Below are 121247 nucleotides of genomic sequence, written 5' to 3'. Positions count from 1 at the left end.
AATGAAAATTACCCAAAAATGAAAATTACAACACTTTACACACTCTCAATTAAATCCATTATACTTACCTATAAAACTAAATTATACACCATTGGGGGGTTATCACATGTCACCTGAAGCAGATATATGGGTTTTTGTAACAAAAATATTTCTAGTTTTCAAATTATAACGCAAATAACAGACTTCCGGTTTTTTCCTATGACTGGAAGTATGACGTCGTACGTCGAGTCAGAAGTCAGCCAAGAAGCCAGACGTTTCGAAGAAAAAACTGAAAGTCAGTTATTTAGGTTCTAATTTGAAAACTAGAAATAAGTATCTAGTTTATCTGTTAAATGAATTATTATAATATAAATCTGATTCAAAGGAACTGTAATAACCCTGAAGGCCTATAGGTTAGTTTTACGACAGATGTATCTGATTTACGGAGCTTCAAAATGACGGCTGCTATCCACGATCATTACCAAGCTGGAAGACCCAGGGCAATTTTTTTAAAAACAACTCTTATTGCGTTCTTCTGAAAGAAGGGGGTGAGTAAAAAATGCAGCAATGTTCATGTTTGGGTGAACTTTTCCTTTAAAGTTGGAACGGAACATAAATTGAGATCGTATTTCCTTCCCTATTGTCAAGTGAAATGAGAAAAGGGGCAATCGAGAATTAATTGAATAGGTTTCTGGAAAGGTGCGATTATTTTCCCGCCCCCTCGGCAGTGCACACGTCATCAGAGAAGAAACATCTTTGTCAGGAAGACGGATATTGATTGTTTTGGTTAACAGGGAATATACATGCCACCCTTTTTAAACTCAGTACACTGGTAAATAATTTATAATATTGCAGAAAAATATATATATAAATAAATAAATAAATAAATAAAAATCAAGTCTGATTTCACGGTTACATTAAAATTGGACCATAACTCTTTTAAATGTAATAGAATACGTGTGCTCTTTCATGATTTATAATGTAGGCTACTGATGTTTTTATTTATTTTCATTTAATGTTTTTATACTCAATATTTAATACTCGTAGCTTACATTTTAAAAAGCTATGCTGTGAAAGTATGACTTATTTTGATGTTTTTCGCGATTGCTCTCTCGGTCTCCAAATGACATTCACTTACGTTGCCACTTGCGCTTCTGTGCCAAGACTAATCCCCTCATCCAAGTATCGCTGGTTTGTTTCCTAACCCCGAATGATTAACAACAAATTAATTCCGCTCCAGTCCGCAGCTCTATTCTGCGTCAGGTTTTGGCATTGACTTGCGTTTGAATAGCTGTGGGTGACAGACTTACAACAGCGCTGAGATAGCAAACGCGTGATCTTTCTCTTTTAGACCAAACGCTCCAGGCTGCACGCCGGGGAATGCTGGAAATATTACGCTTCTACCGGACAATAAGAGTTTCCTTTAACAAATTCCAGAGGCTGGACTCCTCGAATCGGAGGCAGCGACGCGCGCACCAAACAAACGAACGTGCCTTTTTGTCCACGCGCTCAGGAGCGTGTTCGTTCTACTGGCGCAGCACTGAATAACTATTGTAGCGGTAGGTGACTGATAAGGCAAGTGTATCCAGCCCAGACGGACACGTTTTCATAAAGCACAGCTGGTTGCGCTGGCGTGGACTGTTTGTGCCATCATTTGTTAGACATACGGCAGTTTATCCCCGCTTATTGCAAACGACTTCTTGGATACTGGATGGCTGTCCGAAGGGGAATACAACGGCTGCAGGACCAAGCCGGGAATGCCATTTGTTCACGAGCTGCATAAACGAGCTTTGTTGCGCGGTGTTTTTACCCGGGGACAGGTGTCGTTGTGTACGTTGGGGCAGGGGGTAAGTTGTTGGGGGTTTGGACACAGTTGTCTTAAGGATGTCAGATCAGGGATCAGATCTGCACAGAGACAGGTGCGATAGAGAGGAGTAGATTTCACGCGGACCCCTCCTCTCTTCTCCTCTCTTCTCCTCTCAGTCATTCTGGATTATAGTCCCGAGGAGGCGAGTCATTCAAAGAGAACCGGGCTCACCGTTTCCCGCGGCTGTTATCGGTAAGTCTGCTGGCTCAAAATGATAAGATTCTGTTCTGGATTGTAGTGGCTGGTTATTATGGGTTTTTCTCCCTCATCCCAGGGTTGCGATGATGGGGTTGGTTCTGCGCGCGCCCATGAATTATGCTGTTTCAACACTAAATAATCAGCCTAAGAATATTACTCAGACGTGTTATGATTGTTTTTTAATAAGACATTACGCGTGTGTAGTTAAAGAAATGCGTTTTCGTATTTAGACACGATTTTTAGAGAGTTGTTGGTCGTTGTTCTGACTTGATTTCACCCTGCTGTGTTGTAGCTACGGATGGCGGAGCAGAATTAAATAACAATTGTTTTACATTTTACAGTAGGTGAGGTTCAGTCTGCAAATATTGTTTGAGTAACATCATTTTACCTGAAGTATTTTCATATTATCAGTAAGTTATGGCATTGTTTTGTTAAATTCTAGTCCTAAAAGATTCTTGATTTTAGGTCTTTTATATGCCTCAATTTATTATTTAGAATTTTTTGGTTTTGGGACTACTACGTTTGTGCAATCTTTTACAAGTGGTTAAGTGCATTTCTCAAAACCGAGTGTACTTCCTCCAAACTCTTCTCACAGTTATCTTTTCCATCTTGACAGAGCAATTAATCTCAAATGCACTTAAATCACATAACCAATTGAACTCATTCTGCCATAACCTGACTAACATTCACACCCATTAAGACATTGAACATTACAAGATCTTTTTATTATTTTTTTTTTTTTACAGAAACCAGAAGCCTTTTGTAAAACAAGAATGACGGCTCTTTGTGAGGCATGCAGTACAAGCGGGGAAAAAAAACTCACAAATTTTATGCACCGGCATGCCTTAATGTTGCATATGGTAATTCCACTATAACTGATACTGTAAAACAAAAACAAGTGTCTGCACATATCCGTGCAACATATCCACCTTTAATCAAATAGACTGGCACCAATATACATAATGCATTTATATCACTTGCTCTGCATGTCCAATCCGTCCCAGTTAGTCATGTTTAAATTATATTTCAAAGATGGGCTCTTTTGAATTAATGATGATAATGAAATTGACATAGCAAAATGTTGTCAGCTTTAAGGGAAATCATGTGGTAGGCCTTGTTGGCCTTTCTTTCTTTCTTAATTTTATAAAGTGGTATACGAGTTCGAGAAGATTTAATACAGTTCTAACCAAAACCAATTGTAAAAGCTGAAAAGCAGCTGTTAAATGAAACGTATAGGTGTCATTGTTCGTTCCCCATTCACCCCGTTTCTCATGAACTGACATTTAGAGCTGCACTCTTAAAAATAAAGGTTCCAATTACAACCAAAAGGATTTTGCAGCCAGTTTTCTTAGCAGGACGTATTTAAGTTTCACAAAGAGCACACAGTATCTGAAAACCTTACGATGAAACATCAAGAGCTTTAGTCTCCAAAGAACCACATAGCTCACATACAGCCCAACACGGTTCTTGAATCTAAGAGAGTTTGAGTTTGCTTTAGTATGGCTGGTGGGTGTTTATGTGTGTTTGCTTTGCTTCCTTATCTTCCAGGTGTTTGACCTATTCAACAGCTGTTTGCATTCCACCAACTAAGTAGGTTGTGCTTTGTCAGAATAGTATTTTTCCTCTTCTCAACATGAGGGTGAATTTTCATGAATGGCTGGCTCTTCAGCACCGGTCTGTCTTCCGCTCCGCTGTGAGACACGGTTTTTGTCGTAGTCCCCCTGTTTCAAATTCAAATAGCCATTGCGCTGTCTTTTGTTATCCTTCAAGGTTTGTGGACTGGAAAAAGAGAAAGAAGTGAGTGAAGTCCCTAAGGGTGAAAGCATTTTAAAAGAACCCAGGAGGGAGAGCAGATGAGAAAGAGGTGAAAAGAGGATTTGCCATGTGGAGATGATGTCCTTGAGTGAAGGAAAGTTAAGATATGGGTAGGATTGCAGCCTGCTTTCTCCAGCAACAACTCTGGTTTGGACAAGTATTGTTCTTTTGAAGCAAAAACTCAATTTTCTCACTGTCTACATGACTAAAGGTCTCAAGCTCGATAGCAGTCATTAGAGCTGTTCAGTTTTTGCATTGTGAATTGGGTTATTATCATCCATCTTCTTTGTTTGGTTTCAGTCCAGCTTAAGCGCTCACATTTTTTCATTTCGACAGTCCCTGAGGCTCCCATGATTCATGACTGAGGGTGGCATTTGTGTGAGCTTGCCATTGACCTCTTCGAGCGCACATACAAAACCACTCATTACACACTGAATTATCATTAGCACCACAGCGCACAATGTGTGAAGTGCACAGGAAGTGTACGACTAGGAATAGATCGGTTTCAGTGTTCCCTTTTTAACTCCATTTGTTGCGCTGCAGTTTTTATGAGCAAGAAATGAAGCAGTCACTTGCTCTGTAGTTGGATCAATGATGTGTAAGAGTGCCCACGATATTTTTTTAAAATCTACTTGAAAACATTTAATTTGAACAAGTTCTTAGAAATTTGCTCTTTGTTCATTTGGTACTATTTATATGAAAAGCTTTAGTTTGGTAACTCTAAAAATGTCAAGTGGTGTAACCAGTAAGTGCCAAAAAACTATTTCCTATTTTTATTTATTTATTTTTTAATGGAGCACTTTTTTCCCCTTTATTTTAATATCAGAATTTAAAATTTACCCTAACATTTTAGCCTGGATGCCCCCCTCAAAAAGGAATCGTAAATTCATTAAACTGTTGTATTTAAATTAAGAAATTAAAACACGCTTTTTTTTTTTTTTACAATCTATTCATTGTATGTGTGAATTACATTTTTAAAGTTTTTTTAAATAAACTGATAGAACAAAAAGTTAGACATGACCCAGTTATATTTCTGTTCTCGCTCCTAACAACTTCAATTCTGCTGCTGCCGTTGTTTTTAATGCACTTTACATCTTAACAGACTGTTCAGCGGAGCCCTTCTAATCCCCAGCAAACACAGAGCTTTTTATTACCAGCCTTAGGTTGAGATGTGCAACTTTCCCAACGTGCTTCGAGCCCTAGCAGACCTACTGCTGATTTTACTAGGATGTAATTCCAAGGATATTCTCAAATGTGATTGGGAGGGATTAGAAGAGGTGGATGAAGGGAAATGGAGAGAGTGTTCCAAGTTTTCTTGAATAGGTGCCCTGTTCAAGTGCGCCCTTTCCCCCCAACAGCCGCACTTCACCCCTCAGTGCAAGTGTTGAGGCCAGTGTGTCGATGGAACAGGTGCTCTGGGCACAGGGGGCACACGCGCGGACAAACACACATGCACGCTTACAGTTGCCCTTGGAGTTTTGCGTCACCTGCGGCTGCTTAACACCCCCCCCGCAAACCCTTTTGAGACCGTATGTGGCCAGAGGGGCGCCGTTCACTCGCACTCCCCAACACAGGGCCCCTTAACTCCCTCCATGTCATTTGCGTCCTCTTTATCTGTCTTTTACTGTCATCTGGTTTCCTTCCCTTTTCTTTCTTTTCCTTTTGTCAGCCCTCGATTTCTCCATATCTCAAACCGTCCCTTTCGCCGTCCCTCCCTTTTTGGCACAGAGCTCGGTCTTTCTTTCTCTCCCTACGTCTTTCTGTCTCTCCCTCACTCTTGTCTTGATGTCAGGCCCTTCCAGACAGAGTGCTTTCTCTCAGTGTGCTGTCAGGCTAAAGGACACTGCCCACTGGGGCTCTGAAAGGAACAAATTGACCGGAACAATGTTCTCACTTAGCATGTAGAGCTTGCCGAAAGAGAAGGTGAGAAGCACACTGGGCCCGAACAGAAACTGCACGTTGAGATGCCCACCCGCTCTTTCATTGGCCTCATCTCGCAATTCCCTGTTTTCCCATCACTGGTTTATATCTGTTGAAGGTTAGTATAGGAGTTGCAGAGAGGGAGCAATAAATGCATTAACCAGTGACCTCTAAAAACCTTATTTCCCATGATTCTTCTGCCCCTGGAGGGTTAATCCTTCTCCTGACCTGCCATAAGGTGGTGCTGGAGGTCATGGCTCCTCCCATTAAAATGTAATAGAGCTTCTCTTCTATTCCCCCTTCAGCGAAGTCCCCTTCTCCCTGCAGTTTTATTACATCCATCTTTCATCTTTTTCTTCCTCTTTTCTACATTGTTTCTGATTTTTCACATCTTTCAAGTGGAGCCAAATAAGTGAGCTTAGAATGCAAAAACCTCCTAATTAGGTGAGTGTGAACATTGTTACTTGGTCTGATTTGACTGTATAGCATTTCCTTTTATTTCTTTTTTCCTTTCCTTGAATTATCCCTTTGTCCATTTATATTCTTTTCTCCCTTTTCTTTGACTTTTCATTTTTTTCATTTTTTTTTGCTGACTACTTTCTTCTTGTTTCCTTGTGTTCTTTTTCTTTTTGTTTCTTTCACTTGTTTCTTTATCTTCTTTTACTTTCCATTCCTTTGACTTCTCATTTTCCTTTCCTTTCCTTTCCTTTCCTTTCCTTTCCTTTCCTTTCCTTTCCTTTCCTTTCCTTTCCTTTCCTTTCACTATTACTTCCACTTCCTTTTCATTTACCTTTCCATTTCCTTAATGTCTTTCATTTCTTTTTTCTTTTCCTTTGCATTCTCATTTCCTTCGCTTCCCATTCCCACCCTTCTCTTTTTGCCCAAACTGATAGACTTTACAGTTGTTGCGTAAGCTACATAAATACACCGATATGCGTAAACAGCAGGCAGGATATCAGAGATTGAAAGAGTTTTGTGTGCGGGGGGCTGTGTGTGACTCTTTCAGAGCACAGAGAGAGCTGTGAAAGGAGATGCTGAATGCGATTCTAGGCCTTCGGCTGAGAGAACGAGGTGATGAGAAAAGATGGTGGGCGACAGGAGATTGTTAGCCTGCATGGGCGTGAATAAACAGAGCAAGTGTGTGTGTATGTGCGTGAGAGAGAGACAGACAGAGGATGTGTGAGAGGGTAAGAAAGAGTGAAATGGAGAAAACTAGATTGTATGTGTGTAAATGTGTTTCACTGCCGCTTATTCTCTGAGGCCCAGTCACATCTTCCTCACGCAGTGGCAGCAGAAAGATTTGTTAATGAGGGGAGATGCTAACAAGAGGCAGCAAAATAAGGAGCTGGAAAAATACTGCCATTAAGAGAAGAAAGAGGCTGGTTTGTACTGTAACCCATACGCTCACATAAGTCCTGTTTACACCTGATATTACCATTCATCTCATTCTCAGGTGATCCAATCACAAGGGGTCAAATGAGGCATTGGTTTTTTTTATTTGCATCTCAAATGTGCCTCTTGTGAGCACTGTGATCGGATTTCAAGGGAGGGTCTCTAATTTTGTGATTTCTTATGCTGGTGTATCGCTGCATGTTGATTAAAAACTATTGCGTTCCATAATTTTGGTCTGAATTTCACATGAATGATTTACCTGATCCGTGTTGCTGCATGTTGGTGTCAGTCAAACCAAAGAAGTTCTGTGAATCCCTATAGATGTATTCAATTGGGTGTTTCCAGATTATTTTGTTTTGTATGATTGCTTTTAAATCCATAATTTAGAAATATTGTTTAAATATTTTTGTCATGAACCTCTTTGATGTAAAATATTTACTTTAGTTACTTAAGTGTTTTTAATTTCTGTTATTTAGCAACACATTTGCTCTGGCTTCTGATTTTAAAATGTTTATTATTTTTATTATTATTAATAATAATAATAATATTTTTTACGTTTACATTATATTTTTTTAATTAATTGAACCTCCTTGCAGTTTCCTCACAATCCATAGAGGTTTGCAAACACCAATATTTTTTGAGCAAGCTTTGATTGAATGGTAAGACCACTATTGTCCAGGATGTTGCCTATTAACAATTTGTACTACAGATATGATAGGGCCACATGTTTTGAACTACTTCCAAATGTGGTTTAAATCTTATCACAAACATTTTTACTCATATTCAGCACATACCCCTCACCCAAGATTTATCTTAACACCAAGTGTCATATTAAACAGATTTACACACACTACATCTGTTTTTTGTTTTTTTTTCCCCCTCTTCATCTCACCTCAGGCTACATCTGTCTATCACTCTGTCTCACATATACACAAAAGCACACACCACAACACACAAATCTCACATTGTTGCTTGGTGTTTTTGGCTGGCACGGCTCTGCAGCTGGTGTGAGAACACAGTCTCTCAGGTAGACAGGAAGTGTGTGTGTTGATGAGGAGGATGAAGCCATAGCTGACTCACTGAGCCTCTGAGGACACATTCCCGCTTTTCTGTGGTTAAAAACACCTGAGGATGTTCGTTTTACAGGCTCTCTTTGTCCCCACAGAGGTACTTTATTCGGAACACAATTCTGTCTTTCCTCTCAACTGGAAATCTGCTAAGAAGAGTTGTTTGCACAAGGCAGCGCCACTATTAAATGTTTAACCATCTCTGTGTTTATGGACTTTCCTTTTCCTCTAATTCTTCGGTCCTTTCTGTCTCTGTCCGAGCGGCTTGTTCTCAGCCTCAAGGTAATTAACAGCGTACCGCATTCTGTGACCCACAGGATGCAATCATGCATGAGCGAGAGAGAGAGAGATTGAACAAAGTAGCCCTGAAATGAATGTGGGACTCAAGATGGGAAAAGGAGAAAGAGGGAGAGGGCAAAGGACAGAGGGCAGGAGGAGAGATGCCAGGCAGTGAGGTAATCCTGAGAGCGGATGAGAAAAATGAGCAAGAAATGGGGCTCTGAAGAGGGATTGTGGGTGTTTAACGGACAGGCGGGATGCTGGCGGCTGAAAAACATTTAAATCAAGAACTCAGAGGAACCAATTAATGTATAGAAACCTTGGAGTTCCTGCACAAATCAGCTCACAGAGCCAAACTGAACCCATGCTGTGGAGTGCATCTGGTGACTACCGCTCTCCTTTTGGGTAAATCTCATGAAAATGTGTCCTAGTCATATTTTTCCCCCACACTAAGAAAGCTAGAAATGATATTTTCCCCTTTTTACATTTAAGCACATTTTCCCTTGAAATTCTCATTACTCTTAATGATGATTCTCATTCCTGTAATACTGTTTTCTCGTTTTGTATGTCTTTCCATCTTAAAACAATCAATACATTATTTCAGAAATATAAATAAATTTATAAAACCTACACACATTTAATATGTGACTGTGGGCCAAAAACCAGTCATTAAGGGTAATTTTATTTAATATTTTTAACTGAGATGTAAACAACATCAGTAAGCTTCCTGTTGATGTATGATTTGTGAGGATAGTGATATATTTGGCTAAGATATTATTTGAAAATCTGGAAACTAAGGGTGCAAAAAAATCTAAATATTGAGAAAAAAAAACCCTTTAAAGTGGTACAAATGGAGTTCTTCGCAATGCATATTACTAACCAATTTTTTTTTTAGCTATTTATACGTTAGAAAATTAATAAATATCATTGTGGAAAATAAAGGAATTGATCATTTTGACGCATATAATGTGTTGTTTTGTTTTGTGGTCCAGGGTCACATATTATATAATAAGGCTGTAACAATAGGGATGTTATATCTATGAATACTATGTCTGACTTTCATAAAGCCATAAATGGATTTCAAAAGACATGAGCTATAAGGTTGCATTATGAAGATCATTTGGTGAGCTATGCTTTAATGTATCATTCGTTTTTTTTTAATTTGCAGTTTGCAATTAGTTTACATGATGTTTTGTTATAGCGTTGTGAATATCTTGGATTCATCTCTCTCTGACTGTCTCTGCACGTTTAATAAAGCTTTATTGCCATACTACAATACAGTACAACAAAGAGCTATTCATGACTTTAACTACAGACAAGACATAATAATGTACCAGCAGATCGTAGATTCGTAGTGATTGGAGCTTATGGTGGGTGAAAGAGAACACTTAATATTGAACCAGAGATGAAAAGATATCACTCTTCTGCTGAGGAGAATGGGTGTGTGTGTGTGTGTGTGTGTGTGTGTGTGGCCGAGGCCATCTGGAGGCAACAGGTCTAGTGTCAGCGGGCAGTTGCTGTAACACAGTCTGGTGCTCCCTTGGGATGATGTCAGACACACACACATAGACACCATACGAATCAATCTGGCGTTCAGTTGAAACGCCCTGACAAAAAGCCAGAAATCTTTGATGTTGAGTGTCCTCGCTTGTTAAGAGCACTTCTCCATGTGGGGAAAACACAGCAATTTTGGGCTCATGCATGTAAACAGAAGACAGGGAAAATGGAGAGCGAGAGAGAGCTCTCATCCGTTTGATTAGGGATTACAATTCTTGGTTTCAGATGACAATTTGCTAATGTATTTCAAATCAATTGCAGCACATTCACAGTGATGGATTTTGCTCTAGTGAAGAGGAATAATGCTAATCAGATTCTGTAGTCTGTGTGTGTGTGGTGGCATATTTGTATTTGTATGTTAATGTTTTTCACCCCCGTGTGCTCATAAGGACTTGAATGGATTTGTGTTCGAATCGTTTAGTGAGACAGGAGCCTGACTGCTCACCCCGCTGTCAGGCTTCTGTGTTTCCTCTCTTCTCAAATCCCCCATGTGAATATTCATACCCCCTTTCAAGCCTTTTAATAACTTGTTTTTGTGGTCAGCATCAGAGGCGGCTGGCATTTCTGTGTCAGGCCGAATAGAAAAAGAGAGACAGAGGGGGAGAGAGAGAGTGACAGATTTTCTGAGTTGAGCTGTGAAGCTTAGCTCAGCCGTTAGCATCGCTAACTACCACCTCAGCATGCTAAATCCTGCAAGTGTTCCTTTTGGTTTTTTTCATAAATTTGCACTCTCAGTGCACAATGTCATGTCAACGGTTAGTTCAGCTACAATTTTCATTCTGACATTTACTCACCCTCATGTCATTCCATCCAAATCTGTGTGTGGAGAAAAACTAACAAATAAAAAGCATTGTTATATTTGTCTAAAATGAGAGATTTTCATAATTTTTTTTTTCAATTAATTGTTTTTTTCATCCTTGTGCTGTTCCAAACACAAAAGATATTTGACAACTGACAGTTTTGCTTACGATTAATCTCCATCATGTGGACCAAATGTGATTTGAGGCACTCTTGAAAGAAGAAAAATATGCATTTACAATTAAGTAAAATGTTATTTCTTAAAATAAGTCTTAATATTGCATGCAGTTATGTCTTTAATTGAATGAAATTTAATCACTGAATTAGTGAGTGGCCCTAATGGCACCAAATTAGTCCAATTTATGAATCAATTGTTCTTTTGACTCGGTATTTCTCAGTGAATCGATTCTCTGTTCGCAAATCTGAATTGATTCTCGAGTTAAGCTCTGATATTAACAGCACAGTAGTGGGCAAGATTATTAGTAAATACTGCCTTCGTATTATACATATTACTTCTGTTTGTTATGAACAGGAAGGTTTGTAACATATGGTGCTTGTCATTTTTATAGCCTGACACAATGAGTACGACATCATACAGTTTTTGAACAACATGAGGGTGAATAAATGGTGACAAATATGTCATTCTTTTGGCTATCTGCAGTTAGCTTTTGAAAGATGTTTAAATACTTGTAACTATTTTCTGCCTGTTATCTTAAAGAACAGAATTAGTCTCTCCGTCCCCTTTCTCCGCACACACAAGACCTTTGGCATAAGAGAGTCTTGTATCCTGGGCAGGCAGCCTGGCAATCATGTGACACACTCTTCCTCTTTGTGCCGCAAGGACATCTCTCTCTCTCTTACACACAGAAAGTCACAGAATGCTTGTTTATGCTTTGCTAACAGCCTAACCTTTAAACAATTATCAACTTGCTCAGTATAAATAGCATAGCATGTCACCCCTGCTTTATTTCACCCTCTCCCTCAGCCTGCCCAGCACCACCGCCGCCGCTCTCCTCAAGGAAACCTGATACCACCAGTGTAAACTCTAGAAATGATCAGCCGGAGACCATCGTCCCTGAGAACGCTGTGCTCTGTCCTCCTGCCCCATGTCTGTCATGACTTCGAGATCTGCGAGGGGTTACATGAAGCACAACACGCCGTGGCACGGGGTCACCACATTAGCGCTGCTCAACATGCGGCTCCTCTTTGCGCCGAGGGAGCCGCAAGGGCTGGTGTGGAAATACTGAGCAAATTGGCTGGGATTTTTAAACCTTTCCAGATCACGCTAGGAATATGTTGTGGTAAACAATCTCGAGTGCTTTTTTTTTTTAATGCTAGGTTTATTGATGAATCTCTGTATGAGGGAGTTTAATTGCATAGCCGCAGGGTCGACTGCACAATCTCTCCGACACTGCCAAATGTTAAAGATGGCATTTGGGCTTTTAAGGCCGCAGATTTTCTTTTTGTTATGCTGGCTTGTTTTGGGGAGGTTTCACCTGCCTTGTTTCTCACGATTGTCGTCTGTACCATAAGTGGTGACACTAAAGTTTCTTTGAAGCAGCGTAGCGGAGGAACAGCCTTGTGGAAGAACAGCTTGGGGCTCCTTGGGTCAGATTTCTCCACTTATTTATTAGATAAGACTCTCCTGGACAGCTGGACCAGTTGTTAGTTTTCATAGCCGCACTCTTGCGCTTTCTCTCATGTCCCCTTTTAGAGTTTCGCATGGGTCCACCGAAGGTAAACATTCTCTACGCTGCGATGTTTAGTTTTATAAACAGACTGTAAGCTAAACCTAACAAATGCTTGAAAGTTAGATTTGTCAGCGGACGTCAAACATGCAACACACAGGCGTAATAAACCTCGCTACTGAATGCAAAAAGCGCACACACGAGACATGACAGAGTAATTACCATGTGGCGGCAATAAAAAAAAAACACTAAAATTCCCCACTGTGAAAATTAATCGAGCCTAAAATTGTGATGAAAGTGAGAGATTATGTCTCTGACGGTACGGCCAGGAACCATCGTGGACTGTCTAATGCATATTGCTCATACTGGCAAGTACTTTCTCCATCACTGGCTCGAGTTTAGACTCAGTATCAGTTTGATTCAGTTTAAATTTGGTTTTATTTTGATTTGATTCATTTGGGTATGCTTATGCTCAAAGCTGTATTTGGAACAGTAGAGACGTTGGGTCTTATTGACTAAACGTTGTACGTACAAATTTCTGTGTGAAATGGATGTAATGTTATTTACATTAAACATTAAAAATGTAAGTATAATTAGATGTCCAGTATTATAAATAGGTCCAAACAAAAATCACCTGATTTATCCTCATATAAATGGTAATTATTGTGTCTCACCTTGTGTTTGGAGACATGGCACACTTAACTGCTTGAAGACGTTGTGACACATGCTCTAAGGAGAGAGCGTGTCTTTAGAAAGCGCACAGATACGTTTGCTCAGAGTGACGAATGGCTGTTCAGTCACTTTAGGTTGCCCAGAGAAGTCCTTATTGACTTTAAAGTTGCTTTTCTATGCCATACTTGTCTTTCTCTGGGCAAGTTCCGCTTAACCGAAAACCCTTATATGTGGCTGGTTTCGGGGTTTATTATGCAAATTACTAGCCTTGTGCACATGGGCAATCATTTAGATGACCCCAAATTCACTCAAATTCAACAGCAAAACAGGTTTAAGAACAAGCTTGTGTGTGTACACGCGTTTAATGAATTAGGTGGAAAGTTATCATGAGTAAGCTCAATACGTGCATATAGATACGAAAAAGCATACAATTATTAGTGAATGTTTTTTTTATTCTTGTGATGGCAAAGCTGAACTTTTAGCAGTCATTAATCCATTCTTTAGCGTCACATGAAGTAGTTTTAATATGCGGATTTAGGGCAGGGAATATGTATTATCAATTCTGAAAACAGCTGTTTTTATAAAACCGTGATGCACAGGATTCTTTGATGAATAGAAAGTTTAAAACAAAATAGCATTTATTAAAAATGGATGTAGAAATACAAATATTGTAGCACTGTAAATGCTTGCTGAATACAAGTATCAAATTATTTAATTGACCCCAGATTTTGAATGGTATTGTACATCTTTTACAGTTTCCATTTTTCTTGCATATAAAGGAAGTTCTCTGTTCGCTATTATACATGGAACCTTGATATTACATTATTATTATATTAATATTTATTTAAAACATCAGTAACAAGTCAAAGAACCATGCAGTTCAGTCACTATTTATTTACCAGATATTATCAATACAATCAAATGCTAAAATTTAAAGCAGTCAATTTTTTTTTTATGTAGTATAGCCTATTCAAATATGATAACACGATTTTGATTTGATACTGTAATCAGTGCATTCAAAAGATAAAACTGAGGTTTAAATGATATAATAAAATAACTCATTGCTTATGATTGTAAACACTGGAGATGCAAATGTGGCCTTTATGTCTTTGTCATCCATGTCGGAAGAAAATCTGGAAGTCATTGTTTGCTTCCACCTGCATCTTTACATAACTGCTCATCTTGGAGGTGAGTTATTGAGAAAGAGCAATAGATGAGAGAATGGGAAAGTGCGTGTTTGACTCTCTTTTGGAGACAAGTCCTCTGCATCAGCAGCGGCAGCAGCGGGTGTTGTGGCATTGCCCCATTTGCCTGTCAGATTGAAACCGGCAGCTTCTGAAAAAGAGAACGGCTGAGCACGGCCTCTGCGTCTCTGCAGGCAGCTGCTGCTTGGAGCCGTTCATTAATATAATAACTCAGCTCTGTATTTCTCCTCAGCCTCTGTCTTTTTCTCACCCCTCTGAGAGAGTTCACCGCTGGTGGAGCTGTGTGAACCCAAGGAGAGTTCAGACCTCAACCTGGAGGAGCTTCACTCAGTATGTCGCTTGTCTTTTATGTTTATACCCAAAGTCAACATCTAAGCGTTTTTAGTTCTTTCATTCTCGATTTCTCCCTCTCTTTAGACTCATTCTTTCTCTCTGTGCTACTTGTAGATTTTTTTTTTTTTATGTCAGAAAGATATGACACTTTTTTTTTTTTTTCTTGTTTGCTTCAAATGAGCTTCTGTCTTTCTCCTGCGTTTCCTGTTTCTTTTTCCCTTTGTACCATAAGAACAAAGTGGCAGTTGTAAAGCACAAAGCTGAAACCTTTACGACCCTGTAGTTGTGTGTGCATATACTCTCGCTGGTCTCTGGAGCGACTGTGAGCCACATTTGCAGGCCGCTCTCATACTTAACAGGTTAATTAGAGGATTTGTGTTAATGAACCGAGATTCTGATTAGACAGGCCCTTATGCGTTTGTACCCTGTAGGGCTGCATGATTATGACAGATTATAACTGTGAATTATTTCTGTTGATGCTGTAATCATGATTATTAAATTCAATTAATAGTATTTGCTTTAAGAGAAGTCAGATGTAGTTGGACAGAAATAATCCAGTCAGGTTATTTGCTTGATATTTAGTAATTCTAAGATTATCAGCATTTGTTTCCGTTACAAAAATTCCTAATCAGTTTTGTTTATTGTTTGGTAAACAAATTAGCCTATTGTTTAAATTGTTAGTGTATTATATTATATTATATTATATTATGTGTGCAATGAAACAGCACAGTGTCAGACACAAATACAAAACACCATCAAGATGGTGTCTTGATCAAAAATGTCTTTGTAGCCTATTATTTTGACTGAAATTAAGATGATTTTTTTACTTCCAAAAGCTGTACATTTAACAGCATTTTACTGTAAAATTCTATTAAATATTTATTTATTATAGTTTCATCATCCATTAAAGAAGTGTTAGTGTTAACACATTTTTAACATAGTATTTCTAATGGTTTCAATTCTGATTTCTTTTCAGTCTTATTTCAGTAGTTTTTTGTATGTTGGATATTTTTCCGATTAATGTGTTCCTGAATTAACTTTTTTGCTATTTTGTACATCAGTAAATCAAGACCAAATTGAAAGTCAGTGAATGAGGAACTTCAAGCTGGCCCACTTAGTAGCAGGAAAAATATGTTGTTCACATTTTGAATAAATTATACACGCAAAGTGATCAAAGTGACAATACCAGAGCACTCCCATCCCATTAGAATCTCTGAAGCTTTCTAGAATCCACCTGAACATAGAACATAAAAACAGTCCTATGGCTAACAGTATGGTTTAAACACCCTGATTTACCATTGCATTTGTGCACAATTGTGATTTTGGTTGGGGTTTTTTTCTGGATAAACTGTACATTCCTAGTGCCCAGGGTGCAGTGATGGATGTGGGGCTTGCCTTGGTGTGAATCTGGGCATCGGAGCTCAGTGCTCATCCTGGCCTGGCTCAGTAATGAAGCAGCACGGTTCTCGCCTGTCGCTGTGAGGGTCTTATCAGCCGTACCTAGCTGCTTCTTGACAGTCCGTGTGGCTTATGAGATCCCTGCGGAGACCCCCTTGACCCACTTAGACAACTTGCAGTAAGTACAAGTGAGTAGGGTGCTGATATCGTTTGAATCTGGAGTACTTTTCCAGAATAAAGTGGACAGCGTTGCTGGCCTCTGCAAGAGACGAAGGATGTTTTAGCTGAAGACCTAAGCACACTAGATTAGAGTTGAAATATTGCTGTGATTATAGGGAGGGGTCTTGTATCCCAGACTGACTGTAGACGGGGGAATGGAGATATGAGTCTGTTGTGTATTCAGGTCTGTTCCCCTGCTAAACCTTCCTGATTAATTCTTTCCAAGCCGAATCCTGAGAGAGTCACCTTTTTCCTTAATCACACTCTCTTTCTCTCTTAATGTGTGCAGGTTTATAAAAGCAGTGTTTTTGCCATTTGCCATCTTACCTGAACAAAACCAGATGCCACCATCAATGTTTGTCAAACTAAAATTGAAGACTCTTTATGAAAGTATGCAAATGCAGATTTTTCTAGCTACAGAATGTATTAGAATTCACTTGATAGTGCAACACAAATACCATTCAAAAGTTTGGGATGGTAAGATTGTTTCTTTTGCTATTTGGAAATATATTAATGTGATGGCAAATCAAATTTTTTTGGAGCCATTCATTATTCTAATGATGAAGAAAGATGTTTTTTAAGCACTCTAGTATATGATATATCAATCCCTAATTAAACTACAAATACTAAAGGAAAAGTCAAATATTTTGTAGGTTAATTTATTGAGAAATAGAGCATGATGAGATCTCTTTTGTGTTAACTGTTGTCACAGTTGTACAACGTACAGATTCATTTTTTTCTTTTTAAGCATTTGCATGCTTGAATATAGTATGGTTTCCACTCTTTCTTTATGGTTGTTAGATTTCTCGAAAAAGGAAAAAAAGACCTAGCTTCTTGATGAAAACTCGGCTCTCCAGGGATCACCCTGAGCTGACCTGAAGCCATTTCTCTGCATTGCATTACCATGCTCATTAATGATAGGGATTAGGACCATGAACAGCGGCTAAATCTTGACACTAGCAATCAGAGACTGGAACAGGACTGTAATTTCCTTAGTCACACTCTATCTGATATTAGTCGCGTTCGATAACCGTGTCTGATATTAGGCATATCTTGTAACCAGGCCCACACAGAATCTGCATGAAAATCTCAACCAAATTGGACCACCCTTCTTTTAAAAGAAACCAACTGCTCTTTTTATAAAATATTTTAGCTAATTTATTGATTTATTTCTGCTCTAAATAATCAAAAATGTTTTCAGCATTCTGATGCTTCAGCATTCAAGATTTTTTTTTCTCACAAATCAGCAATTAAAATATCCAACAGATACCTTCTGGGTCTGCTGACAACTTGATAACTATGTTACAGAGGCGTAGTCTTGAACTAGGTCATGAATACACTTCCATCACACACATCTACGTGCTATAGTGTTTAAGCATGTTTAAGAGATGAGATCTGGTGGCACTGAAAATGGAGATTGATCCCAACAATTAAGCGACATTTGCTAGCAGAGTCATGCTGATGTATTGAACTTTGGAAAGTTAATAATGGCTGTCTTGTTTTATATATCCAATAAAAAGCAGCAGGTGTAACATCCTTAATATCAGTCGACGGCAAAGACCCGAAGACTCCCGACAAGCAGTTTGAATAATAACCCACCTGCTTTCTTGCTGCTCAATATGCGGCTTTAAAGAGGCTTGGAGACGTAGCGGATGCAAAAACATATAAACACGCCGTTTTAGGTAAACAGTTTTATGATAATTACCACACAGAGAAGCAACCGTGCTTAAAAATGCAGATATGAAAAGTGAGCCTAAGAACGCAAGAGGAGAAGAGAGATGCGCCACTTGCAGGCTGCAGGAAATGGGGTTGTGTATTTTGATACAACCGGAACACACACAAATAGCCACGTTATTTCAGGAAGCGTTGTCCGTTTTTTTCTGCTTATAATAGCATGAGGGAAAATGCACTGAGCCCAATTGGTCCAATCACGTGTTTTAAGAGTATTTTGACAGTAATGACAATGCTTTATATAGAGGACAACATTACCCACTTGCCATTACCGAACCGGCTTAATATAGCCAGATGGGAGTGACCCTGCTAAAACAGCCAAGGAAGACGTAATGCTGTCAGGATATGATACAGTTAGGCTTTGTTACTGTAGGGCAGCCTGATTTTAAGGCGCTCTTAGGGGGCAGAGCTCTTGAGGCTGATGCCCAGGTTAGTGGTGGTCTAGCTTCCAGAGAAGTCCCAGAGTAGCTCTGCATCTAACCAGTGACCTGATTACCGCCAATTAAGTACATTGCATCAGTGCAGCCATCCAGGGTGCCCAGAGAGAACCCCGGGTAGGATGTCTAAATGTGCTGCGTGTGCTGATTTAGAAAGACACTGGTTAGAGAACTCTGGAGCTCTCTTCTGGGGATGGAGGGCAAGGCCATGAGGCCGTTTAAGTCCCTTGATGTGTGTTGGTGTGTGTCCTCTCCTTCAAGGGTTTTCAGCTGTGTTGAGTGCCTCTATTAGACCTTGAGTCTTATACAGAGAACCATAACTCAATGCAGTGCTACTGCAGCCCTGTAGAGCAAGGTTTTTAATTTGCATTTTAATGCTGTTTTCAGATTTAATTGACATGACACACTAGTTTTATTATATTTAACGATGTTTTTGATGGTTACAGTTTAGTTTTAGTGTGTTTTTGCTTCATTTTTATACTTATATTTTAGTCATTTTAGTAAACAACCTATTTGAGGTAAGAATCTACATCTTTATTAACAAATTGCAAAAATGGAATACAGTGTCAAATACACAGATAACCACAAAAAAAAAACTCTAGATGATGTCCTTCTTGTTTTACTTTGTTCTTCCCAACCTTGTTATATAAGGGAAAAATAACATATTTTCTTACTAGACATGGTCCAATGTTGTTCTTGATATGGGCAAAAGCATTTTGGGTAATTTTTTTTTTTTTTTTTTGGATCTTAAGCTGCTTGTGCGTTATTCAAGTTTTTGTAAGGCTTTTAAACAAATCATTGGTGTATCTGTAAACAATTGTAATTGTAAGTTTTGGAATCAAACCCACCCAAACAAGACTGAATGCAGAATTCTTTAATTGTTCACAAGTGCTTTCTTTTTAAGTTTGTAGTTAAAAAAAAAGACAGCAGCAAGCTATGGCTTTGACATATGACATGGTCTGAGATATGAACCAAATCCTTGCATGTAAGTTGCTTACATCAGAATGAAGAGTGATCTGCAATTTCCTGCCGGTCATTATGATTTAGTTTCTGTCCGTTCTTGTTATCCGTATCGCCAGCATCTCTAGCCATATCGCCTGTGGGATGTCTTCACCCACTCAAGTCAGACTATTCCGCCATGCGTTGAGTGCTCTGACTGTTAAAATGATTAATTTTTATTGTGCATTTGTTTCTTTTTAGTTTCCATTTGCTTTGCACTCGTTATTTTATTGCCGGCTTAGGTATTGTTTTCAATCCGATCGTTTTTTGCTAACTATATAGTGAGGTTTGTGTGATTGTGTGAGAGTCGTTGAAGTCTCCAGCATGAGCTGCATAGTTTCCGCTACAGCATTCAAAGGTCTGTTTTGGAAGGACATAGTGTGCTTTTGGCCAGGAAACGTACATGGAGATGAAATGAATGAGCCTCTGGTGAGGGTTATGATGAAGGGTGAGGGAAAGTGAGGTTGGACGAGAGTTTGAGTCTGGGACTAAGGGGGGATATGCACTTACACAAGCACACACATCCTGGAAGCCGTGTTCCTGAGTGGGAGGAAAAGAGGCCGATGGCTCTTAGTCAGATCATTACTGAGAATCATCATCATTTCCAATCAACCGTTGGAAGGAGTGTTTGAAAATGTGAGACAAAGCGTGGGGGTGTGACACTGTGTAACCGAATGACATGGCGTGTGTGTATATTTATTGCAATAAGAAGACTCATTTGTGTGGAGTGAAACAAGAGCACAGACACTTGGATGGGTCTGATAGATTTTTAGCTCTGACTCCGGAACCGAGGAAGCCCCAGAGACACTCGTTACTTAATTAACCACAAAATTAGATGAATGATAAACAGAATAGAAAGAAAGCTCTCCCCCTCTTTCTCCTTTTTTTGTTTTTCACTAGAGACAAGATCTCTGACTGAGTTGCAGGCTATTTGCTGATTTGTCTGCAGAGGGAAATATGCTTTAGCCCAGGCACAATTACGCTGATGGTGTTAAAACAATATTGCGGCTTTGATGTCTAAAGTCTTTTTTGTATGTGAAGCCTCTGATGATCACAGTAAATAGCTCTGATTATAGTAAGGCTTCATCAACAGAAGGGTTGGAGGGACATGGGGTTATTTTAAGTGTCTAAACTGTATATATTAAAGATGAACTCAGGGTTTCCTGTTGCAGAGTTAAGTACCAGTTTGAACTGGATAACCCATGTGGATAAGCTACATATAGGTTAATACAGCAAACAGCATATAGTAAAATGCTGAAAGTTTATTCATTATTAAGGTCCTAGGTAATAATGTTTCAAAATTTTATATACGTTTTTGTCTTAACTTTTATATACTTGTATACCTTTTTTGTTATTATAATTAAATAAGGTGTTTTGTCAGAAATTAAATATGACACTACCTTGACTAAGGTCTGTTAGAATGAATGTTGGCTATTTGTTCTGTCTGTTGCATCAGTTAACATCATTAAACTGGTGCAAAGGGACAAAGAGAAAGTTAAATAACAGCCTAGTACTGTTGGCTCAACCACAGACTCATGTTTGTATTCAACATTATTTATACAGATTACTGCTTTATTAATCCTTAGAGGGACAGTTAGTGGCCCTCTCAGCTCATTAAAGTCTCCATTTATTAAAATGTGGATATTACCGCTCAAAAATTATTGCTGCTGCTCACATTCTTGCTGTAGTTTCAGTTCAAAATTATGTGTAGCTCTTAATTGCAATAATATTCTGTTTGGCCTTGTACCATTGTGCCGTTTAAGGAGTGACAGTCACATTTAAATAAAGAAATTGCTTTTATCACTTTTTTTGTTTGTTGGGAACAGAAGCTACTTCCCAAAGGGCCTTTAAATTTGTAATAATTATGTGGCTGTGAATAAAAAAAGCAATAGTTTGGATAGAAAAGGATACCAATAGTTTAATTTAAAGAAATACTAGTGTTTGTCGTGTCATAAGGTGCAGTAAAAGATATTTATGTTAACACAAAGCTCGGTTCCTGTGTATTATTCAAAATTATTTAGCAGTGAACCAAAAGTCAAGTAGTTTTTTCAGTTTGTCAGTTCTGTTTTATATGAAATGTGCATTTTTTTAAGTTTAATTAGTGATTAATGGTTGTCACATCCATTAAAAATGTGTAAGTATTCATAGGGTTGACACCATATTTGGTGAGTGTGAATGTACCTTTTTTGGAGACCGAATGCTTAATGAATTGGAGGAATTCAGCTTAGAAGTCATTAAAACACTTTTCTGCTTTGTGCTTTTAATAAACATGAGATTGATTAGTATGCACGTACACACCAAGGAGCAACCCAAATTCACTTCTTTTAAGAACTCCATATGCAAATATAGACTTTAAGAGCTGGAAGAGTGTGAGAGAGGAAGATAAATACTCCAAATGGTATTAGAGTCATGTGTGGTTTTGTCTGTGTGTGATCGTTCAAACTGAACCCTCGTTGATAATGTATCTAGGCTATGGGCCTCTTTCCGTCGCTGCATTGTTGCCATTGTTTTCCTCACACACTTTCCCAGCATGCATCAAGAGATTTCTCTCCCCCTGAGCTTTAATTAGTGTTCACACACGCTTCAATTAGTGGGAATAGACACACTAAAACAGTGCCAAAATCTTTTATTCAAGAGAGAGCAAGAAAAAGAGATTTTTTGTGTGCGAATAATGTGCAGAATGGTTTCGTTGTGCGTGCGTATTGGTGAAGTTTAATCCATAGTTGAGGAACAGCACTAGACTTGGACACCACGAGACCACTGGAATCCGAATAAACTTGTACCGACCTCAAAGGTCATAATGTGGCCTCAGTGTGTGTGAGAATAGTTTCATACCAATATCTCTGAGTCATAGTTTTTAAATAGCTTCATTTTTGTCAGAGCCGTGTGCATTAGACAAAGAGCAGTGGTGCTCATGTAGGAAATGTGAGTTGATTTCGGGTGATCCAGTTTTCTTCTTTCATTGTATTTTCTGTGTTTAGGACGATTTCTATTATCAAAAAAATACAATATAGACAGATAAATTACTTTATTAATTCAATTTTGTCTTTGTGATGTCTATGTGTTGTTCAGCAGCCCTAAACTGAAGTTTATGGCCGGCATAAGGACCAACCACACAAGAATCGGCACTTACATCAGAGCACAACGGAGAAATTTCTAACAGATCACACACACACACTTAAGATCTGGCCTCATGCTCTGTGTGGCTCTCCTCCAGTGGGATCTTGTACTCTTGGAAGTGGAGAGCAGCATCTGTCTATGCCCAGGCTGAAATGAGATGGGCGTTTGTAGAGTTCTTCAGATGGTTGTTGAGAGAAGGGTATGGTTAACAGTGTTTGATTCGGCTTTGAACGGACACGGCTAAGGCAGTATTTTCTTAAGTGAGCAGCACTGACCGCCACGGCTCTGGAAAGAGGCCATATTTCACCTGGAGACACTCCTGAACTAAAGATTACTCAGCAGGGCCCACAGCGTCCATACAGTAGCAGGGCTCAGTCGACAGAATAGCTTGCCTGCTATGCAAACAGCCTTGATACTCATGATAAGTGCTGTTGTTATTTACCAAGAGCTGTAAATTGTACACGGATTGCAGCTGTCATTCTAAACCCTGACACAATGTGACCTCAAAATACTGATAAGAAATCAGTATTTTATTTTACTTTTTTGTGTGTGTATGGTTTGTTCTATCTGTTTGGTGGATTTGTGTTTTGATTTGGTTTTGTGTGGTTTTTTGCTTTGGTGGACTTTTTAATTTATGGTTTCATGGATGCATTTTTTGTTTCATGGATAAGTTTAGTGCTATATTCAATAATACTTCCTATATATTAGCAATTATTCATCTGGTTGCATTTTCATATTTTCTCACATGTTTTTTAAGAAAAATCAGAGACGGTGATATAACTCTATAACTCAGAACTCTTTAGATAAAGAGCAAACAGGAAAACCAGGCAAAGTGTTGGTCCCGGGCCCTGTGATGGGAGGGGCCCACTTAAGGTTTTGTATCGTGTAGCACTACTCACAGTGAAAGCGAAGTGGAGAGAAAAAGATGAGAGAGATATGAAGAAGACAAGAGAGAAAGACAGCAATTTAGAGGAGAGAGGAGGAAAAATGCGATAAGCAGAAGCGTAATGAATTCTAATGCATGAGAGAACGGAGAACATCAGCTTTTCTCAGCCCTCCTCTCTGTTTCCCAGCGGCCTCATCCTTATCTCCTCATCTCCCCGTTTTTCTCTTTCCTTATCCTCCTTTAGTCACTCCCGGAAACTCAATATGTTCCTCAACCGACCAATACGATGCAGATGTGACCAGGTGCAAATACAGAGACTATTTGTTACCATTGATTTACCACACCGTTAGAGCAGACATCACTTTGTATATCTCTATATCTAATCTGTCTCTTCTCTATTTCTCCCTTGATCCTTCTAAGGCTCTTGCACGTGACATCTTGCCCCTGCTTAAGTTGGGTCAGTATAAGCGGGAGGAAAAGATTTGGTTCCACATGCATACACTAGTTTGAAGGGGTTTCTTTGATGGGGCATGAAGCCCAGGGGTCTGCGGCGTTGGGCCGCCCTGCTTTTGTGTGTGTGTGTGGTTTGTATTCCTCCATGACTTGGCTGGATTTCTTTTATTAATACTCTGTTGGTACTGGCACAGTGAGGTGGAATAATACTGTTTCCCTTCACTCTTCCTATCAGCACTGAAGGAATGCTGATTAAGGAAAGGGAACTGAGCCCTAAAGTGGCTTAGCACAATGAAGGGTAGGGTATTTAGAAAGCACCGCCTTTCCTGTGGCTCTACCTGGACGTTTTGACACTTTTTTTCCATTAATGAAAGGATGTCTGAGTCAAAGAGTGACTCAGCATAGTTTCAGGCTATTTTAGGGTGATGCGTGACTTCAGCTTCTGATGAGAGATTTGATTTTTCGCCAATCCATGATCCTTATTCGTGAAATGGAAGCAGAACAAATTTTGTAAAACCATTAGTAAATCGTAAAACCATTTGTATGTAAATTGTCCCATTGAAATTTACATGTGAATGGATTTATGAACTATTTTCAGTAGACATTAGTTCTGCTTATTTTTCATGAATAAAACCAAATGCTTAATTTCATATGTCAGTTTTGACAAAGCTATCAAAGCTATTCAACTGGTCAGTCAAATTCCTGAAGAGCCAATAATAGGCATGTTTTAATCTTCAGTTTTCAGAAAGCTGTTATGTACATTTATTTATTTATTTTTTGATGCCGTTAAACTATCAGTTAATCAGACAAATTAGAAGGCGTGTTTTTTATTTTGACCTTCAAGAAATAATGGATATTTTCAAACTTTGGGGGGGCTCAGAGGGACTGCAGGAGAGTTCTAAGTTTTTATTTTTTTATAAATTTATAAAATTTATTTTATTTTATAAATTTTTAGGCCTGGTATAATTAACAATAGAACTTCTATAACAGTATTTATTGTGAAAAGAGCTATAGAAGTGCATTTGAAAATTATGCATCACTGTTATAGTAGGTAGAAAAAATTAATTCAATTTATTTTCAAATATTGTACAGTAACAAAAAAAGCCAGTTAATGTTTTTTTGGTTTTTTTTTTGTGAACAACACAATGTCTTTATAATGTCACACATTTTCCCACAGACCATAAATGGGTCTTTATACTAGAAAATGTATAGCCGTCTTTATATTTTACAAGCGGGGGCCTTTACAATTGGATCATTATATTTTGGAATCCACTCATTAAAGAAATCATGATATGCTAGTATGAAGAATTAAAGAAATTAGTATTTTCAAACTTTAATAATCATTTACACAGTCATGTCTGTGAAATGTTTTTATTTTGTCTGCAGTTTAAAGTGGCTCAATCACATGGCTGTTATCCCTGGTGGTCCTGAGTGGTCTCTGGAGTGGCCTGGTGGTCTCCTCGTTAGGCCTAGATAACATAAACAGGGTCAGAGGTCGTGTTTATACTGCTGATCCACCTTTGCGCTCATGCCTCATCATCAGAGAGATGGACGGTTTCAGAGGGTGAAGAGCACAAGGTGTCAGTTTTCTTTTTTTTCCTCTCTGTACAGATAAAAGACAGGGGTCACGGACCACCAAGTGCAAATTTCCTACTCCTGCCACTTGATAACCGGCGACGTCTTTAAGGAAATTCAATGTAGACGGCCCTGAATGGGAGAATTAGCATTTAAATAGCAGAACAATTGAAAAATGCATTAGGATACATAAAAAAGAGCCATGTTCCTGCTTTTGCCCACTTTAAGGATCAGAGAGGCGACGAGAACGAGAAAGAGATTACTTTTAAAGCTGCTCCTCTGGAAAAGATAACTAGCTGTCCAGGTTCATTTTAATGTGAGTGTGTGTGTGATGTTCAGACCAGACACACTTTGTCCTTTCCATGTGCTTTATTGCTAGTCACACCTTTGGCTCTTGCTGGCTGTGTAAAATCCCAGACAGGAACATTTTGGCACAATGCAGATGTTTAGGCTGCATTTCCACACTGAAAATATTCGGGATGTGTTTTGAATTGCCTCACAGTTTTAAAAAATGTGAGTGTCACAATTTCAAGCAGATCAAAACATATCTTCAAATGTTTGTGTAGTAGTTTAAAGCTGATATTATCTTAAGCAGAAAAGGAATGTAGGTTTAGACTTTGAAAAATGATCTCACTTCTTCATGACAGGCTCTGAGTATTTATCATTTATGTTAGCACTTTTGCCACAGAAAAGCTGTCACATCTGCCAGAGAGTAAGAATGTGAAGTAGAGATTGTGCAAAAGAATGAATAACAGTCAGTGAGTGACATTTTGTGATACTGTGTCAACTTTTAGGATGTGCAAAAATGCATAAGAAATACATATTCTTAAAACTGACTTGCCTGTGGATTGTCTGAATGACTAGTTGAGTAGTTGGTTTTAAGGAAGCCTACACACATTTAGAGTCACCAATTAGAAAATATTTTGTATATCACACATCTTAAAGAGACTGCTCACCCAAAAATGAAAATTCTCACCCACATGTTGTTTCCATCCAGTTTTCAGAACACAAGAAAAAAATTTTGAATGTTTTTTCCATATAAAAATAAGTGGGTTTGTTCCAATTGATGATTGTAACTCAAGTGCATCATACAGTAAAAAAAAATATAACAAAAAAATAACTGTACAGTCCAAGTACGTTTTTTTTAATTAGTCTGAAGTAGAGTTTTGATGAAGGGCATGAATTAAAAAGAATAGTTCAATCAAAAATGAAAATTACCCCATATTTAACTCACCCTGAAGCCATCCTATAGGTGTATAGTACTTTCTTCTTTTAGACGAACACAGTCTGAGTTTTATTTAAATTTATCTCTTGCTCTTCCAAGCTTGTTAATGCAAATCCAATATATCCATAAGTACTGCGACGTAAAACTAACCTATATGCCTATGCGGAAAATAACATGATTCAGTTATTTACAATATAATTTTAAAAATATTTTTGTTGCGAAAACACATTGATGTTCTTCAGAGGACATGTGACATCCACCCGAAAGCATAGTGTAGGTTAGTTTTATGTCGCAGTACTTGCTGATATATCCAATTTACAGAGCTTAAAAATAATGGCTGCTATTCACCTGCATTACCAAGCTTGGAAGAGCCAGGATACATTTAAAAAAAAAAAACTTTAAAAGACTGTGTTTGTCTGAAAGAAGAAAGTCATATACACCTAGGATGCCTTTGGTGAGAAAAATACAGTGTAATTTTCATTTTTGGGTGAACCATTCCTTTAAGTATTAATGCATAATGTTAATTATTGACTGGTAGCATGCTGAAATACAGCACACTAAAACCCATCTCTAAAAATCCCATCTCCCTTTAAATTCCTTTTTTTTAAATGATGAAAGAAATCTAATCGACTCATCATTTGTTGACCAACTAGCCGGCCAGTTGACAATCCTGACCATCCCTAGTCAATACTTTTAGAGAGATGAAAGCGAGTGGGGTGATTCTTATGCCAGAGGCTCTTTTTTTATTCAATCTTTAAGCTGACCTGAGAGAAGGAACGAGGGGGCGAGAGAAAGAGAGCTCTGGTTAACTGGCAGGGCCCCAGGCAATGAGTATTCAGAGAAAACTTTGATCTTCTGCATGATGATTCTGACCTCATGGTTTCTTCACCACACTCCATTACAACAACGCACAGAGCAAAAGAGACAGACGGCTGTGGTAATTCTTTACTGTGGTCTGTGGTTTGAGGTTTTTTTTGTTTTGTTTTTTGTTTTTTTGAGTAATGGCTACTGTGAAATTAATCAGTCTTGGATTCCCTTTTGCATTTCTTCTCTAGTTTTTGTAGCTAGTTTTTTTTTTTTTATAATGGAACTGAATCCATTACTGACCAGTGAAACTGACTGCGTGACTGGATTTGTGCTTAACTGATTTGGAAATCAATTGGAAAAAGTGTTTCGACTGACATGTAAAGCAACCAGCCACAGTTAGTTTTTATTTTATGTTCAGAATGTAGTGGTTTTTAGTATTGGTCAGAGGTTTTCTTCAGTTGTGATTTCCATATTTATTCATTAAGATAGATAGATAGATCATGCCTTATTAAATTATGCACTTTTGATGCTTTATATTTCTTTGTGGTACTTATTATTTTTGATCAGTTTATAGTGTATTTTATCAGTTTATAATTGATCTAGATGCTGTCAGCTGACAAGAAGTATGTGGTTTTCACAGACTGAACAGCATTGTATGGCCATCAGTGCTTTTTCTCCGCCTTTGAAGAATAAAAACTCTCAGACGGCTTTAAAATTGCTTTTCCTGCTGTTTTTCAAACCTTTAATGTCCCTTAATTAGAGTATTGATCCACTCTAGGTTTACTTGGATCTGAATTACGGACACCTTCGATATAGTCTTGTTTTGTGGCATTAAAAGCCACTAAAACACGCTCAACAAGGCTGTCCCTTGATAAAGCTGCTGCCAAGAATTTCCCAGTGACAAGTACAAATGTGTCTTCGGTAACAAACTGAGAACTAAAGTTTAACTGTTCTTTTTAGCGATGGATTGGAAAAGGAAATGTTAGTACATGCAGCTACCTGGGGTGATTCAATCTGAGCGACGCATGAATGATGCTGAGACAGAAAGAGACAGAGCGAGGGTGTTTACTGGACATAAACGGTCATTTGTATTCAGTTCATGCTAGCTTCCATACTGCCCGTTTATCATTCTTGCCTAGAGGTGGATGTGCGTGCTTTATTCTGGTAGAACTTTATGCTCGCTGCCGAGACATTGTGGATTCCTGTGGAGTGTGTGATGATGGGGTTGTGTGTCTGTGTGAGTTTGTGTCCCCCTTTGGTGGTATAAGATTGCTTAAAAATCTGTGACGGGCCCCAGAGGAGAGTCGATTCAGTCCAACTCAGTGTGAGGTTGAAACCTCCGTGTTTCTCCAGGGTGGTGGATGTGATCAACGGGGTGGGGAGAGACAGGCTGGTGGAGATGGTGAGAGCCAAGGCTGTGCCTGGGGAATCTGATGTGTCTGTGTATGTGTCAGTATCTAGGGTGTAGGAAGAGGGAGAAGCAGCACTGAAGATTCACTTATACTTACATCCAGAGATCAGATTTAGAGATCTCCTTCAAACGTACAGGCGCAGGAAGCAAGACTGCCAGTATGAGCCCTCTCTGTTTATCTGCTCTTAGTCAGAGAAGTCAGTTGACACTTTTGGAACATATGGTGTTATTCAGGTTCAGTGTGGTTCTTCACAGTTATCAGCCCTTTTTTATTATTATCAGATGATATAACATTTAATAGTGCATGCTCATTTCCCCTATAAATTGTAATGTTCTTTCTTGTTATTTCTAAATATATTCTAATTATATTCTAATATTTACTTTAATCTTTTAAAAATCTCTTTTTAATCTCATTTAAAAATTTACATTTTAAATCTAGTAAATATTTTAATGCTGTACATATATTTGTAATGATTTTTGAAAGTCACTTGTGACATTTAAACATTTTTAAAATGTATCTAAATATAAAAAAGCATTTTTATAGCCTAGTAGTAGTAGTAGTAGTAGTAGTAGTAGTAGTAGTAGTCTAATTAATATTAATATATCCACAAAATATTCTATTCATTAGAAAATAAAAATTGGCCAGAATTCTATAATGGTATGTCCCTAGTAGTGAAATTGTTAAATTATATTATTTTGAGATTAAGTAGCTTTAACTTAATTAAATATGGCATGAACAATTCCATTCCATTTTCCATTAATTTCCTCTTTGACGTGGGCTTTATCCAGTTTCTGGATGGATTGCACTTGCATGCACATAATGAAATGGCTCCACCACTGCGTTCACGCACACACACACGTACACACACACAATCTGAGTAAGCTAATGGAGAAGACGTTGAAAGGACAGATCCTCCGGATGCAAGAACGTGTCACCAATGCACTGTCTCAATTCACTTTGTCAATTCTCTCAAATTAGGCTCATTTTGCTCTTTTTCTTGTTTCCTTTCTCCGTATACAATTTCGTACCTATGACCTCAGTGTATATTTTATCAGTTCTTTCCCCTTGTCTTTTCTGTGCTCTCAACTCTTTCCCAAAACACACAAATTTAATTAGGCTGTGTTTACGCAAGCAGATAAAATATTTTTTTTTATATATTTGATCTTTAGGATGGACATTCCTTACTTTACAAGTGATAAAGCCAAATCAGACAGTGTCATCAGTACCCTATATATATACATTGATTGTCATAGTAATGACTTTCGTGTAGCATGAGAGTCATTGTCATCATTAAGGAAAGCAAGGACAGAAATACTTTCTCTAATTGAATACATAGATTAATTTTTTTTTTCTCTGAATTTTTATTTTTTTTTAAACAAGGCTATCCCAGGACGTCACTAAATAAGGCTTTGTTAGATTTAGCTTTGGGGACAGATTCGTCCCAAAAGTATAGTTAGTTAAATCCTCATGCACACGTTGTGGCAGCATTAGAGCAAATTCGCTGAAAACACACTGTTTTACACAAGCTTTGAAAAACTGTCTAATTCAGACATCAGAGACTGCTTTATCTGTACTATTCTCCCAGTCTCCCATTACACACAAATGCATGAAACAAAACGGATTATCTGAATGTGGCGCCCGACACATATGCAAAAGGGCGACACTAAAGAACCTTCAGAAAGCATGTGCTGCATATTGATTAACATTTGATCCTTTCTGCTTTCATCTTCACTGTTCCCTAGGCTCTAATCCAACCCTTCAGACCTGTCTGTCTGCCTGCTTGACCCTCTTACTCTCTTCTCCTCTAGGAGTGAGGACACATAAGGGCCCGGGTGGCACCAGTCCGCCCAGATTGATTACTGGTCCGCCCCGTGTCAGAATATATTAATGGTTTGGAAATAGTAAAACAAAAGCAAAAACAAAGTAACTGCCTTTTGGTGCCTTTTTAAATATCAGCCAATATAATATAATATAATATAATATTCCTTCAGAAACATAAAAAACCCCATAATTATTCCAAACTTTTGACCAGCCCAATCACATGAGGATTTCTGTCACATCTTTTCTCCAAGGAAATCTTGGTATTGTATTTCATGAACAACTACTGTACTTTTTGGGAATAACAGAAAAGAGCACTGAGGAATGCTGGGAAGGATGATAAGGGCAGATGGATGATCTTGGCTCAGGGATGAGAGGAGTGAGCTGATAAATCCAATACTGATGTCAGCAGGAGGGGGGGTTGTGAAAGATGAAGTGAAAGGAGGAGGAATAGGTGGAGGAGGGGAGAGAATTATGTCTGTAAAAACGCTCCGCCAGCACTGGTGGAGGTGCTGGTCTCTCAGCCTCAGGCTGTTAGCAGGGGCTTGGTTGTGATCATCACTGTCATAACTGCCTAAAGACATACTGCTAACTAGTGGCAAAGTCATTCTAGTCTGTCTTCTGTCACATGTGAACAGATTTTTACACTGTGTCCTATCCAAGTGTGACATAAGTGAGTGCTTCCATGTTACCATTCAGTAGTTTGGGGTCAATTAGATTTTCTTTTTTTTTTTTCTTCTTTGCAAGTTGACATTTGCTATTCAGTTATTCTGTTCTTTTCAAATAGAACTGGAATGATCATGTGACCCTGAAGACCAGAGTACACAGGAGTACATAATAACATTATATATATATATATATATATATAAAAGCTCTTGTCATTTTTATTTAGCCACCATTGCTAATTAGGAATTAATGGATTTTTGTAAATCTTAAATGTCTGTTTGTACTAAAAATTTCAAATACTCACTTCTATCTCAAATTCTCATTGGTCTCTAGATCAGAGAATGTTGCAGAAAAAGTCTCAATTCCTGGTTAGATGACAAGCATCATTTTTTATTTATTTAATTTTAAACACCCCTTTGTCTGCGTCCTTGTGACGCACCATCTTCATTTGCAGCGTTATCTGACGTAACATGAGCTGTAGTACGTAAGCGACCTTACAGTGCACTTTCGGTCTTCTGTCTCACTATCTCCCTCTTTCTCTGCTAGGTCATGTTTTATTGGTTTGTCTGCTGAAAGAAGATGCTAGGAATTGTCCCCCTTAACAGTAATAGAATAGTTCTCTGCTGCTCTGCAAGCAGTTTCCACGGCAACAGCTGGGGTGGGGGGTGGCTGTATGAAAGCTGCAGTGCCATAGAAAGTAGTCATATTGTTATGTTTTATATCAGCATCGATAGTGCAGAAACGCACATGAGGTAACCTGTGAAATGAGGCAGCGCAGACATGACACTGCTCTGCATCTGTGAATTCATTGCGTTCCTGATGGATGTTTGTCATCACGATTCACCTGACCCAACACTCAGAGTGAAATGTCTGACACTGTCGGCCGATCTCATTATTATTTCCACCGGTAATAACGATCATTCATCACCCAGTGTGACTTTGATCGCTGCCTCGTAACTAGTGGTGGAGCTGGCAGAGAGGAATTCTGTGACATTTCCGTAATCACTCTATGGCATCTTTTATTATCTAGGAACGTCGTCTCGACTCAACCGCACGGTCCATTTCACCAACATATGAGATTTTCTATCAGTCAACTTCCCTGTTATTGATCCTGTGAAGATTACTCTCAAAAGTCTCAATCAAACGCTTAATTTCAAACCGATTCATCTTCCACGCTTGAACTGGATACGAACGAGTTAATTTATAAACAACAAACAGCATGTCCCACACCAACATTAACAGCACAGCACAGCAGGCTGGTATTTCTTTCCAGTACATTGACATAGTATCTTGTAGTGTATGTGTATGTAATTCTATCCACGGCGCTCTACCTACGGGAGATCAGGGTTGCAGTGGGTTGAGGGGGACGGAGGGGCTATATTTAGCTGACCTGGGTGCCCGTGAACACGGGGTGGTGGACAGGGAGACAGGTGCAGACCTGCCATTATGGAAGAACAGAAAGCCCCCATGGGCACAGAACAGAGCTCTAGTTGACAGAAATAAACCTCTCTCCTTCTGTGTGTGTGTGTGTGTGTGTTTATATATTTATACTGCTGTCAATAAAAAAATTAACTAATCGCATATAACAGTAAAGTTTCTAAATATATTTTTATATTACCATATTCAATATGAAATTGAACATTTAATATTTAAAATAACTTCTAATTTAAAATGAGCTTCTTCAATTTTCTTTATAATTAAGTACTGTATATCTTATTCTGTTGAAGAAGCCACTTCATCCCCAAGAAAGATTTATTTCAAACAGCTTTAATTTTCGCTAACAATTTCTTTGATTTCATAATTGTGCGATTATATTGCCCTAGCTCCACCCCTGTGTTAAATGCATCAAATATTTTTAAGTGTTAAATTGTAACAAATAATTGCCTGTGTTAAAATGCTAATTTAAAAAGAACTAATATGAATGTATTGTGTGTGCGGGGGTGAACCTACAGAGAGCAATAAGGAGGAACTAACTGTTAAGTACAGTAACTGTATAATTTTCCACTTTTGAAAACAATACAACTGTATAGTTTCCCCTCATTTAATATAAATGAATGTGAAAGTGTGTCCGCCTCTGCTCATAGTTAGAATTTGTAGCCTACCAAATCAAACAACCTTTTCTATTTGTTTGTATTCTCCTGGGTCCACTGTGGCCTGGTTGTACAGTGTGCTTACAGAAAAGGACCGATAATAGAAAGAACGAGAGAGGGAGCGTGAGAGAGAGAAAGCTATACATAAAGAACCTGTCCCTCAATTATCAGGACCTCTAAACAAATCCCCATCCCTTTCCCTGGCCCTTCCTATATCCACACACACATACTCGGGCTTTCAGCATTATGGACATTAGCTCGCCTGCGCTTTTGAAAGCTGTGAGTGACACTAACTATAGGCTGTGCCTTTCACTGCAGGTCTGGTTGTTTAAGAGTGGAACAGACAGCTTGTCACCAGGTCGTCATAGTGACAGCGACCTCACCGCCACTAACCGGCGGCCTGCCAGTGTGTGTGTGTGTGTATGACTGACCGCGCAAGAGGCCCACTCTCCGTCTCGGTGCCTGTGTGCCGCGAAAGCAGATATGTTCTGATTACTCTAACACGTTTGGCCTTGTAATAAAGCACATTGCTAAAATCGGCTTTCAGATGCTTTTAAAAGGCGTTTGGAAATGCTGTTTGGATCTCACACACAAAAAAAGGCCACAGTTTTAAATTTGCTGCTTTCGGTTCATAATTCTTCCGTGCATCCCTGCTGTGCTGGCGAAGATCAACGGGTGACTAATGGCACAGTCAAAATACAACCTGCACAACTCTATTAGAGAGCAAATTCATCACGGTTTGTAGCAATAGAACATTTGTTTTTGCTGGTTGAAGGCTGTAGGTGGGGAGTTAAAGGGATAGTTCACCCAAAAATCTAATTCACTCATTCATTAAGTGTTCCGAACTCATGAGACTTTTTCTTTTTTTTTATTTTTATTTTTTTGTGGATCACAGAAGATTGTCTGTGCAGCTTTTTCCATACAGACAAACTAAAGCCTCTGTCAGGTCTCATTCACTCAAATTCAAACCAAAATTGTTGGGCTTCTTTGCCATTTTAACTGGACTTTTAAATAGATGAATGTGAAATGACATTTGAAAGCCAAGGATGATGATTTTCAGCGAAAACCGATTTGACATTCAGCAGTTCTGGCTGCAGAAAGTAAAAAGCCTGTTCATTTTCTCCTTAGGCAAATTGATTTTTAACTTACAACTTCTAAACTTTTAAAGACTGATCTACTATGAGCTCTGAGGTTTTCAAACGGCATTATTTGCTTCTGCTGAAGCCATCAGGCTGCATTTCAGCTTTTGTTTCTGTCTTTTCTCTACATTTTCAATTACTGTATATATTTGTGAATATGGCTGAATATTAAATTTATATATAAATATTTTTCTATACTTGTTTTCTAGACTCTCTAAGAAAATCTGTAAAAAGAAAAATTGCACCCAGTGTACTGTTAATATGAAGGAATTTATGTGTTTGTTTACAGATGTTTTACCTGTATTTTTAATTTTTTGTTTTTGCTATAAAAAATTAATAGGTTGATTTTTAGTTAACGTCCCAAAATTGATTTCTGAGTGTTTTGCAAAGTGCTTTTATTCTGTTTATTATTGTTATTATTCTTCAGTGTTCCATGGAAGTCACCCAGGGTTGTAATGACAAGATTGATAAAATGACTATCCCTTTAATGCAAAAACATATATATTGTCATACTAGTGGTTGATTTTAAAGACCTTCCCCTCCTTACAAAAAATAGTCATGTGCGCAGAGACTTATATTCAATCAAACCTAAACAGGTCCCTCTGGGAAGCCACCATATGAAGCATTGGTGTGTAATTTGAGATTATGAGGTGGACCGGAGGTTTAGCGATTTTTATCAGAGGCTCCATTTCAGCCACGGAGCCAAGGTCAGATTTGCAGCAAGGGGCAGGGAAGAGGGGGAGTGCTGGTGCATGATGGGAAGGGGCCCATTGGGGCCTGTGTGTGCATATGATAGGGGTGAAAAGGAGCTTGAGGCGGAGAAATGAGGAGATTGAAGGCGGAGATTGCACATATCGTGGATGAAGAGAGCGCTATAGGCTAAAGGAGAAAAGAGGAGGTCACCAGCAGAGGAAAGCAGTGAGAGAGGGAAAGTTTGGAAGGGTTATTATCTCAGGATACGATGAGAGATGGGAGAAGTGAGCGTTTGGCATGTAGGCTGGTCGACTAAAGCACAGGCCAATTTAATCTACGATAGATTCTCCTCTGCTCACTTGCAGCAAGATAGAGGAGAGGGATGTCGCACGAGTCAAGAATCCTAGTGAGGGGATAGAAATCATCACAGCTGATTCCTTTTACTTTACACTGCATGATTATGATAAGTGGCTCCTATTTTACAGCCTAAACCTCTGTCAAGCATTACAAATCGTTCAGGATTTGTTTAAAACTCCCAGACTTTTAAGTGATTGGTATGAAAGCCCTTAAATTCCCCTCTGAGACATGAGTATGTACGTTTAGAAAGGAAATCTGAAGTGCACTCAAGTATCGGTACAAACTAGCGTCCCGCTGTGTACAAACTACCTCGAGTGTTGACAAAGAGATACACTGAGGTAATAGAGTTTCAAATCCTTCCTTCTATATTAGAGCGAGACAAGAATGAAAGCAGAGATAAATGCTTATTTGTGAACTTCTCTGTTTTTCTTTTATGCATTTGTAAACCGATATAATTCTGTCTGGTTGTTTCCATAACAATACATGTCTAGTGGCATGTGCAATTATTATTGGTCAGTTATTATTTTTAGATTTTCTAGAAATATGTGTATATTTGTACTGCATTTTAAAGGTTTTAATTTAGTACATTTGTAATTTAACAGTTTTTAATTTTAGTATTTTTTTTTTTTATTGTTGTGTGGATTGTTTTCTATTTCAGTGGTTGCATACAGTATAGCATTTTTGGTTAGAGGCTGGTGTGAGTCTTGGTTTTGCCTACACACACACACACACACACACACACACACATGTCATATTCACATCTTATCTGCGGCACGACTACAGCACTCACACTGCCACGCATCACATATGAACCTAAGAGAGACTCATACCGGCACCTCACATTAATCTGTTCACTCAGAGAAAGACAGAGAGAAAAAAAAAAAGAACAGCCCATTTATCTGCACGTTCCACAGAGTCACCGTCCTCCTCTCCATCTGTCATTTAGAGGTGGAAGGGGTTGCCTTTGAGCATCTCACATGCCTGATACTCGCGGGTGTGTGATACGGAGCTGAACACCATCCCTGATGTTTTATTCCCTTTAATTAGACTCATGCTCTTCCACTACTCCCTCATCGAATGAAAGTTTGAGCAGAGCTTTAGTGCTTTTCCGCCACAGATGCTTTCCAGATGGGTTGTATGAATTGTGGTGAAACTTACTAGCCTTCATTATCATCGTCTTCACGCTCATCATTACTGTTACCATCCTCTTTGTGAGTTTCAACTCCTTATTGAGTCATCCTTATTGAGTAGGAACATTACTAGCATTATAATTAGCAGTCGACAGCTCATGAATATTTAATTAAAGCTGGTTCTCTGAGCCAGTGAGTGGGCCTTGCGTTCAGTGCCTCATTAATTAAACATCAGAGTTTCTGAAACCTTTTGATTAAAGATAAAGAGGAAATATAATGATCAATAGAAAACCCTCTAAAATGAAAGGAAGACCAGTATGGAAGAATTTGCAGGGTAAGAGCGTGGGTTTCACAGCTGATTTTACTGGCACTATGGGAGTTGTTGGGGTCAGAGGTCAGGTGAGTGTCAATCAAAGAGGGTATAAAATACCTGTGAAAGCTATTCCGTTGATCTCAATGGCAGTAACACTCTTTGAATGGCTGGCAGTGGAGAAAGACTAGCTACAACATGTTAATTAGCTTCCTTTTGAGTGCTTTCCTCAGTGTCTATTTTTAAACCTGTCCCCCAAAGGTAATGTCAGTCACGCTAACCCTACTAACTAGCGCTAACTAACTCCGTCAGGCTGAAAAAGGGCCTCCAGATACCTCCCTAAATCCAAGCCACGGTCCTTGACGTTGGGCTTCGCCCTGAGCTATATACGCAGCTCTGTTTGATTCACAAATCCCTGCGACTCGCTGACAGACGGGACAGTATTTACTCCTCTTTGCCTGTGTTTAAACATTCCGGGCACGGTAAGCGCAGAGCTCGTGTTAAACATTAATCAGATTTATTCAAATGCCATTTGTAATTATCATGATCTCTGATTAGACTTGTAAATGATGTCTCTGAGACCAGGATGGAGTTAGACTTCAGGCTTTGGAGTTTGGCTGTGGGTGGGATTATTCTTATGGATTATGGAAAAGACGAGGGGAGAAGAGTGAAAAGGAAGGGTAAGATAAGTACGCTAAGGAGAAGTGTGTGCGTGTAGGTGAAGGGATGAGATAATAGAGGAAGAAAAGCTTTTACCATTAGCCATACACTGCAGAATGTGCCCTCAAGTACCTGATATCCACAGAATAAACAAACCACATTTTCTTGTACTTTACAGTGATTTGCATTGTTACAGAGAATATAAATCCTAGATCTTGGTGTGACAAAAAAGCACAGTAAAGGTGCTATCAGATGCTAATGCGGTGGTACTATGGGACTTTCAGTTAGCATAGTGTTCTATAGTTATTGCCTGGTACCATAAGCTATTTTATAGAATAATGTGATAATGCCATGTAGATTTGGGAGCTGAGAACCATTTCTTTATTTTTGTCTGTTAATGGTAAATACTGTATCATGTACGTGTTTTGTTAAAGACTAATGTGGATTAAACATCAAAGTCAAAGGCTTTTTCCTGTGATATATATATATATATATATATATATATATATATATATATATATATATATATATATATATATATATATATATATATAGATAATGTGTGCTTCTGAATATATGGTCCAAAACTTTGTGATCAGTGCAGTGCAGATCGTTGCATCAGTGTCTGTTATTGAGTTTTCTGGTTCCTTCCTTTCTTGTAAATCAAAAACAGAGCGCAGTCAGTATTGTCTGATTCTCAAAAAAAATTACTTTTAGGAACTGGTTCCTATTTATGAATCGAAAACACAGAGCTCAGTCAGTGTAATCTGATTCACCAAATTAATCATAAATGCAACACAACCATAGTAGTCAGATTCCAGAATAAACTACTCTTTTTTTTTTTTTTTTTTTTTTTTTTTTTTTTTTTTATAAAAAACCACAGGTTATGTGAACTTTTACTTGAGGAGTGTGAGATGCAATAAATAAGAAAGAAACCATATGAGAGAGTAAATAAGGACATAATAGCCATTTTCAGAATTATGTCACCATTTTGGCAATGCCATTGTATTTTATTTAGGCTATATTTCTTTTTCAGAAGTACTCGGAGGAATTTGTTTTAAGTTCTCATTTATCATATCATAGTTTTTTTTTTTTCTAAAGGGAACCATACAGTCTGTGAATTCTTGATTTTTCCATTAAACAGTGTTCTATCATCTCTCTGCCCTCATCATTTTAGACACTGACATAAGGCCTGATTGCAATCATAAGGCCAAATCATCCCACACAGCCTTCATTAGTGTGAACCTTTTCACAGAGCCAGGAATCTCCTTACACTGCTTTTTTCCCCACTCTGCTGTGGCTGGTCTTCATCTCTTATATCATCTCAACAGTGTTGCTGAGGAGGATGGTGTGAGAAAGTGTTGAGTCAGGACAAATGATTTGTCATATTTAGCAGCAGAGATGGAGAGGCTGGCACTCTGTAAAGAATGTGGAGAGCCTTATGAATCTCTGGGGTTTCCAGCTGAGCTGATCAGGGGCTGACAAGGTTTCCTATGACTGAGTCCCAGTTTTTCCGAGCATCTGAGGAGCAATAAATGAGGAGAAACATTAAAGAAGTTACGGAGAGAGCTGGTTTCTGTGAGTAAGCACTGAAGAGGAATGACTACTGACAGCTTTCAGATCTCACCAAGGGCGTAGTTTTAGGTTTGAAAGTTGAGACGGTCATATTGCAGAGATACTTTACACTTATACAAGGGTTGAATTGTTTATTTTAATTTCTTACTCCTTTTTTTATTTGAAGAATATTTATGATTGCATAATTTTTATTCATATTTTTATGCCTAGAAGTCCTGACATTTGGTTGGAAAGGCTATGTGTACATTTGCATATACTGTAACAAACTCAAATTTAAATCCGTCATTTTAATTTGAATGAAAAGCTAATAAATAAAATTATTAAAGTTTTTGCGTTTTGCATTTTAGTTGTTTAAACCATAAATCATAAAGCCATAAAGCAAATGTATCAGATTATATAAAAAATATATTAAAAAATATATATAGGAGTAAGAAAAGTTTCATATATCATAAGTGTGTATATTTATGTATGTTTATGTATATTTATGTGTGTATGTATCCTATCCTGTCTAGAACAAACGGAAAACAAACACTTGATGCTGGCTCATCCTAATTAGCATATTTAGAAGCTGTGTACTTGCGTCTCCTGCCTCAATGATAACTCTCATCCAGCTAGACTTATGTTTTCATCAATGAGCCAGCAGTAAATGGCACAATTAACTGTAATGCATGTGAAGAAGCAAAGCCTATTTGTGATTCTGAGCATCTTTTATATGAGTCTAGACTAAAGTATATTTAGCCCCACGTGATTAAACCTCAGAGACCTCACAAAACTGGATCATCTTGATGGGTTCGTGATGTTTGCTTGCTTTGGCTCAGATGGTGGCAAATTGAGTCAGTGTGTTTTGGAACAGACTGGAGGGTTATTGTTCATTGTCTTCTACAAGATTCAGCAGGAAAATCTTGTGTCGTAAATACACTGATAAGAATGGTGGGGGATCTCCTGTTGCCATAGCACCCAGTAGCAGTGTGGATGCCTTAAGCTTGACGCAAAGACAGAGAGAGATGGGGAAAAACTCAGTTTCACAGTAAGTTACGCAGTTAGTGCATATGCTGCCTTGGCTCTGTCAACAAAGGCCGTGATTCTGAATGAGGGAGTCATGCACAGGTCATGACTTGGAGTGTCAATCCTTAAAGTTTCAAACAATATGATTTTACCAGGTAGGACCGGTTCAACAACCTTGTGGGTCCTGCAAGATGCCAATCAGATTTTATGGTTCAAGATCTGGATTTGTGGTTTGAGCAGAGTTTTCATCAACATAATGTTTTCTTCTGATTACAGGAAAGGGTAATGGATACAATTTAAGGTTTGGCCAATCTTACAGGGCCATCAAAGTGTGTCGATCCAGGAACATTTCCAACTCTGCTAAATCATGTTGAAGACCCTGTGAAATCAAAATTCTTTGTTGATTTATTTATTTATTTGTGGCTTTTAGTTGAATTTTGTTAATGGTGAGACCATCTAAGTACTAGTGTACTCTTAAATGTTGACTACATTTACAATTAGCCCATATATGCATTACAAATTGCACTACGATACCATCTCTTGTTTTTGAAAGGCCTTTCATAACACATTTCCTCTGAAAACAATGTCACAATTACAGTAATATAGAAATATTAAATTATCATAAATGACATTATATATTTAGATTAATAAATTAAAATATTTACAAAAAATAATTTTATTTAAAATTAGAAACCGTGGTCCCTTCTACTAACTATTTTTTTGCTATTAAAAACAGAAAAATATGTCCCATCCCATCAAGTCAATAGGAAATATGTCAACACAAGAAAAATTTAAAGGGGTCTTCATGCTGTCAGTTTTATAACACTACCACTATCCAGGCCATGTGGATTAATTTGACTAATTTGACTGATTATTTAAAAAAATACAAACTATGCTTCCATTAGCCATAAAACAAAGGCCATTACCTTGCAACCTTTTCTTTACTTCTTTTCGTGTTTGTACAGAGAGCAAGAGGGAAAGATATACTTGAGGCTAATGAAGGTTTGGAGAAGTCTGTCCTTATCTTGTCGTGAGCAAAATTGTTTCTATGTGAGATTAGAAGAGAGAGGCAGCATTACAACCCAGTGTCCAGTCCATCAAGCCCTCTATTTATCTTTCGTGTTCCCCATTCTCTGCTTTTTATCTCCCTGTCGTCTTATTCTACCTCCAAAAATTCATTTATGACCTCCTCAACTCTTTCTCTCTCTAAAGGGTGCTGCATCTTCCTCTACTGTTAATGCTGTCTGGGTTTGAAAAGAGTCCATTATTTGCTCCCTGTAGTCCACGGCGGAGGCCCACAGATAGCGGGCAATTGAGTAACAGCGTTCTTAAACCCCACACAAACACAGCCGGATCTGCATTGCTCTGGCTCTGCCAATTACCAGAGTACGTTTCAGAGAGAACGACATGAAGTATAAACAGTATAAACCCTCCCCCTCATCGATTAATTTTTTTGTGGCTATGGTTGGGTTTTCTTTTTAGCCCCTGGCCACAGGGCGGTACCTCTCCAAAATGTCAATATAAACGCGTGTGAGCTTGTTTGATCGATTGTGCTTACTAGGCCTTGCACAAAGCTTCAGGTTTAATTGGCTTGAATGTGAAACATGCCTTCCTTCGCCATTTAAACCGGTGTCGCCAGGGCTGTTTTTAAGGAAGACAACCATAAAATGCTTTCAGTTGCTCTGTACCTGTGTTTATCGAGCGATTTGAGTGTTTGTTATTGTTTCTGACACTTGGATGAGTGCAGTCCCATTTGCGTGTTCCAAACATAACACATTCTTACAAAACAGTGCTGTGACAGTTTAGGGTGGAAATCATTAGGAATTTAAAGGCTCTATTAGATTTTGATTCTGTGACTTTTAGTGATTTTGAAGAACAAACACCGACGGTAAAGCAGTTCCATTTCCAAATCATAATAAAATTCAGTTCTTCCGTTTGACTAAACTGGTTTTCCTGTAGTAGAAATTAGCTTGTTCATTAATCACAGTATACTGGTAGCTGTGTTTTGTGCTGTAGGTTTGGAAGTGGATCCATCCATTCATCAGTGATGATAGAGTGAATCCAATGTGCCTTTTTAAACAGCATGTAATTCAATACTATTCAATACCCCCGAGTGAGTTCCCACACACATTGATGACACATACTGTATCCCTTTACAGTAAAACACACGTCGACTTCATCATATAAGGGTAGGAAACTACCTAATGTGGCTTTACCAGCATTTTCTGAGGAAGTCTGCTGCGTCCAGCCCACCTCCCCTTCCCTTCCATACCTCTCTCCGAGCATATCATGTTGGACACGCTTGACTTGACACATAAGGATGTTATGTTTCCCTTCAGTGACCTCACACTCTTCAAGGCTATTGACAACGTTTTTTCCACAATGTTCTTGAGCAAGACCACAAAAGAGCCATTCGGGGGGAATGCAAGCCGTGACACGCTTCGAGGTAAAAGGCTTTATTGATTGTAAACCATTCTCATACAAGTGGAGCACATGAACTAAAGCAGGGCCCACATTACGCAGGGTTCAACGTGGATGCTCAAGGCCGACGCATGAATGATGGAGGAACAAAACCGTCTCACAATTTAAACAAAAAAAAAAAACCCTCACTTTCTGCTCTGCTTTTCAAAAGCTGTCTGAGATTTTATGGGTTTGTGGAGCGATTCAGCTGGGAGCAAGTAAACACCAGATATTGTGAAGCAAAAGAAAAGGTCATCAGGGTCAAGGCTACATCTCTCTCCATTTCAGACTGCATTCGATAGCGTATTTATCTGTGTGCTGCATTTCAGGTCTCCAGACGTGCACACACATCCATGTCATCGCCTATAGGGCTTTTAATGGGCTAGAGGCTTTCATTCTTTCAGCATAATGGTTTCACACTCTGTTAATCCCTCTCTTCTCTTTTTCTTTGCCCATTCTCTCCTTCTTTGTCCTTCTGCACTTTATATTTTCATGAAAGCAGGAAGCTTTCACCCGTGTTTGCTTGCCACCCTGTGTTGTTTTTGTCTTGCCATCATTTTTGTAGTCTTATGTCCCTTCTACTCTCTTTTTCTGCTTCTTTTGGTCAGAGTGTGTTATTTTTCTCTCCCTGAATGGCTTTGGTTGCTACATCAGTCTCTGCCTCTGTTATGACTAAATCTGTCCCTCGTTTCTCATCTCCTTAGCAACGGACTCAGTAAACATCAAACCTTATTCCATCCATCTTTCCTTGTTTTTATTTGTAGCCCCCCACCCATCGGATGGATCTGATTCAAAAAGAAAAGCCGTTACGAATCAATCCAAAACAACACACAAACGTGCACTCTCAAAGTGCTTATACACATGACCCTTCACATTTGATATGCTTTCAGGATGCTGCACGCACACCCTCCTCAGAAATCCCTCTCTACAGTGTTTCCATAAACAGAGCGCTGCACAGACAGGCTGTCTGAGGTCTGATAAGGAGTCGTGAGAGAGGACACTGATGGGGAGTGAAAGAGAGGAGGAAGTTTTCCTATGTTCAGCTAAAACGACAATGTGCAACCTCCACCCTGTCATAAATAAGCCATGATGAGAAAGCGATGTAGAGGCGTTTGCAATGACTGCATATCCTGCTCAAAGACCAGCATGATTTTTTTCTGGTTAAATGGCATTTTTTTGGGTGCTGATTAGATAAATTTACCTGAAATTTATAATTTTATGATTTACTCACCCTTATGTCATTCCAAAGATGATTCAGATCAATTGTACTAGTCTGTATGGCTGAAGTGAATGGGTGTCTGGAACTTTTATTTGTTGATGATTATATTTAATTGTACATGCTTATTCAACTTACATTTTATATTAGATTAAATTTGCTTTTATGTATTGCTAACAGTTTTTTTTTTATTATTATTATTTAACAGCACTAACCTTTTTAGTGAGATGTGTCATATGTAAGCTTTAGCAAATCTCAAAATTAATATTTTGTAACAATGTGGTGGCTAAATTCACATCACTGGTTCTGGTGAGTGTTGTTATTGTTAACTTAATTTTAGGTACATAAAATAATGCTAAGTTTGAATAAATATTATAAATATTAGATGGAAAAACTTAAACCATGAATTAGAAATGTCCTGACTCCAAATAATCCCAAACCATTGATTGCTCTATCTCTCTCTTCTCTCCACCTGTAGCTGGTGTGTGGTGAGTGCACTGGCACCGTGGTCCTGTGGATGTTGTCACATCATCCAAAATTTGTGCAAATAAAAAAAAAGTGCTGAATTACTGCAACTAAAATAAAAATCTGATTCAAAATGTAATGTTAAATATTATAATAGTATATAAGTAATACCAAATTAACACTGATTTTCATTTTCTCTTTTTTTTCTTTGCAAATTAAGTATATTATAGAATAATATATACTGTTATATATAATCCCTAATTAAATTTCTGTTGCTCATAGAAAGCATGACTTCAGAAGACTTCACAATGCCATAGTAGAACCTTTTTCATAAAGGTTTTTGTTGCAAATGAAGATACTTCAGGTTATAAAATTGTAATAACGAGATGGTTGTTTAAAAGACCCATCATTTTCTTAAAAAAAACTTTGACTCATTGGTTCCTCTGTTTTTGAAACAAGAAGGCCTCAGTCCCCATTTATTGCAAATGCACAGACCAATATATGTTTGTTTGTTTTTTTATTTTATTTTTTATTTTGTGTTTCAGGTGAGTCATAGAGGTTTGGAACAGCATGAGGGTGAGTAAACAATGACAGGGTGACAATGATTTTTAAGAAGCCTGCTGGAAACATCAGCATAGCCCAGAAAAGCATCCAGGCACAGCATATGCTAGTCTTTTCAGCAGGGTATGGATGCAAAATAGCAGAGAAAGCTAACCTGATATATGAGGAAATAAGACAAGAGGAAGGAAAGTAAGAGACGAGAGAGATGTATAGTTGGACTGGTTGGTAATGCTCCGTTTTGATTATTATGCCTGTCAGCCCGGGTAAGGAATCGGACCCCTCTCTCTCTCTTCTCAGCCCCATGCTTGGAGTGCAGCCTGCAACATGCAGATATTCACAACATGTGTACGCGCAACTCTGTGTGTGCCACCACCTTGTATACTCAATAATTAGCGGGCTCAGAATGGGTTTGATTGGCATGCGTTGTGAATGTTTTCCCTGCTATGCCATGTATCGTCATGCACTGGCGGAGAACTGACTTAAATTCCTCCTGAAAACGAGAGATCAGCATCCTCCCCCCACAAACCTATGCACATGCAAACACCTGTATGGCTCTTTGGATTGGGTGGGAAATTTATCTCAGTAAATTGGGTGAGCAGGTGGCTTATTTTGTGGAGAGAATTTGGGCAATGGGGGAGACTAGAGGGAAGGAGGAGAGAGAGGGGGAAGGAGGGGGGTACAGACAAACAAGCCGCGAGGGAGAGAGAGAAAGAGAGAGAGAGAGGAAGAGCAGATGGACGAATGATGAACTGAATAAATATGTGTCCACAGATCGGTGTGTTGGCTGTAAAGACTGCCTGAAGCAGCGCTAGCATTGAGAAACGGAGAGATATGAGCTCTCCCATACTCATCAATATGCTGCATCTGGAATTTAAACTAGCTCTTTGCACACTAACTCACTCACTGACTGCTGCTTTATGAGTGAATCTGACGGAGAAGCGTCCGTGTCATATTTCACCCCCAAATTAGAAGAAAAAAGAAACAATGTTTTGCGTAATAAAAATAAAGCCACTTTTCAGGACCATAACAATGTTTTGGATTGTGATGTTATTTTCATGCACATGAGCACAATTTCTTCCAAATTCATATTGCTGTAATGCGCAAATAATGAAAATCAGCATGTCTAGATGCAGTGACTGCGTACAGAATACTTTATGCGCTGGATTTGATGGATAACGTTTTAGTTGTTGATGAAGATGATTACTCATTCCTAGTCATTTAGACATTGTCCCTTTGGTCTATGGAACTAATTTCTTGGTATCCAGCATTTGAAAGGAGTTGTTCACCATATTTGAAAACAGTGAGTTTTCAAATATGGTAGCTTCTCAGATCCTATGGCATTATGGGATGGAAAATTACTCTCTTTACAAATGCAGTGGCTCATCCAGAGTGTTTCTTGAAATCTGCACATATGCGTAGTGGGGAATTATGCATGGACGTGATTTGTCAAAATTCAATTCAGTTAAATACAGAGGCTACTACAGTACTTAGTAGTGATTTTACTATTTAAATAAAATGTTTTTGCGTTGTAGCTAGGTTTTATATGAAAGACGTTAAAATGTACAAAACTGTCATAAAAACATTTAAAAACTAATTTCTGTTGGAAGAATGAACAAGTTTCTTTTCTTTTTTTAAATGTGTGTAATTTTGAGGGGAATATGAACCAGATGTTTCCAATTTTAGTGAGCTTACTTTACATCTAGAGCATGTAATGTATTAGTGTAGTAAAGTTAACGAGAGGCAACAAACTGAAACTTAATTCCCAGAGGAGTGATATTTATAAGATGCTCTGCTGAACCATATGCTATGAGGGGGGGTGTTTATTGTTTTTCTATGTATTTTGATTCGTGTGAGCTCAGTAGTGTCGCTCTACTGCAGCATGCATCATCCCTAAAGACGTTAATTTTGCATGACGAGCGTGACACACATACACTCGTGCACACGTCTGCCTATCTCTCTCCTTCTCTGTTCCCATTCCTCCTAGTAATCTTCTCCCCTCTTTCATCCCCGTTTCTCCTCCTCTTCCTCCTTCAAAAAAAGAATAATAAATAAAAAATAAAACCCTGACAGCTTGTGATGCGCACGATTGAGATATTAGGATTCTGCGGGGTATTTTTGTTAGGTAATTCACAGCCCCGTGGGAGTCTCAGGCAAGTAAAGCTTGTCAACCCGGGAACTTTGTGATCCTTGCAAGTCGTCTTAGTCATTAGCCTGAACTTTTTCATTTTATTTACGACTGTGCAGTGGATTATCGCCTCGATGTTTTTGCTTGGCCTGTTTTTACAGCATTGGATATGATGGATGGGATAGCTTTAATCTTTCAGCAGTCTTTTTTCCTTCTTTTAACGACGTAGAGTTGTTTCCATTTCGTTCGTTATGTTCATGATTTACAGAGCATGAAGCCTTCAGCCGGGTGAGAGGTCGACCTTGCCACAGTCTGCTGTACTGTGTCTGATGTGTTTATGATGATGTTTGGCCATTAAAAGCTCTTTTATTACTGCCATCGAGGTGAATTAAAACACAGGACTTTTGCCCATTGCCTCCCTATTTTCAGTACCTACACTGATCCTCTAATAAATCACAATCCTTCATAAGATATTTAGCTGCAACATACAGTACAACAGTTACCAGGTTTCCAGGTTCTTGCATCGCTTTCATTTTCAATTTTTATTGTGAGTTTTAGTTTTCATTTTTAAGTTTTAAGAGCATTAAGATTTTTTTTTTTTTAGATAGCAAAGATGCATTAAATTGTTCAAAAGTCACAGTGAATGCATCTGTAATTTTAATAAATATTTTTTGATGAACTTTGCAAATAAATATAAATAAAAGAAATGTATTCTGAGCACTGAATAAGCATATTAAATTGCTTTTTTAAAGGAACGTGATGTTGAAGGCTGGACTAATAGATGTTGGAAATTCAGTGTTGCCGCCACAGGAATAAATTACAATTTAAAAAAATAGACCTATCGAAAGCGGTTATTTTATATTGTAAAACAATTTCACAATATTGCCGAGTTTACTGTATTTTTAATCAAATAAATGCAACCTCAGTGAATGTAAGAGACGACTTCTCCAAAACTGGTATGGCATGACTCCTTTGGGGTATCGAGAACAAATGCAGGGTCAACCACAGCAGTATGCTTTTGTTTTGCATCAAATGTTAGTACTGATTAACCAACAGTCTGTATAAGTGAATAGAGCTCAGATGAAACCTGTGGTTTTAATGGTGAAAGACGATTCCACCGTCTTGGAATGGGGCCTGACCTAGAGAAAAGCCAATTTCCCCAGCTGTTAGCTTAGGCACAGTTTGTTCATTTAGCTCTTGAATATTTTCGCCAAAGCTGTTAAGCAGCATCTGTCTACAGTTCTCGCTGTTTCCCGATGTTTGTGTATGCGTGTGTGTGTGCAACAGTGTTTCATCCCGTTTTTGTAGATAGGTGTATTTGTCTGTGTGTTTTTCATGTCCGCAGTGAGTGAAAAATAGCTCAGGGTGTCTCTGCATGAGAGACGCTGCTCTGCTGGTTCAACCTGACGCCACACTCCATCAATTCAGAATCAGGATTACTTCTCCATGGGAAAAAATGTGCGTGTCTCTTTTCCCTGTAAGGAGTTATGGAATGATGCTGTGTATCCTTATAATGCAACACAAATACTTAGACGTGAATAGACCATTAAGTAGATCTTTAATTTCATGTGTCGTTCATTATGCAAAAATCAAGCAGGAGTCACCAGGCTGCTTTAAACTGCCCTGATGAATGGCTTCAGGGCTTTAACTGTGTCTGGAAAACAACCTATTAAAACGGTTGTGGCAGAACAGGAGAGTGAATTGGACGTCATGCTATCCAGAAACAGAGGGCAGTAAATACTGAATGGCAGTCCAGACCGTTGCTGCCTGTCTCTGATATGGTTTTTGGCTGGCTTGGCCCTTTCCCCCTGGGGTCAGAGATGGAGGTTAACCGTCTCAGGTCACCGGAGCAGTATTTTAGGTTATGTTCAGGAAAGAAATCAGCCTCCTCTTGGCTCTGGGTTCTGCCGGTTCCACTGCTTTGAAAGCATTCCAGACATTTTTGGCCTCTTTCTACATATTCAACTTTCAATACTACATCCAAATAGCTTTCCCCTTTATGCTGTTATTCTCTGCTGTGCATTGCCACTTTCTTTTTTTTAAGGCATAGGTTACCCAAAATAAAATTTTTTTACATTTTTTTTTTAAGAAACCTTAAAAGTGGGGATGTACTGAATGTTTGAAAGTGTTGAATGAATAAATTATACCAAACAATAATGTATAGGCACATGAGCTAGTGCAGCAAACATGTCAGCGGTGTAAAGGCATTTAAAAGTGTCCAAGAAAGACACTACAATCATTGCAAGCACCAAGAGCGAGAAATCTCATGTCTCCGATGAGAAGAGGAAGGGTGGCTGTTGATGACTGAATTCATGAAATGGCCCCAAACGATTAATAAAAGATTGTTTTCTAATACACACACACAAGTTGCATATAGCCTGTTCAAACAGTGCTGCACAAACTTGCAGTATATCTGCTTGTTAGCCAGGGTTCAAATCTGCGCTAAAACAGTTAGCTGCTCAGTAACATTTTGATGCATTTTAATAAAATAAGAAAAATAAGGCAATAATAACGATGAAAAAATTATAATTACAGAAGCTATATTAATACATGTATTATAACACTCACACACAGTGTTCAAATTGGGATCTGCAATATTTTCTAATGTTTTGAAAGACTTCTCTTCTGCTCAGCAAGGCTGCATTTATTTGGACAGAAAAAAATAAATGCCTTATTCAAGAAGGGGATCTCAAAAATTGACATTTTTTTAACTTTATTTTTTAAATAATTTTTAAATTTTTGTTTTTTTAAACTTTTATTTTTTTTTATTTATTTTAAACTTTATTATGTGTTTCTTTTCTTTTGAATTTTCATTTGGTGCATCCCTACTTAAAAGATGTAGTTCATTTATTAACAGTCATGGTCTTTTCTGTTTTTGAACACAACAAAAACAAGGTATTTTGAAAGTTTTTTTCATCAAAGTATTTTTGAAAGTCAGTGAGGTCCAAAACAACCTTGGACTTGACTTTTATTTGCACTTACGGACTTTCATTGTTTGAGCAAAAACAATTGAAACGCAGTTTGAAATGTCTACTTTTATGTTCCACAGAACAAATTCATACAAGTTGGGAATGACATGAGTGAGCTGATGACTAAATTTTTACTTTTGTATAAAATATATCTTTAAGATTTCTCTTCTATATATTTATATATAATAATTTAAAAATAAAAATTCTTTCTATGCATTTGTTATTATTATTTTATATAAAATCCATTGTAGCACCATTGTGAAATGTGCTATATAAGCATGACTGCATTGTCTTTGGAAAAACAAGTTGTCATTCACAAGTTCACGTAATAATTTGTGATAAACTGCTTGCAGAATGCTACAAAAATGGCTGATTATTATAGAAAACAATGCTGAGGTTCCAAAAAATTGATGTTGCCTTAGTCAACATGGTTTACATCCAGGAGCCTTTAAGGCAAATTTGATAATATGAGGTCACAGTGTGGGATTCATGAGAGGGCAAGGCCAGGCCACAAAGCATTTTCCCATAGCAAATGTTCTGTTGCTGCTACATGCAACAGGATGAGCTCTCTGTAGGGGCCTTATGTAAGTGAATCGATCTATGATATGCTGTAGCTGTGCCAAGACATTCTTTACCTTCAGATTCACAAATGAGAAGAGCATGTCAGATAACGGTTTAATTTCTGTTCCCTGCGATCATTCGGGGCTGATAACGCATGCGTTAATTCATGCCTTTATTACTAATCACTTCTCTCATTAATGCCATTCTCTACTCTCATTATCAGTTTTTTTTTTTTTTTTTTTTTATCTGGGACACACATAAATGAATTTTGCTCTCAAATCCTTAGATGATTTATCGTGTTCAAATCCCTCAGGGGTCTGTAATGAAATCAGTGCTTTTCCTCCTATACCCAAAATACATATCATCTGAACATTTGAGCTTTTTAAAGGCAGAGAATGGGTATCATAATAACCTTATTCATACACAAAGCATTTGAATTTCCACCAGGTTTAACGTCCTTGAAATTCCAAGTATGCAGCTTGACATTAGCATGGGGGCGGCTCTCCAGATACTCATTCTGCTCATGATCTCCAGCTTGGAGTTGCCACTTCCTTTTGTTTTTGTTCTCTGGTCTCAATTGGCCAATCATTCCTGAGACTATTGGCAGTAGATCAGAGTTCATTAAGCTGCCTACGCTACCAAGCTATTATTGATTAGTTAAGTGATTTGTTATCTTAAGTAACAGCTTCTCAATGGTCGGTCAGAGATACTGCCATCCCGTCCATACTCCTCTCATGGTATCTTAATGACCTCATTCAGATAATTACCTTCTCAAGCGTTCGTAATTACATTGACAGTGGAAACTCTATAGAGGCATGTGAATCCTATTGTTCTTGAGTTTTGGTTAAGCTAAATATTAATTAAAAGTATTAAAATCTGTAGTTACTAAAAATTGTTATTGTTGTTAAATTACTAAAGCGTTGTCAGTGTAGTCTGATTCCTGAGCAAATGACTCTGTGAATTGATTCTTTTTAATAAATAAAACTTACACAACACTCATACAGTATCGTTGAAGAAAGTTCTACCGGTGTATTATGAATCCTTGAATAAGTAACTTAGTGTCATCATATGATATCTGCGAAATTGTACATTTTTTGCTTTAGTGTAGTAATGTATAGATCTAACTGTCAGAATTCACCTTTAAACCAAGTAGAATCTGTTGAACAGTGTAGTGAATTCATGCAACCAGTTTGAACCCTTTGCAATATATTTCACACTCTTGTCAAATTCCCAGTTGCATGGTGTCCTAATAAGTGCAACTTTACATTTTCCAGTTATTATATCCAGTTTATTTTCTTTAAACAAGATAAAAGCTCTTGTCAGCCCAACAATATTACCCCAAATGTTGCCCCAAGTAGTCAAACACAGTTGTCTGAACAAAGAATTACATAATGTTAAGGCTTCATGAGTTCTTATTATTGTTAGTTATTTGTTGCACTGTGATGTAAAGGGATCATCTTTTTAACATTTGATCAATATCACCATTCTTGAGGTTAGTTGTGTAGTGTAGTCCTCAAAACTAAAACATTCAACCACTTATGACCATTTTCTGGATATCTAAGTCTTGCAAGTTGCCCTGCAAATAAAAACAGTGTTGTCTACTTATAAGACCAACTTATCCATTACTGTCTGTAATTTGTAAGCGATCATCCTCCAAGAAACAGAACAAAAAATAAATCACATCAACATTTGTTTTTTACAGTGCATTAAAATGACTGGATTTCCTCCACAAATATTCCTTAAGAGAGATCTGAACCAGAATTAAGAACATTTCCATCTCTAATGGTAAAGAATTAGCTTATTTATTAGGACAACATTAAATATTAGCATGGTATCAGTGGACCAATCATGTTACCTGAATTGACATTTGCAATAATTAAAAGTAGAATGGTGTGTGTTATATCCAAGCTTGTATTTACTTCACCCCCTCTGCATCTGTTTAGCTTGCTGTCCCCTGAAACTCTATAGCTCAGAGTTTCTAATTATGCTAATTAAATGCGTGAGGCCTGGCGCATACTCGTAAATGATTAATTGTAGCAAGACAATAGAATCACTGATACCAACTAATGGAACGTCTTCTAGTTTAAGCTATCCTGTTCCGTCTGCCTTCATTCCCCATTTGGCCTCTTTTCATTTTGTCTCTTTTTCTTCTTCATGTAAGCCTATTGTTGGGCATAATTTGGTGCATTGGGTATTGAACTATTAGCGTGTGGGGCGGCCTTGTTCAGACTTCAATAGCAGGAATTCTAGAAATGTCCTGGAAAGATAGTTAGCCCTGATAAAACGTCAGAAGTCATTTCACTATAGAAATAGACTCACAATGGATGTAGTTGTGTGTGTACATGCACATGTGTGCGTTTTAGACAGCAAGGCCACACTCTGACAAATGAGAGCTGGCTGCTTTGCATTGTGTAACTCAATTGGCGCTTAGCCACAGGAAAATGAGAAGGGTTTTTTTTTTTTGAATAAAGAAATTGAGGCTGCTGGATTTTAATACATGTATGTGTCGTCTTAACGCTGTGGTGTTGAAAAGCTCAACTGACGCTGATTTGTTTATGTTTGCACTGCGACTGTAACTAACAGCATTTCCACTAAAGTTTCAAAGCAAATGTTCTCAGCTTGTTAACACTCAAGCAGAGAGCTGAGTACTACTCATTCATATATTGAGTTTCATGCTATTGAAACCACTGACCACTGTGGAAAATATATCAGAAACGCATGACAACTGGCCTTATAATTTCCCAGCTTTTTCACTCGTTCCTTTGTACAAATACAACAGTTCATTGTACAGTTCATTTAAAAGGTATGAAAAGCATGCTGTGCCTTTTCATAAATTCTGGCTTTCCATTATTGACCCTTATGTTCCGTTAAGAATGGCTTTCTTTTTTGTAGTTCAGTTTTCTTAATCAAAACCCAGTATAAGTATTATTGAAGTTTTAAAGGGTTCACCCAAAGTAAAAATACTCTTGTTATTTGCTGAACCTCAATCTTACATGTAGTTATTTCTACCGCAGAACACAAAACAAGATTTATTTTTGCAAGTTGATGCCAGTGTTGTATTGGACCCCACTGACTTTCCTTGTATGGACAAAACAGTGTAAACATTCTTAAAAATATATTCTCATTGTGTTTCACTGAAGAAGGAATGTCAGTTTGGAACAACACAATTTTTTTAAAACTGAAAACTGAAGTGTTTATTGACTTGATACACCATTTTAATTGAATTTTGCAGTATCTCAAACCAGTAAAAGATACATGCAATCATACGTGTATCATCTGTCCATTGAAATCTCTTTTTCAGACAGTACCATTACATTAGACTATTACAGACAATACTATTGTGACAGTTCACCAGGGCTTCTCTGTGCCTCTCTGAAGTGCAGAGGTAATTTTCCACATAGATTGCATTGCACTTTAATTTGAGTGACATTTGTGTTTCCATCACATCTTCTACCTTTCTGCCATCTTTTCTTTTTTTCAAGAGGGCAAGAGTTCTGAAAAACACAATATCTGTCTATTTCAGGCATTCAATTTAAAAATCCATCTCTACCTGCAGTAACTTTCTCAAGTACACAAATATGCAGCCGCACTCAAGATAAATGCAAAATAAATAAAAAACACTTGGTCACAGTACCTACATTAGGTAGTTATTTAAGGGGATAGTTCACCCAAAATGAAAATTCTGTCAGTTAATTACTCACCATTACGTAGTTCCAAACCCATAAGACCTTCATTCATCTTCAGAACACAAGTCAATAGGTTGTAATCTGAGAGCTTTCAGAGCCAGACAGCAACACAACAACCACGTTTAAGGCACAGAAAGGTAATAAGTGCATTGTTAAAATAGTCCATGTGACATCCATGGTTCAACCATAATTTTGTGAAACTATGAGAATGCTTTTTGTGTGTAAGGATAACAAAAACCTACTACTTTATTTAAAAATGCATCTCTGGTCTTACTGTGTGCTACAGTGCAGTTAATCAATGCTATATGCACATTATTTCTACTTAAAACAGTAGAATTCCTGGTGAAAAAACAAATTACCCATGATTCCCCAAAAATATCTACACCAATCAGAGAATTACAAGCACATGCCCACCCCCTCTCATGAAGCACTTTAAATGGCATAATAGTCAATATATAGTGTTATATAGGCCTATATAATATGTACTGAACATCCTTGAATAGTTTTGTGGGGGTTTTTTATCAGATTTATTATTCTCTACTTCTGCATTTTAATAAAGCTGTCTAGTATGCAGTCCTGTACCTGTTTTCATCCCAAATTCTTTATTTTTTTTTTTTATCAGATTTATTATTCTGTAGTTTTGCTTTTTAATAAAGCTGTCAAGTATGTAGTCCTGTACCTGTTTTCATCCCAAATTCTTTTTTTTTCTTTTTTTTTGCATCAATCAGAGTTTGATGTTTTGATTCACTAAGTCTAGTTTGCTTGATTCATTACTCTTTCATGAAGACTTTTTCTTAAAAATCCTTATGGTATATACTTGGTATATACTTTTACACATACAGTAATTATTTTTATTTTTATTTTACTTTTTTTAGGATGCTGTCTATGGCAGTAGACAGCATAACAGCTCTCTAGGTTCCTAAACAGAGCTTCCCACTCACATGTGCTCTGGCCCCCTCCCCATTCCTCGCTCTGTGTGAAACCCTTTTGTTAGTCGTCTGGCTAGTTCAGTCCCGTGTCTTTGATGACAGCTCTGTGACACACCACACAGACTAGACCATTAGTGCTGACTGGCACAAATTCTATTGGTGGATGACTTAATTACTGATCTTAATCTCTGGGGTGATGTTAGAGATGCTTTAAAATCCACTGGAGTAACTAGCTTATTTCACAAAAATGTTCCTCCTGCTAAATCTTTTGCCTCCTCACCTGACTCCTTTCTCTATGTTCGTGTTATAGTGCCGGAGCTACTCTACCATGACGACTGTGGCTAGATCTTTCATCGGGTTCTTCTGGCTCCTGCGGTTGGTGTGTGCAGTGTTCCCTGAGGAACCGGGACCTCTGAACTTTATCCCCACTGAAGGTAACATTGTCTCCGTTTCTCATGCGGTCATCAAGGTTTAGGGTTGGGCCCGTCTGTGCTCTCAGGCTCTCAGCTTTCACTTTCTAATGCAGAGCAGGCATGCGATTGATCACTCATCAATAATATTGATTCCATGCATCCCAGCCTAACGCATGCCAGTCTATCTTAGCTGAAAGATGAGAAAATCAAGGGGCTTTATAACGCTCAGAGTAGGAGGATAAAGAGAAAAGGAGCTCTGGGAAGCTCTAGGGAGAGTCTTATGACATATTGAAAAAGAAGAACAGAGAGAGAAGGAGGGTAATAAACAGATTTGTAAAGTACTTGTACATTTGTACTTTATTATTATGGTTAAACATTATTGTAGGACATTTTGGATCTTGTTCGCAAAATTACGAGCAATGGTAAATGAGACCATATTTATTGTGTAAATTTACTTATTTACATATTTATTGTGTAATTTTAATGTACTTTTTGTAATTTAATTTTGCATTTCATTTTTTTGTCCCTTTTCTTGCTTTTATGCTCTCCTGCTTCCAATTACATTCACATTAAAATATAAAGCAACTACAAAACCAGTTGTTTGTTACTTGAAATGTTTAAACTTAAAACTTACCAACTTATTAATGTCATATAACAGGTTTCAGGATAGTGTTATTTCTCTGTGTATTTGACACCTCTGGCAACAACACTACTTGACTAGGCCAACAGATGATGAGAGCAGACTTTATCTGTGAAAACCACTGAAGAGCAACTACAGGCAGCTGTCAACATTTTTATCTCAAGTGTGACTCTCGAGTGATCGAACGCCTCTCGCCTTAACGGATCACCTCACCCACACCCAAGTGCAATGAAGAGATGATACAACCCTCTGTCAACTCTTTCCTTTTATCCCTCACTGTCTCATCTACCTCTTTTCTCCTCAGTGGTGAGAAGGTATCCTGTGTTTCTCGGTCGACCCCATCGCTCATCACTCAGACAGGAGCCTTTACACATTCAGAGGATCCTGCAGGTCAATCGTACCCTTTACATTGGAGCCAGGTAGGGTGTGAAATAATGTTGATTAGCATGTGCATACCCTGTAATTACTGTTATATCAGCATCTGTAATTACCTGCACTGAGATGTGTGTTTAAGTATATTATGTGGCATTCAAAAACAATCTCTTTTGAGATCAAGAGTCTGAATTGCTTCTTGTAGATGGTAATTAAACGGCTATCAAAGCCTTTTAAAAGAATAATTCAGCCAAAAAAATTTGGATTCTGACATCATTTACTCAGCTTCATGTCATTACAAACTTGTATGCCTTGCTTACTTCTGTGGAACATAAAAGATGATATTTAAAAAATGTGTTATTTTTGGCTCATTGACTTTTAATGTTAAGAAAAAAAGTCAGTGGTGTCAAAACAGTTAAAACAGTCTGCAAAATATATTTTTGTTTGTGTATAATTTGGAATAATGTTACTTTCTGTAATATGTATTTATAATTGACTTTTTTTATTGTAAAAAAAATAATTTGTTTTTTTTTTAACCTTAATCTTACCCTGATGCTTTCCTCCTTCTGGATGCAACTACCTTTATATAGCAGCCAAGTAATTGCACTACTCATAATATCAAGTTGTTTTAAAGATAGTTATTTGTAATTAAACTGTAATAACAGTAATTAAAAAAATTGATTTCATGTTTAAATATTACTTAAACAAGTAACAATATATAGTAACATCTTTAAACAAACAAACAAAAAAAATCCCTTTTTTGTGGTCTGCAGAAGAAACCCATACAGATTTAAAATTAAAGATAGTAAATTATTTTTTTCATTGTGCCTTTAAGAAGCATGCTTAGTTATAAATGTAAAACTGTTATAAATGTGAAGTCTGGACACCTGTAGTCTTCTCAGTATTTTAGGCCTGGGTGTGGCTTTGAAAAGATCACGGGGTCAATGATGTTTTTGCTTTCCTGCATGTTTTGCCTACCTCACAGGAGCTGGGGTTAGGAATAGATAAACAAAAATAAAATTTCATTAGGTTTGGCGCTTTACAAAAATAAGCCATTTTTTGTGAATTTATGCAGCATACTTCCCAAAAATGACTGGCACGTCCGCTGGGAGATTTTAAACATATGGTGATAGTTACCAAAAGTTGTAGGGGTCCGGAGGGGGAGGCATCCTACTCTAATAAAGACCCTCATACTGTGTCAGGAAATGACCTGCCCACTCGACCGTGTCAAAAATTAAACCTCAAAAATAAATATATCACAAATTGCCATATGACTTACGACACTTAGACTGGGCTATCTCATAAAAAAGGGCAAAAGTCTTTGGCCTAAAGAAGCACAACTCGAAGGCGAACAACACTTTATTTACGTTTTCCAACATGGTGCCACTGTGGCCAATGTAATTCGATGAAATTCAAGCCCCGCTGTGTGCAGTCAGCAAACTGTATGTACCTATCAGTGTCTGAAGTAAATGGAGGTGTTTGCCGTAGCCAACAGAAAATGACCTCTGTGGAAAAGGAGATTTATTTAGCCGATGACTCAAGAGGGAGCATTCAATAACAACGGCAACACGGAGTGAAATAAAAAGGAGGCAATACTGCTTAGGTGCAAGGGAGAGAGAGATTCAGTGAAGTTTCAAGTCAGGGATATAGGCAGCCCGGATTGACTGAATAAAGTCTGCAACAGCGTGCTCAAGTGTGATAAGGGGTGCAGGCAGGCTAAATCCTGTTAGCATTAGCATAACCGCTCAAGACCATGCCCCAAGAAAGCGGCCAGCCTCTCAACCCCTTTTACAGTATTACCTTGCCAATACCTGGTCGGAGATGAGAGGACTGAAGTATGTTATTAAACACATTTGGTTTCCTCCAGAAATTTCTGGACCTCCACGTGAGCGAATGCAAACTAGCCCAGACTTGTTGGAGGAGGAGAAATCAGTCCAAGCCGTAAATAAATACACCTATAGGACAAATGAGGTGTTTGTTTTGTGATCTGTGTAAATAATTAACGTTCCGAGTAACTGGAGGAGGGTGACTTAGATTGCCAGCGGCGACCTGGTTAAGTCACATTAAATCAAGCCTCAGCCACCTCGTAGTATTTGACCTCTCCAAAAGGTCAAGTCTTTCAATTAGGCTCAGGAGTGAAACTCAACACATTCTACCCACGAATCTGTCGCTAACGGTGCGGGACAGGTTCCGGCTGACCTCTGAGGTCACAGAAACACCGCCTGACTGGCGCACGGCCTCCAACAGTGCAGAGAAATGAAGGACTCAGCTGCCGCCAGGGCTGCTTTGGGACGCGGGAAGAATGGTTTGAGACCTCCTGTAGTGCTACAATTGAAAAATACACTTTCTCTTTTAGCTGTCTCCTTCATAGCTGATGTTAAATATAGTTGGGCTCCCCATGAGAGATCCTGAGTCTCCCAGGTCCATTTTGTGCGTGTCAGTATGGTCATAAATTTGTAGCACTGAATGAGGGCATGGTATTGTACCAAACTAACACACAGTACTGCATAATACATCCCTCAGCATTCCTGCATGAGCTGATAAAATATACAATGAATGCAATGTAAGTCGCTTTGGATAAGTGTGTGCCAAATGCATAAATGTAGCGTAATGTGATAATACTGTAAAGGTTGCCAAAGGCACTCCATTATTCAGACATTCTACCAATTTAGAGTGAAAAAAGACAGATAGTGAGTGAGATGAAATCAAATAGGGAAAGTTAGAAGTTACAATCCATTACTATGTGACATTGCCACACGATTAAGATTGTAGTGTTGCTTCCTGGATAAAGTCAAAAGAAAATGATATTTTGGTCTCCTGATATGATTTGGGATAAGATTTTATCGGCTAGGTGAAAATTGCACTTCAAATCTCTTGCAAAGTAAACCAAAATAATAAGTATAAAAAAAGTTTGGTGAATTTGTTGTGCAAAAAGCAGATTTGAAGAATTCTGTCCTATCCATTGATGGATTTATGCTTATTTTTGCCTATTTGTTTTAAGAATTTAATTTTAATAAAATAAATGTTCAGTTCAAATGAGAAAAGGACACTGCCTTTGGTTTATGTGCATATCATATTGTCTTAGTAGAATTAGTATCCAAGGTGCTGTATGCAGGACTTTGACTCTACTAAAGCATAAAAATGCCATAATATGTTTAGAGATATTTAAGAAACATGCAAAGTTAACATACTTGCTACTGATGCAATGCTACTGTCTGTTATTCTCCTTTGAAAATGAGCATTCCGGCCCGGAATGTCAGTCTTTGTCTTGGTTTGTGAAACCCGCCCACTGTGAGTTTACCCAGTCATTTCTTGGAATCCCAGGTTGCCAGTTGGCAGAAAATAGAGCCTATTTCGTTTCAGTCATAGAAGCTGGCAAATGAAAGAGGTCTGAGCGGGAATCTGGCAACCTGCTTGTACGTCAAGTAGGTGCGGCCATATGAGGAAAAAAAAAAACATCTTCGATATTTTGAATTTGGACTGCCATAACGTAGTTCAACCCCTCAGTGTCAATAATTTGCAAATTATCTGTTTTTCCATCCAGCATTTTTATGCATTATCACCAAATTCTCATAAGAATACATTCATGGAAACTATGCAAGATGGGGAAATGTGGAAAGAAGATAAAAACTGCAGTTTGTGTACAAGATAGTGAAGATGCTGATAAAGAGAGAGTTTTTACTGGACCCCATCTGTTCTATTCTTGCCAATGTTCTGAATGTCTTGTCCAAATCATCTGTGTTGTTTGGTAACCTTGTGCAACAACAAAGCCTGTTTTTATATTCATGTAAATGTGAAAGTACCTTTGAACTCCAAACAGAGCCCTTGCTTTACTTTGCCGCTTGGGTGATTGTATCTGTTTAAAGTTTGTGCTCTCTAAATAAGACAAGTACTGTGTAAGTGTATGATAATTTTAACCAGGGCACTTAGGGGCCGCCCTGCTCAGAGAGGGAATGGCCAAAGGGGATTCATTTTAACAAACCACACAGAGAGGGATTAAATAATTCATAGTCAGTCTCGTCAGACTCTCTTCAAGAACACACACACACACACACACACACACACACACACACACAGAATCTACGTTTTTGTTGATGTGTCCACAGAGCGGTGATGCAGATGGAAGGCTGTGAAAGATAAGATCAATACTACTGCAATAACATGGGCTGGTCTGTGAGCTTGGCAAATTCACAGATTACAACATTTCTGACAGAAAAGAGAGGGAGACACACACACACACACACACACACACACACAAGATTTGAAATTCTCCAGGTCTCTCGTCGGGCCGTGCAGCAGCTCTTAGACCTTGATCAATATTCAGGCATAAACCACGGCCCTCTGAAACACCAAACACGCTATGATTAAAAGAGATCAGATTCATAGAGACTTTAATAGACACCGCAAGGTTATAGAAAGATTATTAAAGTGGTTGCAGGAAGTGCTGTAGCATTGGATGCTGTGTTCAAGATGAGGAGCTGCATGCAACATGCATGCAGTGTGGGGGTGGGTTATGAATTATGGAGGGGAAATCAGGCATATCATAATGCAAAGAATCGTGATTATGTAGGACAAGCTGTGGTGAATCGTTTAACTGAGTGTTTGCACTGAGAAGGTGGATCAGGGGAGAAGAATGTTATATCAGCGCTGTATGTGAGGCTGAGGGCTTTGACTCTTTAAGACACTCGTTTTAAGCATACGCATGGTTAGTTGTTTTAATTAGCTGATTTCATTTTAAAGAGATTTAGATGATTAAGACATAAAGATAAAATATCTGATAAAGATTATTTTGTAGTATGCTGTTCACAATCTCTCGCTCTTTCTCTTCTCATGCTTATGTGTCAGAGATGACCTTTTCCGAGTGGAGCTGGACAACGTGGTGGGAGAAGAGATGTTTTACAGCAAGGTGAGAACAGAAATACAGTCTCTCACACACACACACTCAAACATGTTGGAATTTGTGGTTTATGAGGACTCATAGGCGTAATGGCTTCTGTACTGTACAAATAGTATGTGCTATCGCCCTACACCTAAACCTACCCCTACAGAGGGGTAAACTACAGACATTTTGCCAAAAAAACACGATTTAGTGTGTTTTTAAGCCTTTTGAATTATGAGGACATTGGCAGTGTCCTCATAAACCACCTTTGAATCGTAATACCTCTGTCATACCCATGTCATTAAACAAATTTGTGTCCCTATAAACCACAAATGTCAACCCCCACACACCCATACTTTATGCTGGAAATGAACAGTTCCTCATTACTGAAGTTTCCTCTGTTACAGAAGAGGACATGGGAATCCAACAAAAATGACATCAGAATCTGTAGAATGAAGGGAAAACATGAGGTGAGTAGTTGTTGTCACAAACAGATGCACATATTTGGTTTGTATGTGAGAAATACCTGTATATATACCTCTTATACAGTAAACTAGTCCTAAAAACAATATTTAATTTTATTTATTTAGAAAATGTTTTTTTAGGGTTTTTTTTTTTGTTTTTTTGTCAGATTAAGCAGACTTTTAGCAGTAATGGCTCGATAAATAAATCATGTTTACTTATTATAAAATAATACATTTACATTTTTTATTTTTTATTTACATTATTTTTACATTTTTAAATGTGTAGTGAGCTGTTTTCATCCACTGGTTCTTATAACAACAGTCATATCAACACTGTTAAATGTTTCCATTTATTAATGTTGAGCACTTTTATATGTTCGTGTCACATTATTTATGCCACTGCTCAACGTTTTAAGATGCCATCACAAGAGCTTCCTGTGGCAAATTTTTAGGAAATCAGTTTTTTCGGTGCTGTGTGTCTTTGCAAAATAGAAAGGGGTGTCAAAAGCTGCCAGCAGTCCCCACAGCTGCCCACGCATGACCACTGCAGATATCTTTCTTTCACACACCCTTCTCTTCATCTTCTGGAATGCTGGGTATTTTGTCTGACTTCAATGAAAGTGTAAGGGAGTTTTTATTGAAAGGTGTCTGTGTGGGAAGAGTGAAGGATGACTTAATCCCCTCCAGGCAAGAAAAGAGTGAAAAAGAGAGAAAACGACTTATTTAACACTGAAAGTGACACCTGACATTGAATCTGGCTGAAAGAGTGTAAGACAAAAGCACAGCAGAGAGCAAGTGAGATGAGACATACAAAGAATCCAAGAGAAAGCGAGCTGCTGTCCCACCTGTCTGCCCTGGGGATGGACAAAAAGACAGAAAGAGAGACCCATATAAATGGGAGGAGTGAAGGGGTCAGTGTAAGAGTGAGGGTGGACAGGAAAGATTTACAGGTATAGTTTACCCCAAAAAAAGAATTATATTACTTGTTTGTTAGTATTCTGTTTGATTGCTGATGGGTTTTTTAATCTTGCTCTTTTGTAGTGTTAATTTAGGTTTACTTGGTATGATTTGTGTATGAATCTTACAAATTAGTAAAATGAATCAGGTGGTACATTGAAAATAAGCATTACAAAAAACCTATTTGTTCATTTGATTTGGTGAATTCAGTGATCTGGTCACAGCTGATCACGGTAGAGGCTGACAGTGAAAAATGTAATTTCAATTTATATTCCGGTGTGTTTGCTGCAACTTGTAATATTGTGTCGAAGCCATCAAGATAACTTTTTGTGTAATTATTTATAGGTTCTTTAAATTGTCATGTTCCACTAAAACATTAACAGTATAATGACAATGATAATATTTGGAAGGAGTAAATCGTGACATTTACATTTTTGGAGGGAGCTTCTCCTTCAAAATGTCTATAGAATAATTGAGAGATAAAGGGCTAGAGAAAGAGGGACTGTTGGGGGGTTTAGGAGAGAAAGAGAATTGCCCTCTTAGAGTTAATAAGTCTGCAAACATGAGAGGTCATGCAGAGATGAACGAGAGACGAGACAAGCTCTTAAACAGAGCCCAAGATCTCACGCTGAGTGGACACTGATACACGCACACACACGTCTACAAAAGCACGTGCTCTGCACCCATACACACCGTCCTCTAGTCCTCCTGTATGAGTCCTTGCGTTTGTCACTGTGATACATTTGCCACTAGGGTAATTGGTTTTGGTAATTAAATGTTTCTGCACGGCTGATCTAAGAGGCCACATGGCTGTAATTGGGAGGGAAATTCAATCTCCACATCTCTGCCCCTTTCATCTGGATCTGCAGGAGGCCATTTTGAATCTCCAATGAATGCAGAAGCGGTGTCTTCTCTCACTGCAAGTGTAAAAGCAACTAGGTTCATACACACACACACACACACACAGGGACTGTGAGGCTGGTTTAATGCAAAGCAACTGGAGTGCAGCCAGTTCACACAGAAGAGAAATTCCGTGCCAGTTCTAGACACATTATGATTGACAGCACTTAGACAGATTGTTTCACCGATAATGTGCTGATGCAGCTCACTGCACTTCCAATTACACACACCTGCATGGACGTACTTAATATTTGAGAACCAACGATTTGAATCAAGAAGATACAAAGAATCAAAGTTAAACACTGCAAATGTATAAAATGTTCTGTGCATATGTAAAATATTTACTCTATTCTATATTTACTCTCTTCTAAATCTAATATTTAATTAATTTTAAAAAGATGTGTAAAAAAAGCATTCAAAATCAGAATTAAAAATGTTAAATAACCACGTACAATATGCAGTAGATTTTGCTTTTGCAAGCTTAATATGAATTCTCTCTAAATATAGAAAAGATGTTGAACATATTGTGAAGAAAATCATTTAAAATCTGAATTATGAATGTAAAAGAGCCATTATATATTCGAAATCCTACAGGCAAGCATTCTGAACCTGGAGTTTCACACTGTAAGCAAAATGAGTGATGTGCACAGACATATTTGATTTAGACATAGTCCAGTTGTAGAATATCAAAACATTTAGTATTTGAGCCAATTTTAGAACACATTGTTTTCATTTGTCATGCATCTCCTAACATTGTTTCTATGTGAATGGGTTGTGTTGTGATCTTCAGTCAGCAAGTGTATGACAGTTTTTTTCCTCTGTAACTATTTACAAAGTTGGCAAATGTATGATCCCTGCTTCGTCTAGCATTTAAAAAGTTTAGCTCATGCAGTGTGCCCCATCCTCAAGTCGATTTCAATTCACAGACTGTGGAATTTGTTGCATTTGTACATTCTCAATATAAATGAACCACTGTGAATCAGAATTCTGAATCTATAGAATCCAAGCTTCACATGAACTCTAAATCTGCAATATGAAGACAAACATCAATATAAATGAATTCTGAAAATGAAAACAGAAATGTTAATCTAAAAGAACATCTGAATTCTGAATCCAACTGAGATTCACTAGGTAATCACATCTTTGCTTTGTCTATTTGTTTTGTGTTTATTGCTGTTTGGTCTTATGCTTTTATCATGTTAATTTAGGTTTCAAATCCTGACAGACCTATTTTGCACATTTAACACAGTTTTAGGGCACATTTCGTTCCCTAGTCCTGAGTACACTCAGTCTCTCACTCATACTTTTGAAGCCTTGAGCTCCATGATTGCTTTACTTAGCCTGCTCTCAATGTTGATGTTAGCCCATGGTGTGTTCACCAGCCATCAGCGTCAAAGTGTGTGAGGGGGCGTAGATTAGCCCTAGAGCAAAAACACAAACACACACAATCTCTCTCTCTCACACATACACAAAACTTCAATCGTTTTCTCCCCACTTTTGTCCATCTCTTTCTTCCTTTCCTAGTCTATCCCTTTGCTAGATAAAGTACACATCCTACACAAGCACAAACACAACACCATACTCTGTTCTCTGGCAGATTTGCACTAATTTAGCCCCTGCTGTTAATGTGGTCCCTGTCTGACCGAGGCTGCTGTCACTGCAATTACAAAGAGAATTCTACAGATGACAATTTTGCCACGGGAAAGATAGAGACTGAGAGGGAAAAAAAAAGGTCCCTGCCAACTTTTTGTGCTCTTTCCTTGTCAAAGCTCTGCAGTATTCTCGCTCCTCTCATGGTTGGAGAAACGGACTCAGTTGAGCATGTAATGGAAACTTCTGAGAGTTAGCTTTGCTTATTGTAAATATGACCCTTTTATTATGAGGAACAGTGTCTGAAGTGGTTAAGTGGGCACGCGGGAGATGAGTTACTCTTGCAGGTGATAAAGATGAGCGCAATTATTCAGTATCCAGTCAATTGACCATGCTGTGTAACACCTAATGGGTTGTTCATGTTAAAAGCATTTCGGAGTGACAAACCAACCTGAAGTCCTTCATTTTAAGCAATCATCTGTGACACAAAATTGAGCAGTGCTCTGTTATTCAAATGAGCAATGATGGCAAAAATAGAAACCAAGCAATTATTATTATGTTCTGTTCATTGCTTGTTGCATTTGACAGTGTTTTGTTAGCTAAACCTGGAAACATAATTAGAAATTATTATAATTATTATTAACTACCAATCTAAAGTTGAAGTCAAATGAAAAAAAGCTAAAACTTCACTAAAACTTAACTTAATGAAAACTGAACTTATATTTTAATAATATATAAATAATACAAAAAAAAACACAGGCAGAAACTTGCTTCAGGATTTATCTCGAGTTGATATATGGGTTTGGACATGTATGTATTTGTGGGTCTGTGGATGGTTTATGGTGTTATTGTGGGAATGAATTTGTAAGGAAATAATTTTGATATAAAGATATCAGTGATCCAGGAATGTAGGGAGTACAGTGCGCAGATGTGCGGTGTTGGTGTGGATGTCATGTCAAGAGATTCACCGGAGAGAAAGAGAGAGGCCAGGGAGGAATTCACTTGTTCAGCTCAGCATCTGTTAGAGAGAACATCTGCCAGAAGGCAACGCCCTTTGACTAAGGTTCTCTCACACACACAAGCTTGGGTGGTAAACTTATCTGGGACCTGGTATAAATAATTTAGTACCCGACACTAACAGTGAGAATTTGCAGTAACAGTCAAGGCCCTGAAAGCTGAATAAATATGGCACGTGGGTACAGGGTAGAAAGACGAGGAAAAGAGTAGGCATTTTTTTTAGGGAATTGTACAAATAAAACTTGATGTGAAATGGAGACAAAGACATTCACTTCCTTTACTGTGACAGGTTTACAGAAACACTAAAACCTCTTAAACTCTTATTTTTCCAGCTTAGCAGAAAAGAACAAATTCGCATTACATAGGATGATAATTATGCATTTTGTTAAAGCAAAATTCATTTTTCAGCTATACACATTTTTATTGTTTACATACTCTTATTTTATTACAAATACCAATTTCAGACATTGATGCTTTGCCAGCAATTATTATATTTTTGTCCAGTTCTCACGATTAGCTGCACACACTTTTATTATTTTATTGTAGTTCATATTGTATATTATACATGCTTATTTTATTACAAATATTGATGCCTTGCCAGGAATGATTTTTTTTATTGATTCTTTGCCAGCATTTTTTTTTTATTTTATTTTAATAAAAGGGATCTAAAATATGGTCATGTAGAATAAAGCGTTAATATTTGCTTTAGAAGTATTAATAAACAGCCAATATGCTACGAATATGCATTTTAATAAGCAACTATTTTACAGTGACAGTAAAGTGTTATTCTTTTATTTTATACTCCTTATTGTACAGTTATTTTATTACCTTTGCTAGTATCCATCTTTTTTCTAGCAACTGATTTTGTGTTTATGTGCATGTTGATGCCTTGGCAACAATCATGCCAATAAATTAATAAAAATTGAAAAAGCAGAGACAAGAACAGTCTGGAAGAGAAATGCTGCGGGAGTGGAAGGGGTGGGTTAAAAGAGGACACAGAGGAAGGATAAAGGGATAATTGGACTGGTAGCAGGAGATGAAAAATAAAGAGATGAAGAAAGAGAAGGCCATTGTGAAACACAGAGAAGAGGGCAGTTGATGGTACAGAGATGTCCAACACTAGAGAGAAGCCCTAATGGACTAATGAATAGTGTGTAAATGAATCAGGTCTCTTTTGAAAATATGAAATGAGGGGATGAAAATGGAAAGAGCAGGTGAAGGGCTGGGGGAGGATGAGAAGGCCATTGTTGTTTATCTGGGGGATGTGCTTTATCGCTTAGCAGACCAGGACCTGTGCCAAGTGTTTAGACTCTTGAAGGAATTGCCGAATCAGTTTTATGAGTAGAGTTATGGGCTTTATGTGCACCAGGCTCCTACTGAGACTCAAACACGTAAATACACACACACACACACACACACACATACATAAATACATCTGCATCACAACACCCCCACCACCTACACACAATTCAGTTACGATAAGAAAAGCATCTGTCTTACAGAGACGCACATAAACAGGCCAGGAACACTCATAGCGGTGCATTGTTGGCTGACATATATATGTGATTTAATATGCCGTTATCAGCTGTTACGCTGTTAGTTCATGATCTATCACCAGTCACAATTTTAGGAGATTCCACATTCTTTCTCTCACCTCTTTGCTCATTCTTATTCTGTACTTGCATGACATTAACTGTACATTGGTATTGCTAAAGCAATAAGAAAAAAAATTAATAAATAAATGATAAATAATGAATAAAATAGCAAATAAAAAAACAAGCATTTTAATTACATTTTACATATTTTGAAAATAACTTATGAGTCAAATGTAAAATTAGAATCTTTTAGTTAAAATCTAATTTAATAAAAATAAAATCGGTATTCCTAAAACAATAAGATATTTTAAATAAATAATAGATAATATAGCAAATAAAAAAACTTGCAATTTATATATAATTTTATATAACAACTAAATATGAGTCATTAATATTATCTCATGAAAAAAAAAAATATTAAAATAAAAAAGTAAATAAGTCATTAGTAAGTAATTAGTTGCTCCCAAACTTTTTCTCTCTGTCCTCACCTCTCCACTGAAAAACAAGAACCCTGTGAGGACCTGAGCATCTGGAATAACACTCACTCCCACTTCTCCCCCTCCGGCTCCTTCCACACATCCTCTCTCTCTCCCTCTCTCCCTCTCTCCCTCTCTCTCTCTCTCTCTCTCTCTCTCTCTCTCTCTCTCTCTCTCTCTCTCTCTCTCTCTCTCTCTCTCTCTCTTCCTTCATCCGATAACAGATTGCTGTGATCATGTAGCCCCATTGCCCACAGGTTGCTGCCCATCAAATGGTGCCACACTGGCGGGCACACGCGGGGTGCGCTGGTGGGGGGCGGCACGTGGGGGGGCATGACATAAGCAGTCTCTATTTCACATCTCTTAAAGCCCTTCACAGGTGCAGGGCTCAAACATGTGCGTTCAATTGAACCGAGGTTTAGCCGAATGACTCACTGTGGCGTGCCTCTGGTTTGCCAAGTGAATTGTTTGTACAGATGCAAACAATCCTTGGAATAAAATTGAAAGTGCTGAGAAATGTGATGTCATTCTAAGAGGGAATTTGTTCATGAGAGTTTGATTTAGGAGACAAATGATTTTCTTCTTTTTTTTCACTATGTTGTTTTTTAGGACGAGTGCCGTAACTACATGAAGGTTCTGCTCAGCCAACAGGGCGGATTGTTTATCTGTGGAACCAACGCCTTCAATCCGTTATGTGCCAATTATACAGTGAGTACTGAATGCTCGAGAAACACTTGTATTTCACATGCACAGAAAAACATTATTTCGGAAAATCACCACACCCTCTAGTCTTTCATTTCCCCAATGTTTTGGCAGTGTTTTTGGGGTCTGTATTTTCTCATTACATTTTTTCATACTTTATTTATTTTCTTCAGCCCATTACATTTCTCACACATATTTTATTTCATTCTCCCTAGCTGCTTTTTTTTCTGCTGCAAAACTTCACAGTACATTTCAAAGCAGTGCTTGCAGCGTCGTTCTAAATGACTTTGGCTTCATTAGGTCACCACACATTTCTGACCCGGATGGGAATCTGTTCAAAACCCCCAAGCAGAAAGAGTCTCCCCTGCCGTTTGTTTATACTCTGTTTTTCCACCTGCCTTGCCGTCAATATGCCCAGAAGCACCAAGCTGCTTTCTGATGACCTCAAGAGCAGAGAGCTGTCATTAATCAGTCTAGATGCATTTTTCCATGCGTGGTTGTTTATTCGAAAAGAATGGTAATGCCACTCAACAGGCATGTTGTTTGATTCCAAGATTCTGTGTGTGTGTGTTGCATTCCATCCATCTGGCCACTGACTCTGTCGCCCCCAGTGTACGTGAGTCACATTAATGCAGGGTCTTAGTTGTTAGTCCACCTGCGGCATCTACTTGAATACCGTATCCATTAATGCTGCACCTGAGCACTGCTACGCCTGCCTCGCATATCAGATCTGCTTCTTCTCAACCAATCACTCTAATGATATACCTACTGGATAAAGAAGAAAAACACACAATTACTAATCATCCGCTCTACTGGATTGCAACCTACTTCTTTCAGGTCACAAATTACACGTATGAAAAAAACACCTGTGTAATATAACAGATCTTAATTTTATATAATACTATATAATATGTAATGCATGTATGGTATATGATACTGTTCAAAAGTTTGGGCTCAGTGAGAATTTTTTTTAAGGAAGGTGTCATTTTTATTCAGCGTATAAATAAATGGATTGTAATTACTCTTAATTCCAGCCGACAATTCAGATAGAAATGGCTATTTTAAAGTGATATTATTTTAGAAATTAAAATATCGGACCAATCATCACAGATTAGCGTGATACAAAGGAGGGGTTTGGAAAAATAATTAGGAGTATTGGGAGGGGTTGGGAGTCACTGAGAAAGGTAAATATAAATGCATATTATAAGACAATTAAAGTGTTTTTGACCTTGCATGTCAATCTGTTGTTGGGGACAAAATATAAACCTTTAATTACCCATAATTACCCACTTATATTTTACTCTTTATTTCTGGTAAGATAAATGCAGCATTTCATTGTTCACCAAGTGGCTTATGCGAGCAAAATTACAGACATTAAAATAAAGCAGCAGAATAAACTTTCCATAAGTGACATCAGCGCTTCCCCACTCTTGACAAGCACCTGCCGCTATTTGCATCAAGGGAATTAGAAAGATAAAAGTTTGTGTATGAAAAAGTCTTGAGGACACGAACAAACTCAACCTGTCAGCTCTGAAACACACCATTACAGATCTGAGCAAATGAAAAGAATTATCGCACACCTGTAATGCAACATTACACCTGTCAAGAGTTTAAGAGGCTCTCTAGAGACCGAATACTATGGTGGAGACAGAAAGAGGGAGAGCGCACAGGTTTATTTATAGTGAGTTTTAATGGCCTGAGAATAATTTTCAGCTTGAACTGTAATTGTGCTATAAATCGCCTGTGGATGTTTTTGAAATTAACTTTTGTGCATATGTTTTTGCTCTGCTTCTGTTATTCCTGCGCTTCTCGTATTTTTCTCTTTCTGCTTTTGAATTAGCAAACTGTACATCTGAGAGAAACACATTTATTTAGCTAGAGTCAGTCTTCTACCTATTTCTGTATTTTCGCTTATTGGGTTTTTCTCTAATTATTGAATGTGTTTTGTGTGTGTGCGCAGGGAGACACTCTTGAGATGGTGGCGGAAACTGTCAGTGGAATGGCTAGATGCCCATATGACCCAAAACATGCCAATGTGGCCCTGTTTGCTGGTGAGACTCCACCGTCATCTTTTGTTTCTCTCTCCCGTTGAACATTACTGCAAACGGTCCCTGCATATTACAGGACTAAATATAGATGCACAGCAGCGTGGAAAAGCTGATGTCCCTGTTGTTATTCTTTAAGTTAATTACATGCCAGTCTGTGAACAATATTTATGTGTATCTCTCACTCTAATCATGCACATGTGCTGTCCAGCATATTCCCTGCACAGCATTACGGCTTTACTGCTTCCTGCCTGGACAAACCTAAAGGAAATGAAATATTTTTTTAATATATGAAGATGCATTACACCAACAAAAGTATATTGAGATCATATTTTTAGTTTGTAAAGCTGTGCCGATCTATCAGAGCTAAACAGCTAAAAATAGTTTTAACTGATTTACCAACCTGATATGAATAACTCAGATGTATAAAAGTGAAAACATATACTCCTCTACACACAGGAGAGAAGATGTTAGATGGAAAATGGGTGCATATATCATATATTATCTCTACGCGTTTTTTTATGGAGAAAGATTTTATATGGAGTTTGTTTGTGTGCTGTTTTTTCAGAGGGGAATCTTTACACTGCTACAGTGACTGATTTTCTGGCCATCGATGCTGTGATCTACAGGAGTCTGGGGGACAATCCCGCTCTCCGAACGGTGAAACACGACTCCAAATGGTTTCGAGGTAATAAAGACTTCAAACATTAGTTGACAGGAAGGGGAAGCTGTGCAGAGTCAGCACGTGGATGTAATATTAATGCTGTTTGTGTATGTAAAATGCATGTGAGCGAGAGTTAAGTGTATTAATGTGTCCATTGTTAAAAAAGCATTTGTTTGCACTCACATGACTTTAGTGTTTCAAAACCGTGTGAGCTGCCTTGTTACATACTGTCTAAATAGGCAGCATCTTAACTAATGTGGAACGTGTATTATATGTGTGTATATTTATATAATTAATACCAATACAAATATATAAATGATTGATGAAAACAATGATATTTTAAATTGTTATTATAAAAAAAATATATATGTACACATTTTTCTGGCTTTATCCCCCATCCTGGTTTTTTTTTTCTTTCACTGTCATGATGCATTCTGGGGTAGGTTTTGGAATGGAGCATTAGTGTCAGGGTCGATAAGGCTTTCTGAGGATTCACGTCTGAGTCAGCAGCCAACCTGATGTCAAACTGCACCCCCTCTTCCCATCTTCCTTTGCTCCTGTGCTCTGTGCTCTGATGTGATCTCTCACTGATGCAGCAGAAAGCACATCTGTGTCCTGACTCAAACTTTTGTGCTTTCTCCCTCCTGCTGTCCTGGGTCACTTCCTGTCCCCAAATGCCCTTATATTTTTCTTTCTATTGGTTTGAATGTCCGTTGACTAGATAATAGCCTTATTGGAAAGCGGCCTGTAGTTCAGCTGTGTAGTTAATTTAAATGGGCCTTTCTGAAAATCATGTGATTTGAAGAAGCAGTAATGTGTCCTAAACAGGAAGTACTAACGGTCCTGGTCTGTCTGTTTCAGAGCCGTATTTTGTGAGTGCTGTGGAATGGGGGCCGCATGTCTACTTCTTTTTCAGAGAGATGGCCATGGAGTTCAACTATCTGGAGAAGGTGGGAGAATATTAGAGCTTTTTGATTCTCAGGTTTTTTATCATGAGGAAAAGACCCCAATGTTTACATGTTTCTCCTTTAGAGTTTCAGAAGAGAGTTAATCAGCACCCAGTAGGCAGCTTTATTCCAATTATGGGAGAAGGGATTGTTTATGGGAATGGGAAAGAAACTTTTGGCATCCATGGAACCTTGTTACTGCACAAAAGTTTGGGGTTTTTTGGCAAACCAGGAGTGGTGGCTTTATGGCATTGAAACACCCATTCTGAAACATTTATTTTTATGTATGAATGTATGCATACATGTATATAATGTATGAACTCAATATTGAGTTATTAGTTATTGTTATTTGTTTCTATTGTGATTGAAATTTTAGTTTAGTTCCTCTTGCTTTAAGTAGAATGACGCTAATATCATCATGATTCCCTGTGAAATCATAAAAATGTATACTTCAGTAAACAAGTTACTCTGGATGAAAACATCTGCCAAATGGATGAATATAAATATAGAATTTCTGAGCTACAAATGAGAAAATAGGAGTAAAATCTTCCTGTGGGAGATCAGCGGTGAATAGATCAGGAATGAGTGGTGGGAGTAATCGGAAATTGTGTTACCGTATGTCCAGTCTGGCAATATTATTCAAATGTCAATACTAACTACTGTATTTCCAGTCAGACACCGCTATGACCTTTTCCCTGTTTTTGCGTTGAATGTTTTATTTAATAATCATGCCCTTTAAAGCTGTTTTGAGTGTAATTTAGGCACACACAAGTTTTTTTTTCTGTTGTTGTTTTTCAGGGCAACAGAAATACCATCCGTCATATCATTTACTGAAAACTGAGAAAAACACATTGACGGAATAACAAGGGTTCCTTTTATGTGAGAATTAGCAATGCAAGATTTCTGCAAGAACAGAATTTTGCTTGCGCAAGCATTTTGTACCGCCGGACCTCGAGGAGAACAAAAAACCCACTATGCTTTGGAATCAGCTTCTCTGAAATCACTAGGCGAACTCGTTTTAGGGAATGCTGACATTTTCATGAATGAATTTATATTAGCTTACCCATTTTACACAGACTAGCTACTCTCCAAAATCTGCTTAAAATCCACAAGGATTAAAAGATTTGGGGCTTTTTTGGAAAGGATTCAGTACTGTTTGATGTGTGTATTATCATAATGCTTAAAATTCCTAATTAATATCTGTTAAATTCATTTTCTCTGACCTTAGGTGGTTGTCTCTCGTGTGGCACGCGTATGTAAAACCGATCAAGGCGGTTCACAGCGTGTACTGGAAAAGCAGTGGACATCCTTCCTGAAAGCTCGGTTGAACTGCTCAATCCCAGGAGACTCGCACTTCTACTTCAACCTTCTGCATTCCACCAGTCCCATCATTCACATGCATGGCAGGGATATCATCCTCGCTGTCTTCTCCACACCCTCCAACAGGTGGGTCACAGTCTTCAGAACCAAGTGCTGACGAATCCCGTTCTCAGCAGCAGTCGAGAAACGTGAAAAGAACCACCCACGATGCATATTGCACACAGAAATGGCAGGGACTGGCTGAAATCACTAGCTTCTCTCTGATTGGCTAGCTTCCAGTTTCCAGAAGTCAGGGTGCACTGGTTTGTATCACTGTTCTACTGAGACAAAGTTGTGTTCGCAAGCTTCTGCGATGAGCTCTTATGGAGAAGAACTAGCTGCAGGATTTGCCAAAGTTTGTGGCGTTCTTTGGAAGATTTTGTTGGAAGCATTTAATAACACAAAAACAAGATACTCTTAAAGATACCTACACTCTGGTTCAGAACTGTGGGGTCAGTAAGATTAAAAAAAAAAAAAAAAAAACTTTTATTCATCAGAGATGCATTAAATTGATCAAAAGTAGCATTCGCATTAAATTCTGGAAATATGAACATGGTTCCTTCAAAAGCTTTAAACATTATAACTGTTCTGAGCATTTGTAATAATAGGAAATGTTTTTTTGGCACCAAACAAGCATATTGAGGAATACTTTGCATTCTAAAATACATTAAAATAAGTTAAATGCAGCTTTAGAGAGTATAAAGGACTTTAATGCTCAAAGGACTTTAGCGCTCTGGGTTTAAATCTTACCGACCCCGGATATTTGAATGGTAGTGTACATAGTCCAACCTGTTCTACAAAAAAAAAAGCAGTTACATACAGTACTGTATAGATCAGGTGACCTCTTTTTGGTGAAGTGGGCAGCCAAAATAAATTGCAATGCAGACTTTTACACCAGACTAAGAACCACCATATTCCAAGCAGACTATGAATCTCTAGAGCTCCCAAATATAGTGCATTAGCAGCCTCATTGATAGACAGTTGAGCTGGAAATATCACAGCCTGGTGGCAACAGTGGAGCGCTGGGAAACGGGTACAATCGCTCTGGGTTTAGGTCGTCCTGTGGGATTATGGGTGAAAAACCACTGAATATAGAACACTGGTGCGACACTGCAGGGAATATTATTGCAGGTTTTAATGGCATGTAGAGAGGCACTGTGAGAGAACAGGAGGGGAAGATATGGAGATTGATGTATGAATGAGGAATGGGATTGATGTGGGTAGATGTACACATGCTGACAGGCTGTCACCAAGATGTCACACTTAGAGAGGAAAGCAACAACAAAACATATATTTTTGGGATCAGGGAGCAAGTGCATGTTTTGACAGAGTTTGCAGGAAATAATTACAGGAAAGAATGCGAGAACACAAAAAGAGGGAGGGCTGTCAAGAGGATGGGAGTGAAGACGCTGAAAGAGTCATTACTGTGAGAGGAAATACAGAGAAGAGAAAATTGAGAGAAAATGGTTCCTGTATGCACGTTCCTAATCGTGTGTGTGATTGAGGTCTGAGAGTGAACGCTTAAAGGCACAGTTCATCCAAAAATTCTGTCGTTTACACACTCTCAGGCTAATATACAAATTCTGACCTGATTAGCCAATAATACTTTTGTTTAAATTATAACAAATAACAGACAATTATTATAATAAAGGTTGTGTATGGATAAAATACTATTTAACAATATTAATTTGTGTAATATAATGTGTATATTTGTATATGTGTGTGTATGGCACTATACATATATACAAAATTCTATATATTATAAAAATTTAATTGTAATATTTCACATGTTTTCACACTGTTTTGTTAATGTATTATTAAATGCCAGCTTGATAATCATTTACATGTTTATCCATTAGTGTTGTTAAATATTTACATTAACTAATATTAAATCACTGCAAAGGTAATCTACATCTAAAATGATTTGTGTGTAAGAATAATGACTCAAATTTCTTCCTCAGTTAAAAATTAATTTCATATCTGGGTGAGCTATGTCTACGGTGTGTGCAAGAGCGTGCATGATGGATAATATTTTTATGAGACCTGTGTGTGTTAGTGGGACAAATGAAGTGTATTAGTGCACCCTCTGAATGATGGAGGAAGGGCAGGACTCCCAGCATGCAAATGTGTATTTGTGTCAGGGCAGGCCAAACCTCAGCAAATGCCAACTCTAATAACATCTCAGTCTGCTAATGGCCGCTCTGGGGTCGAGAGGATAAGGGAAAAATTCTGAAGGATGAGTATATGAGTGTGGTGGGGGGAGATATTTGCTCAAGGACGAATGAATGAGGCGGTCAATAATAGCCCACATCTTCCCCCACCTCTCCTTCACAAGAGTTAAAAAAAAAAAAGAGTCTTATCTGTGAGGGTCCGTCTCTGTCTCTTATCCTGGGGGCACGGATCCACAGTGTACTCAGTTAGAGATGGAGCACCGAGGTGCAGAGGCAGGGATCATCCAGCTGTACAAGCATTCCTGTCTGCAGCTGCAGTCCTCTATAAACAGCGTAGGGGGCTTCGCCAACCTGCCGGGAGGATGTGTGGTCTGTTAAAGAGCTCTCAGACAAATTGCCGGGACTGGTTAGTGCGTGGCAGACACAGCAGCAGGGGAGGACTATGGGAATGAGAGGAGGGCATGTTGGGATGTGGTTGAGATGGGTCTAAGCGTTATGGGAAGGAGAGTAATAAAGTGCAGACTGTCTTAAAAAGCAGTGACTCATGAATTGAAAGTGGTTAACTGCACTATTGTGGAATCTAATAATTTTGCCAGTTTCTCATAAATTTAGATTATATATACATGAGCAGATTCAAATTCTAAATCTTATTTTAAATATTCATGCTCATATTTTTTTTGTTCAGAATAAGGTAAACTTGGTTTCATAGTTATTATTGCTTATACTTGGAGTTGGGCATTTTTTGTAATGCTTTAGAGAATGAGTAGTTCCTTTATAAAAGACATTATATGTTGTGACGGCCTGAGTGGTGGCCGCACATGAGTGGTAATATACCCGTATCACCTTTTTCACACACGACACATTTTGTAAATCATGTTTATTTATGGTTTAGTTTAACTTTCTTGTCAGTTGCATTTAATCACATAAGCATACATGATTTATAACTTTATTTTCCATAGGTTTCATTTATAACATACATTGTTACTGATTTGGAGTGCACACAAATTAGTTGCTTTGTATGTGTTATTTACCTTTGTTTCTATTTTGAGTTAAGTTTACCGGCGACGTGTGGCGACGATTGTCAGGCCCAAGTACTTCAACTTCCTGGTGTGACGGAAATTAGAGTCCGGGTGGAAACTGGGAATTTAAAGGCAAACGGGTCTCCCTGGACGTACCATTCGGAGAGATGGTCGGGGGACGAGCAAGAAAGGAAAAATTGCTGATTTTATTAATTATATTTAGTTGTCTATTTGTTGTTTGGTTATGGGTTAGGTTCTTTGGGGATGATTTAGTGTTTCTTTGTGCTAGGTTTATCTTTTTGATTTGATTCATCTTGTTAAATGTGAAGTATTGTTGATTTCCCTCTTAATTTGTAATGGGCCCATCTTTCTCTTTATAAGCTGTTGTGTTGTCCATTTTTGGGTGGCTTTTTGTTTTTTGGTCTGTTTCTGTCTGTCTGGTTTGTTGTGTAAAGTTACTTTCTTGAGTTTAATTAAAAGGGTTTTTTTTCTGGTGACGGCTGGTGTTCCTTGTCTTTGACCTCTCGGTCCCTCACATATGGTGTCAGAAGTGGGATATTCCAGCCAGTCAAGGACACCAAGCTGTTTATTTCTTTTTTTTTTGCCCCACGTGGTAGTGTTTTGTTACTGTTATGAGCCGTGCTTCAAAGAAAGGTATACCTAAAGCACCTCCCCTGCAGCAAGAGGAAGAAAAAGGTGAGGAAGACCAGGATGTGGTGGAAGGAGTTGAAAGGGGCAAGGCAACTGGAGATCAGGATATCTCAGTGAATGAGTTGGCAAATTTACTTCGGGCCCATATGGCAAGGATGGATGGCCAGGAGGCCACAAGAAAGCAGGAGCAGGCAGCTCAGGAGCGACGCTTTAAGGCTTTGCAGCACCAGTTCAGTCTTTTGCAGTTGGAGGTCCAGGCACGAACCTCGCCTAATCCTTCCTCTCCAAATCTTCCCTTACCTGATACAGGCCAAGAGGGCCCTGATGTGGATTTGGCAGTTTCTGATGGACACTCTGAGGTGTCTGTTCCTCAGCGAAGTTGTAATCCAGTGGAGGGCAGTATAGGTCCACCATTGTCTCAGATACCTCGACTGGAGAAGCTGAGCGACACGGATGATGTAGAACATTTTTAGTTACCTTCAAAGAATTGCTATTGCCTGTAGGTGGACCAGAACTGATTGGGTTTGGCATTTAATCCCTCTACTGACTGGTAAAGCAAGAGCCGCTTATGTCAACATGGATCTGAATGAATCTATTGACTATGATAGAGTGAAGTGTGCTATCTTAAAGAAATATGATGTCAATGTTGAAACTTACAGACAAAAGTTCCGTTCCCTGACAGTAGATCCAACAGAGAGCCCAAAGAGCTTTACAACCGGCTCAAAGAACTCTTTGGAAAGTGGATCCAGCCTAAAAGGAAAACAGTGGAGGAGGTGAGTGAAATAATCATTCTGGAGCAATATCTGAGAATGTTGTCTTCTGAACTCCAGGTGTGGGTTCGAGAAAGGGATCCCAGAACAGCACTGGAAGCAGCATCCTTGGCAGAGGTGTTTGTTGCTGCCAGAGGAAAAAATAAGCCGTGGGCTTGGAAACTGGTCAATGATCGCCGTTCTTCTGATATGCCTCACTTCCAGCCAAGGAAGGTAGAGGGGTCTGGTAAGCCATATATGGGAAAAAGTGCTGCCCCTAACTTAAATTTTGCTTCTAAACGACCTCCCATATGTTACCTGTGTGGCCAAGAAGGGCATACAAAGCCAAATTGTCCAAAGGTATCAGCTCAGTTTACACAGCTATGCCTAGTACCCGGGAGGGAGGCAACAAAGACCCCAATTCCACTGAGAACTGTAAATGTAGAGATAAATGGTGAGAAATTGACTGCTTTGGTTGACACCGGCAGTGACAAGACTTTGGTGAGAAGAGAATTTATACCGCCCTCTTTAATTAGCACAGTGGGCAGATTACCTATTTGCTGTGTGCATGGGGACGAGAGATTGTTACCTACCGCCAGTGTTTATGTGAAGATAGGGGACCAGACCTATCTGGTGGAGGTGGGGGTGACTGATAACTTGTCTTTCCCTGTGATTCTGGGCCGGGATATACCAGTATTGTTGGAGTTGTTGCGTACAGTACAGCAGTGCCAGATGGTGGTGACTCGAGCAAAGGCGAACCAGTCAGAGGAGATTGGGCACACACTAAGCACTTTGCCTTTTTTCAATGAGGAGATTGAGGCTGGAGTGCCAAAGAGGAGAAAGACTAAAATGGAAAAGAGACAAGAAAAGGTAAAATATGCTGCTCGTACAGTACCTGAAAATACACTTTCTAACTTGCCTGTGAACTTTCAGATACCCACTAACATCATTCAGCTGCAGCAGGAAGACTGTAGTCTCACCGAGTGCTTTGCTAGAGCTGCAGGTGAAAGGGAAAGACCGCTAAAGGACGGTGCAGCCAGGTATGTGATAATGAAGGGGTTGCTCTATCGAGAAATCGGGGCCCAGAGACAATTGGTGGTTCCACAGTGTGTTCGAGAGAGGGTGTTACATCTTAGCCACTCTATTCCTTGGGCTGGCCACCTGGGGAAGAACAAGACAACTGCGAGAATCAAAAAGTATTTTTTCTGGCCTGGTTTGAATGTAGATGTGGCTAACTTTTGTAAAAGCTGTCCTGTCTGTCAGAAAGTTTCTCTCAAGCGTCCGTCAAAAGCACCATTACAACCGCTTCCCCCTTATTGGTACTCCATTTGAAAGACTTGGAATGGATGTTGTTGGTCCCGTGGAGATGAGTCGCTCTGGGAACCGCTTTATGTTGGTGATAACTGACTATGCCACCAGATACCCAGAGGTATTTCCATTAAAATCCGTGAAGGCAAAATCAGTAGCTACGTCCTTGGTTCAGTTATTTTCCAGGGTAGGATTTCCTGCAGAAATTCTAACTGACCAGGGAACAAACTTTATGTCTACCCTGTTGAAGCAGGTTTACCAGCTACTGGGAATCAAGAGTCTGCGTACTACCCCCTATCATCCTCAAACCGATGGGTTGACTGAACGATTCAATCAGACTTTGAAACAAATGTTACGCAAGTTTGTCAGTGAGACTGGTCGGGATTGGGACCAATGGTTGCCCTACCTGCTATTTGCATATCGGGAAGTCCCACAGGCTTCTACGGGTTTTCACCTTTTGAATTGTTGTATGGCCATGACATCAGGGGCCCGTTGGCTTTGTTACAGGAGATGTGGGCGGGAGGTTCTGGAAAAGATCCCCCTAATGTGGTCTCCTACGTTATACAAATGAGGGAAAAGTTGCAGGACATGACTGCTTTGGCCCAGAATCATTTGGCAGAAGCCAAGGAACAGCAGAAAACCTGGTATGATCCTCTGGCTCGAGAAAGAAATCTGGAGGTCGGGGGAAAGGTACTTGTCATGTTGCCCAGTCAAGAGAGTAAACTGTTAGCCAAATGGCAGGGTCCTTATGAAATTAAGAAACGCCTGGGTCCTACAACATATGAAGTCCGAATACCTGGTCAGGATCGTTCCAGTCGTATTTTGCATGTTAACCTATTGAAAGAGTGGGTTCCCCGTTCTGAAAAAGCACAGTCCCTCATGATTCGCTCGGTGGTAGAGGAAGAATTAGAGGAGCAGTATCTCCCACAGCCAGTTCCTGGAAATCTTGGGCTAAATCATCTAACAGCTTCCCAGAAAACACAGGTACAATCTCTCTTTACTTCAAAAGTATTTTCAGAATACCCCGGCTTTACACGCCTAATTGAGCATGATGTAGTGCTGAAGCCTGGTGCTGTGGTGAAACGCCAGAGTTATAGAATTCCTGAACGGTTCCAGGCGACTTTGCAAGAGGAGGTGGACCTTATGCTCCGTCTGAACATTATTGAGCCGTCAAACAGTGAGTGGTGTCATCCCATAGTCCTTGTGCCAAAGAAGGATGGGAGCATTAGGTTCTGCATTGATTTTCGATATTTGAACTCTGTATCCCAGTTTGATTCCTATCCTACCCCTCGTATCAGTGACTTAATTGATCGCTTGGGTCAATCTATGTATCTGACGACAATGGACCTATCTAAGGGATATTGGCAGATCCCACTGTCTCAATCCTCTCGTCATCTGACTGCCTTCAGAACTCCAGGTGGGCTATTCCATTTTAAGGTACTACCCTTTGGCCTTCACGGGGCTGTGGCAACATTTCAGAGGTTAATAGACCAAGTATTACGTGGTTTACCATTTGCTGCTGCATATCTCGATGACATTGTTGTTTACAGTAACACCTGGGAGGAACATGTGCGGCATCTCCAGGAAGTGGTGCAGCGCCTTCAGAGGGCCGGCCTCACTGTCAACCCCAATAAATGTGCTATAGCTAAACAAGAGACCGAGTATCTGGGCTATGTCATTGGCCGGGGTGTTGTACGACCACAAGTTCAGAAAGTTCAAGCTTTGAAGAAGTGTGTGGTGCCTCAGACACGCAAGGACCTGCGATCCTTCTTGGGTATGGCTGGATTTTACCATCGGTTTGTCCCCAATTTCTCTAGCAGAGCAGCTCCTCTAACCGACATGGTGGGGGCACGTTGTTCGAACCGGCTGCAGTGGACTGAGGAGCGGTTGAGAGCTTTCCAAGATGTTCAGGGAGCTTTGACAACCGACAGTGTTTTGCATAACCCTGACTTTAGTAAGCCTTTTGTTGTACAGACAGATGCCTCTGAGAGGGGAGTGGGAGCTGTTCTATTGCAGGGGCCTTCAGAGAGCCGTCGACCAGTGGCTTATATTAGTCGTAAACTGTTTCCAAGAGAGGTACGCTATTCAACAATAGAGAAGGAGTGCTTGGCCATAAAGTGGGCTTTGGATTCTTTGCGGTATTACCTACTGGGACGTGAATTTACCTTGGAGACTGATCACAAAGCTTTGCAGTGGTTGGAGAAAATGAAGGATTCTAATGGAAGAATTACAAGATGGTATCTTGGCCTACAGCCCTTCCGATTTAAGATTCAACATGTGCCTGGTAAAGCTAATGTTACTGCAGACTATCTCTCTCGCTGTAATGGCGAGATTTCTGAAGGAGGGGGAAATGTGACGGCTGAGTGGTGGCCGCGCACATGAGTGGTAATATACCCGTATCACCTTTTTCACACACGACACATTTTGTAAATCATGTTTATTTATGGTTTAGTTTAACTTTCTTGTCAGTTGCATTTAATCACATAAGCATACATGATTTATAACTTTATTTTCCATAGGTTTCATTTATAACATACATTGTTACTGATTTGGAGTGCACACAAATTAGTTGCTTTGTATGTGTTATTTACCTTGTTTCTATTTTGAGTTAAGTTTACCGCGACGTGTGGCGACGATTGTCAGGCCCAAGTACTTCAACTTCCTGGTGTGACGGAAATTAGAGTCCGGTGGAAACTGGGAATTTAAAGGCAAACGGGTCTCCTGGACGTACCATTCGGAGAGATGGTCGGGGACGAGCAAGAAAGGAAAAATTGCTGATTTTATTAATTATATTTAGTTGTCTATTTGTTGTTTGGTTATGGGTTAGGTTCTTTGGGGATGATTTAGTGTTTCTTTGTGCTAGGTTTATCTTTTTGATTTGATTCATCTTGTTAAATGTGAAGTATTGTTGATTTCCCTCTTAATTTGTAATGGGCCCATCTTTCTCTTTATAAGCTGTTGTGTTGTCCATTTTTGGGTGGCTTTTTGTTTTTTGGTCTGTTTCTGTCTGTCTGGTTTGTTGTGTAAAGTTACTTTCTTGAGTTTAATTAAAAGGGTTTTTTTTCTGGTGACGGCTGGTGTTCCTTGTCTTTGACCTCTCGGTCCCTCACATATGTACTGTAGTCTTCTTTCTGTTCTGGTTATGTTATATTTATTTAGTTTGGCTTCTGTAAGATTTATTAATGCTTTTGAAAGAAGTCACTTATATTCACCAAGGCTGCGTTTAATTGTTCAGTAAAAACAGTGCTATTTACTGCAGTTTCAAATAACTGATTTATATTGATATATTTTAAAAAGTAATGACAGCAAAGATGTTAATCTAGTCTTTAGTGTCTTATGATCATTGTTCTGACATACTGAAAACACTTCCGCTGCTTAATATTCCCATGGAACCGTGATACTTTTTTCAGAATTTGGTTTCAAAATTTAAGTATATTTACTCTCAGTTTTGATCAATTTAATACGTCCTATAAGCATGTTAAAAAAAAAAAAGAGTAGTGTAATTTTTCACTTCAAATAAAATTTTGTAATGACGTGATTCATTTCAGAGGTGGTTGGTTTAATTCATGGCTTGAAATGGTTTGAGGAATGTTTTTACATTTATTTAGAGAAAATGAATGGGAACAATGCTTTCAGAAACCAAGAATGAAAAAATGAGTCATTATTTCACTCTGCTGTAGTCTTTTTTTCGCTATTTATGCACATGGACTCTAGCAGATGAAAGGAAATCATTGGGAAGAAAAGGGAGGAACTTGCATTGCCCACATGAAGCCCCACAGCTCATTGAGTCAGAACATGTGCTAGGGTGTTGAGGATGTTTTCCAGGGCTAGCTTTTCTAGGTGTTGTTGCTATTTTTTTTCAATTCTGTCTTTCTTACCCAAAACTTTAGCACATTAGGGTATGTGCATTTTTCATCTTTAATCATCTGCCAAGAAAATGTCAGATTGCTTACAGTAACAGCTGGAAAACTGGAGGTATTAAGCTTGAACCCAGAAACCAATAAACTAATCTAAAGCCTCTATTTACAGGCATTCATATGCATATATACAGGTTCTTCAGGTCAGTTCATTGGTCAAGAACATTTAAATCACTTAAGAACTACATATCTCCACTCAAGAAACACATGCAGTGAAAAATAGTTTAATGGTCTTCAAAAGACAGGTTTCACTCTCACAAAAACAGAGCAAGCAGGAGAGAGGTGTTTGCTTCTCATTTGAGCTCCTGAGGCTTCGAGGTGTGGGGCCGAGGCTGCAAGCAGGGCAGGAGAGATAGGGTGAGATTGTTGTAAATGAGAGGCTGCAGGTGAGATCATCCTCTCAGTGGATTGTGGTGGGTGCGGAAGGAGGATGCAGAGTTCAGATTGAAGGCCTGAATCTGCTGGAGAGGCACACTCTCAGGTTTGAAGCAGCTGAGGGACGCGTAAAAAAGAGAGTGGAGACAGCGAGGGCTCATAAAGGTGGAGAGGAAGTACAGGAATGAGCAGCGAAGAAGTGTTTTGACAGAGCTCCAAGATGAGATGCACAGAAAAAGACACACAGGAACTTTTTTTGTTTAGCTGTAGCAGACCACACAGTAATTCAATCAGTTGCCTTCACTGATCTTTGAATTTGACTTGTATATAGTACAAATTAGTTTTAAGTGATGGTTCACTTAAAAATAATAATTCTGTCATCATTTACTCAAACTCATGTCAAATTTTACATATAAAGTAATAATTATTTAAATAATAATAATTATTATTATTATAATTAATAAGTAAAAAGAAATGTTTTGTATTTTTCTTATTTTCTAGTTCCAGTATCTAAAGATCAAGATAAACAAAAACCTACTTGAAAAACTGCATATAAAATATAAAGACTTGTTTTCACAGAATTTATCTTAATATTATCATTATTATTTTCTTACTGAGTGTATTTTCTTACTGTTTCTTACAATTAGAAAATCTGTTAAAATTCTGCTAATGCAGTAAGACTAAAAATCTTCTAAAAATTCAAGGTACGACCATAATATTTTATAAGATGCTGCTTCTGGAGTAAATTTGGTCATTTTTGGAAAATTATGTTCCAAAATGTATCATTCAAAAATCTTTGTGATAATGAGGTCACAACCAGGAGCTACTCTGTATTCTGGTAAACCAACTGATTTTGTTTCATTATTTATACCAATGTTAGTTTTCTTTAAGAAATGTAACCATCAATACAAGATGACTAAATGCAACAAAAATTTTTTAACAGATTAAGTAAGGCACAATAATTTAACAGATTAAGTAAGGCACAATAATAGTTCAGCAAAAACATTTTGGAAAATGTTATGTATAAAATAATTTGGGTAACACTTTAAAACTAATTACTGTTAACTAGTTGAATATTACTAGCATATAGGCTGTTTATTAGTTATTATAAAGCTCATGTTAATTCTTATTCTGCATTTTAGGTCCCTCAATCCTACCTAATATGTAAACATTACTACAACAGCTACCTAATTAGCATAATTAGTCTGTTGAGGAAAAACTTCGGTATATGAAAGTTATCTTTTATTAATTTTTTTATAAGAAAGTGTACAAGTTATGAAATTCTTCTTTGAAAAGAGTTTGTGTTCTGCCACTGCTGCAAGTTATTCACCTGTCAGGGCTTTTGGAGGATCTGCAGTGTGTCAGACTGATGACACTGATGATCAGGCTGATATGGACCTAATGAGGTCTTGTCAGAAAATTGCCTGCCTTATGTTTAAGTCCTGTCACTGTGTCTGCTGAATCTGAATTATTTCATCACCATCAATCAAAAGGTCATTCTCAACTGCTGTCTGGCCTGCGGCTTCACACACGCACCTATAAACCAGGGTAAAACCGGTAGACATGTGACAGATGTGTCTTACAATGCTATTGGAGACAGCTGTTTATCCTTGCTTCTGCCGCTGAGCATTACAGACCCACATTAATTCCCTTCCAACCAAGCAAGACACATTCAAGCACGCATACCTGGGCCACAAAGCCCAGATCAACATGAGCGACTTCGTCTGGATGTCACTCTCTGGACCTTAACCTGCCAGTCATTTACTTTATCCCATAGAATACTGGTAAAAGTTACTGCGTGCAGTCTGTTTTCCACGCAGAAGGTGATGTTCTGCATCTGAGTTTTAGCACCGAGAAGCCTGTGAGAGATATAGAGCTCAAGAGAGTGATGCAGAGGGAGTGAACGACTCACCTGTGTCAAGGATGCAACAGAATACAGCTGTGGCTTGTACTTACAAAGTGCGTCAGTGCCAGGAAATCTGAGGAGGAAATAGAGAGAGAGAGAGAGTGGGCGTAAACGAGAAGTGAACTGACTCACCCTGCATGACTCTCTGTTCTCTCTTAAGAAAGTCTTTAAGCGCTGAAAGCTGTCGCTTCTCTGGAGACAAATCACTTCAGGACAGTTCAGAAATTGAAGCTCTGTTTCGTAGTAGGAGGAAAGAGGTGCTCTCACTAACTAGGTTTCCATCCACATATTTTTATGCAAATTTTGAGATATTGCATCAAAAAAATGCTGTGTGGAGAATCCGAGAAATATCTAAGATTCACAAAATATGCATAAAAACTGTTCTGCTCATACATTTACATACCACTTGCAGATACTTTCAACAAAATAAGAGGGTTCTTAAAAATTCCATGCCTTTTTTTATTCATTGCTGTCCTGAAAGAGATGCCACATAGCAGTATGTTTACATACAGTATAATCCAGACTTTTAAAATCAAAGGTTTATTGTGAGCATCCATGAAAGCTCTCATACATCCATTAAATCTTTTGCATGAAAGGTTCATTGTTAAAGAACCTTCACACTAGGAAAAAGTGGTTATATTTAGCAAACCCTTTTGAGAAAGCTAAATTTTAAGAGTGCACAAAACAAAATAAAAACTCAATCTACACAAATGAACTAGATAATGTGTACAAATGAACCCTTTTCAACTGTGACTGCATGACTGTGACATCTATCTTTCACACTGAGCACAATTAAGGAACTTGTGAACAAATAAGTGCATTAATAGTAAGGACGCTGGACATTTTGAACTAGGTTTCGATTAAAGATCATATTTTTCCATTTAGTACTGCCCTTCAGAAACCACATAAGATTTTTAGGTTTCCCAGAAAACCGCACAAGTACAATTTACACTGTTAATCCAATGGATAAACTTTACACCCCCAGGCTCTTAATGCATCATGTTCATATTGCCTTTTTGAACATCAGTGAATTTTTTCATTCCCTGCATGACACATCTAATACAACTATATTTTATATGAACGATTTTATTTTATTTAGTTACTGAATCATTTTAGTGTGTTAACCTGATGTTATTATATGTGTGACCTTGCACACCATCTATGAGTCTTGGCCATGATTAATGGACAGGCACTTTATGAAGAATTCTGACACATCATGTGGCTTTCTATTGTACCACTTGTATTATTATTGGAGAAACCGAAGTATGTTTTTCACAGCTGCATTTGTGTACCGCTGCATTCTTGAATAGATCCTCTGCGGGAGGAAAAGGTCAGTGAGTGGAAGAGCTTGCAGTCACCCAAGGTTTCCGGTGACAGCTCTGGACAATATTCTCTGCTCTGTTTGCCTTGAAATGTCTGTCCAACTATCCACTGTACAGATCTATTCAAGGCTGTCAACTGATGTGTTTTCGACATGTTTGTGATGAATGAAATCCATTTTGTGTTGCAAGCCTCCTCCAGCTCAGAGCACTATCGTGTTAAAAGAACAAATCTGAGCATATCATGTAATAAGGACATTTGTGTTGTATTTTTGCAGTATTCCAGGCTCTGCAGTGTGTGCTTTTGACATGGAACAGCTGGCTGGAGTGTTTGATGGAAGATTTAAAGAGCAGAAATCGCCTGAGTCGATATGGACACCTGTTCCAGATGAGGTTGTGCCCAAACCGAGGTATTGAATGAAATGACATTTACAACTCTAGAGAGTGTTTAATGTCCTCAAATGCCAACCTGCATTGAAAAAGTTTATAATAATGTGCTGTGTTTGTAAATTTCTCAGGCCAGGTGGTTGTGCCATACAAGGCTCCAGGTTCCATTCCTCCAATTCTTTCCCTGATGACATGTTAACTTTTGTCAAGACCCATCCACTGATGGATGAAGCCATCCCATCACTCGGCCAGAGACCATGGATTGTTAGGACCATGGTCAGGTAAGGTCAACTTTTTCTCTGATATCCTAGACCAGATTCTCTACTGTTGCAAGATTCATGAACTGCCTTTTGTTATTTTGTGCTGTTTTATGTATTCCCATTATCATGTTATCAAAATTCTTACATCAAAAAACATTATCATTTAGAAGTAATGGGCTATTTTCTGTCTTGTTTTTTGACCCCCCTCATCAGAACGCTGTTTGAATAGGTTTGATAAATTGTAGACTCAGCAGTAAACACCCACTGCCATGACTGGCTTGTGTACATTTGATGTCTGTAATAGCAGATAAAGCAATAGTAGTTTCTCCCACTTGTGTGGTGCGACATTACTGTTGAATTCAATATAGACAGAACAGCATTGTCTTTTAGTTTCAAACTTTTAGAAGATTCAATGCCAAATTCTGCTTTGTTTGTAAATGAATGCCCAGTAACATGAAGTGAACGAAGGACTAAGTTCTTACTAATGTATTCTTACTGATTCATCTTCTTTTTCCTAATGTTGGGATCAGATGGAAGGCAATGCAAAGACTGTGTTCTTGGCACTGCACAGCATCCTGTTGTCTTCGTGTTTTTTATCTTTATAGTTTGATTTCTGCATTTGCCTCTCTTTTTATTTACACTGCATGTGCAAATCAGTGAGTTGGCCCAACAGGCAGTGATGTAGAAGCAGACATTGATCTTCTAAGGAGGTGGTGTTTAGCCTACTATTACATGCCTGCTATTGTGGCATGTTCCACAAGCTGTCTTTTTGGCGACTGCCTTTAATGTAAGCTGCAGACCCTGAAAAAATCAGGAAAAATTTTGATTTTCCAGTTCATGACCCCTTCAAAGCATGCCTTCTAGACATGATGGTTTCTGGTTTGTCACTGGTCTAAAGTGGATTAAGTGTTTCTGGATGAGCTATCAGGTCAACCTTCTAGACTAAGAAATTACCAACTTCAACCAAGCTTAAGAATTCTGATTGTTCACAAACTTGAAGCAAAGGAACACATAATGCGCATTTAAATTTAGCTGCTGATTTCTCTCAGTCATTCTTTCCTTTATTAAGATCAATGCTACACATTTGACCGACCTACTGTGACGTCTGCTAGCATTAGTATCTGTCCAATCTCAGTCTTCAGACTATGGGGTTCCAGCATCTGGGGTTTCTCAGCATCCCGCAGGACAGAACAAGATTATAGTGACAAGTTGTTTGTGTCATTTCAAACACTCTGGGAGATCGTCCTATTTTAGAGAGCTGAATCATGCAGTATTGGCTGTTTCCTCAAGATATGCCAGTTTGTTGATGCAAATTGCTTTTCAGATTTGTGCATTTTGTTATTTTGGTTTACAATTTAATACCTTTTTTCCTCTCAGCTTCATTTGAGAATTAATTAAGTTGTCTCGTCACTTTCAGATACCAGCTCAACAAAATGGTGGTCGACACAAACTCTGGTCCATACGGCAACCAGACAGTCCTCTTCCTGGGCTCCAGCCGAGGGACCATCCTTAAATTCCTCGTCACCCCCAACAGGGATAACACAGTGACCAACAACAACGTGTTCCTTGAGGAACTGGAAGGCTACAACCCAGACAGGTAGAAGTTAATGCTGAAACATGAGCTTTGGTGATTGTTTTATGCAGACAATCACAAGTCATGGCATGTAAACAGATGGCGCATTAGCTGGTCATTATCTCTTGTGGAAAGCGGCAGGAGTTTGCAAGCAACACTCATTTTCCGTGGATAAAGTGTTAATTGCATTCTTCATGTAGACAGACTAAACGCTGTTTAATCTGTTTCTCCTCGCATACTGTACACACTGTGTATCTCAAAAAAATGATGAAACGTTTTACACACTAAACCAAAAACAAGGTAAATCAGGTTAATTTCTGTGTAATTTATCAGAACAGAAGTGTGTATTTGAGAGCGTGACTGCTTTGACAGTGCTAGCTGTGTCTAGCTCAGCGGGAAGCCAGCTAATCAGGGGAGTGTAGATGGAGTAATCAGATCAGGCTCCGATCATGCTGGCCTTGCATAACCTCTGCCATCTCTCATCACGCGGTGGTGAAGTGGTAAATTGTTTGACACGCGCAGGGTCAGGGAGTCCGAGACCAACAGAAACCGTTCAGAAATGCCTGTGTCATCATCCATATCGATCAAGACACTGTAGCGAAGACAACAATGACATAATTATAAAGGAGGCTATAATGTTAATTGATGTCAGTCTCTCTTTATGCACTCTTTCCCTTTTATCTTGTCGCCTTTGTAGCATCTGTGTAAGTTGTCTGTTTTTTTTTTTCCAAATAGTTTTTTTTCTCGCTTGTTTTCTATGATCTATCTATAGCAGTGGTTCATTTTCATCTCTTACGTCTTCTGTTTCACTCTCTTACTCATATGCGTCAAGAGAGGCTGATTTTTTTTCTTCTTAAATCAGTTTAAACTTGCCAGCTGCACCTCTTTATCTCACCCTCTGTCTGTTCTCTTCCTGTCTCTCTTTCGTCACTTGTTTTGGCTGCCTAAAAATGGATCTGTATGACTGCAGTTTCATTCATTAATTTTTGTCTCTTTAACAACTCAGTGTTAATGTATTGAGATTAATTCTCACAAAATAAAAAAATCTACAAAAATAAAATAATACAAAGTGTGTGTGTGTGTGGCATAAATTCTGGATGATTTACATACATATTATGTATGTATATATGTATACACACACACACATATGATTTAATGACATGTTATGTAATTGTTTTTATAAATTTTTAATTGGCTGAGTAAAATTTTCAACATTTTCATTTTCAATATTTTTCTACTTTCTAAATCATTTAGCTTTTTAAATTAATCTGCTTTTACAGCTTTTCATTTTTTGTGTCTGTAAAATGAGATTAAAATACTGATTGGGAAAATTACTTTTTGAAGCAAGCTTGATCTCATTTCTGATGGCCTTTGGTAATTGTGGCTCATTACTCAGATTCGATGCACAAAGAACTAATGATTTCTCCGCTGCTATTGAGGCCATTATCATAAGCGTTTCTTTAACCATATGTATGTGTGCATATGTATACAAACAAATGTGTTTTCTAGCCAGCATGGCAGGTGCGAGAGAGATACTCTAAGTGGTAAGTGCCAATTAAGTGTAAAGCACAGAGGAGTGGGTGGTTGCCAGAGTCCTAGATATCAATCAGATTAGTTACTGGGGCTAAGCACAAAGTGACAACACATTAATGTGATATCGCATTAATAAGACACGCGTTTTCTGTCTGTAGCCCTTTACGCCTCATCCTGTTTTTCATTCAGAGGGTGAAAGTTAGTGTCAGTTCATTAGAGACATACTAGAAAACAAGCCGTTATCTTAATGGATAGATGGCCTTGGTTTGAAATTTCAAGATTGAAGATGGCAAACAAACTTTTATGACTAAGCTCCAATGTTTAACGTGTTAAAAGAATAGTGTAAAAGTAATGCTAGCTTGAGGTTTTGCTTGTCTAGGTTTTGCTTCATTAGTTCTTGTTAACATTATATTGTGTTAAGATAAACATTATCATACTGTGTTAGGCTTGGCGGTTTAGACTATTAATGTAGGTTCGGGTCACGTCATTCTGTATCAAACTGTGTTAGAGTGTGTTCTCGGTGTAAATTGTGTTTGACTTTCTCCCTGCACTCTTTTAATTTGTTGCAAATTGATTTGGACTGTGTGTGTTCCAGGTGTGGGACGGACTCTCCTCAGGCCAGGCAGCTGCTCTCTCTCACGCTGGACCGCATCAGTCACAGCCTCCTACTGGCTTTCCCTTCTTGCGTGATCAAAGTGCCTGTAGCACGTTGCCAACTCTATTCCCGCTGCATGAAGTGAGTGGCACATACACACTTGTTTAGTTAGCACACCATATCATACCAAGAACATATCATGTAGTCTGTTCTTTTTACAGTATATACCACTAAATTATACATTTACTATTATTATGTTGCATTGGTCCAAAAAAAAAAAAAAAAAAAAAAAAAAAAAAAAAAATATATATATATATATATATATATATATATATATATATATATATATATATATATATATATATATATTAAAAAATGTTAAAAACATTTTGTTAATGACCAAAACAAGATTTTGCAAAAAAATTGCAGAATCTGGTCAATTTCATATTGCTTTTGCTGGATTTGAACAGTCTCAATGTCTGTTGTTCTTATTGCAAAGCATCACAAGACAGATACTGAATACAAAGCGCAGGGATGGTCAAAGAAGTCTAGCGAGCGTTTTGACAGAATGTTGAAAATCACCTCAGGGTGTGACAGCTTCAAAATAACTTCCAAAACCTTGAAAAAGACTTGCAACGGTGAGGAACCTCCAGTTTCTGGCACTTGCAAGGCCAGTATTTAGGATCTGTTTGGAGATTGAACATGTAATTTTGAACACAATAACAGTCCATGCATGCAAAGGTGTTCCTTAATCCCATTGAAAACCTTTGGGAAATTCTAAATCTGAATTGCAGCTGATGAATAAATCTCAGCTTTGAGATCATTTTAAGGAAGCCTGGCAAGAAATGATGCACGACACATGCACATTGCTTTTTGAGCAATGCCCAAGAGAATGGCTTTTAAAATCAAAAACGAGGGCGGACAAGATAAATATGAATAACAGATTATATTGAGGTCAATGTATGCTTTTATTTCCTGTAAGCTACATGCTATTTTTATAGATGTGCTTTTTTTCATTGTATAAAACCTATATTCTATAATAAGCTATGGTTTACACCTCCCATTGACTCATTGGCAATGTTTTAAATAAAGCTATTTAAAATCGTCCAGAATTTATGCCTAAAATATGACTTTAATGTGAACGGTGACATCATTTAGTGCCTTTGTGAACTGTCTGCCCTTTTTAGTAAAATCCCAACAATTGTTTCTACTGTAGCTCTCAGCTCTAGGATAGTTTTGTGGTCCTGTGATCGCTGGTCATCAGCCCGTGCTCTGTGTCTGTGCCCGTGGGCCATCGGTGCAGCCCAGTGAGGCGCACTAACACATGTCACACGTCTAATGTGTGCACTGAACCAGCTGGATCATACTTGGATGAAATCCAGTGGAATTAAACTATATACTATCTGGGGCCGTAGGGGTACCATTCATGCTGGTTTCTGTTCTTTCACAGGAACTGCATCGCCTCACGGGATCCCTACTGTGGCTGGACCAGAGGAAGCACCTGCTCTTTCCTCCGTGCGGGTACAAGGTGAGATTTGGCAGTGTACCTAGAGGCATAACCTCCCTTTTGTTCCCTATACAACAAGATTTCCATCTTCTAAAAAAGCACATGTCCAAAAAACACTAGTTTTTGTGTTCTGCCTCTGTTTAAATACACTTGTGAAAATCTATCCCCCCTCAGAGAGATGGTTTTATTGAGTTCTGTGTGCAAATACAGGTTGTCTGCCGGTATTCTGAGATCAAAATGTGGAGACCGTTTTACCTCAGTGCCGTTATGCAATTACAGCTCTCTTGGCTGGATCTGATTTGATTTACCAAGGACGGTCAACCTGTGGATCGATCCTGTCTCGAGTAATACTGAAAAATTCTCACCAATTGAATTTCACAGCGGAAAAAACAATACAGAAGTAGTTCTAATTACTGCCGCTTGCTAATACACATAAACAGCAAATATGCAAAACAAGTTTAGAGTCTTTCTGTCGGCTGTTTATCAGTCTGTATGTGCTTCTCAATGCTACGATATGCCTAATGTTCATCCTCAGGAGAGCGGCAGGAAAGAATCTGCGTGCTCATTTAAATTCTCGGGGTGGTTCACCACTGTAGTATAAAAAACTCAGCCATATTCTCTCAGAGGAGTTCTGGAGATTACAGCTCTGCGCCTGCAGTTTGTAGAAACATTATATTTTATAGACATTTCACAGAAAGCATTTAACCATGCGGGTGTAAGCCTATCTTCTGAAAAACTAAGACCCTGGCAGTAAAAGACCCCTGGCTGCCTTGTTGTCCTGGGCTTTAACTAATTGCCAGTGGTAGTGGAAAGAGGCTGGTCCCCCGGTGCACGCTTCTGCTGTGCGTAGCCTTCGGCCTTTCCTCTGTTTGACTTATGCGGTTGGAAGAAAGCCATTCGTGAGCCGACTGCAGTCATTTTTCTTCATTAATGTGGCTTTAAGGTAACACAGAGCATCTCTAATAGAGCACTGTGATGCCTCTGTTCGCAAGACTTGATCAGGAGCGCAGTTTGAGTTTCTGCACACATCCTATACAAGCTTTTAATGTGCAATATCACTTATTATTTAACCCAAGAGTACAAAAGCAAGAGAAGTACCCTTCAAGACAACATTAAAAATTGTTTTCTTTGAGAAAAAAAAAAAAGAGAGAGTAAAAAAAAAATACAGAGGCATTACTGTAATTGAGACGGTGCAGTTTTATGGCCTGTTTATGTGGTTTTCTGATGAATGTTTCTACTACTGTTCTTTCTCCCATTTCACCACAGGCTTCCCTTCGAGCAAGACGTCGAGCACGGAAACACTTCTCACTTGGGCGACTGTGACGGTAAGAGAACATTTTTATTACAACAATAAAACTCTTCACGCTGTGACCTCCCGTTTTCTGCCCTCGTCCCGTCAGACCTGCAGCCGCTGTCGTTTTCCTCCCCATTTTGAGCTACTGTTCTGCGGCAAGAGCCTCAGCTCGGGTGCATGGCGATCACAACTCGTGCTTTCTATTTATAGTTCCCCTTTCATCTCCGATTATGTTCGTCTTGGAACAGCGTTGAGTTCTGGGTGAGCCTCACTTGGTGGGGTTCATCGCAGCAAATCAATCGTTCAGTCTGAAATATTCACTTGCTGTAGAACCCCTTTGATCTTGCCGCTGATTTTGCACAGACATTGGTGCACGTTAATCCTGGGTCCACCACAGGAGACCTCGCTCATCTGCTGTGAGCCACAAACACTCGGATGTATAAATATTGCATAATGATCATGTCTGCCTGGCTGGATTTTAATCTGCTCATCAGGAGCTTTTGAAGTTTTCCAGCCCCTGTTTTAGTTGCGGTGCAGAAGCCAGAAAGTAATGGGGTGGTGGGGCCAACTGCTGTATTTGCTAATGTGTTTCCTAATGGAGAAGATCAGTATGTCTGGAAAAAAACATAGAAACTTTGTCACAGCAGCATGAATAATGTGATGTAACTGATTTTCAATATTCTTGCAAAACTTATCTTCTTAAAATGAGCATATGTTAGTCTGGTTCCAAAACCTAGTAAGTTGTGTACTTAGACAAGACTTAAAAGAATGCAAAGACAACTGCTTGTGGTGAAAGTACTAAAGCAGCATTGCTTATATCCATTGCATTGAACACAATACAACAATGTCAAATGAGAGAAATTTCAATGAGAGAGAATGTTAATTTCATTATCATCTCAAACTAACCTAATAAGCAATCATTTTTATAGCATTTATAAATCTATATTAACATGTACTTATGTAAGTATGTCTTTTTTTAAAGTACTATATAAAAACTTATAGTCACACTTTATATTAGGTGGCCTTAACTACTATGCATTTGCATAAAAAATAAGTAAAGTGTACTTATCATGGTCATACTGTATTGCAAAACACTTTTGCTGCTATGATATAAGTAAGGTTTGGCACAGGTTTGGTGGTATGAATAGATTTAAGGGTAGGTTAAGGTCAGATTGGTCTACAGTGTAATTATAAAATTACAGAAATTAAGTACAGATGGAACTACATATAGTTATTTTATACATTAATAAATACATTGTAAAACCGTGTATTTACAAAATAAGTGAATTTGTACCAAATGATTAATTGAAACGTGAGCACATAGTAGTTAAGGCCACCTAATATAAACTTAGACCAAAAATACTATATACTAATTATATATACTAATATACATTATTTCCACACAGTGAAAATGTATGCTTATGCACGGAGTAAAATTTGATAAATCACGTAAACATATTTTTCATTGTTATTGTCTTGATTTTAGTTTTATTATTCACTATATTCCATATACCTATGCTTCTGTTTCATTCAGTATTCTATGTATTGTAATTTGTTCTTTCAAATTCGACTCTTTGCGTAGTGTAATATTTCTGTTATTAGCTCAGCAACCTGCTAACTTCAAAGTGTATTAAAATCAATTGTGAGTCGAGTCTGCTTAGAGGAATTGCTGCTTTCTCTTTTTTGAGATAAATAATAAAAAGTAAAATAAATCCTTGAAGCAAGATAAATTTACTTAAGAAGCAACACTGCATTAGATATTAAAGCATGTTTTCAGTGCTGGTGTTTTTTTTTTGTCTCCCTGCGCTGGCAGATATTTTTTTCACTTATTTTAAGTATAAACAAGTTCAAATCAAGTGAATAATTTGCCAGTGCTGCCAGACAAACACACTCATACTCAAAATACTATTTATAAAAAATAACCTAATGAAATGAGTCTTAATAGCTTATGTGGTGTTGTTTTTTAAGTAAACTTAGATTTAGATTTACATTTAGACCAGCACTAACTTACACAAACCAGTCTTGGTCAGCATGTAAATTCATGCTGGTTTAAGCTGTTCTGGTCTCTTAGACTAGGGACTTGCATGGACAGCGTCTCGTTCTTCATCCTTAATAAGTCTTGTGTAAATAAGTGTTTGCCTGCAAGGCTTTGATCAGCAGACCGCATGTCACATTCATCACGCTCCTCGAGTGCCATTCTCCTGGGCCTGCAGTGCAGAGAGACATAGGCCAGGGGTTGAGAAGTGGGCAGTTTAGAGGATGTAGCACTGCATCCATCACGATTTGTAGCTGGTGACTGGCTTTCATCTCCTGCTGGGAGGGGTTGCAGACTCTGATTCGAGGAGCAACCTCGGTGATTGAGATCCCCTGGATGAAACTGAACTATATATGACCCCAGATGTCCACATGCATGTCCGAGAGGGCGTATAGACGGACGATGTTAACAGCTTCTGCTTAACGGCAGAAAAGTGGTCAGTGGAAGTGGGGGCAGAGAAAAAGAATTGATTTTCATCCCGCCTCTCTGACTCGGTCTAGGCTGAATGATTACGAAGGGTGGGATCCATAAACCAGCGAGGGAGATACAGAGGACGAAATGGTACATAGAGAGATGAAGTAAAGCAAGTATAGATGGAGGGCTGGTGGTGGTTGTCAGACAAGCTGGAGCTTGTGACTGAGGGCAGGTGTCTAGGGTGGGGTAGAGTGCACAGACGGGGGCCGTGAGTGATGTAGAGCACAAACTCTGATGTCTCCTGTGTCACAGAACCATCACCGCTGCAATTCCCACAGGCCTTGCGCTGCTATAACTCTCTGACATGCTCTCGTTGCCTTCTGTACAGCAGAATCAATTTCTCATTCCCTCGCTCTTTCTACCTCTCTCGGTTTAAAAATAGTGCAATTTTTCTCACTCTTTTTAAAAAACCAGTACTTTGTAAAATTCTAGACTGGCTAGTTGACAGATATCAGGGACATCAACTTTTGTTGTCAACGATTTGTGCTTTAAGTAGTTTTTTTTTCTTTTGTCATAAATCCTTTTTTTAAAATCCAGTTCACTTTAAGTGGTCATATTAATTATTTAGTTTTGTTTTTTTAGTTATGGTTTTGGCAAAACTGATGTAATTTTTGTACTGTTTATGTTTTCAGCTTTTGAAATTGCCAGTGTATTAATAGTACCCCTTTATTTCAGAAAACATTCCATTCACTGCAGTACAAGAAGATGGCTAGTTAAATAACATATACATTTTCATATCTTCAGAAAAAAGTATTACATATAAGTAGATGGTATATAAAAAGTAGGCTTCCAGTGTGAACCGCTTTATTTTAGTGTAGTTCAATTTAGAGTTTGTAGCTCAAATAGTTTTACCATTTATTGCGGTTTGCTATTCTTCTTTAAAAATAAGGCCAGTATCCTTTTTTTCAGCAAAATAGACCATTTAATTAGGACTGTCATTTTTACATTTTTGTTTCAATAAATGCTTTTCTTTCTTGGACTTTTTAGAAAGTTTTAAGTTAAAAAGTTACAGTATGTTAATGGTTCATCAGGCTCTCATCTCAAAAGAGCAAGGAAACTTTGATTCGTCATTATATGACCCGCTAAGTGGTCCTGCAGTGAGACAAACAAGTTTTTAAAAGTTCTTTTTAATCTCTCAATTAATGAGATTGCACAAAAGCTGCATGCATAGCAATTTCGAAAGAACAAGAGGAAATTTTCGATTAAAATGGTGCATAGCTTGTCACATTGCAGGGCACTTGTGTACAATGATAACTGCCCAAATATATCTCTGTATCTTTCTTCCACCTTCACATCACCTTGGTGTTTGAGTAACCGATCAGGCAGTTCCTGCCGTCTCTCTCGGTTTGCTCATCAGTGTGAGAACCATAATTAGAGATGCGCCTGCTCTTCCTGTGCCCTGACCAAGCACTTAGCGATCTGCTTCAGAATGTCAACCCTCCTTTTCCTGATGCTCCGAGGGGAAGCTGATCAAAGTAGATGTAGACATCAGACACTTTAATTTAGCTGACCTGTGAGGCCTGCCCTTAGAGACCAGAGACACGGCCGCCAACAGCCACTTGTCATTCTGCATTTTGGAGCCTATCTCTTTGGCTTTATCTTTCTGTTTCTCTCTCCATTAGGGGAGGTTGAGAATTGTTCTGTAATGATGGCCAATGACTAAACTAGCAACAATACCTGTGCTTAAAAATCAACAACAGCGCTTGAAACGATTCACTTGTTTGCTGTTGAAATTAGTATGTTGCATAAAGAGAGAAAGCCTGGCTTGAGAGAGGATAGCATGACATTTTATATTCCACCCTGGGTGGAGACTTTATTCACTCGCCTGATCTTACCTCAATGTAATGTTAACCCTTTACAGGTCAAGACCTTTAAGTCAGCCATATAGATTGCAGGATTAGCGACTAATTTAGCGCTCCTTAAACTTCAACAGTATCCATTTCATTGTAAAATGGCAGGTCATTTGGGGGGCGAGTAGTAAATTATTATGCCAAAGGAAGTAAAACTAAAATATGCATACAGTGTATAAGTACTACTGTTCTACTATTGTTCAAAAGTCTTGGGACACTTTTTTGGGGGGAAAAGAATACTTTTGTTCAACAAGGACCATTAAATTGATCAAAAGTGATGTTACGGACATTTAAATTGTTACTAAACATTTGTGTTCCAAATAAAATGTGTTCTTTTAAACGTTCTATTCATCAAAGAATCCTGAAATAAAAATTGTGCTTTCCACAAAAATAACTGTTTTCAGTATTAATAATAATTACAAATGTTTCTTGAGTACCATGTTAGAAAAATTTCTGTAGGATCATGTGACATTAAAGACTTGTTAGCTGAAAATTCTGCTTTAACATCTCAGGAAAAAAATATATTTTAAAATAGAGAGTTTGGCTTTGACATATTGGCAGATTGCTTTAAAAAAGTTACCCCAGCCCCCTCCTAAAACTCACTGAATAATTTTCTCACTGGGGTAGAATCCAAATGTACCTGCCACTGGTGAACATTAACTGCGCTCACTTATGGGAGCAACGGAGTCATTGTTTGCACAGAAACTCATCAGCAAATGTCAGCGCTGTTAAACCAGGCATCAAAAGCGAGGGAGACATCAGTGTAGGAGAGAACTGTCACGCTCCACCGTTGTTACGAGTGAATGGACTGCAAAATGAGGCTTCTCCTCAAACCGACAGTTCAACTACAGTACATGTACAAAGAACAGACAGTCATAAGCCCCATTATGCTTTCTTTGCATCCATATCCCACCCGCTTACCCTTTTCTCCCGTGTGTGTACGTTGCTGCAAAAGCATTTGACTATAATCACAGAGTTGACACAGATGGAGGCAATTACACCGCTGTTAAAATATTTCCTGGAGAAAGGTGGTGTTTTGACTCTGCAAACAGTGGGTTGCAATCATGATCTAATTGAAGTCCATGTTACACGAAGAAGTGCACGGTGGCGTCATTCTTATAGAGTGGGATGACAGCCATGCAGAGAAAGGCAATGAGGCAGACGCTGGCAAATTTGCTTCTTTACTGTAATTGGTATCAGATATCAAACCTAGATATAATTATATGTCTCATGTACACTACAGCAGCATTTATTATGTTTTTAAATTTCATCTATGCTCACCAAGGCTGCATTTATTTGATTAACAATACGGTAACAACAGTAAGATTCTGTAATAACATTACATTTTAAAATTAACATTTTAAGTAATTTATTCCTGTAAAGGCAAAGCTGTATTTTTTCCGCCATTACTCCGGTTTTCAGAGTGACGTGTTCTTTCAGAAATCATTCTAATAAGCTGATATAACATTTTTGTATGCTTCAATAATATTTTTGTGTAAACTGAGATACATTTTAGCCTTTTTTTATGTCCTCAATAAAGGAAAAAATTCAGTGCAAAGTGTTAAAATCAGTCAAACTGAATACATTTGATGAACAGTGTACAACTTTTCTTTGGAATGAAGATGACAGATGTTGTTTTGTAGTGTCACATTTGGTGTGAATCACGTTTTGTATGCTCTGTGGAGTTTGTTGGGTGGGTGTAATAAGGTTTAGAAAAGACTTAGTTGTTACAGTGAGTGTTTGTAAGACTGATGTGGTTCTCTTGCCCTCCAGACCTTTCAAACACTCCCACAGGGGCAGTTCATGTTCTCCTGGAGTACAACATCTCATGACCTTCATGTCCAGGTCATTAATCTAGTCATGGACAAACACACCCACATGTATGTCTACACTGAGGTGAGCCATTCTGTACCAGGCTTGGAAAAAATTGGGCTACCTTTCAGTTTATCAGTTGAAATTTAAATAAAATTGGCCACACCCCACAGGAAGTTAAATAGGAATGACAGGAAGAATAATTTATGGATTTGAAATTCAAAGAAACTTAACTGGAGTTTATTACACACAAGCATACAGATTATTGCATGATTAATTTATTTTTTTCCCCTTATAGACGTTTTTCTCAACTAATTATGTATATTTCTCTAAAGTAATTACAAATGATTAGAAAGTATTGTCTCACCAATTAGCCAAGCCATCAAAACAATTTAATTCAGCCGTACCGATTTCAATTAGTTATAAACGCCACATTGTTTATAGTAATTCCAACAACATTTTTATTTTAATTAATTGATTATATGTTGATTATTTATTCCATTTGAAAGTATGGGGTGTATAACAATGGCAATTTGACATGTTTTTATGGGTGATAAAATCTAAATATATAATAAAAACTCATTTCAAATATTTATAGGTAGGTAAATAATACTGAAGATTAAATGTATGAGCACACACATCCAATTCACAGTATCTCTATGCAGAGTTCACAAAGATCACTTAACTTCACAAAATTGCAGGAATGCTGAAGTGCACTTCCCAGGACACTATCTGGCAATTGGAACATAGCCTTTTTGTGTGAGAAATCTTGGCGTTTTTGACTGCAGCGAGGGAGAGACTCAGGAGCATAAAAGGACAACAGCAGCTGCCACTGAAGCCTGCAGCACGACGAGCCGCCTGTTGTGGTGTTGAGGATGTTGCTGTGGCGGTTGCCAGGCATGTTGACAGGGCATGAAGAATCTCTCCGCCACAGATCATCATGACTGGGTGAAAGTGATAGCTCAGACAGGTGTGTGTGTGTGTGTGTGTGTGTATGTGTCAGAGATACACAATAACATTGAGGAAAACATCTCCGCCTTAGAAATACCTTGCATGCACCCACAGGTGAGGTCACACCATTTTTCTCTCTCACACACGCTTGATGCGAACAAGCTGTATCGATCATTCTAAAGAGGATTTTGTTCAGTTCATCAAGCCAGAGACCTGACCTATGTCTCTCTTGAGTCTCTGTCTGACAAGCATGAAAGAGACATTTTGAGCCACCACAGCAGATCACGAATGACCCAGAAAAGTTTCTTAATAAAGTAAATGTGTGGAAAAATGATTCCACCTCAGCCAGACAGAGCTCTAAAAAACTTAACATCTCCACCATAGAGGCAAACCGTCAGTACAGGAGTGTTAACTTAATACAAATAAGGAAGTGTTTTCAGCAGCTGGTAAAATACAGTCATATGTGGAGCACTAACGCACAGAATTTATGTCTTCAGCATGCTGGAAACATTAACTTCAAATTGGAGGTTTTGTGATTGTGGTAGATGCAGATGTCGTACTTCACAATTGCAATTGGCTAGACTAATAGCACCGGGTCGCTTTCTGAATTTATAACCCATGCTGGAAATGTCGAATATTTTTTAATGATTTCATTTGAGAGTTCTCGCCATACAGCCCTAAATTGAGGCTATCAATTTACCAGCAAACCTCGTATTACAGTAGAGCCCCCGTCAGCCACATCTGTGGTATTGCAATGCAGTACACACTTTCGTACGTACTTGATAAATTTAACACAGCTGAACTGACTCTCATCTGCATCCTCATTAGTGTTTTTTCGGCAACGGTTATTGCAAATGGGGAAAGCTATGTTGAAAAACTATGCGCTAATTGATTACAAGTAATTGCGGCTGACTAGGCGGCGTCTGCAGAATGTGGTAAAAGGTGAGCAAGCGACAATAGGCAACAGTGTTTTAGCAACGGACCGTTTCTCTTAACATCGGGCTCCGGTGGGGCCGCTCATATCCTGAGCTCGCCCCCAGCTCAACACCCCTCATTATTTCGCACAGTCCTTTCTATTTAGTCTCATGTTAATCATCGTCAGACATTGTGGACTGTAGCGTGTACAATTATGTTGGAATTAGAAACTCTGAACCAGCGCCAGGAAGCCTTTCACCTTATTGCAGAGCTATAGGCCATGAGCAGCTTTCTTTTATTGAAAATTATAGAAGAGTTAATTGAGAACATGTGCAGACATACGGAAAACCTGCTGGCTGTATATTGATCTGAGAGTTTGGCTTTTAAAGTGTAAGCTAAGAAGCCTTAAATGTCTTCACTACTATCTTTCTGTAAACACTCTGCTTGGAGCCAGACGTGTTTAAAAAGTTTGCAAATTTTGTTGGGGAAGCTTTTATGCACGGCTTCCTTGCCGACAAGACCAGATTAGTTAGTTTAATGTTGTTTAGGTCTGATTTCGCTGGGCTTTCTCATGAAGCTCAGGGTTGGCCAAGGTCGGTTGCATTATTTACTCAACCGAATGTTGTGGAACACAACATGAGAAAATGATCACAGAAATTACATTTTTGTGTGATCTGTGCCTTCAAGGAAATGGTTCAACCCCAAATTAAACATCTGTCATCATGTTGTTTTAAACCTTTACCACTTCTTTCTTCCACAGAGTAACAAAAATATACATTTTATGTAGCAAATTTCCGTACATATTGGAAGTGAATGGGTACTAGTGCTCCAAAATCTCCTAAATGACCAAAAAAGCATCATAAAAACTGTTTGTATTACTATTTTGTTATTCTCCATAGAGTTAGCCTTGTGTGGGGAACAGACAAAAATTTAAGTTAAGCTGAGACTTAAAATGAGGTTTAATGAAAGAAACAATGTAAAAATTCATGAATTAATAATTCTTTTAAGCCAGGCCTTTTTAAATGAAATTTATTTTACTTGAATTGGACTGATTTGATTATCAAGTTCAACTTGGTTAAAAGCTCACTAAAAACAACTTAAATACCAGTGTTCTCCCTATAGGAATGCCACCATATCAGCATTTAAAACTCAACATACGCTGGTGACCAGAAGTGCTGGTCTTTTCGATGTGGTTAACACAAAGCAATGGCAGCAGTAAGGGTTGAATACAGCAAAAGATGGCTGGCACATCGGGAACCAGAAAGGATTGGCAGACAGAGAATAGCCTGCAGTGTTTTTGCAGAGAAGGGAAAGTGTGTGTATGAGAGAGATAGAGAGCAAGAGCGAAGTCAAGAGAATACAAGACAGAGATAGAAAGAGAAAAGATAATGAGTAAAGTCAGTGAACCATAAGCCACTGCTACACACACACACAAATGCACACACTCGCATGTAAGGCCTCGTGCTAACATGAAACACTACTAAGGCTCACACACACAGCAGCATCTAACATAGTGCAGAAACTACTGCATGAATAAGTGTTTGTTACATAAGCACAGCAGATAAGAGCCTGTTTTCAACACACTAAACTGTTTCACCCTTCGCTCGAAGGTCAGGTAATTAATAAACCTCAGGAAGGTTGCTTATTTGCTAGAAGAAAATCCATATTCCACCTGAGGTTTTTTTAATGACACGATCTCAACAAGAAACCGAACCCTGCTAGCATTTCATTAGCCGCCTCTCTGCTTACAGGTTGAAAAGAGAGACCGAGAGCAATAGAGTGATACAGGGAATAAAAGAATAAGGGTACGTCCCCGGAGACAGACAGCCAGCAGAAGATGAAAGGACGTGGCACAGAGAGAGAGACAGAGAGAGAGACGAGCGGGAGAAGATGTGCACAGAGATGGAGAGCGATAAGCAACAAACATCAAACTGCTAGTGAATAGACCCGGGGAAAAAAGAGGCAAAAGCAAGGCAGTTAGTCCCTGGGCTCTAAGTCTTTTAGCACTTGGCCTATTGCCTTTCGAAAGACCAACTCTAACTAGACTGCTCCACCGCCATTGTTCGGTGGTAATTGGAGCTTCCAGCTCAAGACGTGCTCGCTGCGCCTCAGCCTGACAGTCCGGCTGCCTTCCATTAAGCTTTAATAAGTGAATAGGGAAAAAAGGGGGTTTCTGTCACCCCGTCGGGAATGAGGAAAAGAAAGAAACCATGCCTGGGACTATCTCTAGCTCTGTCCGCTCCCGTCTGCGTGTTTTGTTTCCCGTCACGACAAAGCTGAGTGACTACAAAGGCAACATCTATAATGGCCCTGATCTATTCACGGCATGCATGCACCATCTTCTTACTGTAAAAAGGGATGGACACATTGCAGGCGAGAGTGGAGAAAGAATGAGAGGTGGCCCTCCAGACAGTCGGCCGTTTTAATGCGTCTCTTTCATTACGGAGAAAGGTTGGTGTGGTTTGAGTAATATCTATCTGAGGCACCATCAGGGCTGCGCCCAGGAAAAAAACAACTCACATATATACAAAGAGCGTTTGATGTGTGTTTTAGTGCTGCTTGCAAACAAAATAGTGTTTTTAGAGAGGCAGGCTCTCAGGGAGTTCCTCGTGACCTCAGGTGCGCTTTCAAAAGACACGTTTACCATAAGGTTTAATTTGATGGTTTTATTTCTTGCACAATCATTTAGGCATTAAAAGCACATCTTTTTCAGAAAATCATTCATAACTGATTTCAGGTTAAATACAAGTTAAGTTCTAGCAATAGCATCTGTAGCTGCAGTTGAGTGCCAGAGAAAAGAAACCTTTACATTTTTACCTAAAAATAAATGTAAATTAATATGGATATATTTTAAATAAACGTTTTAATTAAATAATTAAAATAAATGTTTTAATTGATTAACATTTTGACATTGTACAATTAGTCTTACAAGTTAGTCATCAATTGTTTTTCTTTAAGATAATTTTTTTAGACTAATGTACATTTGTGTGTAAATGAATTTAAGTTGAATCCAAACAATAAAACTCATTACTCCTTGGCTAACTCTAACTGGTCAGACAAGATCTAAAGACACAGTATTAACATAAAATCTAGGTTTTTGCAACTATGATGTTTATTTTCACCAGTCTCTAGTGAAATACATATGTCAAATATGTATATTAAAAATATACATTAAATAATATGCCTTATTGAACTTTATTGTAAAGCATTTGAATTTCCATTTTATTCCACTCCAGAGTTTGTTTGAAAAGTTCACCAAGTGTATCACACAGAGAAGTGGAGTCTTCAAGCAATCAAACATCACTTCATCTTCCACCCCGTTACCTCATGCCACTGAAAGTAAACACCACAGTGCGTGAACATAAACAACCTAGAAAATAGGATCATCTCGCATCCCACCCGTTTACCACATCCTTTCAGGACCCTGGTTCCTGATACATGATGGGGCCCTCGCGAATGCCAAGTGGGTTGCGACAGCATAAACAAGTCACTGTTTTAGTCAGTGGTTCGTGACGTGGACCGCCCCATGCCAATGATGTTTATCCAACTTCTAACAGCAACGCAGCCACACGCCGCCAGCAGCAGCCAAAAAGTTAATCATAAAGATGATGAAAACAAAAACCAATAGTTTACCACATTTTAAACAGCAGTTAGCATGCTGGGAAAAGATACACACACCTGGTATCTGTCTGCAATAGAATAAATATAATGCCCCCACACCGCAAACAAAATAGACAGAGTGTGGTAGCAGGGCACAGACAGAGATAAACACACAATGAAGGAGGGCAGAGAGAGAAAGAGAAAGGGAGAGAAAAGGACTGAGGGAGGACCAGACACTGACTCAGCATCCACATGAATGCATTGATTGATTTGAGGTGTCGTTTCGGTAATGTGGTCTGTCCCTCCAAAATGAATACTGAGAAGTAAACATGTATATCACCAGAAAATTGATAGGCACTCTGTCATAACATCTTCCAATGAAATGACATTGTGCTGTACTGTTCCTTTCCCTTGTGCCCAACTGCAGCTAATATATCATTTAATTCAGCAGAGTCTTACAAACACCCACATTGAGGCAGCTATTATGAGCTAATTATCGTAGCGAAATTTCTTATTGATTGTGCCGCCTCTCTTCTCATTTTATTTGAGTTCTTAAGCAAACAGCTGTAAGTGCTAATTAAGGCTGTTTATTTTCACCAATGTTAAATGGTTACCATTTGTCTTTATTGTGATAAATTTGCCAGTGAAATTAATTTGTTTCAACGTTTCATCTGCTATGCCATTTCATGATGTTGATTCTTACTGTTGTGAGTGACTGTAAGAACTTCCCTGCTGTTTTATTGAGTTTCCTGTAATTAATAAGATATTGCCTTTAGATTTTGATGTTTGGGTAGTTCCTAAACCAATTTTTTTGATTGATAGATAGATAGATAGATAGATAGATAGATAGATAGATAGAGCAGTATTTTTTGGATCATCTGTTTTTTCATCATCAATAATTCATTGGTGCTTGTCTAGGTAAGTTTTCTGTCATTTCAAAGTGAATAGCATCCATTGCTCTCATCCATCTGTACTGTGTCTTTAAAATCTATCAGCATCTTTTAGTCAGCAAATACTACTTAAACGTTTCAGTATTTGTCAGATTTATTCAGTGTTTTTCGAGGGTTAATGTTCCAAAACACGTAATTGATAGTAATGCTTTTAATCAGGAAGACAGTTATTACAGCTGTTAAAATCAACATCCATTTTAGGTAGTAATGAGTGCAATTAGTCTGCTATTTTCCCTCACTCATGCATTCTGCGACTTCATAGAAAAATAAAATGATCTTTTTTTCACAAAAAAAAAAAAAAAAAGTGTATAAAAGTGTTCTTTATGTTTTTAGGTCTTCTGCAGGAGAGCTTCATTGAGGAACCAGATGGCTTGGTGTCCGTGAACCTGCTGGTGGTGTCAGCAGTTTCAGCATTCACCACCGGGGCGGCGTTGTCAGGTCTGATGGTGTGTTGGATAATGAGCCTCAAGCACCGCCAGCGCTCCAGAGCCAGTGGATCTGGCATGGGAAGCCGTCGCAAGAGTGACAAAGAGCAGAGCATGCTGGGACACGGCCGCAGTGGTTCGGTGATCAGCGTGACGCGTATCAGTGGCAGTGAACGACCCCGCTCGCAGGTTGAAAATATGTTTACCAACGGCTGGCCGAAATCTGGAGAGATCGACCCAGGACTTCCCACTCCGGAACAGACGCCTCTGCAGCAGAAACGGCCCACTCCTAACGTTCATCTCACAGACTGCGATTGGGACCAGACACATAATTTCCTCACTCAGACAGGTACTCCCTGCCCGGCGAACTCAGCAGTCATTTACTTTAGCTCCAAATACCTGCAAGGTGGACGGCAAGAGGGATCAGTGGATGTTCCTCCTCATTCGGAGCGTCAGCGGTACCTCATCCTCTCCCATCAGTCGAATCAGCAGGAACAGAGCGGGCGACCGTCCGCCCCAGCTACTTGTAACTCTGCTGGTGATTACAACTTTCTAGCAACACCTCAGGATGCCTCAGCTCCTACCACTCAGTCGGACTATGGAGAACACCTGCGATGGTCCCGCGACGGACTCAACTTCAATAGCAACAACGCGACTCCTTCTGGCCACCACCCATATCCCATACAGCCACGCACTAACGCTGCGTTAATACGGCCAGGTCACCACACTCAGCGGGGACTCAGTGAGATACAGGACTACAGCCACCTGCTGGTGAAAAGTGTAAGCGAGCGCAACCCAAATGGCCAATGAGTGGTCCAGGCCCGTTCACACCCTTCAGAGTCCCATCACCCCCAAGACTCAGACTCCTTCTGTAATCCTGCCCTTCCTGTCCTCTCTCACTGCCATCCAGCGTCTTTCAAGTCCCCCACCAGTGGCTGAGCTCTAGGACTACCGAGAGTGAGAGAACGAGAGCGTTAACAGTTGATGGTGTTAAAGCCGCTGTCCTCCCCCTGCCTGCGGGGTGACGCCACTTAGCACGTTAGCGGCTTCTATCACGCCCTGTCTAATGAAGCGGAAGGATCGCTTAGGAATAACGGATGCGTTGGGTGATGGGAGGTGAAATGCATAATCATAATCCTGCGAACGGCTACGTTGACTGTTTAGCATAGCGAAGCGGTTCCGGATTGTCTCTCTGTGTAATCTTAAACCCTGTAAACCATTCAGTGGAAGTGATCCGTTTCGTTTTCACCTCTCTTGCTTTACGTTTGCGCCAGCGGATGCTTCTTTTGTGCATCCCAGAGCCTTTGCAGACAAGCTCAAACTTCCTTGTGTCTGTTTGTATGTGTATGTGAGCCACACCAAAATGGGGATTAAAATGTGCTTGTCGGCTAGACTTGATGTGAAAGCAAAATGGCCGACCAACACTGGAGTTTCTTAAGTGATCTGATGTCAAATGACTGACTACCCCTCCCTCCCTTAACCTATTCTGTGTCAGGAAGCAATCAAGACAACTGCCATGTGACTTTAAAGACTTGTGTGCTGGAATATCAGATGTAAATGGGTCATGGAAAAGAGCATTCGCCAAAAATCATGGAGGAATCAAACCATGCTTTCTGAATGGAACATGGAAGCACTGTGGAAATTACTTTATTGCATACAGGAACATGTTGTTGGGTGGACCCGTTTATTTTGTGATGTATCTTAAAAACCAAGATGCTTAGTATATTTGTTTATCCCCTACACATGCTAGAATTAGAGCAGGGCATTTGCAACACTTTCTCTTTCTTTCGCTCGGTCTGGCTTCGTTCTCTGCAGTCCATTGAGTCGAATGTGAGCTCGGTTGTCTGGGCCGAGCCGGGCCGCTAGGGAGCTGCATTCAGAGTGTCTCACTGACACTGGGTGTCTTTGTGTGGCCCAGCCAGAGAAGACCATCCCAACAACAAATAACCGTTAAGAGTCATGGCCTAGCCATCAGCCCAGCCCAGCCCAGGAGAATGTCAATGAGGAGCCAGACAGATCGGACCCCTCTGGGTCCCCCCTCACTGCCAGCCTTCACAAACCTCACAGAATCAGATGAATACAATGTTACATTTAGAGGGAAGGCAAAAAAAAATCAGCCACACTGAGCTCATGATGGCACTGTGCCCTCTTCAGGCATTGTTCAGTTTCCTCTGGCTCTCTTTGGATTGCTGTTTGTTTGTTTCAGGGTTGTAAACCCCACGGGAGAGAGGAAAGAAATAGTGTACTATTCAATTCATTCACCTCTCAGTGAACGTCGTTATCTCTGCTTTCTTCCCGTGAGGCAATGGTAATTTACCAACCGTTACCTGAGTGTCTCCACTAGAGGGCGGTAATGCACTGTTTTTACTTGATGCTCAATGGACCCTTTTCACAGCGTGATGACACAAGACATGAATACTTTTATGATGTTAAAAGCAACATAAGACACTGAAGACTAATGGCTGCTGAAAATTCAGTTTTTCCATAACATATTAACATAATAAACTTTAATTTAGCATTTTTATATAAATGCAGCCTTGGTCAGCTTTTTCAAATCATTTACAAAAAAATCTTTCTGAACCTAAAATTCCAAACAGTAGTGTATAACACTATACTTTGTTATATTTCCATAGCATTAAATTACAAAAGAAATAAAAACATTGGGGTTTCAAATACATCTGAGGGAGTGATGGTAAAACCTTCCTCTTTTAACTGCCATAATCGATCCTTTTTTTCTTCTTTAAGAAAGTCAAGGAAATACAACATAGATTTTTTTGTTGTACTGTTTAAACAAATGGTAATGCAAAAATAACATTTGCTGCGGTCTCACATTTATTTCTGTAAAAGCCTACCCTGCTATTGTTCATATTCCAAACCCAAAAATGTGAAAATGGTCCATGAGAGAGTTTGACATGAAATGTTCTATAATCAACAATTCTCCAACACTAAGTATATGTTGGTTTAAAAACAGGCCGTGTTCCAAATGAAAAGTCTGTTGTAGTGATAATAGTTGAGAGGGTTTAAGGGCACAGGGAAAGAGTGTGTTCTTTTGAATGTGGACTGATGAAAGCTCTGAAGCTGAACATTAAAGCAATTAATGAAGTGTATAATTTATAGGTTTTAAGTGCCAATGCATGACTGAGTTAAGAACTCTGTGTGTAATTATTTTTACACAATCGTCATTATTGACGCAGCTTTTTAATTGTCACTAAGCTTATCTGCTCGAATTGGAACTGTTGCACCCTCACACAGACTGAGGCCCACCACTAAAAATGTTAGCCCACCCATGCATGCGCTCACCCTGCTTTCCTCTCGCAGGCTTTTCACTCTGTTGCACCATTAGGTGAAACATGCGTGAATACGCTAAGTCTATCTTGGCCTGATAAAGCCTAGAGATGATCGTGAGAGACGTGCAGAAACACAGGCACCCACTTGCTTACTCACACAGCCAGATTTTACAAGGCAATCGCCCGAGATGTGGGCAGCAAAACTCAAGCGAATCATCATTCTCGACCGCATCCCATATAAGTAACATTCGCCGGAATAAACCAAAATCAAGCAGCAAACACAGGTGATGCTTATTGCGAAACCCTGTACACAAGCTCTAAACACCTCCTGGCTTAATTCGCACAAGATTTTGAGGCAGTGAAATGGAGTTAATTTGCTGCGGAGCTCCATAAAATGTGTTCCCGGAAAAAGAAAATAAACAAGGGTTGTTTCACCGTTTTCCTACGTCGTAATTCTCTCAAGCAAGAAATGGAATCAGCCGTAAAAACTCTGCTAGGGTTTTGTTTGGACAGAAATATACCTAGCTATATTTTAGAGGGCTCTCTACTCTCAATTTTCCAATTAAAATTCTGTCTATGAACAGTGAGGACAGTGTGCTCGAGGCTTTCTCATTGTCTGGGCTGTTTTTCTTTCTCTGCTTTGTCTTTTAAAGCCCTGAGATTTTTTTTTTTTTTTTTTTTTTTAAGACATCCCCCAGCCTCAAACTGCCACAGCTAATGGGCCACCCGACAAAATGTGCAAACACAAAGAAAGAAATGGTTTGTTTAGAAATGACATGCTTTCAGTATGCAAAACCTGACATCTGACAAGCACAAACAGAGTTTGAATTTTTTTGTAAAGTTGTAGAGAATATATTAGCCAGTACTGATATCTTCATTTTTATATTTTTTTTGTTTGTTTTGTGGTACTGTTTTAGGTTGGTTTATTGAGTTCATGCAAGTGATTTGATTTGCTCTCTGGTGTGTGAATTATTTTTTTTCAACAATGACAATGATTATACTGCGACTGTGACCTGAATTTCAGTGTTTGATCCTGGTTTCTGAACTGTGCAAAGCCTTCGGATGGGAGTTGTTTCTCCTGAAAGAAAGAGAAGAAGAAAAAACACTTCTGCAAAAGAGCCAAGTGTTCTGTTAACTGTGATGGACTTCTGATTTGTCTCGCACCGGAGGCTGTTTGTGTAACTGGGTCCATTGTCATTAAATGACAAGTCGTGTCCCCTTCAGTGTACATAATGATTTCAGTGCTTAAATGTAATTTAAGTGAACTATCTGCATGAACACAGCCTCGGTCTGGAGTCCACAGAGGTAGTGTGTACTTCAACACGACATGCTACTGTGTACCCTAATATTGTCCACCAATCAGACGGTCACATGCATGCTTTCCAGATCAACAGCACAACTGCGCACACACACACACACACACACACACACACACACACACACACACACACACACACACACACACACACTCTCTCTTACAAGATCACAAACACATGGGCAATGGGGTCCAAAAGTCTTACAATACTCTAATTTCTCATGCTTAAATTATGTACTTACTATAATACTAAAGATTTAATTAAAAATTGACAATGTCTTCGCATACAGTCTGTCCTTCTCTTGCTTTAACATCAACACTCAAGATGCACGTAGAGTAGTTTGTGTAAAATCTGATGCTCATGTTCTTCAGCATGATTTGAAATGATCCAAAGAACATCTTGTGCTTTAGTGGAAGTAAGAGCATGTGATAAATGTCACATTTTCTTATTTGTTTAGTGACCCGGAAATTGTCGAAAATTTTGTAATAAAGGTTATTTTCTTAGAAGTTGCTCAAAAATCCTGAAGCTTTATTTTCGGGGTTTCAATGGTATTTTAAATCCCACATTTTTAGAGTCTTCTCAGACTTTTGGATCCCACTGTACTTTAACACACACATACACACGCAAACATTTTTGCATTTGGGAAACTCATTGTCCTCAGTTCTGGCTGTCACTGAGCATGGAGACTGCTCTGTTATCATTTCCTGTTCTAATAAACCATCAAGAACCTAAATGGAGCTAGTTTTTCTGGTGCATCGCATATGTTTGTTGTTTATTATTACAAATCAGTATTAGGGGGCTCTATATACAAAGATCAATATTGCCGAGTTTGTTTGCAGCAGTGTTATTTTAGCAATCACACATAGTGTTGTTTAGAGACCAAAAATAGAACCATAAATACTTAAAGAGTACTTGTACAGAGTGCTGTTGTATTCATTTTTATATAAAAGCCAATGGCAAGTGTTCTGATATCAGTATTCATCACCTCATTGGTTTTTTTTATAGCAGAATGCGCTCTGTTTGGCTGTTACACCACAGGATAGCCTACTTTGTGGTCTGCAGATAACAAGCATGATTGTAGACATGAGCTTGAAAAAATGCCAAACCGATCTTGCAACGAATCTGAGCCACAACATCTCCATTTTATTTAATTTTCCAGCCCTGAAGGTCCCTGAATATTTATTTCTACCCACTTATTGCCAGACGAATTCATGCACGCTCATTGGGATTTGACATGGAAGTGGAATTTTAACGAGCTCACCTGGAGCCACATGTGAAAAACGAAGGTCAGTATAATAAATCCTTTTGCCGATGTTGTTTAGAGGCAATGTGTTTGAGATTAAATCACTGCTCACGTATCAAACACACAAGTTCACCATGATCAAGCTACTAACGTAGCCTGATTAAAAGAAAAAAATGGGTCAAGCGTATGAATATGATCCAGAAGCCTCATCTTAAATATTAGGATTTCATATGAAGCCCTCCACGACCGAGTTTGGACGGCCCTGCTTTAAATAATTCGGTTCAAATCGCAACGACTCACTCGTTTACACTGACTTACTGCCACCTACTGGCGGTGTTCATTTCATATTCAGGGTATCCTTTATCATTTAAATAATTTCAAATGTCAGTATTAAAAAAGACAATGGACGGTTTTTAGAAAAGGTTAAAATGTCTGTAAAAAACTTACTGAAAATGACTAATTTCTATCAGTGTGAACACGGAATATGAAGAATATATATATATATATATGGTTACAGCCTTGCTGCAGATACAACAGCTGTCCACACGGTGGCAGTGTGATCCATGTCACAGATAATAACCCAACAGTACAAGACCACATTATCCAATTGGATTGAAAATCTAACTGAAACCTGGAAAAAAATTAAAGGTTTAGGTTTGAAACAAAGAAACCTTCTGACTTAATTGTTAATGACTACATTTTCTTAGATTTCTGGACAATAGCAGGCAATTTGTAATATATCAGGTTATCTTCTGCTGTCCAAGTAGCTGCTTTTAATGAATCTTACATGGAGTGATCAACAGTATTGAGGGAAATAATTAATAAAAGCATCTAAATGTTCATCATGCCAGGAAAATATCTTATTAATAAAATAACTTAAGAATATTATCTTTCATCGTTTACGACTAAAACAAGATATAGTATAACCATGTAGTGTAAATGTAATTAAATACATAAGTAACATTTGTTCATATATTTGATAGCTAATGGTCAAAAATTTAGAAAAATGGACATGTGGATTTCCTGCGAGAGACTGTGTTGCTATAACAACAGTCTGCTGACATTCTGTTCAGGCACATGTTGATCAGGCACATGTTGTAAACAGAACTCGTTACTTCATATAGATCACTGAGTTAGATAGTAGAAAAGAGCACTATGTACATATTGTCAAGAAACACAGCTCCCAAGAGTAATTCATCTGTCCGAATGCAATAATCTGTAATAAACTGTAACGAAAACAAATAAGTGTAATGCAGAAAATTCACAGAGCTCCTGGAGCGGGACTCCCCCAGGTCTATGTGTGATTTGATTTGTGTCATTAAATGTAAATTCACTCAATTTCTAGTTGTAATCCGAAGTAAAAATACCATATGTTCATAATAATATACATGATAGTCTCTTTGACATTTTCATGTACTTTAATGAGACACAGAGGTCGTATACTCTCAAGAACACTCAATGACACCTGACTGACACACACATGTTGTCAAATAATTACATGTAATATTGCAGAGTGCTCTCCATCTGTGTTAAACATACTGGATGGTTGGAAGGCCGTGTGTCCTCCATGTCAAGGGTCATTCTATAACACAGCTGAAAGTAGATTGTGTGTGTGTGTAGACATTTACACAAAACCTCTTCAGATAAATCATGGAGCTCATTTATTTGGCAAGGTATCTCTTTGTCCAAGACATGTACTTGAAATTGTCAAGCACACTCTTTAAACAAGCTTTCAGTGTGTCTGTAATTGATGATATTTTATAGCAGCTAGTATGGCACTTTAACAGAGAGTAATCTGACCGGCTGATTTATGTTAGCTCATCAAAAATACACAGGTGAACACTTATATTTTATTACAGTGAATTATATAGTAAAGTCACCTTTATTTATAAAGAAATGTATAGCTTTTCATAGTAACAAACAGTGCAGTATGCAAACAGAGTGTCATCATTCAGCTCAATTAAATTACTTATTATACTATATTGTTATATTATATTGCATTTTATCAATATATTTTCTACATTTTAATTTAATTTATAGATTCATTTAAATCAAGCTTGTGTCAGTACTTTTATATAAGAGTGATATACATTACTCACTAGGCATTGATAATCACTATTAAACGCTAATAAGACAAAGAGAGATTGACTTCATTTAATCAGTGAACCTCTGGTGAATTGTAATTGTCTCAATTTCACTCAATTTACTACTAATCAGTTAAATCTCTCACATTATGTCACCAGCTTAAAAGATTTCAACACAATACTACTAAAGACCTTCAAAACGTCTTCTTTTCTATATTTAATCTAAGGTATTATGAAATGTCATGGCTGATGAATTATTGAGACTCCCTCTGTGACACAGCAGAAACCAGAGCCAAAAGGTTCACTCTCAGTTGTTATTAAGGTGACAATTGGGGTCACTCTATCCTCTCGCTTTATTGGAGAGATGAAGTTCTGCCAGATCTGGGCCAGAAAGGATTTGCTGTTCTGGTAGTAATTACATGAAAAGTCAGAGCAACAGAATCAGGTTCCACTTGAAGTGTGAATACTTGACCACAATGTATCATCTGTAACTGGTGATTGACGTGTTTGTTGAGCTCTCAACCAACGTCACCAATTGTGAGGGAGCACAGGATAAAACTGCAAGTTCCTTTAAACAGATGTCTGATAAATTAATTAAATTGTGAATTTATTGGCAGGGTAAAATGTACCCAGTAGCTAAATGAAAGTCATTATACAGTGTGCATAAAATATTCCAAAACATATTAATCATTTCAGTAAACTGTATAACGCAAATTCGAAATGAAAACGAACTCGGTCCCCTCTAGCAAATCGATGCGATCTCATAAAAAAGCAAGAGCATGAAGACAAAAGCTTTTGTTTGGAAATGCATTTGATAGTGAAAAAGAATTAGGCTATTAACACATTGTTTGCATGGGTGATCTTGTTTACTGCATTATGTTACATGTCAAGCAAGGTGTGTCATCTGCTCACGTACAACCTGAAGGAAGTTGAGAGGTTCATTGTCTGTTCTGCAACCCTCCCGGTCTTCGCTGACCCAGAAACCTGAGTCTCTCACTGCTGATATTGACTTGATCAGCAGCACAAGTGGGCATCAGGACACCCGCTGGGCACAGAAGGCACATAGAAAAACACACACACACACACAAAGCAAAAGGTGTAACAAAAGAATGGCAGCAAGCCTGTGGTCAATGTGTGTTATGTTTTTAAGTCTTCTGAAGGAATAGATGAATGAAATGTCATGAGCCAATAGTAGTGTTGCTCATATATGAATCATTCTTTGATTCAGATCTTTTTAAAGAATCACACAAAACAAGTCTAAATTATTTCATTGAGGAATCAGTCTGATTTGGTTCAAGTTCAGCTAATATGATCTGGTCGCTGAGGTTTAGCTCGTTGGAAGGAAAGATAAGCACTGAAGAACAACTGAAAGTTTAGTGTGTTCCTCACACAAACATATTGAAAGGTCTAGAGTGATATTAGTAAATAGTGAACTTTTATCTGTGTTTTAAATATTCCTTTTATGAAAGCAAAAAGATTAAGTAAATCTTCACAATGTCAGGTTGGAAAATATTACATGTACACGGCTGTGCCCAGTTTTGCCTTGATTGATAGCCTGAAAATATCAGAAGAGATATCAAACATATTTTGAGCCAATTTTAGAAAATATTTTTTATTTGTTATGCATGTCATAGCAATGTTCATGTTTCTCACGCTATATTACACGTCTGGTAGCATGCAATCTTCATTTAGTTTACGAAGTGCAGTTTTATCCTCTATAACCATTTCAAGTCACAATTGAATGATGCTCAGATTTTAAAAAGTTGTGGTGTACTTGTCTGTCCGTCCATCAGATCTGAATAATGTCTTCTGTCATAAAGTTGTTAACAGTGTATTTCTGATCACAAGCCCTGATCACAAGGCAGCCTGTAATCACAAGGTTTTCCTAAGAAAAACAGAGCTTGCTTTATCTCTGCTGCCCTCATTTTAAAAGTCTCCAGGTTTGACTTCGCTTTCACACATGTCTAAACGTCTCCTGTGGAAACGGAAAATTTATGTGAGAGCTTTTTCTTTCTTCAGACAAACACATTTTTCAAGTCAAAGATCATACACATGAGAATATGATTAGTGTGTTGTTTACCAGGGATCTTCTATGTAACCTTTTAACAGCCCTAAAGAGCAATGCTCGTTTATCAAGTCCTTCTAAACCCCTGGTTTTCTTTCTTTGTATAAAACAAAATGAAAAGATTAGCAGAATGTTAACACTGTTCTTTTCCAGTGGACGTGAACAGGGTTACTGCGTGGTCATCCAGGCTAACATTGGCTTTTTGTTTAAAGGAAGACAGTACAGTGTTGTAGACTGTGTACTTTGTTTACAACATGATTGATTGCACATTTGCATTACATATTACAGTATCAATCTCTCTGGAGGAAAACATTTCCTTGTCATCTTAATGTGCTGATACTTCCCCCATATGGCAGTGGATCCCTATAAACTCATGTTTATAAAGCCCATGGATGATGCTGCACCTAATTAAATCTCACTGTGCAGATTATTTTTAGTCCTCTGAGGGAAATTACTGACGCACAGATGGGATTTGCTCCCAGGAAATTACATATTGCTCCACAATTTAATTTGTGGTTGCTTAAGCACACATGGCAGTGTTTCAGATGGTTTTAACTGGTGTAATGCAGGTAAATGAATTATAAGTTGTGATTATGCTTGGATGTGGCGAATGCGTTAATCGATCGGTCGCGTTTGAAAATGACACATCTGCCTCGAAGCGACCGCTGCAGTGGAAAATAGAATGGATCCTAAATCTGTTGCCAACTCTTCAGAGCCGCACGGCCTTGAACCGCTCATGTAGATAATTGTCAGCAGTAAATAGGATTTTGTAACCCACTTCCAAGATGCAACACTTGAGTTTGCGGGACTGCATCTGACTGAGTGGATTTACATCTCAGTTGCAGATAGTTGCTGAAAGCATACGTGTGGTGAATCTACACCATCCCTGAGGTGTGTTTTCCTTTTTCTCCACTAAGTAGGTCATAGCCACGTCTCCCTCCTTCCTCATTTTCCTGGATGTCCGTCTCTCGCTCTCTGTGTTTCTGTCATGTCTGTAAAGTGCTCAGCCTGGCTAATCTTTCCAGCCACAAGGTACCAAAATTTTACTTTCCAGACGACAAAGAGGGAAAAAACAACAAATACACTGAAAAGGTTTTCCATTCGCTGCAGTGTTGACCACTGGCAGATATCTGTTTGTAATGTTAACCACATTTTGCTTAGTCTCTCATTTACTGTCTGCTTTTGCTGTCCCTCTTCAATGGAAACTGAAATGGTGGCCAGGAATATTGACAGAAATTAATAATAAATGTGATTTATAGCTATCATAATCTTTGTGTTATGGTAACTGTCTACCGCTGAGTAAACCAGAGATTAAAATTCAACAATCACTACAATGACGTAATAATCAAAATAAAAAGGTTTTACTTTTTTACTTAATAGACATTTTCTGCAGTCAACCGAAAACTCTGGCCAAACTCTGCATACTTTAGCTGGACGAAATGCTTGACGTTTGCAACAATGTTTAATTTCACTGGTAGATGAATACTAATGTTTACACAGCTTAGCTTAACCGCTAAGCTGACTATGCAAAGAGTGGATAAACGTCTGTTATGTAAGCCAAAATGTGAAATACCCAAAGTCACCACCAGAGGTCTCTAATTCCCCATCATTCTCAGACGTAAACACGAAAACAATAAAAGGATTGACGTTTCAAGGTTGAATTAATTTGCGATTACGACATCATCAGATGTTTTTTTTTTTTACTTTCTTTCTTCAGAGTATGTACTAATATGTGCTACTGGAAGAACTGTTGTATTTTCAATGACAGTGCATTTGATTTATATTTCATTATTTACCTTTCTTTCTCCCCTTTTCTGGGCACTGGGATTATTTTCCTCCTCTCTGCAATGTTTCCATTTATCCACGGAACTATTACATTGTAAATAATGTGTAAATGATTGGAATTGTGCAATTTAAAAGCCTGAGTGCAAATAATAGCAAACAGAAATGAAATGACCAAAGCCATTATCTATTCCGTTTACCTAAGAAGATTATGATGTGCATTCATCTTTTCGAACAAATAATGACAGATGAGTGAGGTGAAGAATGATCGCCGTGATAGAAAAAGACCAACATATGACCACTGAAAAGGGTGCAATGTATTTAACAGCTTTTTCTGTGTAGGGAGCCAAGCAAGGCGTCCACATAGTATGGAGGGGAAAAATATTACTGCACAAGTTTATTGCTTTGTGATAAGGGATGAAAGGAGCGAGGGAGACATAAAGAGATAGAAATGGACAGACAGTGTGTCCCACACTTCCTTCAGGCAAAAAGGGAAATAGAAAGATAGTGGAACTGGGACACGAGGGACTACAGAATTGAAGGATGAAAAAGAAGCAACTTGGAAGGGATGGACAGTAGATAAGGAATCAAGTGACATGAAATTTAAAAACCTCAACTGTAACGCATTTGTGTGTCCGTCCAACATTGCAGCAGCAGTCAACAAATGGGTGGAAGAGGTGTGAGTCATTGTGTGTATTTCTGATGGCGTTGCATTTGTATGTGCGAATATGTCTTTAAAAGTAGGTCAGTCATGGTGGACACTGGGTGCCATGCTGATTCATAATGGATAAACAAAAATTGGTCGTCATGTTAACTACGCCATTTTGCCCACAGCCCATGGTTGTTGAGCTAACAAGCTGTTGGATGCTGTGCTTGTAAAAGCAGAACAGCATTAACTTTGGTGTAGGATTTGATTATGAGAAGATATAATATATTGATCACTTTACATTTTACAAAAAGTTCAAATGAACACAAAATGTCATCTCTCTCATTTTACTGTATGTCCATGACAATACTTCTCTTCCACCCTGAGCTGGCATTCAGGGTGTGTTTGGGCTGGCATTCATTGTGTGTACGTCAGCATTATGCTCGCCCTTTGTTCGATTAGTATTGTTCATGAGAAAGCAAAGATAAACTTCATATTAAGGGTGTGACTCTGGGTAAACAGCCAGGCTTAGTAGCATCTGCGTGCCAATCTTTTGATAACACTGATGATTTCAAAGACCACTTTCAAGCAACATTTACAGGAACTGCTATAACAACAGTATATTTCTTTATATATCAGGTAATAAAGATATCAACTGTCACGAGAGCAATAGACAACAGGTCTATTAACTTGCACAGGGTTGTTTGAGGAAGTAACTTGGTATCTGTGATAGACCTGAGTGTTTGCTAGAAAAATAGGGCACATAAACCCACAGGAAAAG

General features: G+C 38.6%; 1 protein-coding gene across 5 annotated transcripts; it reads left to right on the top strand.

Moving 5' to 3' along the window:
* Positions 1 to 1200: 1200 nt before the first annotated feature.
* On the top strand, positions 1201 to 113379 carry sema6bb (sema domain, transmembrane domain (TM), and cytoplasmic domain, (semaphorin) 6Bb). 5 transcript variants are annotated; one of them, XM_043246890.1, is made up of 19 exons: positions 1201 to 1826; positions 1963 to 2038; positions 45162 to 45192; positions 55758 to 55881; positions 56805 to 56919; positions 61718 to 61778; positions 62159 to 62221; positions 69360 to 69458; positions 71413 to 71503; positions 72066 to 72185; positions 73023 to 73111; positions 74337 to 74554; positions 88161 to 88292; positions 88401 to 88550; positions 89947 to 90126; positions 92231 to 92371; positions 93681 to 93758; positions 95004 to 95062; positions 107952 to 113379. In XM_043246890.1, the coding sequence occupies exons 3-19, from the start codon at positions 45187 to 45189 to the stop codon at positions 108851 to 108853; spliced, it is 2628 nt and encodes an 875-aa protein (XP_043102825.1). In that variant the 5' UTR covers positions 1201 to 1826; positions 1963 to 2038; positions 45162 to 45186; the 3' UTR covers positions 108854 to 113379. The 5 variants fall into 5 exon arrangements, with proteins under 5 accessions (XP_043102825.1, XP_043102827.1, XP_043102829.1 ...); XM_043246892.1 differs by lacking the exon at positions 45162 to 45192 and adding an exon at positions 14670 to 14767 and having other exon boundaries at positions 1202 to 2038; XM_043246894.1 differs by lacking the exon at positions 45162 to 45192 and having other exon boundaries at positions 1203 to 1826.
* The last annotated feature ends 7868 nt before the right edge of the window (positions 113380 to 121247 follow it).

The sequence above is a fragment of the Puntigrus tetrazona genome, chromosome 8, assembly GCF_018831695.1.
Source record: "Puntigrus tetrazona isolate hp1 chromosome 8, ASM1883169v1, whole genome shotgun sequence".
Lineage (NCBI taxonomy): Eukaryota > Metazoa > Chordata > Actinopteri > Cypriniformes > Cyprinidae > Puntigrus > Puntigrus tetrazona.
This window is presented reverse-complemented; position numbering and strand designations above follow the sequence as displayed.

Coding starts and splice junctions, on each gene's coding strand:
- sema6bb (XM_043246890.1), top strand. Junction 55,882..56,804: donor GAACTTTATCCCCACTGAAG/GTAACATTGTCT, acceptor TTTTCTCCTCAG/TGGTGAGAAGGTATCCTGTG. Junction 72,186..73,022: donor CGACTCCAAATGGTTTCGAG/GTAATAAAGACT, acceptor TGTCTGTTTCAG/AGCCGTATTTTGTGAGTGCT.